The following is a 144,179-nucleotide window of genomic DNA, read 5'->3' as shown; positions in this document are numbered from 1 at the left end:
CTACTCTTGCATAGTGCTTGGAACGAAAATCAGTGCCATGGGAAATGTTCCAGTGAAAGCATACCCACAACATCGACTTAACAGCTTTCTGGGGGCACAATGTATGGCTCTTAGATTGCTCTTGGTCTGTACCCTTTGGTTGCGCTGTTTGTCATCCATAGCAAGACTGTTAGGAACTTGTTTATGTTGCACTACAAGATTTGCTTCTATTTCATCTGCTTGTAGAGAGGCAGAAAGCATTTTATGGTTCAAAGACAAAGGATGCACCATGGATTTGTACATTACTTCTTCAAGTGTTTATATTGGAAAATGCAATAATAACGTTGTTTATAAATAAAGAAAAGAAAGCCTTTTGTGCATTTAATACCACCGGTCGACACTCCAGTGCCGCTAAATGCTAAAGATGCTTGTAACATTCTACAGCCACTTGACAAGTTATTTCAGCATGAGCTAAGTTGACTCAACTATAATGGTCCCTGGCTCTTGATGTGGCTTTCTTACAATATAGAGTCACAAGAATATAAAGGACAGTGCACTGTCAATGATTCCAAGACTGAATCGGAGCTAGTCAAAAGGGGACAATATTAAAACATTTCCTGCAAAATATAAATATCTAGGATTTATTGCCATCAAGAGGTTCTAGTGACATCATAAACAGGCCGAGTGGCTTGTGAATGTCACCAGAACCCTGAGATGGCAATACAGTGTCATAATACATGTTGCCTATTTAAATATCTTTTATATTACATCTTTGTTCTGGGGAGAGTTTCAACTGGCAAAAATTGTTTCTTCAAAGAGCATCTACCAATGGCCATTAATTAGAATTAGATTGTTTGGGTTTTATTTACCTTTCATAATGACACTGTTGATAAAATAAAGGACAGTGGTAATGGCCAGTGTAATTACATGATTCTGTGGCTGCAACATCGACAGAAGTGGTTCTTAAATTTTAACTTCTGTTGACTCCCATGTAATCATTACTGGATCCAGAGGACCCCCACTGAATTAATATTATTGAAATCCAGAGACCCCCCCACAGAGTAATTATTGGAAGCCGGGGACCCTGATCTAAGCATTTTCGAGAAAATACAAAACCAAGCATTGATTAAACAAATATGGAAATGATTACATATTGGGCCCACTAGTGCTGAGGATTTACCTCCTTTACTGGATCATTTACTCTTCCTTACTTAGTTGCTAACTTGGCCCTTTTTGCGTTTCACTAGGGGGAAAGAGAGTAAGCATGTCTTGTCTGATCAACTTAAATACAATTGCAACCAAATTAGTGTTGTGAGGTTATTTCACGCCCTTCTTCCTTCTTTACCCCTTTCCGGCTGTTCAGACTAGTGGTGTGTGGAATGCGATGGAATGTGATGACTTCATAGAATGTTGGGTTCATGAGGTTAGGCAGTTGCTGTCAGCAGGCTGAGCAGTAAGGATATACTGCTCCTGGTGGGGCGTACTTTATGCCTAATTACATCTTGGCTCTACCTTAAGCTAACTGTAACTGAACTACAAATAAAGATATGACTTGGAACTTACATCTTGCCATCCTGAAGATTCTTACTTTGCAACAATTAGCTACACGATGAGGACAAGGAATCTGTAGCCAAGTTCAAGGGTGTTTATTACAAATTACGAATTACGAATTAGATTCAAATATATCACTCTCAAAACCATACTATATAAATATAAAAAAGCAACAGGAAGGCCAAGCCTCCTGAAGAAGTTTAGGCGGCCAAGAATTAAGCATACAAACAGCTCTGTCACTGTAATACAAAAATACCAACATAAGCACCTGAGGTGGTATTATATATACGGCACATTTTCCTTGATTGCGCCGGCGCACCTTTTAAAAGATATTTTATTAATAATGTATTAGCATGCAGCAAACTTGCTCTGCCCCCAGGGCAGTGCATTAATTTGTAAAATAGAGCAGCTGCTTTGAAGCCGCTCTGTGTTTTCACAGTGCACCCACCTACACTTTTAAAGGGGTTTAGAGATCCCCTTGCAGGCGGGTGCTGTGAGTGACTGCACCCACATTTAAGGGGATGTCTGGGGGGTCCATAGGCCCCCCTCCCCCTTCTAGAGGGCTGCTCTCGGGGCGCACTGATTGTGCATCACCTTTTAGGTGGCACACTGTCAGTGCACATTCTGACAGCTTCTTTGCCTCTGCGCCTGCACCTATAATATGTTGAGCAATACCCTCATTTGCTTGGAGGTGGATTCCATCATTTGCATGGGGCCACAAGCCCATGCAAATGACGAAACGCCTTCCTCAGAAAGAGCTGGTACTGTATGTGCACCAGTGCTTTCAATAATACATAAGGGGATGCACAGGCATCTGCAGCCCCTTCTGTAATGCCAAAGTGCCCTGGGCACGCAAAGCTGGTGCAAAAGCCCATTGTGTCCCGGGGCACTTCTATAATAGTGCCCCTGTTGTTCAGAAAACAATCTTAATTGGTCTTTTGTATACATTAGCAAAACTAAGTCTTACAGACGTAGAAATCAAATAACTCAATAGAAAACTATAGGGACATGAAAAAAGTATAAGTAATATAAGCAGTAGCATTTCGGAAGCTTGGTGAAGAGTGACCGGACCCACGCACTCTGCAGGACACACCCTCGACACCCTCTTCACAACAGGAAACTCCCTCACCTTCAGCCACACCACAGAACTCCCATGGACCAACCACCGTATGCATCCACTTCACTTCACCTTCAGAACACCCATCAACAGACATCAGCACCTGCTCCCACAAAGAAACTAGCCCAGAATCACCAACGACCATCTCACCTCCTCTCTCAGCAACTCCACCACAACCATCGCAGAAAACGATGACCCCCAACACCACGGCCCGAACCCTGCACTGATGGATCTCCGACAGCGCCAACACCATAGCCCCCCTCAAGAAAAACAACAACACCCACACCAAGAAAGCCAGATGGTTTACCACCAAGCTTCGAGAATCCAGACGCACTTGCCGCCACTTCAAAAAGGCCTGGAGGAACACCAAAGCCACAGAAGCACACAACAACTTCAGAGCCACTACTAACGCCTACCACCAACTCATCAGAAAAACAAAGAAAAAAGTTATTGAAGCAAGAATCTCCACAAACGAAGACAAAAGCAAAGAACTCTTCAACATCATCAATGAGTTCACCCAACCCACCAGCAAGTCGACTAACATCCCTCCCTCACAAGACCTCTGCGCCAAACTCAGCTCTTTCTTTCACCACAAAATCAAGATCATCTACAACAACTACGACGAAGACAACCAACACAGGGAGCCCCCACCAACCACCCGACACCCTGAAGCCAGCGATTGACAACTGGACAGCCCTCACCATTGAAGACACACTGAAGACAATGAAGTCAATCCACTCCTGGGCCCTCGCAGACCCATGATGCCACCTCATCTTCAACAGAGCCGCTGACACCATCGACCCATGCTCCGCCACACCACCAACCGCAACCTGCCAACCAACATTGTTCCCCGATGACTGGGAACATGCCAAGGTCAACCCCCTCCTGAAGAACCACTCAGTGGACCCCACCGACCTCAAAAACTGCAGACCCATCTCCCTGCTCCCGTTCCCTGCGAACGTTATCGAGAAAGCCATCAACTCGCCACATTCATAGAAGAGCACAACATCCTTGAGTCCTCCCAATCCGGCTTGAGAAAAAACCACAGTATGGAAACTGCCCTCCTTGCCACAACAGATGACATCCGTACCCTACTGGACAAAGGAGAAACAGTAGCTCTCATCCTTCTTGACCTCTCAGCGGCGTTCGACACAGCCTCCCATCGCACCCTAATATGCAGTCTCCACGACACAGGAATCCAGGACAAGGCCCTTGGCTGGATCCGCTCCTTTCTCTCCAGCAGAATGCAGTGGGTCAGACTCCCCCCTTTCCTCTTGGACCCTACACCAGCCACCTGCAGAGTCCCTGAGGGATTCTCCCTCAGCCCTACGCTCCCCATCGTCAAAACCTATGGACTCAACATTGTTTCATACGCAGATGACACCCAACTCATCCTCTCCCTATCCAACAAACCCAACACCGCCAGACACAACTTTCGAGAAGGCATGGAAGCCTTTGCCAAATGGATGAAAAACAGCTGCCTACAACTACACACCAACAATACAGAAGTACTCATCATGGGCCCAAACCCCGAAACCCGGAACGACACCTGATGGCCCCTGCCCTCGGAAACCCGCCCACCCCCATAGACCACGCACGCAACCCGGGAATCATCCTGGACTCTGAGCTTAAAATGGACGACCAGATCAAATCTTTCTCGTCCTCCTGCTTCCACACCCTCCGCCTCCTATGTAAGAGCTTCAAATGGATCCCCCTCAAGCACTGAAAGACTGTCACTCACACCCTGGTCACCAGCAGACTAGACTACGGCAACGCACTCTACGCCGGAAGAAACAAAAACCTCACCGGCAAGCTACAGAACATTCAGAACGCTGCCACAAGACTGGTCCTCAACTTGCCAAGACATTGCCACATCTCCCAGCACCTGCACACACTCCACTGGCTCCCCATCGAGGCAAGAGTCACCTTCAAGATGCTCACCCACGCACATAAAGCCCTCCATGACAACGGACCAGCATACCTGAACAGCCGAGTTAAATTCCACACTCCCCAAAGAACCCTAGGATCAGCCCAACTCTCCTAGGCAGTGGTCCCACGCACCAGAAAAACCAAATCGGGAGGCAGCTCCTTCTCCTTCCTCGCAGCCAAAGCCTGGAACGCCCTTCCGCTCCACCTTAGACAGACACCAGCACTTCCCATCTTCGCAAGAAAGTTCAAAACCTGGCTCTTCGACGGACCCCCTCCTTTATGGATTGGAACCTGCACCCCCCACCCCCAGCGCCTTGAGACCCTTACAAGTGAGTAGTCACGCTTAACAAACGCATGATTGACTGATTGATTTGATTGATTGAGTCTTTGAAATAAATAGCAACAAATGGCGCATTTTAAAATTAATGGTAATAAAGAACTTTGAGAGAAAGGAAGAAGGTAAAGAAAGCATTTCTGAACGTGAAGACTTGATATATTTAAAAACAAAGATCACCCCATATCTTAGTGCATTAAATATGCTTTACAGTTATTTAAGCGTGCAAATTGCAACAAGTAAGGTTTTTAAGTATCTTGCTTTCACGTACTGCTATCTCTGTAATGCATCTGCTTGGTGATGTTCTGGTTTTAACAGACCATCACATCCAATCCACTTTTACTATGGAACCCATGCATCACCAGACCATCACAGGTATCACAAGGAGTCCCATCTACATCAATTACCTATTCACATTCACACAAGGCCCCAACATCCATATCATAGTATCTCATCGGGCACTGGCACCCACTCCCACACTTTCCTCATCACAATCTCTCTTGATCCTTCACTTACAGGTTAGTGTATGCAGTGAGGACCCCACATGCAAGGGCGCACACAGGTGAGCGGAACAGGAAGGGGGCAGGTCAAAGACGACAACGCAGGAGGAGAGAAGTACAGACGAATCCCAATAGAGTGCTCAACAAAAAGCAAATATATCTACAAATGGGGAAGAATACAAATCTAAGTATTTTAATCCCCGCTCCAGATTAAAAAATGCAATCAATCAGTACTTGCTTCATGATCCATGGAAGGGATAAATAAAGAAGAGAAAGTGAAACTGGCACACGCTGGCCAATCAGGAGTCAGCAAATAATAGTGACAATGAAGCTGAATGGTAAGCAATAGGCGTGCTCTGAGCCCCCAGGTGCAGCTCCTTCGCTAAGACGGAGAAGCGTCGCCCCACTGCTCTCAGAGCAGGAAAAATAAAATGAAAATAACATTATTATAATTTTATTTTTAATATGTTCCAGGCTTAGTTAGGACGGGGCTGGTGGAACAGGGGAAGTAGTAGTTTGCACACTCCAAGTGCTCATGACGGTTTGGCCAGTCGTCTTGGGCTGGCCAAACAGTCATGCACACGTTGCATGATCCCCACCAGGCTGTAATTCACAGCCTGGTGGGTAATATGCACAGCCTTCCTGCCCCCATCTGATCGCCGAACTACTGTGCTCAGACCAATCACAATGTTCCCTTGCAGCGTTATGATTGGCTTAGGTGAACCAATCAGAATGATGCATTGCAGCTTTGTGATTGGCTTAGAGGAGCCTGTGTGCTTCCTGGACTCACCAGAGAAGCGGAGGAGGGGCATGGCCGGTGGAAGAGGTAAGTGGTGTTTTCTTTTTTGTCCCCCACCCCTGCTTCTCCAACCCCATTCTCTGCCAGTCACCTACTGTAAGCCCCTGTATGTAAACAAAATGTCTCACAAACGACAGTGCAGGCACTGTGACCGGCAAGAACTACACATGGAATGAGTGGAGAGCTACAGCAATCAGAAGGAAAAATAAAGGTGAGAAGAGAAGGACAACATTCATGCACTCAAATGGAATGCTAAAAAAACAATTGATATGTAAAGCTGCATGCAGAGAAAAAATTTAAACATATCCAATCAAAAAGCATAGTAAGAGAACTATGCTCTTGGGGTTAGGGAGGAAAGCAGGAAATCCTAAGAAGGACATTCATAAGAAATCTGTCAAATAAAGAAGCCTAAAATACATGGGAATGTACAGGATACAGTCCTGCCCGTAACTCACAACAAAAGCTGTCCATAGTGAGCCTACAAAATTGAGTCGCTTTTAGACAATTGCATGTTTCTCACAGATGTGGAAGGTCAATAAACTATTCTGCAGGGCTTATTTTGATATACATTTGTAGATATCATTAATATATATGGGGTAAAGAAATTGGTTTATTAGTTGAGGGGGTGAAAATCCCACTCAAGTAACAACAACAGTCCTTGTCAGAGTGAACCACAAATGTCACTAAATAAACATGTGCTTAATCCTCTGGCAGCTTGGCAGAAAACAGTCAGTCTTAACTTAGAGGCAATGAGTAAAGTATTTATGCAGTACTCAAACAGTAATAAAGTGACAATACAACACAAAAAATCCCAAATAACTTAAGACAAATTGAGTAAAATTTCATAAATAAAATTATATAAAAACACAAAAATATCCAATCTGTAGAGCCGGAGATAATAAAGTTTTGGGTGAAAATAGCACCAAATAGCAAAGAGTGCCACTTGCGGTTTTCTGGTCATGCAGGACTGGTGGAAAGTCTCAAGTTTAACTAACCGGGATCGAGCTCGGGCAGGATACAGGAACCAGGTGTGACCTGCTGTACAGTTACCTTCTAAATTCCGCACAAAGAGCTACTTTTTGCGTTGGCAGGGGCTGAGGGAGGTCATTGTCTGAGCGAAGAGCAGATTGGACAACACGGAGGGTAACTAGTAGTGTAAAAAGCAGGTCTCAGTGGAGTTTCACGTTGATGGTCATCATGGACAGTCAAGAACAGATCTCACTTGAGGTTTGTGTTGGGGTTCGTTGTGGGCGGTCAATGCTTTGTGCGAATAGGTCCCTTCACAGTCAAGAGGAGCCTAAACTTATGTATCTTCACCTGTTCCGCAGGATTATCCACTGATGTCAGCTGAGGCTTCGGGCATGTCATACGGGTCCGCAGGAACTGCTCTAATAAAACAAATTATATGTCTAAATCTGAAGACTTAGCAAACCGACTATTGGAGCGTGTTTACCCTACCAAATTAATCAAAAGAGCCAGGAAGCGCGCCTGGTTCAGCCCTCGTGAAACCCTATTACAACCAAGGGATAGAACAGAATCTAGCAAACAGAGGATGATATGTGTCACAACGTTTTCTACCAGAAGTAATGCCATCAGGAAAATCATAAGCAAACACTGGGGTTTGGTATCCGATGACATAGGACAAGAGACACCACCGATGCATTCCTTAAAGAAGGCCAAGAGCATCCAAGACAATGTTGTCCGCTCTTTTCTTGAGTCCCCCGAACCAGTGACGATACAATCATTGTGGAATCTACCACCTGTTCTCAGACACCATCACTGTGGCCACTGTAAGGCATGCGCAACCACCATCCAGACTAGGGATTTTGAATACCAACAAAGGAAGATAACACTGAAAGGTCACACAAACTGCAACACTATCAATGTTATCTACGGGATCCTATGCCCATGTGGCTTGTTATACATCGACCAGACGCAACAGAAGGTCAAAGCAAGAATTCTACAGCATTCCAGTCGCATTCACTGTGAAGTACCTGGAGCCCCCTTGGTAGATCATTTAAAAAAGATGGGTCATACCCCGGATAGCCTTCAATGGCTAGTACTTGGAAAGGCCACTCTAGGACCCAGAGGAGGCAATATTGAATTGATCTTTAAACACCAGGGAGTTGAAATGGATGTCCCTTTTTGATTCCATCAACAATGGCCTGAATGAACTTGATAGTAGCCAGGCACAGCTAGCTACAATCTGTCCCTAGAACGTCCTTTCATATTTGGCGTAGAGAGCTTTTCCTTCCTTTAATTGTAAGGTATTCCTCCTGAAGTCACACCTTGTACAACCTCGGCACACCCACCGAAGTGCATGATGCTAAGTCCACTGAACCTTTAGCCACTAGATTATCACAGCAGTCGAGCGAATTGAGCCATTGTAATTTTGTACCAATTTGACACTTTGTAAAAAAATATTTTTAACTCTCAGACGCTTTCACCTGCATGTTTGTGAGGTGTGCGTCCTCCAACAGCAACATACTGATTATCTTGTCAGTAACAGTCTCGGGCGCCTTCACCCTCTTGTGAGAGAGATGCACACTCCTTACTATACTGATACCAGCATTCACACAGGGCAGAGTTGATGTGACACAAATTTTACCTCTATTAAACCCTGCATATACTGCTAGTATGTACTACAAGTCGTTGGGCGCCTTTCACCCACCTGCAAGTGAGGTGCGCGCTGTACTACATTAGCCTTTGGCAATTTCTCTTTACATGAATCATCGGGCATTTTTCATCCTCCTGCGTGAGAGGTGCACGTTTATTTACATCACTGCACCTGACCCCCCAAACACAGCTGTCAAGCTTCTTTTTATTGTATTATTAGCTTAGTCAACAGTTTTCATGGTTACCTTCCTCGGCGTTGGAACCTTCCCAAGTCTTTTTTCAGTTGCCACCCTCGTTTGTCCACGCATACTGCGTATGATGACGTGCACGCGCTATCCTTCGGATGGCTTGTATCTAGAAACCTTCTCCCACCGTCATTCTGATGTAACGAGGTGACAGCCTTCGGACTTTGGAACCCTGAGCCTTTCTTCCCAGGTATTTGAGCGTACTAGTAAGGGCTTCTCTGTTTGATGGGAAGAATTACCGTTGTTGGTTTTCTGAGCCTTTTTAGGTCTCGCCTGTCAATGCGCATGCACATTGAGCGGAGCGAGACTATAGGGGCTTAAACAGAGTTCAACCAGACTGGCGATTTGATGAAGTGCATGTGCGATTTTAGCTCAATGCGCAAGCGCAATGAGTTAAAATGCACGTGCACTTCAACAAATCGCCAGCCATCTGTTCCCCAACACTCCTCCCACACCTTTGAAGTGAAGCTTAGCTTCACTTCAAAGGCCCCTGCTGCTTCACACATTCCCTCATTGCCGCTCTGTCGCATTTCTCCGCCCCACTCCCCACAGCAATGCCCTCCGTCTTGTTTAAGCAGCTGGTGCTGGGGGTCACGTGATGCACAACCACAGCCAGACTTCATGGGCCCCGTGTTACACAACTACTAAAGCAGCTGATTTGAGCAAACCTCCGTGACGACTTGGGAATCTCTGACACTCCAGTACCAGCGTGTGCTGAGCACAGGTCATTCATTGGACTACATTGGACTACAATTACTTCAGCGTCCAGTGAAGAAACTCTCTTTGCGTCTAGTGTGCACATACTATTTTGATGTTATTGCTATATATAGCGCCAATGTGCTGTTTTCTACGCCCAGGAGTGCCATGAAGAACAATAACGATAAAACAGCCAGAACTGGAAATACAACATCTGAAAGTGGAAACCACGGGTGGGCGTAGTATGCAGGAAATGCATTCCACAGCAGGATTGTACGAGTGACATCAGCTTCATTCTGCGTGGTGCAAGGCAAAGGCACGCAGAACCAACGATCCTTGCCCAATGTTCCATTTATTTATGGGCCATTATTGCTTACCACTGGCGCTGTATTACAAATGTTCTTGCCCAATTGTTATCAATCCTATTTTTTTCTCCAATTTATCGAGCAGATGAATAAAGGCAGCAACAAAGGAAAACACGGATTTCACTTTTCTCGTTACTAATCTGTAGGGCCGCCCTTTGAACCCCGGTAAGCGAGCCTCGTTATTGAATTACATGACTGAGCGGCTGCCACCTCCCTCCGAGCACCTCCCAGTGACCCGCCACATTACCATAATGCCACTCGCCTATTCCCCCTGACGCTTCCCTTCGCCCCCATGCACGTCTCCCTCCCACACCAGCGCCGTGCATGGGCTCAGCCTGTGCATTAGCCCCAGACACGGGGGCCGCGGATTCCTCTCCCCGGGCGTGTCCGCCCCAGCCGGGCTAGGTGCCATTCAGCAAGGCTGTCTGCACTGCAGAGGAACCCGGAAGGAGATGGGAGGGGAAAGGTCACGGCCGGCCGTGTAATGGGCAGCATGGATAAGTGGAACATCAAGGGCGCGTCTCTCTGCTGCTCTCGTGCTCCCTTCTAGGCATGCAAATTAGGGTTGTGCACACTTGCAGACGTGCGTGAAGTCTTACATAGACTGTAATTATTGGCCCCTGTAGTCCACAGCTTTTCCTTTGCTTACGCCCTCTTGAAGTTCCCACCCCAAAGAACTTATAAGTATTTCCTGAGTTCAAGTTGTTGCTGACAATGAATGCGCTGATTTCTCATCAGCTAACTCTTAAACCGTTTTCCTTGTGAATCTGAAACTGGGGTGTTGTTGGGGACTCTCTCGTCTATAAAACAACACAAACAAGCATTGGCAATAGCAACAGGTCTGGAGTTGGCTAACAGCCTTTTTTGCATTCTCAATTCCAGTTTTGTTTTGACATGTTTTTTTCACACGTTATTGTTGGACCGACTCCAGGGCTCTATCACCAATGTAAGAAAAAGTTGGCCAAAAGCAAAAATATTTGTCCTTTAGGTAACTCTACTGCCTTCCGCGTTGTCTTGTGCACTTGCAGAGCGCGTGGCGCCTGCACCAACATGATAATTTCACTGTGACACACACTATCACGGTAATTCTATTCCCAGCACTTTGTGTTGTTTTAATTTAATTTGCCAGTAGCCCATTTTCTAAACACATCTATTCGTTTGCACACTAGGCACCTGGCCCTACCACCCCACCCATCACTCCCGGTCCTGATGAAGACCCCCTGTAAGGCCTTCAGTGATCCTTCATCGCTTTGGGGTCGAAACGTCGACAGCCTACAATTACACCAGCACGTGCCTCAGTTATATTACATTGGCGCAGGCAGCTGCAGCATGGCAACATAAATAGTGTCTAACATTTGTTTTGGTTCTCCTATGGCTCCTGATGGAAGCATACTATGTATATTTGATTCTTGACCAATAAGGCCATTTGACTTGACACATTGTTTCTAAATCCTTTTCTATTCTTGCATGACGTCGCACCACCCTCCCCCCTCCTTTCCCCTCACCCATTGGGGCACCAATCTGTTTTTTCAAACAACCAATGAATTGTGGTTTATGCGAGGTCCATTGTGATTAAATAGCAGTGTACCTTCATGATTGCCTGATATGTTTTCTGTCGATATTCGGTATAATTATTTGATTCTATTGCTATTGCAATGTGAATTGTTGTCTTTAAATGATCTTGTACTGGGACCCCTTCTCAATGTACAGCATTATATCCAGGTCCCAGTGACTTTATTTGGGTTTACCCTGTTCTTGTAAAGAACGAGGCTCTTGGGGATCATGACTCACTCAACCACAGGACAACAGCAGGGCTCAGGCAGGAGCTGTTGGTGCTAGGCAGTTGGGCAGTTGCAGGGAGGTGCCTGAAAGCTAGTTGTGTCCCTATAGCTCAAACAAGAGTTCAGCCAACTGACCCTTGGAGTCACCTCTGGGCAGCCTGGGTTCAAGTCAAGCAGGTCCAATCTTCCTTCTTAGGCAGTAGGGCAGTCCTTCTTCCTATATTTAATTTACATTATATTACTGTTTAATGTTAATATATTTAATATGTATATTATTACAAACAATATTTTTGTGTTCAATATTAGTGCATAGCAATATTTTTCCCCTATACGTTTGTTATTAAGTTTATAAGTATAGGATAACAAAATTTTTGTGCTCAATATTTTTGACACGCTATTTATGTCCCACGATATTTGTGGTTTGGATATTTTGTCAGTGAACCGATTTTTACACATGGACCCATAAATGTTTTTGACAACTGCATGCTTTTTGAATACAAAACGTCTCTCGAAAACCTAATACATTTGTCCAGTGGCATGATGAGCATGTTGCACAACACACGCCTGCTACGCCAGCTCTGCATTATCTTCATCAATGCTTTTTAATTTTACTGTGTCTTGATGTATTATGACTGTTTCACTGTATTTAATCTTTGCAGGTACTACAAGAAGTTTGGTGAAAAATACAAGTTACGAACAAACCACCCCATATACTCATGCCTTTGTGAGTATGCGTTCACTAGGGTTTTTCAGCCCTAGCATCTTGGTCGTGGAGAAAGCCACTGTGACTCAACCAGCACACATCATTGGCTGAAACATGTCGACCAAACACCAAGATGTGAGAGACCACTCATTTCTCCTTGATCATCCACCACCATTTATAACCCTAACCCAGGAGTCCATTATAAATATGTCTTCCTCAAGGACAGATATCCTGAAGGTAGTTTTAAAAAATGACTCACAAATTCACCTTATCACAAAGGAAAAATCTAGCTTTGCTGTAATCAGGCATCACATCACACCTAAGATGCATTCGCCATCTTAGGTAGGAACCCAATGTTCAAGCATGCCACCAGCTAGGTTGGTTGGTGAGAGTCCTTTTAAAAATCTGATTTGTTTTTCCTTAGCCGTCAGTTAATTGACATGAGTGATAGTTGAATGGCACAGTAGCATCCTAGTTCTTTTTGTTGGGCATTTCACTTACCCTCAGAGCTAGACTTCAGTTCACAGGGTCCATTTCGGGACTTATGCTCAGAGCACATGCAAGAATTCATGGGTGCTGGGGCCAAAAGAAATTCAGAATATGAGGTTCACTCGCAGTTAGGTAACTTATGGCAGAAGTGCACACCGAACCACCATGCAGGGCACATTCCCACTCCCATACATATTATTGATACCACCTTCCCCGTTCATATACTGCACTTAGTCATTCAATAAGTTGGGGCTCATCTAATCCGCCTTGAAACTGTGTTGTGTTCTCTGAGAAGACCAGCAGTGGAGATCAATACTGAAGCATGTACCAACTAGATATGGTACAGACTAGACTGAAAAGATGTATAACAAATATTTACAGTTGCTCCCAATAGCATATGACCTCGCTATTCTGCTCACAGTGGAGTCAAAGGTGGTTAAACAAGTTACTAGGTTGTGATTTACAGTCCTAGAAGATTAATAGAAGGAGGGTGATTTCAAGCCGCCCACTAGGGCTATTTCTATATTATCAACTAAGAGGATCAATGGTTTAGACATAACCGCCATTCCCTATGGAACTAAAGTTCTGCAATTGCTCTCTATCTTACTATCAGCCTCACTCCCTACACACTTGGTATCCTGACTATACAAGGAAATGTTGGAAACATTAATGAGCAAATGGGAGAAAAACCTGGAAAGTGTGCTTACAGGTGATAAGTGACTGGTCTGTTGTTCCCAGATGAAAGAGAATTTTTTTTTTAAATGCAGGAAATGATTAATATATATTACAAATTCCTTAACAGACGCTATTGTACAGCAAATGGTTTAAGTGACATAGATGTGGATGTTGAGTCTAACTGCAGAAGATGCAGATCCCCAGGAAACAGTTTTTTTTTCACCTAGCATGGTGATGTCTGGATATAGAGCTGTTAGGTTGATATCTTTTAGGCAATTTTTTTAAATAAATAGCAAAGAATGTAACCGATTCCCGCTGGCGATATGGAGGTGACTTGCAGAATTCATGTACCTGGATACACTCACGGTTGACAAGCAGTACTCTTCAGATCCCCCCTACCATTAAGTTAATTAATGGCTACAGAGCTACTCACAGCTAAAAGAATGGTGGAATTGCGCTGCAGACGTGTTTCATTCCTGCAGAGGGAATGGAAAATGGAAAAATAGTATTATATAACAGCATGGAAGATGTCTAAATATCCCTGCTTCCTCTTACATCCAGACCTAGTGATACTTGAGGCCCACGATGCATATAGATTTAAGGAAGAAAGACTGACATCGACTAGATGACATGTTGGAGCATTTGCTGCACAGTTACTGTCATGAAATGGTAACATTAGATACTTATTGGAAGTGGTTTCTCAAGTAAAGATGATGCTAAACTACCAGTAATAATTATGATGTGTGACCCTTAAGTGACACATATTGTGAATGATGACTTTGTTAAATTATAACAATATCTACTTAAAAGGAGAAACAAAAAAGTATGGGCTTGGAAAGTGTGGGAAAATGAGTATTATCCATCACAAATGCCAAAACTGTAAAAATATTCAGTGCTAAAAAACTGTTAAATCAAATCATTGACCATATGATGCACAATCAATGGCACTAGATTAATCATTCTGACTATATTCTATAGACCAATCTTCATTCCTAGTAAAAGTCCTGAATCATATCTCATGTTAGAACTGGGGGTCTCTTGTTGGCAGAGGTAGGTACCACTGTCCAAATAGGGACCCTTGCTTCAAGTCAGGGTAAGGAGGAACCACTCTTTAGATAACCCCTGCTCACCCCCTTGGTAGCTTGGCACGAGCAGTCAGGCTTATCAAAGGCAATGTGTAAAGTATTTGTACCAACACTCACAGTAAACCAGTGAAAACACCACAAACTGACTCCACAACGGTTTAGAAAAATAAAGGTATTTTTAATCTAAAGTACACAATACCAAAACGACAAAAATCCAACATACACAGTTCAAGAATATGGTTTCAAAAGTGTCTTAAGGTTGCATTAAAATATTCCACAGTTGCGTCCCTTGTTAGCCAACAGTACCTTTAGATGTGACAAAAGTTCCAAGTGAAAGCTGTAGCGTTGAAAAGCAAGCGATGCGTCACTCCTGAGACCCTGGGGAGGCGATGCGACTGCCCCGCTGGACGTAGCGGGCGTGTTGCGGTGACTCCGGTCTGTATGGGGAGGGATGCAATACCGTGCGGGGATTCCGGTGCACAGGTTTCGGTGGAAGTGGCTCGCAAAAGGTATGATGCGACGATATTCAGGGTGGCGATGATCTCCGGTGCGACAACTATGCGCGGCTCAGCGGCGAACTTCTCCTCCCGCGGCCCCTCAATGCGATGGCTCTGCGACGACTCTCGCAGTGACGTGATGCGGGGCACAAGCAAGCGGTGCGACGATCTCACCCAGTGACAACAAGCTCTGTGACGATACTCGAAGCGAAGATAATCTCCCCGCACCCGACTGGTGCGTCCGGCAAACGAAGGCTGCGACGACTCAGGCAGTGCTGCGACGATCTCGACCCTCGCAGCAGCCGGAATTTCCTTGCACTGACGGGGATGCGCTCCGCAAGCGAGCGGTGCGTGAAAACTTGCAGAAAGTCTTTAAAACTTAGTTTCCAGCTTCCCAACACAGGTACAACTTCCAGAGGCACCACAACTGGCCCAAGCCCTCTAGGAAGGACAGATCTCTCTCAGTAGAGTTCAGGGTAGCAGGAGGTGAAGTCCTTTTGTTCCTGGAACTTCTTAACAGGGAGTCAGCTCTTCTCAGGCCCTTGGAGATTCCTTCAAGCAAGGGGACACAGCACAAAGCAAAGTCCTTCTCCTCTCCTTGGCAGCAAAGCAGCAGCAGGTCAGTCCAGCAGAGCAACAGCAGGACAGTCTTCCTTCTTCGGTTTCAGCTTTCTCCTTGGCAGAGGTTCCTTCTTGATTTCAGGATGATCTAATTTTCTGTAGTCAGGGGTCCTGTACTTATACCCCTAAAAGTCTTTGTTCCCTTTGTGCAGGAGGGCTCTGAGCCCGGTCTGAACCAGTTCTAGGTGTTCCTTCAGCACTTTGTTTTCCTGGCTTCTCCTTTCCTTTCAGAGATAGAGGGGGGTCGTCAGACGCCCAGCAGGAGGTAGAGCCAGCATTGTGGAGGGAAAGCACAGCCCTGGAGCACTTTGTTGACATGATTCCTTCTCTCCTTGCAGGGCAGAGACATCAGATGCACCACAGGAGGTGGAGCCAGCACTGTGGGGGCTGGCACAGTCCTATTCAGGTCCCAGGTGCAACTCCTCCCTCCCATCTAGATGCAGATGAAGCTATTCAGCCCAGGGATGGCCCTCTCAGCCTCTGGGAGCCACCCAGCCCCTGTCACCCACAAACCAGACAGTCAATTCACAAACAGGCCAAGGCACACAGAAAGGTCAGACAAGAGACCGCCACTTTCTAAAAGGGCTGTTCTCAAATACATGATTTAAAAACCACCTTTCCTAAAAGATGTGTTATTAAATTCTGAGTTCAGGGATACCAGACTTTTATGTCCCATCTTACTCCTATGGGAAGATATGCAGGTAACCACTGTAGCTAGCATTCCCCATGGTAGCCTATGGGCAAGACAGCCTTACAATAGTGAAAAACGAAAATGACTGTAATTCACTACCATAGAAAGTCACCTGCACTAGTACATGCTCTACCTTTCACAAACACTGTACCCTGCCCGAGGGGGTACCTTGGGCCTTCCATAGGGGTGACCAATGTGTACCGAAAGGGAAGGGTTAGGCCTGGTCAGTGGGGACACTGACCAGGAGGACATGGCAGTTCACAGACTGCACACAGGCACTGCGGTGGCAGGCCTGAGACACCATTTTAGGGCTACTCATGTGGGTGGCACAATCAGTGCAGCAGACCCACTAGTAGCATTTGTATCACCAGCCCTGGCACACTCAGTGCACTTTACTAGGGACTCCTTGGTGATACAAATATGCCAATCATGGATAACCAATTACAATAACAATGTACACAGAGAGCATATGCACTTTAGCACTGATAAGCAGTAGTAAAGTGCCCAGAGTCCTATTGCCAACAACCACAGGTCAGGAAAAATACAGGAGGAATAAGCAAAGTGTTTGGGGATAACCCTGCAAAAAAGGCCATTTCCAACACCTCACATCTTGAATCAAGCACCAGAAAAGTTATAATTTAGGATACGTTCAACCAAAAGGTCCACTCCACATCTAGCCTAGCAGCAAACATTGTAGGAAATGTAGACCTATTAGGACTAACTCAATTATTCCGCTCATCTACACACAAGACTGATCACACACTAGATCTGATTTTATCCAAGGAGCCTTACAGTGATAAATATTAACATCACCCGAGTATTTTGGTCAAATCATTCTCTGGTACAAGCCCAAATCTACTATCCAATATAAAGTTATTCAGGTCCCTCTCCCAACATCCCAGTACGACCATTAAATATAGTCAGCCACTCGGATTTTCATCTTTTTATGCAATCCAGGAAAGTTCAATCTCTAACCATTCGTCTAATGAAATACTAATTCAACTCTATGACAGCATTGCTTTGTTATTTAATAAACGTGCACCCATTCGCTGCAGATATAGCAAATCAGCAACAATATCTGCAAACAAATGGTTTAGCTCTGAACCTGCAGAAATTAAAAGAATAGATTGCAACCTTGAACATGAATAGAGGAAATACAAATCAGAATCAGACAAAATTGAATGTAAAATCCATGTGAGAAGCTACCACAAAGCTATTAATACAGCCAAGAAAATGTAATACGCACAAACCATACTAACTTCCTCTAATCTCAAGGATGAACTCATGAAAAACTTTAGAGATATCTCTTCTCTAAACAGTCTAATAAGTAAACCTACACCCTAAGCCCAGCTCTGCAGTCATAGTATTGCACCTTACGCAGTTCTCCTTCAATTATCGCAGAATTCCATAACTTCAAAACCAATTAGGCTAAACCATGTGATAAAGTTGGCAGAAAGGATATCAGCCTCAAATATTCCTACCATCCCATGTGCAGAAATGTGATAAAGGTTTGTGATCAATGCATCCATATAATAAGGACTAGTATCACTTGTGCTAAATCAAACAATCATTTTTCCTCTACTAAAACAATCCTCAGCATATGCCACTCTTATACACCATATGAAACCAATCTCTGATTTTCCCTTCTTCAGCAAGATAAAATAAAAAGTGAAACTACAAACTAAATCAAGTTCTCTGGGAACCATTAACCTTCTACATAACTACCAGTCAAAGTTTAGGCCAAAACGAGGAACTTAAAGAGTGATGATATACAGGAAAACATGATTGGATCCACCAATGCAACCCAACCAGCAGTACTGAGCCTTTGCAATCATTTAGCAGCTTACACCACTGTCGATCACTAAACCTTATTCTGTAGTTTGAAATAGTGGATATGTATGACAGAAACCACCTAGGGTGAATCACATCATTCCTCTCTGACAGAAAAACATCAAGTTAGAACTTGGTCTTTGGAATCTGCATGGAACCCATCTATTGTGGAGTCCCTCAAGAATTATCTAAATCACCTGTTATGTAGAATTTACATTTGTCCTCCAGCAGAGATTATTTACTCATTCCAACTGCAATTACTGTTGTTTGCAAATGATTCTCAACTCGTATTCAGATTATATGAAAAATACAATTAACTAAAACTACCTTCCATGTCTGCCTTGCAGTATACTGTTTCTTAAACAGGGTAAAGTTTCCTATGCTTCAAACGTGAGACAAAAAGAGGTCCCTATCTACAACAATAGGACTAACGTATACCCCACATTGCTTTTCATTTGAGCTAGTCCACTGAGACAACCTCTGTTTCTGTTAGCAACTTAAAAAAGCCTTGGTATTATCTTTGACAAGTAAATGTCCTTTAACCCCCAGGTAAACTATATGCTCAATGCTGCAAACTGCCAATTACCCGGAAACAGAAAGTTCGAATCTTTGCTCTTTCCTTTCCAGCTTATTGTCAGTGTAAGACATCCAAAAGTACAAATTCAAAAACTGAAAAGGATACAAAACCAGGGGCCTAGAATCAGAGCCTTAACCACAGGAAATCTGTATCCACTTCAACTGCCTTGATGACTCTTCACTAACTCCCGATAGTTCATAGGATTAAGTTAATGCACAAAACCCTTTAGAGATCTGGTGACAACTACCTTTAAACTCAGGCTTCACTATACTAATCTACAAGAAATCCAAGATAAAAAAAAGCATCTCAACTCATGCAAGACATGTCCAAACAACTTAAATGCAAAATAATTAAAATTCCTGTGTCTGCATTTTTTGAATGTCCTGCCCCTGATTCTTAAGAAATCAAGAGGACTAGCACCAGCAAAGACTTTCAAACATTTTTGTTCACAGATGCTTCAATTGATCTCATAATGACCCAGACGTGTATTCAGAGGCAGGCAGAGGCACAGAATGGTCAGTAAGAAAATGCCAGCTTTCTAAAAGTGGCATTTTCAGGCCTGAAATTTAAAAAAACTTCACTTAAAAATGTGTTTTTAAATTATGAGTTCAGAGACACCAGACTCCTTTTTTTGTCTAACAGCTCCCAATTGGCAGATACCCTTGTAAGATATTACAAGGGAGCTCCAATGCTGGCCTATAGGAGAGATAGGCCTTACTGTAGTGAAAAACGACATTAGCAGTATTTCACTACCAGAACATTTAAAACACAACAGTACATGTCCTACCTTTTAAATACACTGCACCCAGCCAATGGGACTGCCTTGGGCCCACTGGAGGGATGCCTTACATGTAATAAAAGGGAAGGTTTTGGCCTGGCTAGTGGGTGTATTTGCCAGGTCGATATGGCAGTTTAAACAAAACACACATACACTTCAGTGGCAGGTCTGAAACATGTTTGCAGGCCTACTCATGTGGGTGGCACAATTAGTGCTGCAGGCACAATAGTCGCATTTGATTTGCAGGCCCTGGGCACACATGGTGCACTCTACCAGGGACTTACTAGTCAATCAAATAAGCCAGTCATGGAGAAACCAATTACCACTACATGATATGGAGAGAGCATAGTCACTTTAGCACTAGTTAGCAGTGTTAAAGTGCCCAGAGTCCTAAAGCCAACAAAAAGAAGCTCAGAAAAATAAAATACAGGAGGAAGGCAAAAAGTCTATTGATAACCCACCAAAAGAGCCAGGTCCAACAACTCTCATTAAATTCCCTAAATTTGAAAGTTGTGTTATATGAAATTTGGAAATTTCTCATTATTTAATCCTGCATTTTTGTTTGATCACAAGATATTGGTGAGAGCAAAAAATGTCATGCAAAGAGACACTTTCTGCTCGAATGAGTCTCTTGTCAATATCCCGAGTTACTTTTAGGTCTGAATTAGCCAAGACACTTAGATTGTTATATATCTACTATACTTATCATAAGGGGGATTGAGCCACCTCTCCTCATCCATTAGTCTGATATTCTGTCATTTACATTTTGCTTCTGCTCACTACAGCATACTTTATGTGGCAATAAGTCAGCATACTTCAGTCACTGGTTAACTTCATTTTGAGTGACTGCATTTGGATCTCTCACAATGAGCACATCCATACACAAGGTAGTTCCCTTCAGCGCCAGTGTGTTTTGCTTTTACTTCATAATTACTTTAGTGTTGCCTTTGTGTTTAGAGCCTGAGGTGAAAGCAGGATGCTTTATATCAGATGAGAGCAAAGGCCACCTTCTATGCTTTATCAGTTCTTGTCTCTTGCCAATGCCGTTGTAAATTCCTTTTGGAGAGTCCTATGCTTATCTGACTTCACAGCGTAACAGATTGCTCCTATTTGAAACTGTTTTGTATTAAGTTATCTTCATTTTACTCACTACACAAACCGAAAGTCCGTGTTTGCTTGCCGCAGTCATCACCTTGCCGCATGCTGTCATCTTTAGTAAATGTAATGTATATTGATACTTGTATAGCGCACTACTCACCCTCAAGGGTCTCAAGGCGCTTGTACGAATACCACTGTGGAACCCATGCTGGCTTTCGCTGTGAGGCGTCCACACCTGGGCTCCCCCAAGGTGTAGGCCAGGCATCCTTAGCCTTGTGGGGGCCGTTGTGGAGATTAAGCAGGCTATTGCCCAGAGTTGCAGAGTGGGACTCCATGATTGGAATAGGCACCGAGGCGAGAATTATCAGGTCTGTGGAATTTTGAGCCCAAGACCCGCCGAGGCGGGGAATTGAACCTTGGTCCCGGGCTAGACCTCTGCATCAGGGTCTGCCGCTCTAATCATTGAGCCACACTTCCCCAGAGTTCCACGTGCCAGGGGAGGCGCCAACGCGTGCTTTTCGCGCCAGGAGGCGCTGAAAAGAGGGCTTGGGCTCCTGCAGCACAGGAGTCCGTGTTTGCTTGCCCACAGTCATCACCTTACCGTCTGCTGCCAACTTCAGGGGACTGCAACCCCCAGAGTTCCACGTGCCCGGGGAGGCGCCAACATGGGCTTTTCGTGCCAGCAGGCGCTGAAAAGAGGGCTTGGACTCCTGCAGCGCGGGAGTCCTTGTTTGCTTGCCCGCGGTCATCACCTTGCCGCCTGTTGTCTTCTTCAGAGGACTGCAACCCCCAGAGTTCCACGCACCAGGGTAGGTGCCAATGCGTGCTTTTCATGCCAGGAGGTGCTGAAAAGAGGGCTCGGGCTCCCGCAATGCGGGATGCGCCCAGGCATATCAGGGACACGCACAGGCCGTGCATGGCCAAGGGCGGGCCTATCTGCGCCCATCAGCGACACGTAGAGGCGGGGCAGGGCCACCACCCTTGGTTTCATTCTAGTGTGACTGATTCAATGGGTAAGCCTCTTGACTTAATGATCCTGTACTGGTTTATTGCCCTGAACTGGTATATACTGATTCTACTTGAAGGATCTATTGCAGGTATTTGGTCATAACCGCTTTTGCATAGACTCAACAGAAGAGGAGATAAACCTTAGAGTGGGACTATCAGTTGGTCTGGCCCCACGTCCTTTCTCTTTTTTTCCATTTTCTCCTTCCTCATCCTTCTTTTTCTTACTTGCCTACTTCTATCTCTTTCATCCAAACATTTAAATAATTGGGAACTGTAGTTTAAAACCTACCAAGTTTGAGGGTCTGACTGTGTGATTCAATCTGCTTAGGATCACCACAGACTGGGCTATTTGTAATCGGATCTTGACACATAGCCCTTCGGAGACCCCGAGAAACAGTATAGACTACACGGTTGGTGGCCGTCTAATACTAGGTTATTTTACTCCCGGTGACATTTTGTAGATGGTCCACTTCTTTGCTGCCTCTAAATAATAGTAGAGCCGATTGTATGCGTTATTCCCTAAAAGTAGCTCTGAGTGGAGGTGTTGCAGCGGGACGGTTGGGGCTTTGTCTGAAACAGTTGCATAATGGGGAAGCGCACATACCTGTCAAAACCAAAAGCTACTAGTGCTTCTACATTCCCACCAACCTCGAATGATAAGATGCTACAGAGGGCTACAGGGGTGGTTAAAACAGAAATTGAGCTCACGGAGTAGCATCTATCACATAACCCAGACCTATGTATTCCAGCTTTCGATTTATCAATCCAGCAAACAGCTACTCAAGTCCCTTTAGATCTAATAATAACATCACCACCCCTAGAAGTCCCACCTACAAAAACCCCATGTAGAGGCAGGAAGACCACTACCTTCCCAAAGAATGGGATGCGAAAGCAAACATTTGATGCGGGCTCTAAAAGAAAGAAACAGTGTGAGTAATTAATATCCAGTATAGAGGAGGGTGAGAAGCAGGACCGAATACCAAATGACCTACCTCCAACTAGAGCAAATATGAATCATCCTGCCTTGGCACTGAATCTTTTGACTTACCTGAAGAGCCAACTAAGAGCTTTTGTAAGAGAAGAACTGGCCCCCCTGCTTCACCGCTTAGATAAACTAATAACACTGGGGGAAAGCAGACAAATACATTCCAAAACAAATTTAACCCAGACAAAAGCAAGGGGGATTGACTCTGGCTGTCAGGTAGACACTCTTAACCCAATATCTCCGGACAGGTTGGGCATACAGACCATTGCTGGTCCCACCACAACTCAAGAGATATGGGTCTTGAATGTTTATGATCATCAGGCATGCACAAGTACAAATCAAGCAGCTCCCTCTTTAAGGAATAGGGATAAAAAGAGCTCTCCTTCACATGAGCCTAGTGGAAATGTGAGTGGGCGGGTGAGGCCAGAACGCACTGTGGATGGGCCGGAACCAGTAAATCTGCCGACCATAAAGCTACCCCCTGCCTGTTCCCCGTAAGTAATCATACTGGCAGGGGTCCCCGGAGTTAGAACCAATCAGAGGGAATTAGAACTTGACCTCAGGAATAAATGCTTGTTCTGGCTAGCAAGGCACAGGCAGCTTGACTGCGGCAGGGCAGGTGAAATCCTAATGGTCCCTAGAGTAGGCTGGGTGGGAAAACGCAAAAAGACAGGGCAAGGGAATTGATTAATTATAAACTTCAAAAATCCCACAACTGTGAGAGATCTACTCAATGAGAATACATCCCACCAGGACCCATTAACAGGAATTAGGCTCTAACCATTGGACTTTTTCTATACCCAACACCAAATGTTGGCCAGGTGCCACACTACCTTTAACACTCCAAGATGGCAAGAACACCCTCCACTTGAGGGCAGATAGGATGTCCCCCCCTAGGTCCCTACTGCTTAATACATCAGCAAATAACAGATCTGAGGGAAGATGGGATGTTCCCCCTATGCTTTTACTGTTTAATATACCAGTAAACAATAGATATATAACTTTGGAGGAAGATTGACAAGAGGGGAACCTGACTCTTGATGGGAAACCTGGCAGGCAAAGGTTGGACAGTGAACTAGATGAGAGCAGTGGGCTGGGGGCAACAGGTAATAACTGCATATTAGATGTATTGCAGATTACTGGATTAGAATGTGTCCGGGCACAAATGAGAGGATTGTCTGATCCCACATTTTTTACCCCCTGAGTAAAGAGTGGGTGCGAGGGCATCAGATAGCCACCACACGATCCAATTGAGGGACATACAAACTCCCAGCACTAGCACACTTAAGGCCCTTGAAGGGAATAGAGCGCAAGGTCATCCACTTAGGGTCCTTTCCTGGAATCTTGCTGGGCTCAAAAGTTAAGTCTCTTGTCTAGACTGGGGGCTTTTTATGGCCAGACAGGACATTCGTATGCTCCAGGAAATCTGGGCTAGGGAAGGCCACCAGAGGGTAGGTTTTGCCACATTCAAAGCCTATTGTGGAGAAGTGTGGCTCAATGGTTAGAGCGGCAGACTCTGATGCAGAGGTCTGGCCCGGGACCAGGGTTCAATTCCTGCCTCGGAGGGTCTTGGGCTCAATTTCCTCTGACCTGATAATTCTCGCCTCGGTGCCTATTCTAATCATGGGTCCCACTCTGCAACTCTGGGAAATAGCTTGCTTAATCTCCACAACGGCCCCAACAGTGCTGGGATGCCTGGCTTCACCTTGAGGGTGCCCAGGAGTAGGCATTTCACAGGGAAAAGCCAGGAAGGGTTCCACAGCGGTATGCGTTACAGTGCCAGGACACCCTAATTGGGGTATTAGTGCACTTTACAAGTACAAATTACATTCCATTCAACATCCAAGCTGGATCAGGGGGGAGGGGTAGACCATCAGGGGGCCTATCTATCAGGGTTGCCACACACTTGGGCTGTAGAACTGAGCAGCTGCCCACCCCTACGAGTGACATCCTGTGTTGTACTGACCTTCCCCACAAAATAAGAATCGCTCTTATTAACGTTTATTCTCGACCTGTTGCCATTAGCCAAGAATCTGCCACTGTAGACCAACTGGCTCTTTTTATCCCCACAATTGACCCAGCCATATGGTTGATTATGGGGTTGATTTCATTTGCCAATTTAAACCCCTTACTGATCCAAGCAACACCATTCCCAGTGAAGAAGACATCGAATGGTTAATTTCAGACAAGCAAATCCAACCTATCAAAGCCTGGACCCCGTTGGCACTCCAGATTAATTCAACCATGTTAAGTAACTCATTAAGAGTGTGCAATTGCCGAACAAAATCAGACACTCCGGGACAGCTAAAATTCATAGACCAGGCCAGGAATCCCTGCTGGTTTATATTTGAGTGGAGGGTTCATGACTTCTTTGTGACAATGAGACAAGATAGTGACCACAATGCCTTGATCCTAGAACTGAAGCTGCAGAACTAGGGTTTTGTTAATCCTAAACATATTGCCATAACCCAGAATAGTGGATTACCACTTGCAAATAATAGAAGGAAAATTAGGTGGAGGCAATTCCAACAGTCACCACACAAGTTGGCTACAGTCTTCCAGACTGTAATCCCAATACTTATAAAAAAATGAGGGGGTTGCACTTCTAGAGGATTTCCCCCCAGATGTTGAGAAGGTAGCAGAAATACACTCGGAGCTAACTTCAAAATAGACAGATTTATTTTATCCAGTGATGATTTGCAGGGAAAAGGCCAGGTCCAAAAGTACCTGGTTAAACACAAAATGTCAGAAGGTAAAGCAGGCCCTACTGGATGCTGTTAAAGCCAAGGATAAACAACAAAACAAACAAAATCGGGTGCTGTACAAGGGGACCATTCAAGAAGCAAAGAAAGACTCGTAACTGGATAGACGGAAAACCCCTTACATTTGCACTATCCAATAAAGATCTGAAGACCTTTTGGGTGATAGTTAGCTCAAGCGACAAGGAAGGGAAGCCAGCCATTGAAGCAAATGAAGTATCTGAAGCCTGGGAGAATCATTTCCAGTCCAAATACTCAGACAAGGATGCTTCATCTATAAATGTCGAACCCTTAATAACATCTATTGAGCTTCCCCAGGAAGTGGTCACAGGGATTACCATGTTTGAAGTCTTTAATGCTATTAGCAAGCTTCCTTGTAATAAAGCACCGGGCTTAGATAAAATACCTTTTTGGGAGGAGACGAAATCTGGGGACCATATTTGTGGGCCCTATTCAATGCCATCATGAGTGGCATGGACCTCCCTGATATGTCCCAGTCTTTAAAAAAGGTTGTCCCCTTTTGCCTACCAACTATAGACCGATTAGCTTAATCGATGACAGAAAGAAACTCTTTGCTCGGGTACTTCTTGATTGCCTCCAGGAATGGATGGATGAAGAAGAGATATTGAGTCTCTACCAAGCCGGATTCAGAAAAAAACACCTCTACAGTCAACCAGATATTTAGACTCCAACTTCTTTTCTGGAAAACGGTGACAGAAGAGGGTGGAGGTCTCTATTTAATATTTGTAGATCTGAAGTCGGCTTTCTATCTTGTACCGAGGGACAAACTCTGGGAGGTACTTAGAAAGCTGGGAATTCCATCTTATCTCCTTAGCTTCTTAGAGAGACTTCATGCAAAAAAATTCCCCCAAGTGAGGTATGGGAAATATGGCAAATTAACTCCCCGCTTTCCTGTCAACAAAGGGGTACGACAGGGTAGCGTTCTTGCACCCACTTTATTCTGTCCATTCATAAATGGACTCATTGACCAACTTAGAAAGGTGAAGGACAACGATGCCCCCAGGCTTGCCTCTGGCAAGGTCCCAGCGATGATGTTCGCTGATGATACCCTTCTACTCTCAAAGACGCCAATGGGAATCCACTGCATCCGTGATAACTTTGAAGCCTTTTGCAAGAATAGGGGATTGGAGATTAATACACTGAAGACCAAATATATGGTCTTCAATCCTGCTAACAAGTTTCCCTCCAACCCATCCCTAAATGGCATCTTGCTTGAATGAGTGACGGTCTTTGATTACTTGGGCGTCACTTTGTCAGATCATCTGTAATGGGGCACGCAGATTAACAAGGCAGGCCTCAAGTTAGCTCAGACAGTGGGAGGGCTCACAAAATGATATTGAATGTCTACATTCAAATCAGCAGGCCAATAGCTGAAATCTACAAAATACAAGCAAGGGGTGCTATATTTTATGCGGCAGAATTGTAGGGACACTGCACGCCCACCAGCCTGAGCGAGGTAGACAACAATTTTATAAGGCTGTTGTTAAGCCTCCCTCCCAGCACCCCTCTGACCCCATTATGTTTGGATTTGGGCATTAGGCCTATCAGCAAAGAGATCGCCCTCAGACCCATAACCTTTTGGCGGCAGTTGTGGGCGACCCTGGAACTGGCCACCTATCGATCGGAACTTAGAGACCAGGCACTACAAAATGACCCTGGCTCAAGCACAAAAGGGACCTTTGTATCAAACTGGGCAAAACAGATCTATGGAGCACACCTGAGGAATCATGCCCCCTGATTTCCCAGTTGGAATTGCTAAGAACCCACAGAACATATAAACTTTCCGTCCCCCAGGAAAGCTTGTCTTGCGGTCGCTTGACAGCCAATTTTATGCAGATCAAAGACGAGTATAGCCTGGAACCATTCCTGGATGACATCCAACCAAATTTGGCTAGGAAACTGTATGTGCAGTTTAGACTAGGGACCTTACCGCTCTATGCCTTTACAAATAAATGGTCTAATACCCGCTCTGGTGGATTCCCGGCTTGCAACTGTAAGGAAGACAGAGCTACATGCCCTCTTCTTCTGCCCCGCTTATACAATACCTCAGCAACGCTGGCTTATCCAACTATGCAGGAATTTAGGTTTTGTCCATTGCACTGAGGCATTGAGAGTTCTAAAGTATGATACCCATGCCCTCATTGTCTTTGCTGTATCTCATTTTTAAAATTCAATGTGGTAGGTACAGCGGACTTTTTTAAGCTAATATTTATGATTGTAGCATTTTAACTCAATTTTTATCATCTTATTCTGGTTTTATTGTCCCAATTTTTATTGTATATTGGCATATATCTTTGATCATGTTCTTTTACAGATAAATGTACCTTACCCCACTTTTGGATTAGGATCCAGTCCGAGCAGAATAAGTAATGCACTTTATTCTGGTCAAAAGGTTTTCAAATGTACAGTTTTGTGTTATTATTGATAGATTAACTAATTGCAAGGTTACGCATCATCCCGTATTTTACTGTACATATTTCTTGTGTTTTTATGACAATGCACTTTTATGATCCTCGAGATCAAAATAAAGTTATCGAATGGGAAAAAAAAAGTATTATACATGTGAATTCAGAAGCAGACGATTCTTCAAAACACACATATTCTGGACTCATTTTCACCAATGGTGTTCTTTGATAGGCTTTGCCCAGGAAGAAAAACAGCCTTTATCATGTTTAATTTGCAGCACTTGTAACACTTTTCTAAAAATGTAATTATTTGATTCCTTCCTTCTTTGTTGTATTCTTTGAGTTGCTTTCTTTCCTTCACTCATGCCTTCTTTATTTCTTTACTTCATTTTCTTAATCATTCTATCCTTCTTTCTTCTGTCTTCCTTTCCTTATATCCTTCTTTATTCTTTATTGCCTTCTTTCCTTCTTTCTATTCTTCTTTCTTGCCTTTTTCCTTCTTTCTAGCCTTTCTTAACTTCTTTCTTGCTTTTCTTCTTTCTATCCTTCTTTCTTGCCTTCATTCCTTCTTTTTATACTTCTTTCTTGTCTTCTTTGCTGTTTATTGCTTCCTTATTTCTTTCTTTCTATCTTTCTTCTTTCTTTCATTCCTTCTTTCTTTCTGTCTTTCTATCCTTCCTTCTTTCTTTCTTGCCACCTTTCTATCCTTTGTTCTTGCCTTCCTTCCTTCCTTCTTTCTCTCCATTCTTGCCTTCCTTCTTTTTTCTTTCGTTCTTACTTTTCTACTATCCTTTCTTTCTATCTTTCTTTCTTGCATTATTTCTTTCCATTTTTTATGCTTTTTTCTTACTTTCTTTAATGCCTTCTTTCTTTTGTGCCTTCTGTCTTCTCTTTCTTTTGTGACTTCTGTTTTCTTTCTTTCTTTCTTTCTTTCTTTCTTTCTTTCTTTCTTTCTTTCTTTCTTTCTTTCTTTCTTTCTTTCTTTCTTTCTTCAGGCTGGCAGCCAATGGCAGAATATCAGTGTTAGCCAAAACGTTTTGCTTTTACTAAAATGATGTGCTTGGCATTGTTACTTACAGGTGTTTTCTGCTGCACTTATTCCATATGTCTGTGGTTGTGCCTTTCACATTTTTCTGCAACCCACTCAAGCATGCATCAAGGGACAATGCATCACCCCTTCAGCCATTGGCTGACTTCACTATGAGTTATGGCATGCTGTCCTTTCACAAGGAGCACATCCACCCACAAAAAAAGTTCTCTTCAATGCCAGGGAGTACCAGTAGCAGCACACTTTCTTAACGAGTGATGGGAGAGGGAGGGATAGGAGCAATATAAAAAATTCAAAAAGACTTACTGGTGTGTCACCAGCTCCCACCTCTCCTCCAGCCTTGCTGTGTCCTGCCTCCCAGAAGCACCCAGGCTCCCAGACTGCCCTAACCAATCACAACGCTGTGTGACAGCAGCGTTGTGATTGGTCTGAGCGCCAGGGTCTGGGAGCCTGTGCATGTTCTCCACCCAGACTGTACAATATAGCCGGTGGAGAACATGCTAAGTGCGCATGGCGGTTTGGCTGGACCAAGACAGGCGGCCAAACTGTCATGCGCACTTATGGTGAAGCAACCATTTCATGGCAAGACCGGAGGCTAGCATTATGCATAACCTTTTATTCCACCACTCCTTGCAGCACTTAGAAGTATTACATCACCAAAAATACAAACTTCTAGAACATAGAATGTTCAAACATAATAAAACACTGAACACAGCAGCCATCTTTCTCTTTTATTTTGCTGCTCCTTGCAGATAAGTACTCTTGTTTTTTACTCTGATTTATTTAATTATTTAAAATGTGAATGAATGGGAATCCTATGTAAGGAGGATTGCTTGTTTATTAATTGAATGACAGAGTGCGAGTTATTTTAAAGGCTTTTGATTTGAGTTTGGGCGAAAAATGCAGTTTTTTCTCATGTTTGTTCGTTTAAACCCAATTTTCGGGTTTGGTGTGTTTGTGAATTGATTCATTTGGGCGATGTTATTTTCGAGCGATGGTTATATTTTTAAATGCGATCTAGTAGGGGTTTCGTTATGTTTAAAATGAGCTCGTGAGGCTTTAAGAGGAAACGAGCTTGTGAGGCATTATTTGAAAACGAGCTCGTGAGGCAACTTACTCGTCTCGCGTTGAGGTTTGTCTTGGTAGTGTCCGCGAGGCGGGAGAGGCGCTGCGTGTTGCGAGGGCTTCCTATTGTTTCTCATGTAGTGAGGGTGTCGCGTCATCGCGTAAACGTGCGTGATGACGTTTTGCGGCGGCCATCTTTGATGAGGACTAGTCTGTGTTGATGCGTTTTTTCGTGACGCGATCGTTTGAAACTGTATTTTGAGGAGAGAAGGGTCGCGGTTTGTTGGTCAATAGCGGAATTGTTGTGATTTGTTCGTTTTTTTGAGTGGAATAATGGAGGTTAATGTGGAGGCACAGCGAGAAGAGTCAGGGGAGCCTGATTTGAGAAAGATGGTTCAGGAAGAGATAAAGAATTCTATGAAAGATGTATTAAAAAGTGTTTTAAAAAGGAAAAGAAGATTTGACATTGATGAGGAGGAGGAATTTTGGTCAGTAAATGAAGAAGAGAGTAGTGAGGTAGTTAAAAAAGGGAAAAAGGCAAGAAAGCTTAAGAATGTGGACGTTGAAGTGAGGTTTTTAAAAGGATCAGGTGGTTCAAGCGCCACAAAAGAAGGAGGTGTCCAGAGCGGCACGAAAGAGGGTGTCCTTTGCGGCACAAAAGAAAATGAGGAATCTTCAGAGGAGATTTCTGACGATAAAGAGAGTGATGAGGATGAATTTATACTAGATAATTATGATGATGACTGGGACATGGACAGTGATAAAAATGAAAAAGAAAGGAAGGAAAAAGGCTTGGTTAAAGATCCTCAGGGTGAGGAGATGTTTAGTCCGGAGTTGATTAGACATCCCAGAAGTGGTGATTGGTGGCCTCTGCCACATGTTGCAGAGTTCATTAAACTATGGATTCGCAGACCTTTGGAGAAAGAGGCAAGGGCAGTCATGAAGGCTGAGTGCTCTAGGCCTGTTTTGGATGGAAAGGCTTGTATAACTCCTGATTTGGACCCTGATCTTATAAGTTTTTTATTTAAGATGGGTCGTGATCCTAGGAAAGGAGTTGAGAAGGCTCTGAAACAGTGTGAAGACAGGTTATTGGACATTCTTGGGCCTTTAGCTAGAATTTTAGATATGGCAGAGGAGGCAAAGATGAAGAAGGTTGCTGTGGATTTAGATCTTTTGAGAGGTTGGTCTCAAAGGGCGGTTTGCTTATTGGGAAATGCAAACGCTGCATTGATTTCTGAGAGAAGAAAAGGGGTTCTAATGAGGATTAGTCCAAAGTTGGCTGATTTTTCGAAGAAAGAGCCAACAGATGATCCAAAAGGGTTTCTGTTTGGAGATGGTTTAGTAAAAGGAGTTGGCAAATATGTTGCTACTTTTACAAGCTTGGATAAGGCTCAATCCAGTCTAAAAAGAGTCTTCAACAGAGGTGTTTTTGACAGGGCTGGGGGAAGGGGCCGTTTCCCTAGCCGAGGATTCTCGAGGGCCCAATATCAGTCAAGTGGTAGAGCTGCGTTCAGAGGCTTCCAGTCTGCGACAGGATTCTTCCCGCAAAGAGGAAGAGGATTCGGAAGAGGGCGTCAGCCAAGGGGAAGAGCTCAATTTACACAAAATACCTTCAGTAAGTATGAAGACAACTTTTGGTTTTTTCCCAGACAAGGTAGGGGGAAGGTTGAGATTTTTCGAGGAAAATTGGAAAAAGATTTCAACAGACAGCTGGGTTTTAGGTGCTGTGAGAGGTTATGTGGTGGAACTGGTGGATATTCCAGTTCAATTGAAGGAGCCAAATCAGTTGGTGTTCGATGGAGAGTTAAAGGAGATTGTAGGAAAGGAAGTTTTGGAAATGTTAAGAAAAGGTGCAATCGAGGAAGTCTCAGAAGAATTCAAGGGCTTTGTAAGCACGATATTTTTGGTGGAGAAAAAAGGAAAAGGATGGAGGCCGGTGATAAATTTAAGGAATTTAAACCAGTTTGTGGTTTACAGGCATTTCAAGATGGAAGGAATCCATCTGTTAAGAGATATTTTGCAGGAGAAGGATTGGTTGGTGAAGTTGGATCTGAAGGATGCGTATTTCACGATTCCGATTGCGGAGGAGAGTCGCAGGTTTCTTCAATTCAGATGGTTGGGTCGCTTGTACCAGTTTTCTTCTCTTCCTTTTGGTCTGGCCTCGGCACCTTGGTGTTTCACGAAGGTTTTAAGGCCTGTGGCAAAATTTTTGAGGGAGAGAGGTGTTCGAATGATTATGTATTTAGACGATTTTCTTCTTATGTCCCAGAGTCAGGAAGAGTTGAAGACTCAGCTTTCGTTTTGTATGGCTCTTTTGGAGAGTCTGGGTTTTATAGTAAACAGAGAGAAGTCTGTTTTAGTTCCATCTCAATGTTTGGAGTTTTTGGGATTCAATGTAAATACCGTGGAGACAAGTTTAAGTTTGCCAGAGAAAAAGGTTCAGAAGATAAGGTCGGAAGTGAAGTGTGTTTTGAGAAAGGATTCTGTGAACTTGAGAGCTTTAGCAAGAGTGATTGGTTTATTTTCTTCTTCCATTCAGGCGGTTTTCCCAGGCCCTCTTCATTACAGGGCTTTACAGCGTTTGAAGGCGGATGCTCTAAGGAAGGGTTTGTGGTATGGAGATCAGGTTATGATTTCGGAAGAGGCTCGGGAGGAGTTGGTATGGTGGTTGGAGAATTTGGAGGCTTGGAACGGTCGTGCAATTTTTGGAATTTGCACGGATTTTGTTTTAGAAACAGATGCAAGCCTTTTTGGATGGGGTGCTTGCTTAGAGGATCAGGAGACTGGCGGGAGATGGTCTCAGGAGGAGAGATCGATGCATATAAATGGTTTAGAGATGAAAGCAGGGCTCTATGCTCTAAAGAGTTTTGGAAGGAATTTGAAGAATTTCAATGTGTTATTGAAAATGGACAATGTTTCTGCTGTCCGTTATATAAATCGATTGGGTGGAAGCAGGTCGAAGAATCTTTCTCTTTTGGCGAAGGAGATTTGGAATTTTTGTTTGGAGGAGAAAATAGGTTTGAAAGCAGAGTATTTTCCAGGCAAGTGCAATGTTGTTGCGGACTGGAATTCAAGGTTTTTAAGAGATTACAGCGATTGAATGTTGAATGTTCAGATTTTTAGGAGAATTGTAAAGGAGTGGGGTCCGTTGGAGGTGGATCTGTTTGCATCGAGGCTGACTTTTCAGCTGGATCGGTTCTACAGTTGGAGGCCGGATCCTTTAGCGGAGGAAGTGGATGCATTTCAGCAGGATTGGAGGAAGAATCGATGTTACGCTTTTCCTCCATTTGCAATGATTCAGAGGGTGTTGCTGATGGTGAGGAAGCAGGAGTGCGAGTTGGTGTTGGTGACACCGTTCTGGGCTGGTCAGGTTTGGTTTCCGGGTCTTTTGGAATTGGCAGTGGAGGAGCCAATGTTAATTCCAGATTCGGAGGATGTGTTAATAGGAGAAGGAGGAATGTTTCATCCTTTGGTTATGGAAGGGGCGTTGAGCCTTCTTGTTTGGAGGATATCAGGAGAGATCAGCAGTTCGGAGAGCTTTCGGAGCAGGCTCAGGATTTGCTCAATGAGTCATGGGCTCCAGGTACCAGGAAAAGATATTTGGGAGCTTGGAAGAAGTGGTCATGTTGGTGCTTGGAAAGGGGTTTGGATCCCGTGGAGGCATCTGCCATAGAACTGGCTAATTTCCTGTCTGTTTTGTTTGGTAAAGGTTTGAGTTATCGGACAATTAATTGTTACAGGTCTGCTATTGCAGCTGGTCATTGTTTAGTTGGAGGTTGTTCGATTGGAAGGGAGCCTTTGGTTTGTAGGGTTTTGAAAGGTATTAAATTGAAGAGACCGCCTAGGCCCAGGTATAATGGTTTATGGGATGTTAATAAGATTTTAAATTTATTTGAGAGTTGGCCAGCTAATAAGTATTTGAGTCTTAAGCAGTTGTCGGGGAAGTTGGCGAGTCTTTTGTGTCTTATTTCTTTCAGGAGAGTTTCAGATGTGAAGGCATTGGATATTCGTAACAGGTGTTTTACTCCTGATGGGGTTCTTTTTAGTGTTACTAAGAGGACCAAATGCATGTCTAATTCAATTTTTTATCCTAGATTTTTGGATCATCCAAAGTTGTGTGTGGCCTTGTGTTTAAAAGAATATGAGGCTAGGATGAGTGAGTGTAGAAGGGATGGTGATGAGCAGCTGTTGATTTCTTTTGTAAAGCCTTTCAGGCCAGTTTCTTCAGCTACGATTGCTAGATGGGTGAGATTTTGTATGTTTGAAGCTGGTGTGAGTTTGGATGAGTTTGGTGCTCATTCAGTGAGAGGTGCTATGGCAAGTAAGGTTTTTATGTCTGGAGGTCGTTTGGAAGAGATCTTGCATGCTGCTGATTGGTCTAGTGCGGATGTATTTGCAAAGTTTTATTTAAAACCTTTGGGGCATGTGTCGTCTGTGGTTTTATCACAGCTTTGAACATGCATAATGCTAGCCTCCGGTCTTGCCATGAAATGTAGATTCTCCAAGTTTGTGATGAGAGAATCTGGATTTCATTAAAGACACGGAGGCTAGCATTATCCCTCCCTCCCTCCCTTTTCTGGGTGGGGTTAGGGGGGGTTGTTGTTTCAGTCTTATTTATAGTTTTAATAGTTAAAAAAAAAAAAGGAATAGTGTTTATATGTGTTTTTAAATTGTTTTTCAGATGAGAAGTAAAGGAGTTTTTTGGACGAAGATCCGCGTTAGTTGGAGTTTGTTTAGTTTTTCTTCAGGAGCAGCGTAAAAGAGGAAGATGGCTGCTGTGTTCAGTGTTTTATTATGTTTGAACATTCTATGTTCTAGAAGTTTGTATTTTTGGAGATGTAATACTTCTAAGTGCTGCAAGGAGTGGTGGAATAAAAGGTTATGCATAATGCTAGCCTCCGTGTCTTTAATGAAATCCAGATTCTCTCATCACAAACTTGGAGAATCTACATTCCTCCTCCATCTTACGTCACGCTATCCTAGCCCCGCCCTGACCTGACATGGAGCTTGCAGCCAGGCTAAAAAAATAAAATGATGATGCGGTTCTATTATCATTTTATTTTTCCTTTGCACTGCTCTTAGAGCAATGGGGTGACGCTCCTGCGCCTTAGCGAGGAGCCGCCGCTGAGGCAAGTACAGTAAAACAAACTTGATAGGAGATGCTATGGTAAACATTTTCAAAGAGGGAAATTAAGGCTTCGGTGCACGGAATTGACAGTAAGTGTTATTATCCCAACAGCACCCCACAACGGAGAAGCCATTACATCACTTTTGACCCCTGATGACCTCATGCGAAGGGACATCCTACAAGCTTTTACCTAGATAACAGGCAATTGTAGTTTATTAAACAATATTGAAAATGTCACAGTCACGACCTTTAAAATAACAGCTTCTCACAAAAAGCAAAAGACACACAAACTGGAATCGTATGGTATGCAAAAAAAAGATGGATTTAGGCCCAGATCTCTATACTGGGGTGAATGTATGTCATTGTTTGCATTCTATCCATCAACTGTTGTTTTTGCACTCACAAAAAGCAGCCATTAGAGCCAGCCATTGTTTGTGATAGGATCTTTATAAAAGATCAGCATTGTTGTACAAATGCAACGTAAAGCGAGCTGAGGATACTACTTGGAGCCCTACGTAGGAACAACTGCAAACATGGCTGCTTCTTCATCTAGGAAGATGTCATTCTCATTAGACAGGGACAGGGCATGTGTGCATGCAATCCATACATTGTAATAAGTCATCTTAACCAGAATGGGAATCTAAACTATATTGTTTCTGAATCACCCACACGTGCCCCTGCAAGCAGTGAAGGCTGAAAATTACATTTCCATTAAATTAATCCGCGGCGCCCAGTGACTCTTCACTGCAACAGCAATTTGTTTCCCCTCTAAAATACTTAACAAGACAAGGTCCGTGAGTAAATCAAATGCTCACTGTATCAGGGGATTTATGAGGACAGGAATTACTGTAAGAGAGGTCACAGTGTACCGCGTTTAATTTATGTGGCGTATTTGCATGCAGAGCACGCGGCGCCTGACCTGCTTTTCGGTGTGGTGCAATTAAGCTCCTTGTGAACCATTTTACAGTCCGATGGCACAATTGTGCGAAAGCGCCTCCTGGCACAACCTGCCTTGGCCCTGGTGTACTTCGAATTAACGCACCTGATTAAGTCATCTGCACTAAAAATGGGGAATAACGTGGGTCCATGCAGGTTTTTTTTAAGCACATCGTTACAGAGTTTTTGCTTTTTGGCTCTCACTGTTGACAGCAGGGAAGGACATTAGGGAGCGCAACATGAAATACACTGCTATTCCCACAACACTCTTGATTAGTGCTCTGCAAAATATTGGCACAAAAACAGATTGGGTGGTCTTTTACGGCCGGTCCGGGTTTTAAAAGAGTCGGTGTACTAGCTTCTGTGTTGTGCAAACATGTATTTTATAAGGAGCAGTGATGTAGCCAGAATTTCTAGGCAGAGCTGACATAAGCCTCATGTGTTTGGGCCAAATTTAAGAGTCGGTTCCATACGTATCACAAATATTGAGGTTAGGTGGTGGAAGGACTGGAGGCAGATATCTTCCACAAAAACAGTAACATTATTCATTTTTTCACAAACATATAAATCAATATTTGTGTCAAAAATGTTTTCGATCAATAGATACATTTGAAGTGGAATTTGTTGCTTTTCTCCTCCCATTTTGTATCCGTGTTTAGCAAAATTATACATTACGCCTCTTGCAAGTTTACCAATGTAGAATACATGTAGGAGAAAACATTCCAAATATAGGATAAATTGGTCCCCACCAAATCAGTTATTGCAAAATAAGCATTGGCAAAGCCAATAAGTCTGTCTTGCAAGGTCAGGATGCGAGGGGGCCACAGAGCAGAATGAAACCAAGAAGACTAGTCAAAGACCAGACGTCAGATACCCATCTTGGAGTGATGAGAAGGAACCATCTGGGCTGCAGAAAAGTATTAGTGGCATGGTTGTAGGATAAGGTTGTGCTGAAAAAGTGATGCCACCAAAAGTCTCGCGAGATTGAGAGTGCATCCATCTTGGGGTCAGGCCATTCCCACGCAAAGCACAGTAGTTTTACTCAAGCACTGACAAAAATAAGTTTAAAAAATGACTGTTTACAATGTGCATATGTGAGATCAAGATTTGACTTTATGATGAGTGAAAATATTTTGAAGATGTAAAACAGTCATGCATACATGGCAATTAGACAATATTTATATTTGGCATGGGAAAGACTCATATAACCCTTTAGAGTTTGGGAAATCACGTTATATAAAGCAAAATAACTCTAGCAGGACAAATGCACCTGTGGTGTGGTACTTTGTCAACTATGAAACATGAATTATTATTGGACTACATTTTTATTTTTCTGTACACTGTTAATGTTTTTTTTAGTTATGATACCACCTTTCAAATCATCAGATTAGTCGAGTAGATGTACGAATCAGGATAAAACATGTAAGTGCATTTCATCTAATAAAAATGTTTTCTGCATATTGTAAAAATCATACATTAAAAAATCATTAGTATATTACCCCACTGTCCCTGTTGATATCATGGCTTAAAGAATAAGACGCCCAGTCCTATACTTTGAACATGGCTCATCTGCAGCTGGTCCACCACATAACAGATCGGCGAAAATTATACAAGTAATTAACCCTCCTAGTAATATGGTGGTGATCACGAAATTAATTCCTTCATTGACCTTTAAAAGTTGACTCCTCCTTACTGATGGTCGATGCAATTCTGCCTCACAACTTGTGGCATCTCCATGCACACATGGTTTGGTTACAACTAGGGGTGGGCGTAGTTCGCGAAGTAGCGCTACGCGAAGCTAAGCGAAGTGCACTTTGCACTACGCAAACTTCACGTAGCACTACACGAGCTGCGTAGTAGCATGTTCGCACTGTGCAAGATGCGTTTTCAATGATTGCACAGTGCGGACAAGCATCCGGCACTGTGGAATCATTGAAAACGGCATCTTGCACAGTGCGAGCTGTAGTTTTCTGCTGCTCGAGTAGATTATAACGCGAGCGGCAGCTTTCTCAATGCGAACTGGTAGTTTCTCATTGAGAGCGGTCGCGAGCATGCGCAACCAATCACAATGAGAAACCTTACCTCCCCGCGTTGAGAATCTCGCCAGGATGTCATTTTGCTTGCTCGCGGTCGCGAACATGATGTTCAGGACCGCGAACAAGCAAAAAATGAGTGCTGCACTATGCTACGCTGCACTACGTGTGTTCGCACTGTGCTACATGCAGCTCACGTAGTGCAAAGTTGCGCAAACTTCGCAAACTCCGCGAGCGTAGCGTAGTGCTTCGCCCAGAGTTAGTTACAACCAGCATGCCTCAGAGAGGTTATTTGGCACATAGGTGCATATCACATGACTTATTTTTGTGTCTCTGGTTTGGCGGGCCTTGTCACTCTCGACTTTAATACTTTCACTATTAGCATGTCACCAGGATTGATGGCAAAGCATTATTACATTTAGACAGCTATGCATCTAGTGTCTGTTTGGTGCACTATTTTGAGGTAAATAGATGAAGTAATGTTTATGTTTTGTTTTTACACACTCGGTTGTTGTGTCCTCAGGAGGGCTTAGGTTGTGAGTTTGAAGCACATATGCAAGGAGTCCACTTAATGCCCATGCTGGAGAAATCTATTCAACTACTCACAAGTCAGATTTTATCAGGGTGAGTTATTTTAGGGCCTACTAGGCCTTTCTGTGGAGCAGACAAAGAACAGGTGTTCTGTTCACTCAGGAAGTAAACTAGCAATAAAGATTGCTCTTTGTTCAGAGACAGAGGTCAAATGTCAGCTTATGTCTTCTTACAATTTGCTGCTTATTTTATACTGGATACTGGTGTTTACCTTTTTTATCTGACACCAAAGTTCGAGGATTTTTGTGATGTTAAGTGTCTGACAATCATGCTGTACAGAGTATGAAATGAAAGGCTGTAGGATGTTCGTTTTTTACTAATGCACAACATTTAAATAGCTTGTAAATGAACAGTACAAACATTTCAAGATGTATTTCAGTAGTTATGAAAGTACAATTTTTGTAATTCTGTGTGAAAAAAAAAGATTGTAATGGGATGAAAACAAATCATGCCACCTTACTTGGTGATGAGCACATGATTTTTTTTTGCTAAACCCTAATTTTCACAGATTATTTTTTTTACTGCTTTACTGCTATATCGTTTTTTAAGTAAAGCTGCATGTTAGTGGGAAAGTTTGTGGCCATTTAAATGGAAAATGTGCTGTTTTTAAATTACACTGCGCTACCACTTCAGGCTATAGTAATATATTAAAAGTGCGCTTTTTAACATGAACTGAGAAACATTCTTTCCATGCCCTGGTGGCAATGGCATAGTGAACTAAGAGGCAGGTCAGGGGTCATGTGTCATATGTGGGCCAGATTCTTGTTATACATGAAGCAAATGTTTGGACTAAGAAATCAAACAAAAGAGTTGTTTGCACAGCAGAAATGCTGAATTTGCATATTTGAAGATGCTCTTGTATGTGATAACGAAAGAAAGGTGGCTCTATAAAAAAAATTTTTTGCCTAGGATCACACAATTCGGGACTAGTTTAAGGGCCAAGTACATTACAGTTAGGCCAAGTAGATTGTTCTAATCTCTAGCCCTGCAGGTCTGGTAATATTTTTATGATTTTTCGAGGACTGATACCATATTGTTAGGTATGTAACACCATCAGAGCCGATTGTTGGACCATGTAACTTCTAAAAATATTAATACATCAGAAATTACCTCTAGTTCAGACAATTAGCAGTCCTTTTCTTTAGCAGAGCTCTGTAAAAGGGATTATGAAAATGGAGCAGTGACTTTTTAAATGCAAAAAACAACACAGTAATGCTTCTCAAATCCATTTCTCGAGGGCCCGAAGTAGTAGTACCAGTCCAACACTACAGAGGATCCCCAGCTCGAACAGTACCACACCATTTTAAATCACAGAAGCAAAGAGAAAGATGAACAATGGAAGGAGCACAGAGAACAAACATAAAACAATTTGACAGGATTTTCTTCGGCTTCAGAAATTCCAGAAAGTAGGATGCTGTCTAGATAGGATCCATAGATAGGAACACAAGCAACTCCAAGCCTATTCTGTCCTTTTTAGGCCTCATCAGTCAGGTAAAGCTTTTCGTCCTGTGGCACAGTGTGCACAGGGCCCACATTATAGCTGGCTAAGAAACTAGCCACCTCAGGTGAACTGCACCACACCGGAAAAGAAGCAGGGGCGGATGAGCGTTGCCCCACTGCTTTCTCGCAGTGCGAGAAGCAGACACATACAATGGTATGAATACTATTTTATATTTCTGATTCTCGCACTACGAGAAAGCAGAAGCGTTAGGTCAGGGGCTGGCCTGCTCAAGAGCAGGGGAGGAGTGGCTAGCCCAATGCTGCGAGCCCTGACTGATTGGTCGGGCCTCTGGGGCCAACCAAACCAGTCATGTGCACTCTCTCTTTCCTCCATGCATGCATGCAGCCTACATGGAGAAAATGTCTGCCCCATAGACGCCTGTGTGGTCAGCGTCCCAACCAATCGCAATGCTGCCATTGCCACATTGTGATTGGCTTAGGGGAGGGAGGCTGCCTGCTTCCTGTTCGGCGGGACCCAGCCAAGAGCTGAGACAGCACGGAACCCTAAAAGGCTTTTTTACTTTGTTACTTTGGTTATGCCTGCTATCATTAAGGCACTCGGTTCCAGCGTCAAGTGGTATAATCTTCAGTCCTGTATTGTCTGTCCATTCCGCCAACTCAAGAGGCCAAGTTTTTTTCTTTCTAAATTTATGGTGGTCATCAATGTTTATTGTCTTTTGCAGAAGAGTTCTACAGATTTGCTAGTGTACAAATGATCTTCCACTAATGTGTTTCATCTTGGCTAGGAAGGTGGGTCACCAGCCTGGAGCAGAGGGTTCTCTACTGTGAAAATCATTGCAGTTTTGATTGGACCTTTGCCAAGGAGCTGCCCATAGATGATGGAGACAGTCTTGAATGCTGAATAAATGTTGTTGGTCCCTGGAGTGCTTGGAGGCAGGTGAGATGTGGTCATGTAGATGGACATGTAGGACTTACCTTGCTTTGACATTCTGTAATATTTGCATTCTTCAGAGCATAAAGAGCGGCATTCCCAGGCAGAGTCCATCTGTATGTTATGACATAAACTAAAAAGTGTGAAATGGTGGTCTGGAGCTTCTACTGGAATACTAGATGAGGGGACATTTTGCTGTAGGGAAGGCATGTTGTAAAAGGCGTTTTTTGTGACTAGGTTCACCTGGGCACCTGGAATAGTTTGGAGTCCATGATCACTCCCAGGTCCCTCACAGCTGTTGATGGCTCTGTGTACCAGCAGCATCCAATGAGAGATTTTTGCAAAGAAAGATAACAATATGACAACAATGTTAGGTGCCTCTTTTGAGTTCTTGATAGGAACAATTGATTCTGAGCATACCCAGTGCTGTGGAGTGCCACCTTTCTGAAACCCAGTCAAGACTGTATAATTAATATTGTTACTCTGGTACCCGCTTGTGTTAAATGTAGGCAAAGCCCAATTTTACTGCCAATGCTTGCAAGCTAGCCAAAGTATACATCACAATATCATCCTCCCTCCCACCCGCAATTTAATGGCCCACTGGTTTTTAAAAGTGTACATTACAAGGGCTCTCATTAAAGTGGCGCTTCGCAGTCCTCCGATGTCTTTGCAATAAAGGAATTCCTTAACTCCAGGAAAAAATACCACGAAGGCGGAAGCATTCCTAGCCAGCCCATTTCTGAAATCTGTGCTACTTCATGAGCCCTTACTGCCTGGCGCCTTCCCCTGGAGCCTTATTAGTAATTATCACGGTGACAGTAATTTTCTTAAATCTCTCTGGCTGATAAGAGATGTTCGCAGGAGTGGAATTCATTTCAGATGTCAAGCTTTCAATAAAGCAAGTGTTCAAGGCCTGCTCTGGATGCCGGCTACCCACTGCATTCAGCCGGCACTCCAGCTTCTAAGCAGCAATTGTTTGCCAGTACAGAGAGCCCCGTGCAGAATTAAATTGACCTGCATGCTACAGAAAAGTAGCAATGAGTGCATTTCAGTGAGGGTCCTTTGAAAGGAATCTTTTTTACATTACAGATAAGTGCTAAAATTATTTCAAGTAAGTGATTATGTGTCTAGTAAATTCTAAATGCTTGAATGATTCCAACAAATAAAAAAAAATTAATCCCAGAGGAGAGAGGATGTCTGAAGATGCACTTACAGCGTGCAAAAGTGCGCTAAAAGATCAGCGTTTATGTTCTATATTGTACTTTAATGAGAATTGCGTGGTCTCAACTCAGACTAACAAATACAAATTAAGTCTGACGAGTGGATGGGATGTCTGAAGATACACTTACAGCGTGTTAGTGTACGCGGAGAGATCAACAATTACATTCTATATTGTACTTTTATGAGAACTGAGCTCGGGCTGCACGGCAGAAGTAGTATGAGATCAGCACAGACCTGCTTCTGGTGTAAGGTGAGCCTGAACCAGATGCAAGAGGAAAATTACAATAGAAGTGTCTGTCTAGGCTGGCTTTCAGCTTGATAAAATGTCTTGTTTGGGAGTCTAATGGTTTGTGTATTTGTATTGTCCTTACTACCCATTACCAGGCGCTGGATCGCTCTTGGGGAACTACAGAGAAATTACTTTCTCAAATTTCCCTAGCATTCTCAACCCATAAAAGTTTATTCAGTTTATACCAAACTTTAAAAACATTCAAACAAGTAAGATCCTCACGTTACATAATATTGCACAAAAACGTACTTTTAACCTCAACGGGGATCATGCCCAATAAACGTCAACATGGTAAGAAGTCCTAGTTTCAGACCTCTGTTGTGGTCTGAATACAGACCAATGAGTAAACAATATGCCGAGCCTGGTTTAGGATTTTTTTGCTTTGAGCAGGTGTGACTTAACGGTGTGGTACTTCTGACTTAACTCTTAATTTTCAAGAGTACGTCAGGAAGTCCTGACTTAATTCTGGAATGTAGTGCCAAGTCAAGAGTACTGAAAGAGTAAGACATAGAAACATGTTTGGGAATCGAGTTGTTGTCTTTTACCAGGAAAGCCTGTAGTTGCCCAAGTACCAATTTTTCAAAGACTTTTGATGGCCATACATAGCCTACAATTGACCAAGACTTGTACACAATTCGTTTTAGAGTGAATTTTTAGAAGATGAGTTAAATGTGTTCCAAACTTCTCTATTCAATGCAAAAACTGAATTTACTGAGTCCTTCCCAAGCCAATCAGGAAGCCTGTGTCTAATGGCTCGGTTAATTATTTACAATTGAATCCTCCAGGTAAGTTCCCACCTGCACAACACAAACCACTACTTTTTGGGGACATGGTTATAGGATTCTGGCTAACAAGAGGCAACAGCGTCCCTGATAATGTTGGTTGTCATGGCAGGAACGGTGATAGCAGTTGAGCCAGTTATGGATCACAGCCACTCCATTAAACCTCAAATTTCCTCATGATTATCCTTACCTTTTGAGGGAAATGGTGACCACTTGCCGCTCACAGGGCCTATCGTACTGTTCATACCCAAACTCTGTCTGAGAAAAGAGTTCATAATGAGGTTGTGGCGTAACAGCATATAGATCAAGTGGAAACTAATCGAAATCTGGGAAGGCCCACCCCAATGGACTCCTAAACCCTGGCTGCCAACAGGAATTCATGGTAGAACTACGGCAATGTAGGCCAACCCTCTGCTCTGTTGTTTAAGTAGTTGTTCCCTACTAATCTTCTAAATCAGAACGTGCACTGACTTCCAGCATCAATCCTGCAGGCAAGAAAGGAACAGGATAAAGGAACCTCAGGAAATATAACAGAAAACTTTAGTTTAAAAGATTTGGAGAAAATGAGAGGAGAGATATTAGCTTACTTTCACTTTCTACCATACTGGTGTTCAGCATCTCCACACCACACCTAATCACATCCTGGACAACTGTGAAATGTACAGGATATGATGCAGGTGTAGGGGAGAATTGATCATAACGACTGTAGCCAATGACGTAAATGGGAAACCTGTTCATGGGAAGGTTAAAGCATGATCTAATCACTGAGAAGGTGTATTATTCACCTTGCTCTGCCACTACATTGCCTGCTTAAGGAAAGAATCATGGTTCAACTAATTGTTGTGGTTTAGACCTCAGACTCTGTAGGCATAGACTCTAATGGCCGGCATTATGGATAGAGAGGGATTGCCCACAGAAAGGAGAGCAGCTAAGATCACCCCTAAGGTTTCTTCAACCACTTTCCCTCTATGACTTTAGCTCGATTTCCTACACCTATGGCGAGAGTCAATACACATACTTTCCAAGCTGTTCTGCCATTGCACACACCTGGCTGTGAGTCTATTTCTGGGCCACTTTGGCAAGTTATTGAATTCTGACTAACCAGTCTACCATGAAAGATGAATGCAAATGCTCATCTGTTCAAATGTCTCTTCTGCATTGCAAGTGAAATCACTCTGTGTGTAAGTGTTTCTACTGATTCATTTCAGGGAAGGACTATCACTGATTTCACCACCCCAACTCTCCGATTAGCCTACATTAACATTTTAGGCCCAATTTCGAACTTTCCACAGTGATTCCAAACACTTATACTATCACTGCTGGTCAAAGTGTAACTCTTTCAAGGGTGATGATTCTATTCTTCACAAGGAGTAACTGTTACCTGGTGGAATCTGTGCTATATTTGTTGACCAGCCTGTATTGTAGCATTGGATTGATTACCACATTAGAGTTGCAAATCTCCAGATTTATAATTTTCTACGTTCTTTCTCGGTGGCTTGGATGTTATGTTGTGTAGCAGATTCTGGAGCCAGCCAGTGCTGATACACCTGTGATGTCATCAACGGAATGTTGATGCTGAAGAGAAGATAATGTGAGACAGTTGTGAGTATGAACCTTAATAGACAGGAATCCAGAGTAAAAGCAGAGGCCAGGTGCCATGGATTTTACAAGGAATAATTATGGAAGACTTCATTCACATAGACCCAAAATTAACTTACATTTTTGATTTACCTAATGCCTCACTCAGTTGCATCTTGAGAACGTTCCAAGGTTCCTGAAACCACACGTGTGTTCAGTGAACCAATCTCTCTCTTGCAGTAAGAGAGATGCGGATGAAGGAACTTGATCTAATCAGTATTTCAAGTGGACAGTAAGGTGTTAAACCAGGTGTTCAACCATTAAGCAGAACAGAGGTAGCTGAGTGTTTCCCTTGTTTTGTCTCAGTGTATTGAAAGGTGTGCCTGAAAGAATGGTTCTAACACATAGTAATTGAGTCCATTTTCCCGTGCTCCCTGCAATGGAACTTTCTATGTACCTGAGAAATAAAAGGAGTTAGGATCTACTACCATTTAACAATTACAGTGTAACCCATTTGGCCACACAATAAAACTCTAAATCAGAAGATGAGACTAAGTAAGGATTTATTACAAATTCTAAGTCAAACTGATGTACACAAGACTCAAGAATATATTGTAAAAGTACAGAATAACTACTGGCAGACCAAAATGTAGTCTCATTAACATGAACCATTGAAGGAATTTGATTATGGCAATGTAAAAAAGACGACTGGGAGGGGAGCTGTGCGGCCCCCGCCTTTGGGATTAAACAAAAAAAGGTGTCTGGCCTCTGAATAGTATGTCCCCGGGTGCTGAAATCAGAATGTGGAGGGGGGAAAAATAGAAACAAATACATTTTTAAAAAGCCCAGCAAGTCGCCGGTGGCCCCACCCTCTTTCTCCACCCCTCTAGAAACGCTCCTCCTGACACTCTGCTGGTTAAGTCCCCTTGCTTTCAGAGTGTCCATGGGGCGGACAACCCCTCCTGTTACCGCCAGCAAGTTCCACACAGCAGGATTGCTAAGAGGTTGTCGGAGGACACACCCCCTTTCTCCACTAATCTGCAAACGAGCCTCCTGGCCACTACTGGACAACATGGCTAAAATAATTCTTGGGGATAGTGATGAGGCATTCTGCCCCAGTGGACTTACTTTTCACAATATTCCATGTGATTTCTCAAAGATATGCATGACCTTTGTGTTGCTGGTACTTAAGACAAGATTCATCATGCACACAAATACATAATAGATCTCTATTTTTACCCACAGGAGGACACCAAAGTTTCTTTCCAGTTCCCAGATAGGAGGTTCTATGGACCACCGACATGACTTTAATGTGAACTTACTTTTTTCTTCAAATTAAGACCTTTAAAGTATATCGATCTCAGTTAAGTAATATATCTGGATTCAAGTTTTCTTTAAAGTTTCACCCTGGTGCCACCTCTTCTATCTGGTAACACCCCGACAAAACAAAATAATGATAACGCTTCAGCATTAGAGTCATGAGCGTCTGAGAAGGGAAACATCCATTACAATGCAGGCGTTACAACGCAATGCCTTTACAACACCGCTAATACAACGCAAGTTCCATTACAACGCATGCTATTACAACCCATGCCATTACAACACAACACAAATGCCTCACTGACCAGCACCTTCCCTGAGGTAAGCACCCGGCGGTGTTAGAATAGTAATTTACGTTGTAATGGTACATGCGTTGTAATGGCCTTCATTGTAATAGCATGCGTTGTAATGAAAGTTGTATTGTAAAAACCATGTTGTAAAAGTATGCATTGTAATAGTTTGTGTTGTAACGTCTTTACATTTGTCTGAGAAATGTCTTGCTTCTGGGTAAGAGTTGTCCCGGTGCTTGTTGTCCTTTAAATGTTCTAGTACTTTTTACAGGAACAGTTGTGTTCCCCACGTCTCAGCTTGCACTGACACACACACAGAACTCTGAGCAGCACGGGACTCCATTTACGGATCCCTCTCCTTCATTCATCCAGAAAACCAACTTAAGCTGCCCATGCACCCCTTCTTACTCGTACAGTGCCTCAGGATAAAATAACATCTCTGCTGACTATCAAACCTCCCAAGCTGACACTAACAGTCTCATGCCAATTTTTTCCTGACAGAAGGGAGCATTGTAAGAACGTCCCCTTCCTTCGCATACAATTCCACCAGGGCTTTGAGTGGAATGGGTCTCAACGGTGCTGAGCGCCAGCAGTTTTTTAGACGGGGCCTCAAAACGGGTCTCTTTCAGGCTCTGTTTTGTGCCCTGGCACAGGCGGTCCGTTTTTTCCGGACTGCATTGACAGCAGGCACATCGATGTGCACGTGCTCACACTGCTCACTTCTCAATAGTGGAGAAGTTACGGCATGACGTCATGCTAGGTGCAGGGCCGGACTGAGAACCAAAACCGGCCCTGGCAAAGTGCTCGGCTGGCTCTCTGGAGGTGCGACCGAGCTCTTTGTCGGGCCGGTTTTTGGCCGATTTTGTTATAGGGACGCGTTTGCAGCTATGCTGCAAAAACGGCCCTGTAACAAAAACGGCCCCCTGGGCCCAAAACCGACCCCCACCCTTGCGGCGCACCGGGGGATTGCCCAGTGCCCGCAACGGCCAGTCCGGGCCTGGCCAGGTGTGTTGTAGGGGAAGGGAAATCTTTTAAAGAGAGTGATTTTCTCTCTGGATTTCCCTTCTCATTTTGAAACTCAGGAGCAGCAACATTGTTTTGCTGTCACTAAGGCTTTAAAGTGGAAGCTTTTTCAATATTATATACAGACCATAGTTGCTGCTTATTTATCTTATGTAACTAACATCCTTTGACAAAGCCAATAGTCCTGACTTGTTGTAGGCAGGATGTTACTTGTTGTATCATATATCTGGATGCAGTGACAGATAGAGCAAATTGCAAGTCGGTGAAACACTATGCTAAGCACAGATCTTTAGCTTATATTTTTTTTAGCCACGCCCCTAATTACTTTGGCCACGTCTCTTTGAGAGACCCCCCCAGTTTTTTCATCCCACTTAAAGCCCTGGATTCCACTATACGGTAATATCACCCCTGAAACGTGCAATTAATAATTAGGGCCAATGGCACTTTGTTTACTGCATCACTGCGAAACAAACATCAGTGGATTGTCGCAGAATGATACGGCCCCCGGAAAAACTTGGTTAAAGGCCTCTAAACCTGCACTTTCACTAGCAGCAACGTGGGTGCACAAGGGGCTTGGGCTGAGCTAGACACTCTAGTGTCTGCAAGGGCCTTCCTTATGTCCTTGAATGGCATACTGGAGCCATGATGTGCTTTGGACAGGACGTATGTTAAAATGTCTACAGAAATAACATAAATCATAGAGATTTTAGTCCACTATTTCGATATAAACACTTCTGGTCTGGGCTGACAGCTGATAATCATCCAGAAGCACAGCATGTGACATGAACCTATGGCGTGATGCTGTACCATGACTTAGGGGTTTAATTGGGATGAAAAAATGGGAGGGGGTCTCTGAAAGGGGTGTGCTCATTGTAATTAAAGGCGTTGCTTAAAAACACATAAACTAAAAATCTGTGCTTAGCATAGTGTGCCACTCTAGTATTTTGCTGCCTCTGTCTTTTCATCCAGATATATAATACAACACGTAATTTGACACCATCAACAAACCAGGACTGTTGGCTTTGTCAATTGTTGTTAGTTGCATAAGATAAATAAGCAACAACTATGGCTTCCTTGTATATAATATTGAAAATGCTTCAGTTCTGAAATGATGAGACTGTGCAAGAACTATACGAGTCGGTTTCAAGTACCATCACAGGCAGTGAAAGCTGGTACTGCTGCTGTTGAGATTTTTTTTCACCCTGAGGACGAAAATGAGAGCCGCCCGATAGAGCCTCGTCTCAGGACCCGGCCCACAGAAAGCCCTGCCATGACTGAGTGGCAGGTGGTGTGAAGTCACTGTTTTGAAAGGCCCCTCCTGGTTACAAGTCTTTTCGCACCTATCGTGAAAACCCGCTCCAGTGTTTAAAGTGAAAACGGTGTGGGTGGGTGGTCCAAAAGGGGTGTGATATGATGAGTAGATAAGACAACTCCACAAAACCCAGGTAATTTAGGGCGCAGACAAATGTATGTGAAATCGAATCCTAAACTTGAAAATTTGATAGAATTACCGGACAAAGAATAAAATTGAAATAGGGCCATATGTATCAAGGAACCAATTTGCGATTCTTTAATAGCGATTTTTAAGAAATTGCTATTTCAGAATCGCAAAATGGTATGTATCCTGAAAAACAATTTTTTTTAGCGATTTCTTGATATTCCTTAATTTTGAAATCGCAAATTGCGAATTCGCAATTAAGGAATACTTTCCCATTCATTTCTATGGGTCTGGAGGCCCATAGGAAGGAATGGCAATTTTTTCTCAATTTGCGAATTCGCAATTTGCTAATCGCAAATTGAGAATAATTTCAAGGGTGCAGGGGTGTCCAAAGGACACCCTGTTGAACCCCTGAAATAAGAATAGGTGCACATGTGGTGCACATACATGCCCTAAGGGCATGTATGTGCGTCACATGGCACTTTGAAAAAAGCAAAAATGTGCATTTTTCAAGGAATTCGCAACTTACCACCAACTAGAAGTTGGTGGTAATTTGCGATTCCTTAAGGCCATTTAGCAATTTTTTTTTCCTTCTTACATTGCATTTAAGGAATCGCAAAATTTGCTATTCCTTAAACGCAATCGCAAAATAAGGAATCGCAAATTTTGCGATTCCTTATTTTGCATTGGATTTTCCTTCATACATATCATTTTGCGAATTCCCATTTGCAAAGGCCGAATTTCGGCCTTTGCGAATGCGAATTTCAATGATATATATGGCCCTATGTCAGGGAACCACATAGTCATTCAACAGTTCATATAGCACTACAATCTTGGGCTATAAGCAAAGAACACTTCAAAATGCAAACTTAAAAACTGTGCTTGCTTGGTTATTCAATTCGAATCAATAGTGTCATAGGCCCAAGGACACCATTTGTAGCCAGTGTTTGTACAGGCACAGGCATGTGTCCTGCAGTCTTTCAAGCAATAGGGAACCGAATTGGGCACAGGTTCACTATTCTTGTTTTTTGCATTGCCTTGGTCCTGCCTAGCAGACTTTCGCCCACTTACAGTACTGTCCTGCTCACTTTTAGAAAATATATACTTTTGACAAAATGCCACTAGACAGCAGTCAAATTGGTAAGCGAGAAAATGCATATTTTGCCCACTTTATGAAAATAAATAGCTAATCATAAGAGTAATACTAATACAACAAAACTAATCTCCAACCTCCTAAAAACTGTTTTCTTCAGTACCTGAACGGGTGTCAATCATCCACACTTTGCGATTCAATTATGAGTGGATTTTCTTATTGGGTGATTGACACAGTCACTCTCCCGGGTTAGTGTTGGCACAAAAGTCACCTTACTGCAGTCTTCCACAGTGATCATGTGAATCAGTCTGCATTTCCAGAACAGTAGGCAGAATAACCTTTACAAAATGGAGGTGGCAGAAATAATTGCACGTGTCTCCGAGAATGCTGTGATTTGCCTTCTTAGCACCTAAAATGATGAGCAAAAAGATTGCTCGGTAATTGAGGGGAGAAAAGTGTGCCTCGGCTTCATGCAGTTACAGTTGGATTGCAAATATGAACACTTGTTTTGGACTGAATAATCCAATTCTATCAAGGGCGTGTTATATAGCCACTGCCACTTGCACGAAAAAATCTACCCTCAATTGGTTAAAAATATGCAGGATCTGAATACAGACCTAGCAATATCCTGTTTATTTCACTATAGCGCCTCCTTTCTCTAATCTGTGTGGATATGTGGCATAATGCATTGATAGTCCGGTGACAGGTTGGCCTAAATATCATCCCAAAAAGTAAAGATTAAAAATACATTTTTATAAATTGCTTCATAGCACTACTGCTTATTTCTAAACGCTGTAAAAAAAAAACCAAGCGTTATTTTTAATTAATTTACTCACATTGGAAGGATAGAAGTCTCAGAGGCCTTGTAGGATTTGAACGTGTGACCTGCAGACTACAACATTTCTCTTCAACAAGCATTTAGCTCACTGAGCCATCCTACCAGGCACGGGCCGTGCCGGGCGTTCTACTAGGGCGGTGACGTCAGGCAGGGGAGGGTCAGGGCGGGGGGATGTAAAATACGGGAAAAGGACCATTAGTTTAGTTTAGTTTAAAGGAGTTTGTAGAGCGCATGGTAACACCTCCCGGCGAGGTAAGTATCGAAAAAAAAAACCCCCGAATTTCGTTGCCCACTCTGCATCACATTTGGCGATGCAGATGGGCAACGAAATTCGTTTTTTTTCCCCGATACTTACCTCTAATGGTCCTTTTCCCGTATTTTACATTCCCCCACCCTGACCCTCCCCTGCCTGACGTCACCGCCCCAGTAGAACGCCCGGCACGGCCCGTGCCTGCATCCTACTGAATAGCACCCAGCAGGTCACTGAATTTCTAGAACAAAAACACCTTCTGGATGCCTCACAATCAGGATTGCATGCCATTGCCAACCACAGCACTGATACCGCACTGATTGCCGCTACAGACGACATCAGAACACTCCTCGACCACAGAAAAACTGTGGTCCTGTTCTTCCTCGACCTCTCCAAGGTGTTCGACACCGTCAGCCACAATACCCTCATCAACAGACTCTACAACATAGTCATACAGCAAGACATCCTCAAGTGGATTGCCTCCTTCCTTAGAGGATGCACACAGAGCATCCGACTGCCTCCATTCACCTCTGCACCCAAAGACATTATATGTAGCCCACTACAAGGATCTTCCCTCAGCCCCACCCTGTTCAACATCTACATGACCCCTCTCGCAGACATCGTCAGATCCCATGGACTCAACATAATCTCCTACGCATAAGACACTCATTTGATCTTCTCGCTCACCGAGGACCCCTCCATTACCAAAACCAACTTCTGCAATGCCATGACCAACATAGCCAAATGGATGAGACACAACTGCCTCCAACTCAACTCCTACACAACTGAAGTATTGATCTTCAGGAATAACACCTCCACATGGGACCACAGCTGGTGGCCTGCAGAACTCAGACCTACACCGACCGATCATGCACATAACCTTGGCATCATCCTCGACAGCCAACTGACCATAAAATGACAAGTCAATGCAATTTCCTCCTCCTGCTTCCACACACTTTGCATGCTCTGCAGAATCTTTATATAGATTCAACCAACACCAGAAAGACCGGCACTCAGTCCTCATCACTAGCCGCCTCGACTACCGCAATGCCCTCTACTCCAGCATCTACACCCAGCTCCTCAGAAGACTCCAGACAATACAGAACACAGCAACCACACTCATTCTGGACCTCCGCAAACAAACCCACATCGCCCCCACTTGAGAGACCTCCACTGGCTCCGCATTCAGAAGAATAGCCAGTTCAAGATCCTCACACACCTACAAAGCCTGCCATGACCTGCCTACATCAACCATTGACAGAACTTCCACCAACCCTCTAGACACCTGCACTCCTTTTCACTTGCGCACACACACAATTACCTACATTAGTCACAGCCCCAGTAGTGGCCACTCCTTCTCCTACATCGCTGCCAAGACCTGCAACAACCTTCTCCTCCAGCTCTGTACAGCTCCCTAACCGGCAGGCTTCAGAAAGAGACTCAAGGCCTGGCTCTTCTATGGAGATACAGCACCCAGATACCCCTAGAGGTGACAGCGTTGCATTTTGCAGATGCTGTTTGATTGATTGCTTGATCAACCTACTTGATTTACTAAAATTGGTGTGCAAAGCAACATTTATACAATAAAAAAACTACCCAGCTACATGTAGGACCTATGTGTTACTTAGTGTGATATTAAATAAATAAAATAATTAACATCTATACAAGAGTCGTTAGTGTTAAATAAATATTTATGCATTCAACATGCTGTTAAAAAAGCACATAGCCAGGAAACACGTGGTTGGACTTGGCCCTTTCTACAGGGTCATCCCCAGACTTTTTTTGCCTTCACCCTCCTGTTTTCTGAACCCGTTTTAGTTGGCTTTTAGGACTCTGCACACTTTACCACTGCTAACTAGTGCTAAAGTGCTTGTGCTCTCTCCTTTAGACATAATGAAATTAACTTGCACCCAAATGGCACATTTAATTTAAATGTAAGTCCCTAGTAAAGTGGTACTACATGTACCCAGGGCCTGTAAATTAAATGCTACTAGTGGGACTGCAGCACCTATTGTGCCACCCACTTGAGGAAATATAAATTTTATGGTCAAGTTGTGTTCCCTAGCGAGTACCCCACCGTCTCCATGTACGAGTTAAAGTGCATGTAACTTCCCTCCTGTGCCAGCTATGAAGACGCAAATACATTTGCGTCCAACGTTAACATGTCCTCTTTCAGACCCACCATGAATGAGTTGAGTGGTCCGTTCCTAAGTATGCTATGCCAACGTCTTTTTGTAGTGTACTCCTACGTTTTTCAGCTCTGGCTGAAGTAGGCCCTGAATCTCTGCCACCGAACCTCTTTTCTGGCTTCTGACTCCGAGAATCTCTGCCCAGGCTGCCCCCGTACTCGTGAACTCTGACTTACTTTCAGCGCGGCCCCTCGCGCTCGGCTCAGCCTGCTGCCTGCCAAGATTGACTATAACCTTCGAGTTATCTGTTTCCCTCCCCGAAAATACATTCCTGCCTGCTAGCTCCAGTAAACATCCTTCCTCAGCTGCAGGGCCAAAGGGCCGACCTGTCTCTATGCAACTAATTCAAGTAATTCATAGCTTCTGTTGCCATGCTCCCCTGGAAGGCCCCGTGCCCCACGCTTCTCATACAGACATTCAGGCGCTTATACACGCACTCACAGTCAGTATAGAATAGCTTCTGCCCCAGAGACCTTTCCGCCCAGATAGCTTAGTTCCTAAACATCAGATATCAGATATGATAGAAGCACAAGTTGATCTGACATGCCAGACTTCTGTCTCTTTCCGTCAGTGCAAATGTCAAGTCCCCAGCACCCTCCGACTCCATGTCATGCACACGTCATACAGCTGCGCGCGCATCCAAGCTTCCGATTTCTGCTGACATTGCAACATTCCTGTTAGTGCCACCCCTTTTGGTGACACCTACCTGTGACGTTTTCCAGAACACACCTCTAGTTCACGCCTCTTGACTACGCACATGTACCACGTGTATACTGTTATCTTGTCTTCTCTCAGCTGTTACGCCTTCTATACTGTTTCCAATGGTGTAAAATAAGTATATAAGCTATGTACTGTCAATAAAATGTAGCGCTCTATCCCTTCTGACACCCTGTGTGGTGTTCGGAACATGATAACTTGGTCTTGACCATTCCTTTTTAAGGAATAAAACCCCTAAGAACTCTAACACCACGGACTCTGTTTTCTTTCATTTCCGATTGAGTTATTATTGATTAAGTACTTACCTGCATAGAAATTAAGAGTAAATTATTTATTTACATCATTTTGGCGCCCGAATAGGGACCCCTCCCCCACCTCACGCGCCGGTTGGTGCGTTGCAACCTATGTCCCCTGCCGTCAGTTAGCCGGAACATACGCGTATCGGCAGGATTTCCTGCATCTCCCTCTGACCCACGGAGGTGACGAAGACTGCGATCAGTACCCAGACGAGGCGGTGAGGAGTGCGGAGGATCCCGACCAGAGCCTAGCCGAAAGAAGCAAGGTCCGAGGTGTCAAGAGGCCCACCAGGTTTCCGAAGTTTTCCGAAGTTTTCCGAAGTTTTCCGAAGTTTTCCGAAGTTCTCCGAAGTATCGAGTCGAGTCCAGTCGAGTTTTCCGAGGCCTTCTGTTTCCGTGCTTCCCGGTGAGTACCGTTGCTGGGTCGTATCTAGACGGGTTTGGGTACACAAGTCCGGTCTGCACTGTTTTTAGGCAGTGTATCTGTACTGTTTAGCAGTATATCTAGTATTCCGAATTTCTGAATTTTTGCACTGTTACACCAGTGTATCTGTACTGTTGAGCAGTACATCCAGTATAGGGGGGTAGTCATCTATGTCTTAAATGTTTTTTTGTGATTAATGTCGTGGTATAAATGTGACTGTTTTTTTGTGCATTATTGTGTTTTCTTGTATAACTAGTTACATTCAGAATTAAGTATCAAGGATTGCGCATTTCAGTATCAAGTAAGCAGAATGCCGTTTTTCAACAAGTTAAAGCAGATAGGAACTAGGAAAGGGATGCTGGAGGAAGAAATTCCTATCCCTCCTAGGGACACTCCAGGCAATTTTATGTATAATAAGCATGGCATAGATGCCATATTGTATCTAGAATTATGGACCGATTATACAAAGCACTTAGACGAGAGACACAGATGGCCAGTTAATGGAACATGGGATGCCGAGTGCATCATGAAGGTAGAAGAGGCATTACGGAAAAAGAAAGCCAGACAGTCTCAGAAAGATGCCATAGAATTTTGGCGTAAGGAATCACATAAACGTGCTGAAAGAGCACTTCGTAGAGAAGACAGACTTAAAGAATCAGAAAAAGCTCGAGAAAACGAACTAGTTATTGAAGGAATCCGAGTAAAATCAGAACAAATAGATCGCATCCGAAATAGCCAAGTAAACGGCATGTATCTTATGGCCGAGGGTACACCTGACGCCATTTCAGAAATACCGAAAAATTTGCCGTCGCCATTAGTTCCAACTAGAGTAATGCACAAGACTACTAAAGACATATTCCTAAATTCCTACCTAGAAGATGTAGCTCCAGCTTACACCAACCTGCCTGTTCGTGCCCTGCCTACTGACAGGGACGGGGGCGGCACCCCGCCCCCAGATCATGCTTCGCCAGTACCACAACAGACTTCTCCTGTCCCGCCAGCCCCGCCACTTCCCGTACTCAAAACTGACCTACCGAAACCACGTTTGCCTGATCCACCTAAACGACAAATTCAAGTTCAGATACAGACTCCACAGGGAGGTAATGCACAAGCTTCCGCTTCAGGAGGTGCGACCGCGGGTCCTCAGACCCCGCCACCAACTCACAGATTCAATCTCAGAGGTATGCAGAGTCCTCTTACGTACAGGTCTCCCCACTCCTCTAATTCATCCCGCCTTGACGCATTAAAAGAAAACATGTCAGTTTGCAGATATGATCCAGTACCCGGAAAAGACGATTTAATGATATTGGCATCATTACGGTTAAGATCTGCTACTGATAACTTGTTATGCTATGTAGGAATGAAGGAGCGTCTAGATAGAATATATGAGTTTGTTCAGACAGGGAAAGACCCTGACAGTATTAAGGATGCCATGGAGAAACAGAAAGTTGACATGCAAGCACTGATACTACGATTTTTCATAAATTGTCTAATAAGAGAACGAGACAGGCCTGGAACAGATCAGAGTGAATTAGATGCATGAGAAGTGGGGAGACAGCTCACTCCCGATCGCATTCAGTTAATTGTAAATATGCCGCAACCCCAGACACAAAAGGAAGTACGGGCCTTCATAGGCCTCACCTCGTACTGCAGACAATGGATTCCCCAGTATGCATTTCTAGCCAAACCACTCATTCAGTTAACGACACAGGAGGCAGCAACTTCGACTGCCCTCCCTTGGACTCAGGAGCACACACAAGCTTTTGAAGAATTAAAGAAAGCCTTATGTCAAGCACCAGTTTTAGCAACACCATGTTACAGCAAACCGTTTACACTTTTCGTTACAGAACGTGATGGTACAGCGTTGTCTGTCCTCACCCAAGATCAAGCAGGTTCACATAAGCCTTGCGCTTATTTTTCAAGTACATTGGATTCAGTAGCCCAGGCACTCCCTGCGTGCTTAAAGTCTGTAGCAGCAACAGCATTAGCAATCAGACAGAGTGATTCAATTGTTTTAGGTCATCAGTTAACAGTTCAAGTACCACATTCTGTAGAGGTTTTGTTAAACAGAACCCAGACTCAACACTTGACTATAGCACGACTGACAGGTTATGAATTAACACTATTCCAGCCACACATAGAAATCAGACGCTGCAGCATCCTGAACCCCGCAACACTGTTACCAACAGTTATGACAGATCCAGCCCCACATGATTGCATAGAAATCATTAATGCAGTAACAAAGCCTAGACGAGATTTAACAGATGTTCCATTGACAAATCCAGACCTGACACTTTATGTGGACGGTTCATGCATGAGAACAAGTACAGGAGAATTAGTGGCCGCGTATGCCGTGACCACTGAAACTGAAGTTAAAGAAACACATCGTATTGACACACTGTCTGCTCAAGCAGCAGAGCTCATCGCTCTGACCCGAGCTTGTATTCTAGCCAAAAACAGAAATGTTAACATATACACAGATTCACGTTATGCATTCGGAGTTGTACACGACTTCGGAGTCCTCTGGCAAGAACGAGGTTTCCTGACCTCTCATGGGGCCAAGATTCAACACGGTCCCCTCATTCAAGCACTGTTAGAAGCAATACATTTGCCTTCGGGCATATCAGTCATGAAGTGTAAAGCACATACTAAAATTACAGATTCTGTGTCCCAGGGTAACGACCTGGCAGACCAGACAGCAAAACATACAGCACTGACTCACACCCAGATTACTGATGTGACAAAGACAATAGTACCGACAAAGTGTATGACAGTTAGAGATCCCGCCCTAGACGTAATTGATATCCAGACACATGCTACTCCAGATGAAATAAAGAAATGGACTGAACTAGGAGGGATTCAGACAGATCAAGGTTGGATAACGAAGGAAAAATCTATATGGTTTCTCCCTGACTCTATGGTTCAAGTCATGATAAATACAGCACATAGCCCGGCACATCTAGGAGAGAAAGCGATGTTAGACAGTTTACAGAATCTCTGGCACAACAAACACTTACGAGCAGCAGCAAAACAGAAAGTGCGTACTTGCATGATCTGTTGTCAGTTCAATCCAGGTAAAAGCGTCCCTGTAGAGCAAGGTGGATTTCATCCTCCCGATCACCCTTTTGAAGTCCTCCAAATGGATTATATCCAGATGGACCGTTGTCGAGGTTTTAAATATGTTCTCGTAGTTGTCTGTGCTCTGTCCCGCTGGACCGAAGCATACCCAGTATCAGATTACACTGCTCCGACCACTGCCAAGCAGCTGGTTCGTGAATTCTTCCCACGATACGGCTTGCCTCGTGTCGTATACTCAGATAACGGTCAGCCATTCTCATCTGCATTAATGAAAGAAGTTTCCCTACTGCTAGGATACCAGTGGAAGTTCCATTGTGTCCGACATCCCGAAGCAGCAGGCCTTGTAGAAAGGCATAATCAGACACTAAAATTACGTCTTGCAAAGATTTGTCAGGAGAAAGGGGTCGACTGGATAGTCGCCCTGCCCGTGGCACTATTCTACATGAGAATGGTCGCCCACTCGAGATCAGGGCTATCCCCGTACGAAGTGGTCTTTGGCAGACCACCGAATATGTGGGGGACGCCCATTCCGAAGAAAATCACGGATGTTGATTGCAATATGTTGACAGATTACCTTGCCTCCTTGATGTCTGCACTCCAATCATGTCGTTCACAGGTTGCCGCAGCTTTCCCTGACAACACTGATGTAAAGCCGCACGAGGTCCGTCCTGGGGATCTGGTACTCGTCCGGAATTTCGACCGGAAAAGTCCGCTGGAGCCCCGCTGGAAGTCCCCGAAGACCGTTCTTCTCACCACGAGGACCGCCGTGAAGATAGAGGGGAGAAAGGGGTGGGTCCACACGAGTCACATCAAGCTTTGCAATGAACTAAAAAACGAACTAAAACAGGACTCTGACTCGTCCACCCCCACCAAAGACTGTATAAAACCAAGTGACTTTACCGTTACCGAACGAGAAAAGACTCCCCAAGAACAATATCGTATGAAACTCCGATCTAGCAAGTCAGACAGTTTAATTGTTTAAGTCCTCCCCTAGGTGAATCGGTTAAATAGTTTCTGACATGTATCCCCTAGATCGAGATAGAGAGAGAGAGAGAGAAGCAAAGAAACGTACATACTGCAAATCACTGCGTAGTCACTGTATAGTGACGTTGTTAATAATGTTTTTCTTAAGTGTTCTAATTATTATTGCCAGCATTCTGTTACCCATCTATTGGCCTATTTTCAGGCGTGAACAATCTGCTTACAATGTCTCTGCTGAACACACTTTTAGTGAATTACCTGCACATGAACTCTCTTACAGACTTGCGCTGCGCAATAACACATTCATTAGTATGTTACACCACTCCCATCAGACAAATAATGCTACCGACTGCTGGATATGTGGCCGACTCCCTCCCTATCAGAATTAGAAGGGAGCTCTGCCCCTCTTTCCGTACCCGTTCACTCACAATGGCTCCTGTGGTGCATGGTTTAAAACAATTAATTCTTTAGATCCCGATATTGCTGTTTTCGATGGAGGCTGGATTTGGGGAAACCTGAACTTAGTCCTGCTCGACGTCTGTTACCCTGACAAGGAGGGACTCCCTACTCGAATAGGAACTGATCTAGAAAATGAAGTATATGGATTAGGTAACTACACAATTAATCTCATGATCCTTACTGTTGAATCCGAAGCCGCTCCAGTTCTGCCCCATATGTTAGTATTACCAGTCACAGGTGAATTATGTGTCCGAAAGAAAGGTTCAGTACACGTAGGTCATAGTAAATGCACTACTGTGGTCGAATTCAGTGATCAGGGTAAATCGTCCTTCAAAGCTATCAGTCACTCTTATTTTGTTTGTGGTCATACCGCATACATACGTTTGCCTCCAGACTGGGATGGTACCTGTTATATTGCATTCCTTCTGCCACCTGTTTTTCTAGCTCCCCCTGATTACCATAGAAATACGAATCTAGTCAAGAATAGATCCAGAAGAGATATCCCACTTGTCGACTACACAGAAACGGCATGGGAACAGTACACTGATTTCAATAAAGGATTCTTTTTCTTTCTAGGACCTGTCCAAAACAGTAAATTAATACGTAGATTAACTAGAACACTTGAAGCAGTAGTACATGAAACTGCCTCCGCCTTAGGTAACTTAACAGAGGAGCAATCTGCTATGCGGGTTGTTGTCCTTCAAAATCGTCTTGTTATTGACGTCATCTTGGCAGATAGAGGTGGAGCCTGTAAGGTCATCGGGTCAAGTTGCTGCGTTTTCATCCCACAAAATGCACCATCTGTCTATCAAGCTATTACCCGTCTGCATAAAATTGCAAATCAGATACATCAGAATCCAGGCACCTGGACTTGGTCCGGTTGGTTCTGGACAACGTTAACAGCTTGGGGATAGAAGATCCTATCCTTCCTAGGCATTGGCCTAGTCTTAGTATTCAGTTGCTGCCTGTGTCTACAATGTGGACCGGCAATATGTGGACTGTGTGCCACTTCCTGCATTGAACATTCCAGTTGTCTTTCAAATCGTCAAAGAAAGAAAGATGAACATATAATGTTACAAGAACAAACTGATCGATTCATGAGGATCGATATATCATGAAGGGTCCGTAGGGAACAAGGAGGGAATGAGGAAATATAAATTTTATGGTCAAGTTGTGTTCCCTAGCGAGTACCCCACCGTCTCCATGCACGAGTTAAAGTGCATGTAACTTCCCTCCTGTGCCAGCTATGAAGACGCAAATACATTTGCGTCCAACGTTAACATGTCCTCTTTCAGACCCACCATGAATGAGTTGAGTGGTCCGTTCCTAAGTATGCTATGCCAACGTCTTTTTGTAGTGTACTCCTACGTTTTTCAGCTCTGGCTGAAGTAGGCCCTGAATCTCTGCCACCGAACCTCTTTTCTGGCTTCTGACTCCGAGAATCTCTGCCCAGGCTGCCCCCGTACTCGTGAACTCTGACTTACTTTCAGCGCGGCCCCTCGCGCTCGGCTCAGCCTGCTGCCTGCCAAGATTGACTATAACCTTCGAGTTATCTGTTTCCCTCCCCGAAAATACATTCCTGCCTGCTAGCTCCAGTAAACATCCTTCCTCAGCTGCAGGGCCAAAGGGCCGACCTGTCTCTATGCAACTAATTCAAGTAATTCATAGCTTCTGTTGCCATGCTCCCCTGGAAGGCCCCGTGCCCCACGCTTCTCATACAGACATTCAGGCGCTTATACACGCACTCACAGTCAGTATAGAATAGCTTCTGCCCCAGAGACCTTTCCGCCCAGATAGCTTAGTTCCTAAACATCAGATATCAGATATGATAGAAGCACAAGTTGATCTGACATGCCAGACTTCTGTCTCTTTCCGTCAGTGCAAATGTCAAGTCCCCAGCACCCTCCGACTCCATGTCATGCACACGTCATACAGCTGCGCGCGCATCCAAGCTTCCGATTTCTGCTGACATTGCAACATTCCTGTTAGTGCCACCCCTTTTGGTGACACCTACCTGTGACGTTTTCCAGAACACACCTCTAGTTCACGCCTCTTGACTACGCACATGTACCACGTGTATACTGTTATCTTGTCTTCTCTCAGCTGTTACGCCTTCTATACTGTTTCCAATGGTGTAAAATAAGTATATAAGCTATGTACTGTCAATAAAATGTAGCGCTCTATCCCTTCTGACACCCTGTGTGGTGTTCGGAACATGATAACTTGGTCTTGACCATTCCTTTTTAAGGAATAAAACCCCTAAGAACTCTAACACCACGGACTCTGTTTTCTTTCATTTCCGATTGAGTTATTATTGATTAAGTACTTACCTGCATAGAAATTAAGAGTAAATTATTTATTTACATCACACTTAAGTAGCCCTTTACACATGTCTAAGACCTGCCATTGCAACTTGTGTGTGCAGATTTAAACCGCCATTTCGACCTGGCAACATTAACCCTTTGCCAGGTTTAAACCTTCCATTACAATACATATAAGTCACCCCTAAGGTAGGTCCCACACAACCTAGAAGGCAGGGTGCAGTGTATTTAAAAAGTTGCACATGTACTTTTAAGATTTACATATCCCGGTGGTGAAAAAACTCTTAAAGGTGTTTTTCACTACTGCAAGCCTACCCCCCAATAGGATAACATTAGGTTACCTTATTACATTTACTAAGTGATAACTTTCAATTGGAAGCAGGTAAGAAAGTCGAGTTTGGTCTTTAAAGAATTTCAATTTAAAACCCTCCTTAATGGTAAAGTAGATTTTTAAGTAACAATAAAAAATATTGCACTTTCAAAAAGTAGGCAATGTTTTTGCCCTAACCATTTGATGCATGCAGTCTGTATCCTGTGTTACATCACTAGGTGTAGCTGACTGTTTGTCTTTGTTTATTATTCCCAGACAGTAAGAAAAAGGGACATAGGTGCTGGCAGAATGGGCTATCTCTGACTTGATAGGGGGGAGTAGCTGTCATACACCACACTTGAATATCACAAAGACTCTACCTCAGCACAGTCACAACGGGTTCACACCAGTCTATTGTGCCCCTAGGCAAACTGTGGCCAGGGCAGGGAGGCAGGAAATTCCAAGCACCTCTTGGGGTGGAAACCTTTAGAAGCTTCTACGACTTCAAAGCTGGCACCAAGTATAAATACTGGACCATCAGACCCAACTCTCCTGGACCTGTGGATAATAGATACGAAGGATTCCCAGCTACCCTGTGACTTGAGGCCTGCCCTGCTTGTTGAGATGGAAGACTGCACCAGCACCCTTCATCCCAGGTTGAAGTGACTCCAAGGGCCAGTTGACTGACCTCCTGTTCATAGCTACAGGGACATAACAAGCTCCAGAGGCTCCCTGCATCTGCCCACCTGATCTGTTCCCTGAGTCCTGCTGGCCTCTGCTGGAGGTAATTAATGAGCCCCAAGAGGTGCCACTCAGGTCCTGGACCCCTGGTGTGGCAGCAATTGAACTCCTTTTCTATGAAAAGGAGAAAAATTGAAGTTTTGGCTCATAGTGACAGTGAACAGGCCTGTTCATGTCAAAATCTTGGCACCTGTGCCGACTGCCAATATAGAGATCCAGTCAACCTGACTTTTCACGCCACAGCGACCACCAGCAACCCGAGATCTACACTTCGAACTACAGCATCGACAACTCACAGTGACTGCCAATGTGAATCTCCTGCAACAAACGTTCGTGAAGGGAAACATCCTTAACAACGCAGTCAGTACACCGCAATGCTGCGATGTAACCACTCTATGCCATTACAACGCAAGTCTTTACATCGACTTGCGCTAGATGGCGTGCTAACATTAAAAATAGTGTAGTTTACTATCCCAACACCTTCCCTACTGATAAGTGGACTGGAGTTGGAATAGTAAATGACACTTTTCTAATGTTAGCACGCCACCCAGCGCAAGTCAATGTTAAGACTTGCGTTGTAAAGGATTAGCGTGGTAACATTGCAGTCGTTGTAACAAATGCGATGTAACAGCACGCGTTGTAATAACATGCGTTTTAACATCATACAACCGTTCGTGACACTCCTCTGGATCTTCACACTATATCGGTGACTGTCCACAACACTCGGCCTGCTTTTCATGATATAGCGACAACCATCCACAATGCTCTCCTTGCCCCTTGCGACACCCTCCCTGTGAACTGGACTCTTGGGGCTACACTTTCTAAAGCAACTCTTTCAACAATTATGTAAAATCACCATTAAGGGCCTATTTCCACGTGCTCGGTAATCCCAATGGTGCAGAAGATGAGTTACTGGTATCGGATTATGAGATCTATAGAAAAACAGATCCCCATTTAAATGTTCCCAAAAATCCCATAACAGGGTGAATGTCGACCCTCCCCCAACCCCCTGGAGTTAGCGATGTTCCCAATATAAGTAATTTTGGAGGGTATCTGACAGAGAACCGCCTAACTTGTAATTACCTCCTCAATTTCATAGTAGCAGTCGCAAGCTGTCCCATATCATTCTAACTTTTGGAGTATCATTTGTGTCAGCCTGCAATTAGTTCTTGAAAGCCACTATTTGATGAATGCCATCCGTCTTTTCTCTAAGATGTTCACCAAACCCATTTTTCCAGTGTCTCGAATCATGCTGATGGTATTCTTCAGCACAATCATCCTTCACCCTTGTTGACTCAGCATAGACTCCTGAGTGAGCTGGACCTTCATCATAGACGAACCTGTCGGGATACACTTTTGCCGCTGAAGCTGTTATTTCAAAAAGAACCGAGTGCATTCAGGACTGCAATTGGCAGCAGTTCCTTCTGTAGACCAACTGATGTGGTTTTACTTTTCGATTCTCAAGAATTTACTTGTGGGCAGCCAGTCCCTCCGTGACCAACTGATGTGGTCCCACCTTACAATTCTTAAGAGGGAGTTCTTTTCAGCAATTGAATAAACATCGTCCTGATGATGGTCTTATTGACGACTGCAGCAAAAACCGAAACGTCGACACCTCATCATCTCCTTTAATGTTGTTTTTGACACCAACTTACAACCACTTTTTATTGATCAATTTGGGTAGTTTGCCCTATCCACTAGGAGCTGATCCTTTAAAGTTATGAACCATAGAGAAAACTTGGTCCATCTTTGTTCATGACTTTTTTGCTCCAATTGATTTGTTTTGTATTTATCTCCCAAAAATTTGTTTGCAGTAAAAACTTTGTTTGAAATATAACTTTTTTGCTCTGTTTTCCTTCAACCTTCCATCAATTTATTTTCAACTGTGGAGTAAGATTTTATCCTGTGGATACCATTGAGTGGGTTACTTTTGGTACAACTCAACAAATCGTACAAAATAACTTATAAATAAGTCCCTTGTAGCATTTTTTGTCTTTAATCGTACAGTGCCCAAGCCTACAAGGGTTGATTGGGTTTCCCCTGCCTATAACAACGGACCTTCATCATAGCAGCAATTGGGCATGTACCTATTGCAAGGCCTAGAATTGTGTCAACTTTGCGGAAAACTTATTAGAAGAACAAGTTATGGCTAGTCTCACAGTATGTTTTCTTTGATGAATTCTGTGAATTACATTTAGGAACTAGAAGGTTCAGTCAAGCACCTGGCAGGCAATCAGTTACGTTTAAGCTTCTCTTGCAACTGTCCACTGCTGTGGCACAACAGCCTCCAACATCTCCTCAGGGATCTGAAGGACCAGCCCTGACTACCAAACTTCTTTTAGCCAATAGAAGGAAACAAAATACTTACCTTAAGGGGTTGCCCACTCTGACTTGTTCCATGTGAGTTGTAAAGTTGGATATCAAGTAATCTTGTAATTGTAAAGTCGTTTTTTACAGTTCAAATTTGGAGATCACATGGTCAAAGAAGCAAAGAAGTTTATTGTTCATTCCACTCTTAGCAGTATGTTACACAGCCATTAATGTAAAAGTGGGAATTCAGCCAGATTGTGGAGAAAGCTGTAAGACCATTGGGAATCAATTTTCTTGAGTGTACGGTCCCCATGTTTTTTTCAAATGCCCAAGGTTAGTAATTGGATTATTATTTGGGGTAGGTGACTACCCACCTCAAGGAATAATTACAACCCTTATCAGGGTGAACCCTCAAATTTCACTACAATAATCTGAGCTCAACCCCCTGACAGCAATGGCTGAGAGCAGAGAAGCTTAACTAAGGACAATGGGTAAAGTATTTATGCAGCACCAAATAGTAATAAAGTAAAAACACAAGATAACAGGAATCCCAAACAGAATTAGAAAAATAGAATACAATGTAATAAATATAAAACATAATTACACCAACAAGACAAAAAATCAACAAGGGGAACTGGAGAAATGAATTCTAAAAGTTTTAAGTTGAAATAGCACCAAAAAAGCACAAAACACCAATGATAGTCACATGTTGAAGTAGAGTGGGGCCTACGGGCAATTTATATGTCAATCAGTTAAAACCATGTGCAGATCTCTGGCCTGTAAGTGGAGACTTCAAAATAGTAAGGTATGGGGAACTTTTCCCTATACATTACCATGTGGAGCTCTCCATCCCAACTGGGGAGTTCACCTTTTTGCTAAAGTATACAGAACCTTTCCCTATATTTTCCCATACAAAGATCTCCATATTTACTCCGGAGTCTCCCTACGACAAAGTATAGTGAAAAAAGATCCTAAATTATATATTAAATATGAATGTACATTAATGTGTCATATTTATTGAAAATGTAGAACGGAAGACAAAAAGGTTACAGCACAATTAACTACATTTTGAATTAAACATTTCATTATTTAAAATATAATAAATTACATTAAAAATTATATTTCTTAAGGTTAAATTAAAAAATAAATTCTCACCTAAAGTAAAAAAAAATCATGGAATAATTAATATTGAAAATGTATGATGTATTATATCAAATAAATGTAATTTAATTATGTTTAATAAAATGTATTGTTACATTACTTTTTAAATACAAAAAGGTTATTAAAATATATTATAATTAAATGAAAATTGTGTACTTTTTCTAAATATTCTGTAACATTGATATTTATTTATATTTTAACAATTTAAATTAAATTAGTTTAATTTAACATTGTTTCCTATGGGGGTCTTAAGTTAGATCTCTAAGGGCCAAATGTACGACCCTTTTTTGTGGCCGCAAATGGGAGATCCTCCTGTTTGCGACCAAAAAAAAGGGTAATGGCATGTACAAATGCAATTTTGCGAGTCACTGACTCGCAAAATAGCATTTGAGACTCTCGCTATTAGAAAGGGGCATCTCTTCCTAATAGCGAGTCACCATGCCATATACTATTGTTTAGCAACCGCATTTGCACCCGCAAAACACGAGCAGTTTACCATCTACTTCAATAGGTGATAAACCATTCATTAACGGGAAGGGGTCCCCAGGGCACCTCTTCTCCTTTGTAAGTATGTGAGGTAATATTTTTTAAGAGCAGGCAGTGGTCCCAGGGACCACTGCCTGCCCTTCAAAAAATTAATCTGAAAAGTTTAATTTCTCTTTTTTAAATGCATCCTGTTTTCCTTTAAGGAAAACCGGCTGCATTTAAAAACAGTAAAACTGCTTTATTAAATAAGCAGTCACAGACTATTGACTGTTATCTATATATCCCAAACATTTGCCTAAAAGCTGCAAATCTGAACATCTACTAGCACTACAATGCTAAAGTTTTAATGGGGGGCACGGTATTCAAGGTAGTATTAAAAAAATTAAGATAAAAACCCACATTGATATACCTTCAATGCCATTGAGCAAACGCGATGCAAACTTGAGGAGTTTCCTTCATCCTTTCTTCTATCCTTTTATCCATTGGTGTTTTTAGACTTCTATCCACCCATTCTTTCTCCATCCCATACATCAATTGTTGTGTGCCATTCTACCCATCCAAACTTTCACCATCACCCAATTAATACACTATCATTCCAACCTCCCTTTTGTTCATTCATCTGGTCACCCAACCATCCTCTACCAATTCTATCCTTCTTTTTTTATCAGTTCATCCTATCAACTTTCTATCCATGAATTCATCTATCATTTCACTGATACATCAATCTATCCATCCTTTCACTTGGCATGCAACTATCTTTTCATACATCCATCCAGTCTTTCACCATTTTATTACTCCATCGATTCAACCATTCTTTCACCTTTTCATTGATGCATGGGTTGTGTCACCCTTTCCCCAGACCTTTCACACCTCTACACAACAATCCTTTTACCCTTTTTTCTTTTCATCTCCGTTCCTTTCACCTTTACCTCTTTTTAGCCTTTGTTTATATCTTTTTTTTCCATTAATCCATACATCCTACATTCTGCCTTTCTTTCATCTTTTTTCCCTTCCTTTCATAGTTCTTTTCTCTTACTCTTCCTTATTACCTATCTCCTTTCCCTACCTACCCATGTTTCCTTCATCTTTGTTGGATCTGGCCCTCTCTGCGGGGTACCCCAAATATTTTGTGCCTTCCCTCCCATTTTCTGAACCTGTTTTGTTGTCTTTAGGGTCTGCATAATTTACCACTGCTAACCAATACTAAAGTGAGTGTGCCCTCTCCTTTAAACATGGTCAAATTGGCTTACACCAATTGGCACCTTAAAAGTACTTGTAGGTCCCTCGTAAAGGGATACTACATGCACCCAGGGACTGTAAATTAAAAACTACAAGTGGGCCTATACCCGTTATTGTGCCACCAACTTAAGTAGCGTGTAACATGTCTCAGGCTTGCCAATGCAGCCTTTGTGCGCAAAATTAACCTTTTTTAAGGCTTGAACCTTCGCTTTTACTACATATAATTCATCCCAAGTGTAGGCCCAAAACAGTCCATAGGTCTGGGCGTGATATATTTAAAAAGTTTGACATGTACTTTTAAGTTTTATATGTCTTGGTAGTGGAAAACACTCAAATTCATTTTCACTATTGCAAGGCCTACCTCTCCCATAGGATAACATTGGGTTGCCTTCTTACATTTAAAAAAGTGACAACTTTTGATTGGGGGCAGGTAGGAATATCACGTTTGTATCTGAGGAATCGTAATTTAAAACCATCTTTGAGGGTAAAGTCGGATTTTAAGTCACAACTCTGAAAATGCCACTATTAGAAAGTTGCCATTTTCTTGCCCTAACTATTGGGACCCTGCAGCTTGTTCCTGGGTCACATGACTAGGTGTGAGTGGCATTTGGCCTTTGTGTATTCCTCCCAGACAGCCCCACAATAGAGAGTCTGGGTGTTGGCAGGATAGGCCATCCAGACTTGATGAGGAGGGTGGAGCTGTCACCTGTCACACTTGCACTTTCGAAGCACTGCCTCAGCTCACACACAAAAGACCTCACACTAGCCCTGTATGCCTGCAGCTAGACTGGGACCAGGGCAGGGAGGCAGGAAATTCCAGACACCTCTGTAGGGGAAAAACACCAGATGCTTCTTTCACCTCAAAGTGGGCACCAAAAATAAAAGGGGGACTCTGAGATCCACTCTTCAGTGCACTCCCGGCCCTGTGGATACTACAGAAGAAGGACTGCTCTGCTGCCAGAGGAGGCCTACGACTTGAGGCATGCCCTGCTGCCTGAGAAGGAATACTAGACCAGCACCCTTCATCCCAATCTGAAGTGTCTCCAAAGCGCCAGCTGGTTGACCTTCTGTTCTGAGCTACAGGGTCACAACAAACACCAAGAGCCTCTCTACCAGCTGTCTTGCTGTACTGGAACTGCCTGGACCTGCAACTGGATCTGCCTGAGCCCTGCTGGCCCCTGCAGGAGTATGATCCTGCTCCCCAAGATGTGCCCCTAAGGTACTAGACCCTTGGTGTGGCCTCAGCTGAGCTTATCCTAAAAGAAAAGGAAACATCCTGACGTAGGCTCTTTACCACCATGTACGGACCCATTTGCATGAAACTCCGGAGAACCCAACTCTTCAAGCAACAGCGACTACCAGTGACAACAGCCCACGCGAGATCTGCTCTACCGCTACAGCATCAACATCTCGCAGTGACCACCAATGCAAAGGTCCATCGACACCATTATGACGTCCAAAAGTATCCTTGTGCTACAGTGATGACCGTCCACAATGCTCAGAATTCTCTTTGCACTACAGCGAAGACCATCCGCAATGCTCTTCATGCTGGACTTTAGAAGGTAACTTTATCAGCGAGATTAACCTGGTTCCTCTATCTGACTAGTGCTCCACCGCAGTCGGTCGGAACTTATGACTTTAACCTGGTCGCACATGACCAGATAGCCATGAGTGGCATTTTGTGCTTCGAGGCAGTATACTTACCTTACACCTATAGAATTGCATAAATACGGTTCTACTGTTGGATTCTTGTAATCGGGTATCAATTTATTATTCATAGTGTTCTCTATTCTTCCAAATTATTTTAGGATTTTTCTTGTGCTGTGATTTCATTTTTATTACTGTTTATGTGACTCATAAATACTTTCCACATTGTCTCTGAGTTAAGCCTGATTGCTTTTGTGTGAAGGTTAAGCACAGGTTAATTTAGTGACTTGTGTGGTTTACGTGACAGAGATTCTCACACTCTCCTACTTACTTTTTCTTACCTTTATTTTTCATGCATCTCTCTTCCAAACTATCCTCTCTCTCTCTCATTTTTATCAGTCCTCCTTTCCAGCCTCCACTGCTATGCCTAGCAACACCCCTACATTGTTATTTATGAGCTTTTACCTAATTGTTTGCTGGCAGCTGAAGTTCATGAAAAACTCACGTTTTTGAAACTCAGATTCCAGCCTCTATTGCCCAGAGACAACCCTCCCATCCCCACCGTATCTGCTGAAGCAGGAGGGGTGGTTCATGAAACCACTGACTGTCAGGGACGTTTTAATGCATGGGCAAAGAAGGCAATTGCTTATTGCCTCCACCTTCCAAGGGACCACAGGGAAAGTGAACTTTCTCTCTGTTTGATCTCTGTCTATTCTATTTCTCTATCTAAAGCTCTCTCCTTCTGTGCCTATTTCTATCTCTAACTCTGTCCAGTGTCATGAAAGAATTATTGGGATTTGAGGAATACTGTTAAAGTTTAGTATATAATGTAATATTATTTTCAATTATGCAGGCTTGAATTAGCAGGAAAGGAGTAGTAAAACTCAGATTCCGTAAAATGACACTGTTGACTGTGTTATTGTTTCTATAGATGCAATCGGACATTTATCAGCTACATTTGAAAAGAAACTAGCTACAGCTTTATTTTCCCACCCAACAAAAGGGAAATATGGATAACTACCAATAAGTTAGTAAAAGCAGATAAATGGAGAAAGATAGAAATATCTAAAAAGTTAATGTCTTAAAACAGGGAGTTCTATTTATCATATATGGGGGCAGATGTATCATATTTTATTTTTTTGTCGCAAACGCTGCGAATCGCAAAAAGCAGCGTTTGCGACAAAAAAACGGAAAATGCGATGTAACAAAAAATCGCACCACAAAATTAAGGAATCGCAAAAATTGTGATTCCTTAATTTTGCGCAAGCATTTAAGGAATCGCAAATTGGGATTCCTTAAATGCTATGTATGTAGCATTTAAGCTTTGTGAATTTAGGCTAAGAAATCGCAAATTACCACCAACTTGTAGTTGGTGGTAATTTGCGAATTCTTTTAAAAATGCACTTTTTGAAATTTCTAAAGGTGCCATGTGACGCTCATACATGCCCTTAGGGCATGTATGTGCGCCATATGCGCACACATGTACATTTAAGGGGTGCAGCAGGGTGTCCTTAAGACACCCTTGCACCCTTGAAATTATTCTCAATTTGCGATTAGCAAATTGCGAATTGCAAATTGAGAATTACTTTCCATTCATTCCTATGGGCCTCCTGGCCGATAGAAATGAATAGGAAATGATTCCTAATTGCGATTAAAATTAAGGAATTTTAAGAAATCGCTAAAAAATAGCGAATTTCTAGCTACATACCATTTAGCAATTCTCAAATAGCGATTTGCAAAAAATCGCTATTTGAGAATCGCTAAAGGGTATCTTGATACATCTGACCCATAGTTCCTTATTGTTAATTTACAAATAGAACTTTGTTCAAATTCTATAATTCGTCTCCTGAGACTATTTGGTATAATTCACTAAGGTAAAGCAGATAAAAAAAGTGGCCATGCTGGTGATGCACACTGCTGGTTGAATCACCTCCTTTCTTCAGGATAGAAGCCTGACCAGGTACCATAAGCTCACCTGCTTCTTCCATGACAAGCACTGTGCCACAGAAGTACATCATCTCCCTCGCCTTAATAAATATCTATCTTGTGCCATTCATGTGCAGCATTTGTAAGCATAATTTAAAGTTCCAGTTTCCATGCACTGCCACACAGATAGTGGTGACAGTGCATGGAAATAGATGCTGACTCCTTGACGGCCTACAATGAAAATATGAGACTGTATGAAGAAGGGGTCAGCCCAAGGTACTAACAAATATTATTATTATTTGAAATGTGCCCTCATCAAACAATATTATTACTGTCCACCCAATGAAGTATGAAGAGCACTACTGATTACCAACCATTACACCATAAAATCCTTCATCAATGAGAAATGCATCCAAGAGAATTGAAGCAGCATTCATCGCTGTTCCTTCTGACACCAAAGAAATTACATTAGTAGTGAGTTTTTGTAACTCACCACGAACTTTCAACCCTAAATATTTTCTGTATATAAATACAAATTTTGTCTCCAAAGATTGACTTTCAAATTCCTGAAAATAAACATATTATATTGTAGTTTTAATACACGTATTTCACTTTGGTTAAGCAAACTCAATTACCCCAAATGAAACCTTTTCATTTTTTTAAAAAACTCTGTTTTGTCTCCAATTACCAGCTTTCAATTTTAGTAAATACATGCTTGGCGTTACTAGCTTGACAACATCATCTGGGCAATTTTATCAAGCATTCACACCTCCAACTGCTCACCTGAATACCTTCTAAGTCATATGCCTGTGTCCTGCTGTGAAAAGCTGGCCTGGTGTATTATGTGCTCTTATGGAAGTGGGCACCCTGCACAAGTCTAGACAACCCTTATAGGGATTTAAGAGGTCTTAGACAACCTTAGAAAGCTCTCTAAGTGGTAGCTGTGAAGAGCGGCCTTCAGGCTGAGTTCAGAAGTAGTGTACAGCAGCTTGTTTCACTTGAATGCAATCTTGTATGTATAGATTAAGTTCAAACGAACCACACAAGGTATTTAAAAAAAAAATATTTATTTAAAAATTCTCTCTAACACATACACATATCTCTTACTTGGAGATATGCACAATGCACACAATACTTTGCAAAGAAATCAAGTAGATAGCACAGAATACAAAGTGGATCCCAAGGGGCTGACCAAACCATATACTAAGAAAGTGGTGTAAGAACAACGACTCGAGTCAGGACGATGTTAAGAGGACATAGACGTGCTAGGGACTCAAGGAACCGCTCAAGGTGAGTGACTAGGAACTCCACGGAGAGCGTGTGTAGTTTGGGAACACAACCGCGTGCCCCATACAAATCAATGTGTAAGTTGCAGTTGGAATTTTAAAGATTAAGGACCCTTCCCAGTGGACCCTGAAGAAACCCCATGGAATACAGAAGTTTGGAGTGCCACCCCACCTGTGCATATCCTACTACCCATGTAACCTACATCGGGGAAGCCGGGTGCATAGGTCTGAAGTGGTGCCTGAAACCACTGTCAAACCTAATGGAGGATTTCAGGAATGTGTTGCTGCTGAAGAAGAAGAAAGTGTCCATTGGAATCCGAAGGTGGATTCTAGTTGAGAGGTACCTCCAAGCAGAAGGGACAGAGTATATGTCACTCAGGAGAGACCAGGAGATCTGGAAGACAAATGCCCACCAATGTCGGGAGTTTCAGGAGAGTTGACAATCACCTTGACTCTGTAGCTGTGAGGTTCTAGTTAAAGAGAGAGGGACCCCACAACCAAAGGGATGGGGTCCCAAGTAGACTGTTAGGTCAAGCAAGAAATCCCTTTGGGACACCTTTTTGTAGTGACACAACGTTCAACAAACAATAAATACAGGAACAAGTAAATTAACACAATACTGTACTCATGAGGCAAAACACAAACGAAATTATGAAAAATCCTGAACAATTTATTACACAGTACAATATTAAAACATAATATTTAAACAATAATTAAAATGACGGGGAAGAGCATTAAAAGAAAGGAAACATTAGATTCCTATTAGTAAAAAAGGAGGTGTAGACAGAAAATTAAATTCAGCGTAGACGTCAGAATTATTTTCTAAACACTATAATACACAATCCTCCTTTTATCATGCGACGCGTTTCGGTGGATCATATGGTCAGACCACCTTCATCAGGTTTATACATATTTTCTTCCCCAAAAATTCTCGAAACTTTAAAACCAAATCGGCTTATGGTAGAAGGTGATGGTGATCGACACACGGGACGCCGGCATTTTTTATTAACTCCGGCGCTGTTTAGGTGGTATCCGAGAGTACTGAATAGTGGAACCACAAGAGTATGGCAGCATTGTCCTGCACTGTTGTCCGATCCAGGACGGGGTCGTTTTATTAACTCCTCATTCGTACCGTGTGTCCCTGGAGAGCTTTAAACATTTAATAAACAACCCGGGAAAATGGATTCCGTAGACTGTAGGGGCATCCTGCTCATGCAGGGGCACCCTCACACTTAGAACCAAGGACCCTACTTTCAGGATTACAAAGGCCTGCTATAGGGGTGACTTATATGTTTTAAGTGCAGTGACCCTAGCTATAGGAAACCTATATCTTTAGTAAGTGGTGCTAGCACCAGCTTACACAAGCTGCAATGGCAGGCCTGTAGTTACATTTTGAATGGTCTCCCATGGGAGGCATAATGCATGTTTCAGCGATTGGGGTCCTCTGGGGTACCTATGCTCTGGGTAACTTAGTACTATATACTAGGGTGTGATAAGGGTGCTGAGATGTACTTAAGTATTGAACTTAACAATTTAAGGGAGAAAGCAGAGAGACTGGGGTCCTGATTAGCAGGATCCCAGTCAGACTAGTCAATAACAGCTTAGCATCAGGCAAAAAGTGGGGTCAACCATAAAAACAGATCCTACTTTCCTACACCTGCTATCACATACCACGGATGATTCCTATAATGATGAGGATGCCCACAGCATGCTTAGGATGGCCGCTACTCATTCAGTGGTTTTATATAGCACTCAAGCAATGAAAAGTATGTGGGAGCTTTATATTATAACAATATAAAATGCACTTAAACATTTCATGGTAATAGGAGAACCTTAATAAAGCAAGCAGGGGTAATTAAGAAATCAGAAAAATACAGTTGTAAGCACTGATTTGGTATACATAGGTGTAGGAATAGGAAGAAACAAAGATAAGTAATGTCTCTGACAGGAGGCACAGGAGGAGAAAGATGAAGGAGAAGAGGTACCAGAGTAAATGGGACTGCTGATTGACAGGTCCGCTTGTTGACTGCCAAATAAGGGGAGGGAGGAAAAGAAAGCGTGGTAATTGTTCAGCAGTCATGGGAAAACTGAGGAAAGTGGCAGACAGACAAACAAAGTAGAAAGCACGACAGATTTGAAGAATAATGCACAGCTAGGGTGGAGTGAAGGAGATGAAGCAAGGAACACATCTTAACTGTTGAATGGAGGTCAGAGGGACCTGGCGGAGGGATACATAGAGGAAGGCACCACAGGAACAAGGAAGATTGTAAACTGATGGAACTTCAAGGGAATAGCAAAGGCCAGGGCTATGAGTGAGAAGAAAATGTACGTCCACCCACAAGAGGAAGACAGTGCAGGAACATAGAAGCAGAGGCAGGTGCGGGAAAATAGAAGAAATTAAGCCTTTTGATTTAGGTGGAGACTGAAGAGGTTAATCTTAAGGTGTTGTTGGAACTATAGCAGGTTGGGTTTACTCCTGGGATCCGTTAAAACTAAGATTTATAGAACAGTTACAGCACCGGCCCATACAATATTTTGAAGCTTGGGCTTTCCAGTAGAAGAATGCTTATACCTCATGCCACCTTAAAATTGAAGGAGGTCAGAGAGGTAGGTTAGTGGGCTAAGGGAACTAGGCATCCCAACATTAATTTTATTCTTATCTCAAGGAACCAAATTCCACTTGTTGAGAATCAGAGTGATGTTATTGAACTTATTAGATGACAAGAAAGGTATACTGTAGAGCAGCTTTGAATGCATGAGGGAAGATTTCAGATTAAAATGGCATTTCCAAAGTTTAATCTTGATAAGATTAAAGCAATAACTGCGGTTCTTCAATTGGGGAAAAATGCCTTAAGTAAATGTTTGCATCCTTAGCTATTTTGTTTATGTGAAGCATCAGTGAGAGGGAGGGTTCAAGAATGATCCTGGGCAATACTACTGAGGGTGAGAGAGATGGCAAGAATTCAACAATACTTAGTTGTTTTAGCAGATCTGAGTTGGAACTCTTTTTGTGTTTTGTGGAAAAAAACATCAATGCAGTTTTTCTAAGCTAAAGTGCAAGAATGTTTTCAAGCGTCCAAGATTGAAGGTTTACAAGGACAGCTCAGAGGTTGAGGATATCACACAGTTATGAGGTTTAAGTTAGATGTATCATCTGCATGTTGCATGATTTAGACACCTTTTCCTACATACACTTCATGCAGACGTTCTATGTATACGTTGAAAAATACTGGAGCTACAATGGAATTACATATGTAATGAGGACAGGCTTATAGGAATTTCCTTCATTGTTCACAGTATGAGATTGGTTGGGTAGGAATGAAGAGAGACAGATCAGCACTGTGTCCCTGGTCCTGAATCAATGTTCAAGTAGGGCTAGGAGGGACTTGTGACTGATTGTATCAAATGTCTCTATCTTGCATCTAATAAACGGTTGATAAGAAATTGGGTTCTTAGTTGATGGGGTAGAAGCCCCACTCACATAATAAACACAATCAGGGTGAACCTCAAAAGTCAATAAGTAAACCTGTGGTCAACCCTCTGGTAGCTTGTTGCAAATGCATTCAGACTCAACTTAGAGGAACAAAAGTGAAAACAAAAGATAAGGAAAAATCCCAAATCAATTTAACAAAACAGAGTCAATCAATTTTAATAAATAAAATGACACTAAAATCACAAACACCCAATCGTTAGAACCCGATATATACGTTTTTAAAGTTTTAGTTTAGTGCCAAAAAGCACACAGCACCACTCATGGTTATCTAGTTGCGCTAGACAGGATGAAAGTCACATGCTCAGGCCAACTCCAATGAAATTGGATACAGGGACCAGGCTTGTGCTGCTGAGGAGTTACCTTCTTAAGTGTTCACAAGGAGCTGCTTTTCGTGTTGGCAGGGCCTGCAAGATCATCTTTGGCATTAGGAGCAGGTCAGGCGTCTTTGACGGTCCCTGCTTTGGAAAGAATAGCCGGACGTCACTTGAGCTTCACATTGGATGCTGTTGCTGTCTCAGTGAAGTGCAGGTCTCGTTGGAGCCTTGCTCTGGTGGTCGTTATGGACCTGCTGGAGCTTCACGTTGGTGGTCATCATGGGTGGTCGTTTCTCAGCACAGGATTACCTTGAGGTTGCGAGGACCACAAAACATCTTTATCTTCTCTTAATTTTCAGAGGGAGTATGCTCTGATGCCAGCCAAGGGTCCAGGACCTGGAGGGCACAGGTTGATGATCAGGACTCACTCAATCAGAGGCCAGCAGTGGGGCTCAGGCAGGCTCAGTTGGTGCTGGTCAGCTGGACCATTGCAGCAAACTCTATGGAAGCTTATTGTGTCCCAGTAGTTCAAACAGGAGGTCATCCAAGTGACCCATGGAATCACTTCTCCTTGGGTTCATGGCAAGCAAGTCCAAGTTTCCTACTTCCGACAGCATGGCAGTTCTTATTTTGAATCTTAGCCATCTCCAGGAGTGTTCTGATGAGAGGTTCAGGTTCTGAACGTAACACTTTTACATCTGGTGTATGGGGGAATTCCCTGACCTACCCCCAAGAGTGTTGCTGGTCAGTTCTTCACCCTCCACTGGTCTTGTTGCAAACTATCTTGGGCAACAAAGTAAGGGCAGGCCTGGTGTCAGTTTCCTTTGTGTGTGCTGCAGGCAGGGTACTTTGAAATGCAATCAGGACCCAGCCACCTTTTAAGGAAGACATACTTCTCTCACACCTAGTCAGCTTTTCCCCCAATGTCTGGAAAGAAGACACTGCCCAAAACAGGAGAGCCATCCACAGTCACAGTCGCAGTGGATTTAACCTATAACCGTCAGGTAATGCAGGGTCCCATTGTTATAAATCCTTGGTTGATGCAGATCCCAGACATCAGGGAGGAGCTACAAGAGCGCACTGAACTCTACGTTGCTGAAAACGTTGGGTCAGTAGACTCGGCGGTCACACTCTGGGAGGCATACCTGGCGGTGGTAAAAGGGAAAGTTCTGGCTCTCAAGACAGGTTATTTGCGCAAGCATAACGAGCAGATCATGCAGGCGGAAACTGAACTGATCGGCCTTGAGGCGTCTCATAATGCTGCACCGTCCGATGCCACTGCTGCTCGGCTCCGTACCCATCCAACTCGTTTATAAGGCGCTTGCACAGGAGAGGGCGCAGGCGCGGTTGCTCAATAATCGCCATCGGGTCTATAAATTTGGAGACTGTGCAGGCAAGATGCTTGCTTGGCTGGAGCGTCGCGACCAGGGCTCAAGATGGGTGACATCTATAACTAGACGAGACGGATCCGTGGTGGTAGACCCACAGGACATTGCGGAGGCCTTTGCCGATCATCTGGAAAGGGTTTATACAGCTGGCGCCAGCTACTCGTCTGCTGAATCCAGACAGCTTTTAGAGGAGATGCGCCTCCTGACCATTTCAGACTCGGACCGGCTTGCTCTAGACGCCGACATTACGGCTGAGGAGCTTACTACGGCAGTATTCGCTGTCAATTCTGGCAAGGCTATGGGTCCTGACGGAGTCCCTGTTGAATTCCTGAAGGGCATGGTCCTCGATATTATTCCTCATCTACTAAATATGTTTACAGAGAGCCTTGAACTCGGGGTCCTCCCGGTTGATCAAAGGCTAGCCTCCATAGCGGTCATCCTTAAACCCACCAAGCCTCCCACCGACTGCAGCTCCTATCGGCCTATCTCCTTGATCAGCGCGGGGGTCAAGGTCCTGGCTAAACTACTAGCGACCCGCCTTCTCCTAGTGCTCCCTTCCCTGATACATGACGACCAGTCTGGTTTTCTACCAGGCCGCAACACAGCGTTAAATCTCCAGCGAGTCCACAACGTGATGAGTCGCCAGCCCATTCTACAACAAGATGCGGCCATCTTGTCTCTTGACGCCGCAATGGTGTTTCACTCGATCGAATGGCCCTCTGTTTGAGGTCCTCCACCGCTTTGGTTTTGGTTCCCACTTTATTAGCTGGGTGCGCCTGCTGTATACGGATCTTCTGGGTCAAGTCCGAGTCAACAACTACACTTCCCGGAGATTTCCCCTTCGTCGGGGTACCAGACAGGGCTGCCCCCTATCCCCCCTGTTGTTTGCCCTTACCCTTGAGCCCCTGGCTCATTGGGTCCGTACATATGTCTCTATCAGAGGCTTACACTGGAATGAAGAAACTGTGGATAAGATTTCCCTTTATGCGGACGACATCCTGATATATGTGTCGTCCCCACGCTCCTCCGTCAACAACCTGTTCCATGTGCTCACCAACTTCGGGAAATACTCGGGATACGCTATAAATTGGACTAAATCAGTGTTGTATATGCTCCATGGTTCGCCGCCCCGCATGCCGCGAGGGTTCTCCATTACTATAGCAACGGAAGGCTTTATGTATCTTGGCGTATATGTTACTCCCGACTTTAAAAAGTTCTATGACCACAATTTGTTGGGCCCCCTGCGTAGACTTCGCAGTGATGTCACACACTGGCGGTCACTTCCGCTCTCTCTCCCAGGCCGGGCGGCACTGTTCAAGATGTTGGCGCTACCGCACTTTCTATATGTCTTGCAAAACTGCCCCTTCCCAATACCGGGCTCATATTTCACAACGGTAGAAAGCGAGCTCCGTCTGTTGCTGTGGGATGGGGGTCCAGCTCAAATTACACTCTGCAAGTTGTTTCAGAGCTGGTATGACGGTGGCATTGCCTTGCCCAATCTCCGCCTTTATTATTGGGCGTCAAAGCTGGTGGCGGTCAACCACTGGGTACATGGCTCGCCCCTGAACCCGGCCTTCCTATTGGACAGATGCCAGACTGGGCGTGAGGGTTACTTGGGGGCACTTTACAGTAGGCCAACCAGAAACAGATACGTTGGGCCTATGTCACATACAGTGGAAATTTGGCTAAGGGCTAATAGAAGATTGGGATGGGCTGACAGACTCACTAAGACCACGCCTCTGTGGCCCACACAACGTCTCGGATCCCTCTGTTTCCTCCAGGGTTTCGACAAGTGGAACACAATTGGGATTTCTGAGGTGGGGGACATGGTCTATAAGGGCAAGCTGCTGACCTTTAGTGATCTCCAAGCTAAATATGACCTTGCGCCCACTGAAATTTTTAGATACTTGCAAATCACGCATGCCATCAGGGCCGCTATTCCGGATCTTACCTCCATATCCGAAACCTCCCCTCTGGAGGACAGATTGCTATCGGAACCGCTTCTTGGAAAGGCCATTTCCCTTACCTACCGCAAGCTCTGTAACAATCTTCATGATCCCTTCCTGTCATTGCGGACCAGATGGGAGGCGGACCTCGGTTCTTTCGATGAAGGGGAGTGGAGGTCGGCACAAATGTCACCGAGGGAATCAGCTATTTGTCATAGGTTTAGACTGATCCAACTGAAAGTGTTACACAGGGTGTATATGTCAGCACCTACCCTGGCTAAAATTGGGCGGCGCCCAGACGCTCTGTGCCTGCGCGGCTGTGGCCTTCCCGGCACTTTTTATCACATCCTATGGGAATGCCCGGTGATCCAGCGGTTCTGGGGAGGTAAGCTCAGCAAAATGAGCAGCTCCTTGGGTAAGCCGATCTCCCCGTCGCCTAGGGAGTGTGTTCTTAATATCTGGGGGGCCAATGATTTGAATGTCCAAGAGCTACAATGGGCATCGCTAGGTTGTCTTCTCGCCAAATGTTCCATAGCGATGAAGTGGGGATCCCCAGATAGGCCACTGGTGGTGGGCTGGGTGGCGGAGATGGATCGATGTATGATTGCTGAAAAGACTGTATATAAGACAAGAGGTTGCCCAAAGATGTGGGATAGGTAATAGGGGCACTGGAATGCATATAGGGGCGAACTGTGTGACTCTCCTACAGTCGAACTGGCGCTGCCCCGTATACGACCTGAAGGTGGTACTTCACGCTGAATAGCATCAGGCTTGTTCCCAATGTGGCTTGCTGAACATTGAGACACGTATCGTGGTCCTCTGATTTTGATTTTTACATTAGTGTAGTACTAAAGAGGATGGACCCCTGAGTCGGATAGTATACTAAATGACTCCATATGCTGGATTTGTGTTTTTACCCTTTTTCTTTTTTCTTTCATTCCCCAAGTTCTGTTCTTGATTGAAAACAAAAACGGGGTGCAGCTATCCTTTCTGTGTGCGGCGCAGGATTAGTATTGCTTTTCTGATCGATTTGTTCCTTGATATGCCGTCCGACCTCAGGGGTGTGGACTGAATGGCTGTGTACTAAATTCTAACCCATATATTGTGATATGCCTTATACCTGCCTGTATACAGCTGTAAAATGTGCCTGATTTTGATTATCACCACAATAAAAACTTTTATAAAAAAAAAATGCACATTTGGTTAAGGCTGAAAAATGCGCCACTTTGCCGGGGGATATGGCTATGCGCTGAACATGGCGGTCGTCTGATCGACGAGCTCCGGACCTGGGCCACCATTATCCTGCAATAATCCTGCCAAAACCACATAACTAATATCGTACCCGACTCCCAGACCATCAGGGAGGTAGCGGGACCCGGCAATACCACTGAAGACACGGTACGTTGCCGAGGGTCGGAGCTCGGGGGTGAGGGCCCAGAGCCGTCGCCTCCGGGACACGCCATTTTCCTGCTGCACAGTAGAGCTTAGAGGGGAGCTGGTACACACTGCGGTGCCGCGCGAGGAGGTGTGGCTGCGATCTACAAGCGGACTGGCGCTCAATCACAGTGTCGTGTTGGCTGAGCAGATATCGACCCGCGAGTGTCGCTGATGCGAAGGAGGGACCCTACGTGACGACTGGCGAGGGAGGTGAGACCGGAGCGGCGGTGAGGCCTCAGTATCCCACCACCCGCCCTCTCCCTCTGTTGTGGCATGCCGGGGTCCCAGGACGCGGAAGCAGATATGCGGAGACGGTCTGCCCCAATCCTTCTGTTTGGGACGAGCGGAGGAGCGGCTGAAGAGCACCTTCAGCTCCGGGGCCCCCTCCCAACCTCGGACTGTTTTGCCGATGCCGGCGCCAATGTCCTCCTGAAGCCCAGGGAGGCGGCTGAGACCTGTGCAGTAGTGTGCTTACACCCTACAATTCACAACTTTATTGGTTCCCCCCCAGCTGGGGCGATGAGACACCGCCAAGCTCTCCTGATTGCCCTAGAGACGAGAAGATCTAGCAGCAGTGAGGGCGGACCCCGAAGCTGGGCTTGGAACCTGGCATTCCCGCCGGGCCGGCTCTGAAAACGGCGCTACCTCTGCGAGGCACATAAGAGGTGAGAGAACCCCATAAGATTTCTTGGGCAACACGAGCTCCGAATGCAAAGGGGCTGGAGCCATTGAGGTGGCTACTGACTAGCCCGACATGCCTTTGTTCTGTAACCTGAACTGAACGAAAATGCAGGGCCAGGATCTTTGATCCCTTGCTATACCACCTGGATCTATGGAGGCAGCTCAATAATGGACCTAAGCAGTGGGGGGTTCTGAGCCCCCCACTGCTAGATATCAGCTGGGGAGGGAGGCGCCATTTCCGAACTGTGGCGCAGCACTGTGGTTGACTACATGATCTGCCCGAGGCCACTCCCCGGCGCCTAAAGTTTAACGAACAACAAGGGTACCTGCTGAACACGCAATAGCTAGAGCTGAGTTCTTTGAGGCGCCGGGAGGACGGTGAGCTCCTTACCCGACACTTCCCAAACCACGGACGATGGGGCGCAATAAGTCGAAGCAACAGTCCCACAGTGGCACAAACTCCACGCCGGAAAAAGTAGATCATGCGGACAGCGCACTTGCACTCAGCTGCATCCCGCCTACGGCTGTTGCGGCACCAGTAGACAAACTCGACCTTATCCTGCAAGAGGGACGTGATTCCAGGAATGCGATAAGAGCTCCAGATTGGAGCCCTCACTACCGGCCTAGACCTGCTCCGGGCAGACCATGCTAAGGCATCGGACAGGGTGAAGGACCATACGACGACGCTAGCCGAAGTGGTGCCGAAGCAGAAACAGATCGAAATTGACGTGAAACAATTGCAAACGCAAGTGGCCACTTTGCTTGACCATGTAGAGGATGCGGAGGGCCGGGCGCAAAGAAATAACATACGCGTGATTGGTATGCCAGAGAAAAGCGAAGGAACTGATGCACCACGCTATATGGAGCAATAGCTTCGAGAACACATCACGACGGAGGGCCTCTCTGAGCAATATTGTATAGAGCACGTGCACTCGATAGACAGGAACCGGTCTACTATCAGCACTACAGAGTGTCGTGGGGGGAGGAGACCGCATCGTACTCCGGCGTGGAAATTTGTCACACTACAACAGATACGACAAAACAAATCCCCAGCGATCGTCGCTACGGCCAGCTTCACAAACACTTCCAGGTTGGACGTTAAATCCTTCGCGGAGGATGACATACCATGAGAGTCGGACTCTGGAGGCAGTGTGGCTCTGTTTCCTTCGGCCACCTTGCAAATGATTAACGATTTATTTGGTTAAATGGACTTGGGCAAGTATCTTTTGTCCTCCTTGTAATTGTAATGCGTTACTAATATTTGATTCATTGAAGGCATTAATAACTGCATAGTGATAGGCATTATGGTATTATGGCCCAGGATGCCGTTGTAGCTTTCACGTTATAGAAGTAACTTGTACAACCCACATGCTAAGCGCTAGCATGGTTCCCTGCAAGGCGAAGGCTATTTTTATGATTATTATGGTTTTATTGGTTATGTTAGCATTTTTTGTGGTTCAGTATAGTTCAAAGACCGGACCGAGTATTGGGAAGGTGGGGAGGGGGGATGGTCTTAAATTGACTGCTGTTACTGTTTTGCTAGCCAGCCCGTGTGACACACTGCTTAGTTATTTAATATGGTTCGCATTGCGATGCATACATTGGGAAAATACAGTCATAACTTGGAACATAAGGGGTATGGGCACAATACAAAAACACCACAGGATACATGCACACCTACAGCGCCGTAAGGCACAGATAGTGTATCTACAGGAATCGCACACGGTGGAAAGTGAAGTTGTAAAACTCCGAAAGAAATGGAGGGGACAGGTCTTCTCCACCCTTTGCTCTAACTATGCGAGGGGGGCCACAATCTGGATACGACATGGAGTACTTTTGTGGCACAGGAATAGGGAATTGATAAACTAGGCAAAATATGTATTAGTAAAAGGGACATAAGATGGTCAGTTGGTGGTACTGGGCAATATATATGCCCCTAACTATGATCAGGATAAATACTGGGATGTAGTGAGTGGGGCATTGGCATGTTGGGAGGCACACCCATGGATAGTGGGGGGAGACTGCAACGTAGTGTTGGATGTGTCCTTGGACAGATCACACCCACCCCTACATGGCGCCGTTGTGTACTCAAACAGGTCGAAGCACTAGTAAGATGGGCTGACAGATGGGGGTTGCGTGTCGTGTGGCGCCTAAGACATCCAACACATAGGGAATATTCTTGCTGCTCTACGGTGCACGATCTTCACACTAGAATAGACAGAGTGTTCTGCTCTGAAGGATTGCCATGCAGGTGCTCCAGTCCACATATCTGCCCAAGACTTTCTCGGATCACAATCCGCTAGAGATAATCATCACATGGGGCAGGGTGCACACACCGGTCCCAACATGGCGCCTCTGGACGCAGCTCCTTGAAGACCAGGTATTTCGTGGTGCCCTCTCTGACACTATCGTACATTATTTTACAGAAAACAGATCAAATCAAATCAATTTAGCTTTATTCGATTTGTAAAAACAGAATCATAAAAGCAATCATTTAAAAACAACATGATAAATAAATACCAATACATATAAGATAAATACATTAACAAAAAACAAAACAAAACAGCAAAAAAATGACTAAAATTGGTACAATACATGGGAGGCTGGAAGTTTATCATGGGCACTCTACTCGATGCAGATTTATATATATTAAAAAAGAAAAATTAAAACTTAGTTCATTTATGTTAAAAACAGTAATTGCGCTTTCTTGACGGGCTATATGCAGATTACTCCAGGATTACATCGAATTCCTGAGCCTAACAACACATTTTAAGTAGGTAGATACCACTTTAATGACGTGTGCGTTTTCTAATGTTCTCAGTTTGATATAGGCCGCTCTGCAGGTTCGTAAACCCCATGCCTTTAGTAGAGGTTTTAAGAATCTGTCCCTCTGGAGTAGGTAGAACCTGCAAAATAATATGCAATTAATATTGGACTGGTGTGAGATGTTATCACACGGGCAGATATGAGTATCCCCTGTCCAGTCATCGCATTGTGGAAAAGTGATTAATCTGAAAAAGGTGTCTGTACGGAGACAGATCAAAAGCATACGTGTAAACTGGGACGGTTCTAAGAGCAAACACTGCTGGACCCCGCCAACAGTGGTGATCAGTTGATTCTCTATAACTGTGCTTTTGCCCTTTTCTACGAGCCATCTTTTACTGTCTAAGTGCTCGAGAACCATTTTTTTCAGGGCAGTTCTGGACACAGCCTCCATGCTTGCAGGGTTTGAAAAGTATTCCGGGTGCCCGATGACTTTGAGGGTGTCTCTTACATATTTAAAACATTTGTTGTTAGCAGCACCATCTAATCTAAGTCAGTCTTTAATGACCTCTCTGTTCAGGGTTGTCTCAGGCTTTGCCCAGACATTGTGCCACAATAAAATAGGTGAAGATTTGATGATGTCCGAAATAAAGGGGAGACCTAATTCATTATGGACAAAATATGTGGCGGTGCCCTTGGGGGTTGCTAGTAGATAACGGAGGAAAACATTCTCACAACGTTGAATGCTATCTACATGCTCGATCCCCCAGAGACCAGCTCCATTCGTGCTAGTAGATATACATTTGGTTTTGTAAATCTGTAGAAGTGCCGGTCTCCCTCCCAGTTTTTTTGTGAAATTAGTCAGTGCACCCGTGGCCCTGTAGAATGCTAGACGCCTTGCTGTAGCAGCTGCCTGCCATGTACCCCTTCTGTCAAAGTTGATGCCAAGGTAAGAGGACATGTCTGTGTTCTTAACTTGTCTCCCGTCCAGGACAATTGGGCATAATGTCCTTCTGGTCCCTGTTCCACAGGACATGGTATAAGTTTTGGAGACATTTACACGTAGACCTCTATATTTCATAAAATCAGTACATTTCCCTAATGCCCTTTGCAGTCCTACCCTTGACTGGGACATGATTGCGGCATCATCCGCATATAGGAGTATAGGTATTGGGGACCCGTTTACAGTTGGATAATCATGGTATACTTCAGCTAGATGTTGGCCAACCGCATTAATGTATAGGGTGAAGAGCAGTGGTGCTAAGATGCACCCCTGTCTTACCCCTCTGCGTATCTAGAACTTCTCGGAGTACTCACCCCTCCTCCCGTATCTAACTCAGGCTCCTGCCCCCCTGTAAAGTTCTCTGATAAACAGGAGGATTTGTTTATCTAAACCACTCTCAGAGAGTGTCGCCCAGAGCATCTCGTGATCCACGCAGTCAAATGCGGAGCTTAAGTCCACAAAGGTCACAAAGAGGTTTCCTTTTTTGGCCTGGGTGTATTTAGCTATTATTTGTGCCAGGTTAAGGCCTTGTTCTATGGTCTTTACCGAAATAATGTCGTGCTCCTCCGTCCAATACTGGATCCTATTTCGGATAATCCTCCCAGCAACCTTCATCACAGCATCAAGTAGCGAGATCGGGCGGTAACAGGCGGGGTCATTCCTGTCGCCTTTCTTAAAGATCGGTACAACGATGGCCTCTGGCCAAGTTGAAATAAATCCTGAGATATTTGAGGAGTTAAGTAGGTTGGTGAGCAGGGGCGCCCATAGGTCAATCTCCGATTTGTATACATCTATTGGGACACAGTCCGGTCCGGGTGCCTTCCCTGAGGGACTTTCTTTCAGTGCCCTGATGACTTCCTGACATTCGATCGTAATACCCAAAGGGAAAGCACTGGGTAGTTTATGCTCCGCAGGTGCGCCAAGGTCATTTTCCTGTGGAGATCTAGATTCCACGGCCTCTGCTTTGTCATATAGGTCCTTAAAATGTGTAACCCAGGTTTCACCCGGGATTGCTAAATCTATTTGGGCCGCCTGCTTGCTTTGCAGAAAAGGGGCATTTACTGCCTTCCAGGAAGCTATATTATCCCTCCTCTCGGATGCTTCATGAAGTGTCAACCATGCATCTTTTTTTTGTTGTTTTTTCCTGCTGGTTATAGCGGCACGATAAGAACCCCTAGCTCTCTGGATATTTTACTGGGATCTCAGGGTGGTGTGTAAGGCTTTTTTTAGAGCAGCAAGTGCCTTAGTACAGCTCTCATCAAATCAGCCTTGGCTATTTTTAGGGTCATGGCGAGGCACCCTGGTTAAGAGTCTTTTTGTTTCCGATAGGATGGTAATGAAGGAATTGATAACTGTGTGAGGCTCGTCCTTATTGGCGAGGCAAGTTTGAAAGTCCTCGTAAGTATTTTTGACTAGGCTTTGGAGGAAGTCCACGGGCTCCACCTTGTCCCATTTAATGCAGTACCCATTGGAACTGGCTAACCTTAATGATGGGTTATATAGAGGGTTAATCATTAAGTTTGATGCAGTGCCATCAGGTTTTACAGTGATAGAAATAGAATAGTGGTCGCTAAGAATAATGTCCAGTGTATCCCAATTGAGTATTGACCCTGAGTATCTCGAAGATAAGAGGGTGAAATCAATGGTTGAGTTGCATCCTCTCCCATTAAAAGTGGGCCGTAAGGGTTTAGTGGGAGAGCATAATTCATAAACGTATGACAGGAGGAAGTGAGAACTCAAAGTATTCAGAAGGTCCCCCAGTTTAGAATGATTAAAATGGGTGGGGGCATCTTCCTTATTATCGCCCAGGCCGCAGATACCCGCCTCACCCCGAGGGCATAGGGTGCAGTTAAAATCCTCTACCCATAGCAGGTCCATGTCTCCGTCCATCTGCGCCTCTATTTTTAATAAGTTGGACATAAGGTTCTTTACAACAGTTTTGATCTACGATGTTGGGATGTTGTTATATAAATTGACCAGAGTCATAATTTTTAGATTTCCCCAGAAGGTTACTATAATTTGATAGAACTCTGTTGATGAAAACCTTACAACTATGGATCCTGCAGTGGACGAGATGTAAGTACATAACCCCCCCTTATGTCTACCATGTAGGCTGTGGGTGGCCGGAGTATGGAAAGTTTTGTAACCTAGAATGTGTAACTCATTAATGGTCCACGTTTCCTGTAGGCAGATGAAGCTATGCTTGGTTACGGTTTCCAGCCAAAGTGGGTTGGTAATTTTTTCAGACAGACCCGCAACATTCCAGCATAAGATGTTATTAATAGATTGTAACTCTATGGTGGGGACGCAGTTTTCAGCTTCTGCACTTGGACCCTCTGAGGTACTCGGAGCTAGCATAGGACTTATGGTCAGAGGAGGTTTTATATTACGTACTAAGGTCTTGGTTGTAGGCGTTTTATCTAGGAGCAATGTGGCCGAATTAGTGAACACAGTCGTTTCAGGTGAGGTATTGGCCACCATGTTTATAAACCCTTTCCCTGTAGATTAAGTGATTCAATCGAGGGCGGGCTGGGCAACTAATGATGTTGTTTCCTCTTTCTAATCTTCACATGCTGTTTTTTTACATTAAGTTCACCATGATCTCCTGTAGCCGCTACCACATTGTTTTGAGATATTCGGTCCTTCTCTATGTGGTTTTTAATAATAATAATAATAATAAAGAGCTTATAAAGCGCACAGTAACGCCATCCCGGCGTGTCCCCGCGCTGAGAAGCTACTAACAACCACCATTACAGAGCCCCTAGCCCTACAAAGTGTAGAGTAAAGTTTTGAGCCTAGCCCTAAACACCGTTTCACTACTCTCCAATCTCAGGGCGGGAGGAAGTTTGTTCCAGTGCTGAGCTGCTTGGAGCGAAAAAGATCGTCCGCCCATTCTGGCCTTCCTTACCCTTGGGACTGTCAACAGCCCGGTGCCCTCCGACCGGAGGGCCCTTGGCGGTTCGTAGCAGCTGACTAAGTCCCTAAGATAGGCAGGCGACCTGCCCCAGACGATACGGTGACAGAAGAGGAGGCATTTGAACAGCACGCGTTTCTTCACTGGCAACCAGTGAAGCGCATCCAATGCCTGCTGAGAATTAGCTCTCCTAGGTCTCCTTAACACCAGTCTGGCGGCGGAATTCTGGATGACTTGCAGGCGGCCAAGGCTGCCCTCGTTGGACCCAAGGAACAGAATGTTTCCATAGTCCAACCGAGAGGTCACCAATGCCTGCGTCAGCGTCCTTCTGGCCGCTAGAGGTAGCAGGTCTAAAGTTTTGTTTAGGGTCTTCAGTACCCCAAAACACTTGCCCACAAGACGCCTTATATGGCCTTCACAGGAGAGGGTGGGGTTAATCCATACTCCCAGATTCTTAGCCTCCTCACAAGGTGTGGGAGTAGGGCCAAGGCACGAAGGCCACCACTCGGCTGACCAGATTTTACTCTTTCCCCCCACTACCAGAACCTCTGTCTTGGAGCCGTTGAGCTTTAGGCAGTGGGAGTCCATCCACTCAGCTAGCGCCTGCATACAGGACTTAAAGTTGGTGGAGGCATTGGTGGTGTTCTGCGATAGAGAGATCAGCAACTGGGTGTCGTCGGCATAAGATACCAATTCCACCCCGAAAGCCTGTACCACCTTCGCCAGGGAGGCCATGTACAGATTAAAAAGAGTTGGGCTCAAAGCTGAGCCCTGAGGCACTCCCTGGTCTAGTGGCATCTCTACCGAATGACATGCCCCTTGTTGTACCTGGAAGCATCTTCCTGTGAGAAACGACTGCAGCCAGTACAGCGCGGGACCAGCGACCCCAGCCTCACTAAGAAACTGTAGCAGGATGGAATGAGCTACAGTGTCAAAAGCTGCACTGAGGTCGAGCATGATCAGGGCCATAGTATGTCCTGCATCCGCTCCTGCTCTTAAAGTCTTAGTGGCAGGTAGGAGAGCTGTCTCCGTCGAGAAGCCCGCTCTAAATCCTGATTGGGAGGGATGAAATAGGTTCCCTCTCTCCAGGTGCTCAGTGAGCTGAGCATTGACCACCTTCTCAGCCACTTTCGCCACATACGGCAGTAATGAAATGGGTCTGAGGTTTTCCAACACCTCGATGCTTACATTTGATTTTTTCCTTATTGGGAGTACTATAGCCTTCTTCCACTCCTCTGGAACTCGTTGAGTGGAGAAAGAGGTCTGTAAGACATGTCTTATGTGTGGTTCCAGTCCAGCAAGACCCTCCGCAATGACCCAAGGAGGGGCCGGGTCATTGGGGGAACCAGACTTCACGCTCCGACAGATCTTTATTAGCCTATCAGCGGAAGGGACCTCGAAGGTTTGCAAAGAAGAGTCAAGAGCCATAGGCGGACCAACGGCTCTAAAGTCTATGCCCCTTCCCGGCTGTTGAGAGAAGGAGGTATAAATGGCTTTGACTTTGTTTGAAAAAAAGTTAGCGACTCTGTTGCATCCCTCCATGGTGGCACTTACAGGGATATTTGAGCTGGAAACTAGCGATATTTCCTTGTAAATTTTAAACAATTCGCGTGAGGAGCTCTCGGCTGCCTCAATGCGTGTCTGGAATATTTTCTGACCATGCTTTCCCCCGCACCCTCTCATTAAGATGTTCTGTTCCGTATATTTTTGTTCAACTAAGCATTCACTGTAACCCATCTTTATAATCATTTCACCAACAGGTACTCCCTCAGGGGCCGCTAGTTTGTGAGTGTGCTTAAATGCAGTCTGATCCACGAACACCTTTTTAAAAAGTCAGTCTACCCCTTCAAATCCTGAGAGCATGGCAAATCGATTAGTGGTGGGAATGTTAAAACTATGACCTGCTACATTACACTCATATGGGTTCCAATATCTCAATGGTAGTGTCAGTATGGATCAGGGGTAAAAGTAACTTAGGTCACGTGTAGAAATGCCTCCTACGCCTCTCTCAAGGTACCAGTCTCTGATGTGGGCAATTACTCTGCAATTCCTGAAGTTAATGATAATAACGTCCCCCTCTATGTCTTTTGGTCTGTGCCCCACCCAACTTAATCTTCTCACGTGCAAAATGTCACCATCTATATTTGGGGGAAGTGGCCTGTTCTTTCTTAGCCAATAAACTACTTTATTTTTTAAATCTAAATAACCCTCTGTTTTCCCATCTGCCAATTCAGGGACTCCAGTTAACACTACAACATATGGGGCTGCTTCTGGCGGCATATATATTTGTTGTAGGGTTCTTTTTAACCTCTTCAATGCTAATGACAAGGGTAACTCGTCATGCACTGCCCATTCATTTCAATGGAAATCTTATTATATGGACCTAACTCCAATAGCGTCCAAGTGGTTAAATTTCTATCAATTGGGCGCTCCCTGGCAATAGTTCCCTGTTTGTTAACCAGTTTATTAGCTTGTCCTGCAGTTATTTCTTCCGTAACTATTGTGCAGCCAGTATCGTTTTTTTGAGGGGCCAGTGTATTCTCATGGGATGGTAGTGAGTGATCCACTCTATTCAATTTGTTGGTTAGTTTCATCCCTGTAGTTTGCCCACATATATGCTGGTTCTGATTATAGTCTACCAGCTTCTTTAGTGATTCAGTATTTGAAGCAGTTGCTTCCTCTATGGACCCCAATTGTTCACCAATTCTTTTCACTCTCTCCACGAGTGGTAGTAAAGACTTCACTAGATGCTCAATTTTCTCCTTTAGACCTTGAATATGTTGAGGTGGTGGGGCTAGGGGCTCAGGCAGATTTTTCCTTACTACTCTTAGCGGGCCCTTAGAAGGGCTTAAGTGTGTTTTAGCTGATTTTGCACACCTGCCCTTTTGACTGTCCCCCCACATTTTCTTTTTAATGTAGGCCCTTTCCCTGATGGTTTATTTTACGCTTTATTCTTAGGGATGGCTTTGGAGAGGTTAGTAATAATGACTCCTCAGAAATAATTTCTAATGGAGGTTCAATACTTGAGTCATTGGTCTTAAACGCCCTATTTAGCTCAGGTAATACAACTGGATCTTGTTGCTGCGAGGGAATGTTAATGACTCTATTTAAATCTAGTTCTTTATCTGTACCTAGTTTCGGTGGAGTGATCGCTGATTGGATAAGTCCCAAGGACGAGTGTTTGTTATAAAGGGGTTCTAGAGATAGACGGCGCTCAGTAATAGCTATCTCATGTTCTAATACTGTAGCAGCCCTGGTTATAAACTGGTCTAGTGTCCCTGTGATGGTCCCTCCCACCACTGATTTCCTGCCTTAACTAGCTCGTGAATTCATCTTCCTGTATGGTATATTTACAGGACTAGTAACCAGGTGCAGGGTTATATTAAGAGAGCAAGAAGGTTATGTTAACAGTATTATTACAAGGTTCACACAGGTGCAGGACAAATCATTAAAGTCACTAATAGTGAGGTAGGATATTACTTCAAAAGTACTGAAACGCCGATGAAAAGAGTACAGCCCAACCCGGCAACCGCCCACGCGCGTCCTGCGCTGCGGGGCACCGGCTGATCTTTAGTAGAGCCCTGGCGCCGCCTGATGATGCTGTCGGCAGTCGCCTGGGCTGGGGCTTCTGGGAGCTGTAGTCCGGTCCCGAAATGAAGACTCCGCTGGCCATTCCCCTAACGGCGTTTGTGAAGCGCTAAACGCCGTTTCCCCCACGTCGCGTGTGCTACCAAGATGATTGCCCCCTCCAACAGCTTCAGGTATGTCCAGCAAAGGAAAGCTAAGGAAAGCGCGTCCCGCGCTGCGGGGCACCGGCTGATCTTTAGTAGAGCCCTTACGTCACCTGATGACGCTGTCGGCAGGCGCCTGGGCAGGGGCTTCTGCGAGCTGTAGTCCGGTCCTGAAAGGAAGACTCCGCTGCCCGTTCCCCTCACGGCTTTTGTGAAGTGCTAAACGCCGTTTCCCTCACGGCGCGTGTGCTGCCAAGATGATTGCCCCCTCCAACAGCTTCAGGTATGTCCAGCAAAGGAAAGCTAAGGAAAGTGCGTCCCAGAAAACAGCAACACGGCCACAAGTAGATTGGTGGAATGGGACGCCTTTAATGCAGTACTAAGGGGGGAATCAATTAGTATGACAGTGGAGGAACTACATAAGTCTCTATTAGATGTTGAAGAGAGAATGGGTAGGCTGGAGCAAGAAGCAATAAATAATGCAGAGCAAAAGGGCCCGCTACAGGAGGCGCGAATTCGACACGCTGAATTATTAGGGTGGCTAAGGGTCATAGACTACGCGGCATATGCGCAACGTGCGCATAGTGAGGCAGACAAAGCGGGAGCACTACTTGCTCGTATAATTCGCAACACCCCCCCACCAGTGGTTATACCCCAGATTGTTAAAGGGAATGGGGATATAGGGGCATATTACCAACAACTAGCGATAATTATCGCTAAGTTGGTTTAGCGGGGATATTTTTATCGCCGAGCTGGGGCGATTTTTATCGCTTAGGAACCTTGCTGTTATCAAGGTTTATCTCCTAAGCGATAAAAATCGGCCGAAATGCATGAATATCGCTGAAAAGTCCGCGATATTCATGCATTACCGAGCTAATGCTCTTAGCCATGTTACCCACCTACCATTGGATAACATGGCTAAGAACTGCTCAGGGGCAGGTGTTAGCTTTTGGAGATATTCGCGCTTAGCGCGAATTTCTCCAAAAGTTGGTAATAGGAGATAGCGATGTTAGCGACTGTTTCCAGTCGCTAACATCTTGGCACACCCACTTTGCATGTCATTAGTGATAAATATCACTGACTTGCAAAGTGGGGCCCAAGTTGGTCGCTATCTCCTACTAGCTGTCGCTAACTGGTGTTAGCGACAGCTAGGTAATAGGGAGATCATTTTATCTCCGCTTTCTTGGCTTTTAAAGACAAAAAAGCGGAGATAAACCCCCTTGATAATATGCCCCATAGTGTCTAGCCAAGGAGATATTAATGCTGCATTTAGAGACTACTACGCCGCATTATACGGGCCGTCTGACTCTGCCACTAGGGAACAAACGGAAGCTTTCCTGTCCACCTTAACATTCCCAGAAATACCAACATCGGTTCAGAAAGGCCTTACAGGACACATCACACCAAATGAGATTAAGCTTGCTATGAGGGGACTACCGCGCAATAAAACCCCTGGCATGGATGGACTCCCCATTGAATTTTATGAGACATATGCCGAGGCTCTAGTGCCCCAACTAGTGGAACTATACAAAACAATATGGGAGAAGGGCTCTCTACCCATCACAACAGCACAAGCCCTGGTCATATCGCTGCCAAAGCCGGAAAGAGACCATACTGACATGGCTAACTACTGGCCACTATAGGGGGGTGGAGCTTGCTCGAGTCCAAGATGGTCGCTTGACTCTCGAGCTCCGCCAAGCCGACACAAAATCCTAAAAGATCCTGAGCCCTTCGGACGTTGGAGGCTATAATAACCTGGCGAGATTGTTGAGGATGCGGTCCGCCACCCGCTGACCCGCTGTGAAGTGTGTTACTGCCCGCATTGGGGGATTATGCGTGAGGTTATCCAGCGGAAGTGTAGGCCTTGAAGCACCGGCCTAAGGTTACACGGCACCCTGATAATGTCACCCTACGTGCGGCCTGCGGATCGCTCGGCGGGCCGGCGGAACTGCGGCCACGAGAACTTCGCCGATTTCGGGCCTGGAGAAAGCCGCTGACCTGCTTGGCTGGAGAGGTGAGACTGAGTGCCCCAGAGATTGCTGCCTTGCCGGAGTGGGGACGGGGCTGTGCTCCGCTCCCCCTGATATAGACACTGACTGAGTGGCGCTGTGAGGAACACCGATGCGGCACACATGAGAGTCGGCTAGATTGTCGGTAGCGAGAAGGACACTCCTTGACTCGGTCGACAAACCTAGAGCCGGTACCCGAAGGATTACAGTGGTGCCCTATTGTGTACGTGTTGCGGCGCTACGAGTAAGGTGACAGAAGGGAGGCCGCTGTAAGGAGTGTTGTTGTTGCGGCTAACATATATGGGAAAATAGCGCCGATTCAAGCTGGTGAGCTGCTGACACACTTGGATTTCTTCTGAGGTTAGGAGCCGTGAATGCTGGGATGGAGGCCCCATATAACGACAAGCGCTGGTGAATTATCAGGATCGCGGCCCTCAGCAGACAGGGGGGTGACATACAATAGAGAGCGCCCTAGATCCGGCGTAATTGAGCAGATTTAAGCGGCAATCTACATGGCGGGTCACGAGTATTGAGGTGCACTTCCCTGACCAGCATACGGGCAAGAAGCGTAGGAGACTGCCCATAGTTTGAGGAGGCGAAGAAAATAGCAGGCGGGGAGTCGGGGCGAGGAGTGGGGCTTCCTCCAGCAAATTGGCCGCGTAACTCTTTGATGGTGACACCTGGTGGCCTTATTGGTACTTGGTTTGGAGCGGGACTGCTGCTACTCTAAAGGTCCCTGTGAGGGTCATCGCACACTGGCTGGGTAGACTGGCATTGTAGTGCGCGCCAGTGCGCCCCCTGATTACCTTGGTGGGTGACGGATAGCCCCCTGCCATCTGTAACAACGCAGGTCTCCCTTGGACTACATGATGGGAAAGCCTGACCGCAACCAGTCCAAGCTCCCCTTCACCCAAACACGAACTAAATCTCAGGACTAAGGAGCAGGAGGCGAAAGCAGACCCTCTACGCCAATGGAACAGGAACAAGACATAAGAAGCATGCTGAAGTCTATGGAAAAGGGGCTGCAAGAAGGTATCACCTCGCTCGGAGCGAAGTTGGATGCGTTAACGTATAGAATGGACAGAATGGGAGAGAGGCTGGATAAGCATGCTGAGAGACTAGACATGTCGGAGAAGAGGATTCCAGAGGTGGAAGAAGCTCAAACCACCATGGACACTGAACACAAGCAATTGGGTAGGGTGCTGCAACTGCTTCAAGATAAAACAGAGGATTTGAAGGCTCGTTCTCGTCGTTGCAATGTGCGCATACTGGGCCTTCCGGAGACGACTCAGACAGGCAAGATGGAGCCCTTCCTCGAGCGCATGCTGGTAAAGCTAATAGGAGAGGAGGTCTTCTCTAACATGTTTATTGTAGAGCGTGCGCACCGAACGCTGGCCCCACGTCCGAAGCCAGGTGCACCACCACGGCCAATAATAGCTAAGCTCCTAAACTATAGGGACAGAGATGCCGCCATGCGCGCTGCCAGAGAATAGAAGACGCTGACGTACGAGGGCTCTACCATTTCATTGTATCCCGATTTTACGGCTAAGGTCCAGGAGGCGAGGAAACACTTTGTTCCAATGAAAAGACAACTACGTGACCAAGGGATAGACTATGCAATGCTCTATCCGGCAAAGTTGAAAGTTAACAGAAATGGACAATCGCATATTTTCACCGAGCCAAAAGCATTGCAGAAGGCGCTAAAAGACTGGGCTAAAGAACGGAGAAAAACCCCGGAACGAGACTTACTGGATGAAGCATCAGGTGGCGGTTTGGATGAACAAGACTGAGGGAAGATACGCGTCTGGAACTTTAACAATGACTCTGACGTTCGAAGGGCATATAGCTGTCGGCTGGTGAGGCCGGGATGAGTATCAAGTACTGTGAATACATTTGATTATTTTTTTTTTTAAATGGTTCTAAGCAACCTCCACCCACATGTGGTAACACCTTGCTTGTTCTATTTTTGGGGGGGAGGGTGGGGGGGAGGGTCAAGGGACAATCATTTCACGACCTAGTTGGGGGTGGTCTGCTGAGGGTGGGATGGGCGGGTAGAGAGGGGCTGGGAAGTTCAAAGTTCACTGTTAAGATGTGCCGGCCATTACATTTTGAACCTCAGATTCTCTAGAGTTGTCTACTGTGTGCATGACGTGCTCAGCTAGCTATGCAGGATGCACCTGGTGAGACTGCTAAGGAGAATGCTGTGGGTGGTCTGAATGCTTTGAAGTGGAATGTGTGAGGGCTGAATGATCACCGTAAGCTAAGGTTTTGAATTATTTAGCTGGACACCATGTTGACCTGGCCTTGATTCAGGAAACACATTTACCTGCGAACAGTCCTAGGTTAGAAACCAAAGGACTGAGAGGACAGATCAATGCTGCTGGCTTCATCACCCATGCTCGCGGGGTATTAACTTGGGTTAACCAGAAATCGGACTATACATTGAGTAAGCTGACAGCTGACCCGTAAGGTAGATATGTTATATCGAAGTTGGCTGGAAGGGATATGGAAATTTTGGTTGTGAATGTTTATGGACCCAACTATGACTGACCCGAGTTTTATATAAAGCTTGCTGAAATAGCTTGGGAGTTTCCAGCCTTGCCGTTCTATGGGGAAGGGACTTTAACATGACTAGGTTCCCAGATACGGACCGCTCGAGCGGTCCGGTCAGACGACAAGCAAAGGCGGCTCGGGAACTTGATAGGATATTAATCAGTGAAGACCTTACTGATGTTTGGCGAAGCCTTTACCCTGCAGTGGGAGGATACACACATTATTCGGCCTTTCATAATATACATACACGGATTGAATATTGGCTAGCCTTGACTAGACTGCTCTCAGAGGTTCGCAAGTGTCATGTATTGCCCCTTACTCTTTCAGACCAGTCACCTATATTGTTAGTTTTCTCACTGCCGCAGAAGGTTCTCGCCCCATTCACATAGAGATTCCCAGCGTACTCATTACATGACCCTACTTTCCGTGAGGAATTGCATGAAGCCATAGAGACATACTTCAAAACTAACATAGGGTCTGTGGATAGCTTCCAGACAGTTTGGGAGGTATTTAAGGTTTATAATAGGGGGGTGGCCATGAGTAAACATTCTGGGATACTCTACTCGATCTGCCAAAGGTTGCCGCAATTGGAGCGGCGACTGGCAGAACGCGAAGAACGCCTGTTAGCGGGAGACACTGACGCTTCCCTGGAGGAAATGAAAGGGCTACTGGCGGAATACCAGGAGGAGGCGGATGCGGAGGTCAAGCATTTGGGCAAATACGGTATAGCTAGAGTATATGGGGAAAAGGACACACCGGGTAAGGTCTTGGCCAACATGGTTAAGCAGCAGCAGCGGAGAATAGCGGTTACAGCTGTCAGGTCAAAGGAGGGAGCTATACTTACTGAAGAAGAGGAGATTGCACAAAGGTTTTTGGAATACTACTCAGATTTATACGCTTCACGAGTTAGGAGGAGATCCTAGACTATTTGGAGCATATCAAAATTCCATTCCTAACGAACGCGTTGCGTGAATTTTTAATGCAGCCAATAGAGTTTGATGAGATCTGGGACGCCCTGGGTGGGATGAAGGCAGGTAGTGCACCAGGGGCTGATGGATTGACAGTCAGTTTTTATAAGTCTTTTCTGGAGCTGCTACTTCCGCACCTCTCCGCCTTGTTCGCAGATATGTGTGACACAGGGCAGATGCCGAGAACGTTGAGAGAAGCGTTAATAGTCGCCATTCCAAAGCCAGATAAGCCCCCAGAGGAGTATAGTTTCTACAGACCACTGTCGCTACTTAATGTGGACACAAAATTATACGCTAAAATACTTGCGACTAGGTTAGCTTTGCTGGCCCTGGAGCTGATTGCACCGGAGCAGACGGGGTTTGTGGCAGGCATAAATATCACCTACAACTTACCAACGGTATTCGGAGCTATTCAACACAGGAGGCCGCATTCGAGGGTGATCGCAGTGTTCTTGGACATGGAGAAGGCCTTCGACTCTGTGGAGTGGCCTTTTCTGAGGGCGATGCTCCCGAGACTCGGGCTTGTCTCAGTATTCCTGCAGATGGTGTCGGTGCTTTATAGAGACCCGATTGCACGTATTAAGCTAGGGAGCCGCGTCACTGAACCCATCAAGATCCGAAGAGGCACTCGGCAGGGCCGTCCTTTGTCGCCCACGCTATATGCTTTGGTTGCTGAACCACTGGCGTGCGCGATGTGAGAATACCACTCCCACTGGGGACTCAATTTCCCCACTTACCAACTAGTCATAACAACTTACGCAGATGACACCCTGCTACATGTTAGAGAACCTGAAACTAATCTAGCGCCTCTCCTGCGAGAAGTGGAACGTTTTGGCGCACTTTCTGGCCTAACTGTAAATTGGAAAAAATCAATTGCGTTCCCCATCACCACCGCCACATAGCAGTTTGAGATGGAATACCCATTGAGGTGGACCACTGATTCTGTACGATGCCTAGGGATTCAACTACACACTGATCCTGAGACGATATTTCTTGAGAATTATGGTACAGCCATGGCCTGTTTGGTAGGTAACGTTGACATATGGATAGGTTTGCCTCTCTCCTTGCTAGGAAGGATATCAATAATAAAGATGGTGGTCTTACCTAGACTGCTGTATTTATTCACGAACGTGCCGATGGTCCTACCAAAGTGCTTCTTTACTCGGCTCACGCCGCTGATGATAAAACTGGCTTGGGCCGGTAAACAAGCGAGAGTACAGTGGGAAATCCTGGACCTTCCATATCAATTAGGAGGTCTGGGAGCCCCGGGTTTTGAATTATATTACCGAGTGGCGAAAGGGGCGCACTTACACAGTTGGATACATGATAGGGAGAAGGCGCCATTCAAAAAGCTAGAAAGTCTTTTTGCTGCCCCATTGCCGCTTCCGGCAGTTGTATTTGAACCAGCGGACCGCCGCACGGGCCTGTTTGACTAATTAAACTTGCCGAGACACGCCAGGCATGCACTACTTCAGTACCTCGCTGGGGCGATTTTGTACTCTCCGCTAATGCCCATAGAGTGGGTAACCTGGTAGGCCCCATGTAGGGACAAAGGCGGGAATATGGCAATGAAAGCCCTGGGTATACACACGGCGGGAGACATGTTTAAAGATGGGTCTCTTAAAACACTTTCGGATGTGACAACTCAGGAGGTACGGCCCACCGGAATGCAGCGTTTTCAATTTCACAGAATCAGAGAGGCTTGGCGGGAACAGTCAGGGGATGACTTTCAGGAACCCCCAGAACTATTAGAACTTTCCTATGTAATTAAATCAGACACGCCGAGAAAAATTGTCTCAACTCTGTATAAGATAGCTATAGCTGAACAGGGGACTGGGTACAACAACGCTCGCTTGGCCTGGCAATGCGACTTAGATACAATTATTGAAGATGACATGTGGCGTTAGGGCTGCACCAGCACGAGGTCCATCTCCCTGAATGGTAGGCATAGGTTAGTGCACTTCAAGTTTATTAACAGAGTTTATCACACCCCGGAAAGGCTACATCAGTTTGGGCTACGTGAGGGTGCGACATGTGATCGATGCAGTGCGCAGGGCGCAGGGTTCATGCACTTGGCTTGGGAGTGCCCGGGGTGCAACACTATTGGGGTGAGGTGTTTCAGGAACTAAGCAGGATCCTTGAGGTAGAGACAGCCCCGTCTCCGGCGCTTGCACAGCAAGTTATTCCAAAGCACTACCTAAGGTGCAGCGTAGGATAGTGGATATGGGGATGCTGATGGCGAAGAGGAGGCTTGCCATGTGCTGCATGAGGGGCCCCCTCCCCAAGATTGTGCAGTGGATTAGAGACTTGACTTATTGTTGCACGCAGTCGGAGACTTATAGGGAACTGCTGCCACCCAAAAACAAAGAACTTTTGGGGATTATACCTTGACTTTATGAGATGACAGGACAGGATGGCCGCTAGTAATGAGGCGGATAGGTCGGAGAGCTCCCCCCTGAGGTTGGATGGTGATGAGGCAGTTAGTTAAGATGGTATTTCCTTTAGAAAAATTACTGTTTGCGTGTGTTACACGTCTGGGACTACTGAATCTACACTTGGTCCGCTGAGTACGATGAGACTTGTCAGAGATTACGCACCACAGGTATACAGGGTAGTAGAGAATGGGCTGGCACCTCTAGTTTGTTAACGTTTTTATATTAAAATTTGTGATTTCAACAGGTGATGATAGATGATGCAAATCTTCACGCTGAGAGAACCTATGGTGTCCCTTAGTTTTACGCCGCCTGGCCTTCGGGATATGGGCTGAAAGGCTGTGTGTGGCTACTTGAAGTGTATGTCTCTTTTCATGGCTATGTAAGACGCGATACACTTTCTTTTGCATGTGGTGTTGATGTCACTGTAATAAAAAATAATAATTAAAAAAAAAAAACTACCATACACTATCGCTGTTACCCACTGAATACAAAATATTGAGTAAAGTGTTGGCTAACAGACTACTTCCACATTTATCGAAATTGGTTCATATAGATCAAACCGGATTCCTACCGGCACGCAGTACCTCACTGAACATTAGAACACTACACTACCTGATGACAGAAACTCCGAAACGCTACCCACATGCGTGCTGTGTCTCTCTGGACCTCCGGCAAGCATCCGACTCAATTAACTGGGGATAAATCTTTCAGGCACTATCAAAATTCGGGCTACCGGAAGAGTACATAACATGGCTACGATTGCTATATAACGCCCCTACGGCACGCACTAGAACGAGGGGACACATTTCTGAGGAATATACCATACATGAAGGGACCAGACAGGGATGCCCCTTATCGCCCCTCATTTTTATTCTGGCGCTAGAGCCGTTAGCCACAAAGCTAAGACAGGACTTTCTAGACTGGGGGATACAGATAGGGAATACGACCCACTTATTTTCGGCATATGCTGATGACATTCTTATGTACATATGTGACCTCTGCAGGTCACTGACCCCATTATTCGAGACATATCGACATTTCGCACTCCTATTGGGCCTGGCTCTAAACACTCCCAAAACGCATGCTTTTTTCTTCACGGACCAGGGGGGCATTACTGACATAGAAGTCGGGGGTACCAGAATTCAAGTCACACAGTCCACGTTTAGGTATTTGGGCATCCAAATATACCGAACGCATGAGGATATGCTAGAAGGCAACTTAAATAGAGCAATTAGAGCTTTACGGTCTAGTGTCACTTTTTGGACAGCACTGCCACTATCTATCACAGGGAGAGCAGCGATTGCAAAAATGGTTTTCTTACCAAGACTACTATATTATTTTACGAATTTGCTGCTGCTGGTGCCACAGGCTACTTTTAAATTACTGAACACTCTGGTCACAGATCTTATTTGGGGAAAGGGCAGAAGACGCATCAGTCTTAAAAAGTTACAAGTGGGTACCCGGATGGGAGGCCTTGGAGTGCCGGACTTTCGAGCTTACTATTACGCCTGTCAGTTACAATGGTTGTCGTACTGGACGGCGGGACGTAATTTACAGGAAATAGACTACACGGACACGAAGCATTGCATGCCTTGCTCCTGCCAGGCAATCGAACCCCAACTGACCTCCCCCCCTTATTGCAGACTGCATTGAGATGCTGAAAAGCGACGCTACAGTACATAAATGCACCCCATGCATACGCAGGCAACATACCGTTATTAGGTATCGCATTGGCCAGCGGTAGGCTCACTAAACGCAAACTGACACCCTTGTTGGAGGTGGGTATTAGTACAGTGGGGGACTTATTTGGCGAGGGGACGCTGCTGGATCATGATACTTTCATAAATGAGACCGGTGCCCTGGCACAACTATATCTAACACACGGAGTGTTGAGTCGGTACATAAAACCGCACTGGGCCCCGCAGAGGAGGGCACCCCCGATAAAGAATTGGTCAAAATGTGAAGAGGGCGACACCTGATTAGATGGTTATACGCTGGTATTAGCTCCCACACAAGAGCATCCTTAAATGCGCTGAAGGCTGTTTGGGAGGTAGACATAGGCAAAGACCTGACGGACAAAGAAAGGTCAATAGTACTTGAGCACCCTCGGAAAGTCTCAAGGAACGCCAAGTTCAAATTTATCCAGACAATGGTCCTACATCGTGCGTACCTAAGGCCAACCAGGCTGGATAAGATGTTTCCCCAGACACAACACTCATGCCCGAGGTGTATGCTAGTAGGGGCAGGCTTATTGCATATGTTATAGGAATGCTCGAAGATAAGGGGATACTGGGATGCGATTAGAAGAATGACTGGGGCGGACGCACACCTTGTCATCGCTGCCACAATAGAGGAATGCATTTTAGGTCTCCATGTTCATATATCCAAACACAAGGTACAATACCGGTTCATAGATCTTGCACTAATACTGGCTATCAGGACTATCACCATGAGATGGAAATCACGTAAACCCCCTGAAGTGCATGTTTGGTATACAGAAATACTGCGTTGGGGTGGCGCAGAAGGGGAGGATCACTTCACTGGCATCCCTTACCTGTTTGAAGTGATTTGCAGCGTTCAAGCTATGATGGAGAAGAGCAAATCGTATGGTTAAAGTCAATATAAGCCTGGGAAATGGTTGAGTGTTGAAATTGGAGGAAAATTAAGTTATTTTAAAACAGTACTGACAGAGCTTGGGGTGTCAGAAGCAGCTCAGGGGAGACGAAAGGGGGAAAACGTAGGTTTTATGAACATTTAGAGAGCTCCAACAAGTTTGTCAGAGATTACTGTTGGTGGTTAAGGTACAGTTTCTGTAAATAATGTGGGATTCGGACGTCATGAGATGGCTTTGCTTAGTAAAGTTGGCTGTCTAGAGCTGCAGTACTACAGGGACAAATGGTGCAGGACACTTTAAAGTTAATACAAGTTACATAAGAGATTATACTGGTTAGGACTATAAACTTGTGTCATGTAGTTCCTCTAAACCTATATAAGATCTGCACGTTTAGACAACATACACTGAAGGATTGGTGTCCAGACTGATTCTAGACACCCCCACCGGGTATGTTTGCCTGTATACCAGCTATACCAGCTAGCTCACAGTGCCACTAGAAACCCCACTTACCGAGGAGAGAATAGTTCTTGGCAACTGTTGAACATGAGAATACTGACACTCAGGATCTTGGAAACAGTGCAACACTTTTCGCTCAGTCACTCGTGCCTACTTTATCTCAGAGAGATAGATACACAGAATAAACAGTGGGAAAATTTTTCAATAAGCATTTATTGAACCAGCGTCATACTTGTGTAAGATAGGTGTGCTGAAACAACCATTAGATAGTAACAGATATAAATGATTATAAGCACTAACAGAGTAAAAGGATGGTAGATTTCTACCATTGTCCTAAAACAACATTTACGCATTTGGCGTTTCAGCCCGCGCGATGAAATTAGTTTTATTTTTATTTTTTTTTACACTACTCCGGTCGGTCGTGAGCCGGAGTTTACTACCCCCTACCCTGCCCCTCATCCCACCCCGCCCCACCGCCCCACGGCACTCCCTCCACTGGCCGCTACTGATGTAGCTTAGGTTATGTTGCTGGCTCCCGTACTGTCAGGAAAAGACACACAATTGATGGAAGGAATGCAGAACAAATCAAAACATTCACCCCCAGTCAAGAGATCTGGGTTAAATCCATCATTCTTTTGCTCACCATGCCACCCCAGTTTAGACCTGGCCATATGCAAATCAGTCTTGACCCTGTGCCTCATGGGAACAGTCCAGCCCAAACTGCCAAGCCAGGTCCTCCCTGGACCGGAAACAAGCATCCTAGTACCTGTTTTGGGGTTTCACCCCTCATCAGCCAGGATAGCTTGAATCCAGTGGCACTGCAAGCCCAGGACCCATATCTGGGCATACCCGGCGCTCTTAAGGCGAGAAAGCAAAAGACTGTTCGAATAGGGCACAGGGTCAAGACTGATTTGCATATGGCTGGGTTCACACTGGAATGGCATGGGAGCATAAAACGATGGATTTAGGCCCAGATCTCTGCACTCGGATGAATGTCTGATATTGTTCTGCTTTCTGTCCATCAATTGTTCTTTTTGCATCCCGCACAATCAGTGACACTATATGTGTTGTGAAGTGAAGCCCCGCAATTGCATTGGTTTGGCTGACTACTAATCAGAGGGTCTGGAGCCAAATGTCTGAGACAGCTCTAACGAGTGGCAAACATTTTGAATTGCATAACTACCTATCCAAAAAAGCATAACATTTAACTGCATAGGTACTCTATGTAGAGAAAATAGTTAATAATCCAAACCATCTTTATGGGAAATCCAAAAACAAAGAAAGTCCAGTATAAGGGAGATTTCTTATAGACTATGGGTCCCTATCACTGGCAATTATTATTCTTTTAAAGCACACTGAGCCTACTGGCCTACCCAGAGGTGGTATGCTTTATCATAGGGCCCGTTTCTCACAGGCGTCAGAGGTCTCTAACCAATAGGAGCTCAACCTCGCCTTTGAGGTAGTCCTTACAGTATTCCAGTTCATGTGAAAACTGTTGTACTCTGTGCCTGTACGGAGAGTGAGGGATACAAAGGTTAAAATTACATCAGGGTTTGCCACGACGTTTAATAAGTGCTAAGGTTAAAAATACAATGCAGGGTAGAACTAATACACGCTGTAGATCAGGCCAACACATTTCATCACCATGGATTTGACCAATACGGGTCCAGGCTTTTGTCAGGACCACAGAAATCCTTTTGAATTTAGGAACTACGGATAGCATCCCTATATGCTTCTAATGAAAGCATAAAGTGGTGGTAATGTGAAAAAATATACAAAATTAAATGTCCGTGTGTAATAATTGGTTGGGTTGTCTGCTGATTTAGAATAACTTGTACAAGAAACGATAAACAAACAAAAAATGAGGCAGTTCTCAAATAAAAGAAAAATAACAGTTATTCATTCTTTCCCTGTGCCTAAAAAAGACGGGTGGTATTTGAATTGAGATGGTGCCCTGCATGGAAAGGGTGGGAACTGTCCTGGCCAAAATAGTAAGGTGCTGGATGTGGATGGGAATGAAAGAGAATGAAGTCTGCGTATCAGTGGATCTCTTCTCAGTGCTCCATTCATTTGAACTAAAAGACCCAATGTTGTGGAGTCCCTCACCGTCTGGGGGATCTTCTTTTTTGTGTCTCTGGTTTTGTGTACCGGTCGTTCGGTCAGGGTACACCATCTCGGGTGAAAATGTGAAGACACTTCTCTTAAATTTGGTAATTTGGGATTGAGTGAAAAACTATTTTTGATGGGATAACTCTTTAGGTTTGCCTCAGATCAGAATTTTAGCTGCAAGGCATCTGAAATTCTCTTGCCCGTATTAATTGTCAGCCAATACCATGTATTTTTTCTAGTTATGTTATGTTATGTTATTCTGAACTTTTTAAGCGCACGGGCACCCAGGGGTTTCATGGCGCTGGTGTGTCTAGTAAACATATATGTAAGACACCTCTGTACGACGAGTAACTAACATACTAATGCCATGACATCCAAAGAATGTGTGCCCAGTTGGTATACACTGCTAGGAAGATACTTTTCCAACGAAGTTATCGCAAGGAAATAATCAAGTAATGTAACGTTTCAAACGCATACTAATAAGGTCTGTGGTTAATCTGAGTCTGGGCTACTGGATTATGAAATAAAGTCTTTGACCGATCAGAAAGCACAACACTTTAATGCCAGAGCAGCAGCAGGAGGGACCGTGTTTCCCAGGCAGAAATACATTGCATTGGCCTCTTGTGGAAGCAATAATGTAGTTCAATAATCTAACACCAGGAAATGCACACACTTATCGGAAACAAATCATACCTTATAGACCCTATTGAAGACATTGATCAGTGGAAGGGAGACTTCAACATCAAATAGCGTAGGTTTCATCTGTGGTAGGGACATCGGGAGACCAGGCAGTTTGCTGGTAGAGCAGTCTCCCAGCAGATATTAGGGGTAACCGAGCTTGGCAAAATAGGATACCAATCTGAAAACGACAGTGTTCTTATTCCTCCTCAGGCAGTGTGACTATACATAGGCACAGAGAGATAATTAAATAGCAGCAATCAAATGTTAAAAAAGTAATAATATTATTGATAATAGCAATAATAACAATCATCATCAAAAAAGAATACAAATAATAAATTGTAACTCATACATTTCAGAAAATATTGTTATGTTAGCTTTAAAAAAACACTTGGCAACCTTTATTTTATAATCTGACAGACCATGAAAAAGTAACTGTCGCCTTGGTGCTTTCTGTGATTTTTTTTCTGTTCCTATGGGTTGGTCACTTTTTTGCTAAACAAGTTGATCTCACTTGCTTTCATGCAAAGAAAAGGGATTGCTTTTTAGGTTCTGCCTGAACAGTGCTTGCACTGTGCTTGAGAAATCTATTGCTTTTAATATAAATTTAAAAGGAACTTATATTCCACCTCCTCTCTTTCCTGGCTTCTCAATGGTTCCTGTGAGTGCCATTTACCTTTCCTCCAATTCTATTGGTTGTAGCATATTTTCCTGCATTTACAAATGCCTGTTCCTCCTCTGCTTCTCTTATCAGTTTCCCACTGCCAAAATGCTGTTAACATCTGCTTTGGTGAAACTATATTTTCTTAAAGTTTTGCCTTTTACTCTTGCAGCATTTTTATATAACAATTTGTCACCAGTACAGCGCCGCCAAGACTCCACCGGGATCCCCAGCACTTAAGTCAGCAGCTCTGTCCGCTGCGCCACATCCTCTCAACTGCTATGTTATCTGTCAGGGAGCGCTCTTCTTCTCCCAGACCATGATTGCTGAAAATAGCTCTTTATTCCTCATCCTGTGTTTGCTGCGGCAGAGTGCACCACAACTGTGGCCGCGTCTACTCTGGTGTCTTGATTGCACCAACACTGGGCTGTGATGGCCCTACCCCGTATTGTAGTTCACTGTGTTTTAGTTAGGGAGGACTGTGCTTAACAGGTGATTCACAGGCTGTGCAGGGCAGGGGGCACACTCTGTGTGCAGACTTGAGTCTTGTTCACCCCACCGCTTCTGTTTAATTACGCTTTCTCCTCTTTGGGTTTGGTTAGCTCACACTTTCAGGCCTTTATAGTTGTGCTGTGTAGAAAGTGTTACCTGATGCAGGTCTGGGCTCTAGGTCCACCCGCTGGTGTAGCTGGCATGCTCGTCGTGTCTATAGCCTCATCCAGTGGTCGAAGTGGGAAGAGTCACAGTAATAGTCACATGTTTATATTGTAATTAATTCATTGTTTTCCTGGATTTAATTATGGCTTTTAAAAAAGATGAGACAAGGTACATGATTTGTTCATCTTCCAGCATTTGTAACTTTATAAAAGCCGTCCTGCATTGCCTTAGACCCCAAAGTTTTAAAAGCGGGATCAACATTTTTTTCCTAGGCAGGGTGTTAAATTTGCAGAAAAGGGTACAGTGTAAGGTGGACTGTTTTACACATTGTCACAAGGGCATGAAGTCAGGTCTTTAGACCAATAGTTTAGATCCGGAAATGTCATCATTCTGAAAAAAGTGCCCCTCCGTGAATCTTGTCAAAAGCATACGAGAGTAACAGCTGAGGACCTTAGTCAAGTGTCCTTTCATTCGGGAAGTGAACACAAAGCAGTACCCACTGAACTATGCACATAACATATTGCTCTTTGATATGCATGGTGCATTTTCTTTGCAGCAGGCATAATACCCCTCTGCGCTACCTTAGATGAGTAAAACAGCCACTAGACAAAACATGCTTCCATCTCTCTTCAGCAGGTACATTGATCACCAAAGTTATCTTGGCACTTGTATTGTTGACCGAAACCTGCTGAATTTACAAAGAACTTTGCAGTGTTTTTAAAAGTCCTGCACTTGTACAAAACCGGTCCCCCTCAAACTAAACTGCTCCCCTACCCTTCCAGTCGCCCTGGGAAACCCCTCCCTTCTCCTGGCCGTCACTTCTCCTGGCCCATCACTGCTCCTGCCCCTTTCACTGCTCCGGCCCCGTTCACTGCTCCTACCCCGTTTACTGCTCCTGCCCCGTTCACTGCTGCCCCGTTCACTGCTCCTGTCCATTCACCACTCCTGCCCGGTTACCACTCCTGCTCATGCCTAATTACCGCTCCAGCCCCATTACTTCTACTGCCCCGGCAACTCTCCTGCCAGGTCACCTCTCCAGCCGGTCACCTCTCCTGCCCATCACCTCTCCTGCCCATCACCTCTCCTGCCCATCACGTCTCCTGCCCATCACCTTTCCTGCCTGTCATGTCACCTGCCAGTCACTTCTTGTGCCCTCACCTCTCCTGCCCTGTTGCCTCTCCTGCACCGTCATTGCTCCTGCCCCGTTCACTGCTCCTGCCCCGTTCACTGCTCCTGCCCCGTTCACTGCTCCTGCCCCGTTCACTGCTCCTGCCCCATTCACTGCTCCTGCCCTGTTCACTGCTTCTGCCCCGTTCACCGCTCCTGCCCCGTTCACCGCTCCTGCCCCGTTCACAGCTCCTGTCCTTTCACCGCTCCCGCCCAGTTATAGCTCTAGCTCATGCCCCGTCACCTCTCCTGCCCCGTCACCTCTCCTGCCCCATCACCTCTCCTGCCCCATCACCTCTCCTGCCCCATCACCTCTCCTGCCCCATCACCTCTCCTGCCCCGTCACCTCTCCTGCCCCGTCACCTCTCCTGCCCTGTCGCTTCTCCTGCCCCGTCCGCACTTCTCCTGCCCCATGACTTCTCCTGCCCGGTCACCTCTCCTGCCCAGTTACCTATCCTGCCCAGTCACCTCTCCTTTCCTGTTGCCTCTCCTGACCCATCACCGCTCCTGCCCGTTCACTGCTCCTGTCCGGTCAGCACTCCTGCCCGATCACTGCTCCAGCCCCATCACTTCTCCTGTCCCATCACTTCTCCTGTCCCATTCACTGCTCTTATCTGTTCACTGCCCCTATCCGTTCACTGCTCCTGCTGGTTACCGCTCCTGCCCATGCCTAATCACCGCTCCAGCCCCTTCACTTCTCCTGCCCCATCACTTCTCCTGCCCCGTCACCTCTCCTTTCCTGTCACCTCTCCTTTCCTGTCACCTCTCCTTTCCTGTCACCTCTCCTTTCCTGTCACCTCTCCTGTCCCGTCACTGCTCCTGACACGTCTACTCTCCTGCCCTTTTACTTCTCCTGCCCGTCACTTCTCCTGCCTGTCACTTCTCCTGCCCGGTCACCTCTCCTGCCCTAGTACCTCTACTTTCCTGTCGTCTCTTCTGTCCAGTCACTGCTCCTGCCCAGTTCACTCTGTGCATAAAATTGACAAATTACACAAGGTGTCAAGTTCCCCACAGCACTCTATTTGGGGAAAGCTCCTCTGTAATCACCAACTCTGATCTCACTGACACTTGACATGCTAAAGGCAGAGGGAGGGCGTATTGTCATTCGAAAGGGGACAATCTTCCTCAATCGGAATGACAATGGGCCTGCCCACCGTCTGTGAGAGCTCAGGGAGGGGCTGCTGCAGCCTCTGGAGTACAACAGAGAAGTGCGTACAGCCTCATGAAGCTGAATAAAAAAAGTTATCGTTTTAAGTAGGACTATTCTTGCCGTCCCGGGATGCTTTTTTGAAAGTAAGAAGTAGAGGAATAGACTGAAATAATTTTGAGAAGTAGGGGCACGCCGTGCCCTTCCGTCCACACCCACTTCAACCACTGGCCTCATCGATGGGCACCACATCTCCTGGTACCACTTTTGCAGGTCTTTTCCATCTACTTTATCTCACAGGGCTGGCTCCCCGTCGCACTCGTCACGCCCCCGCGTGACGAGTGCACCACAGCGCCGGCTCCCTGTTCTTAGCTCTCCGCGGCCTAGGCGTTCATCACGGGAGCCACATCATTGGCCTCGAGTTGCACATTGGGGGGAAGGTAAAGGGCTTCGCTAACCTTGTATGCGCCAAGTTGCAACCGATTTGTCCCTTGCAAATATCAAGTGTACGGTGCGCGGCGTTGTTGATCCCCTCCGCAGGCAGCAGGGATCGCGGACCGCGACCAGGTCAGCACTCCGTCAGGTAGAGTGAGCAGCTCGGCCGCGCACTGAGGCCCAGCAGCCAGTTCTCCAGGCCAAAGTCGGGCTCTTTGGCAGTCATTCTAGCCTTGTTTATTTAATGTTCTAATGCCCTGGTTCCCCAATACAAGATCCTCATACCTCGTTGTGGCAGTGTGGTGCTCTGGATTTCCACAGGGCAGTGCAAATAAGTGGACTCTTTTCTTTTTGGCAACGGCAGATCCCTCTTAGTGAGCGGCCATTTTGCTACAAGACAAAGCCACGCTCCCCCCCAAGATGGCAACCTTTATGTACACAACCATAAAGGTGGGCCTATTTTAATGTTTTCTCAAAACCTTACGACAAAAACATTCAAAGATGTTTGCTTGTAAACATGTATGGAAATGCATGGGTGGTCATCTTTGAACATCTCTGTAAAATGTTATTACAAAAACATTCAAGGGTTTCCGCTTGTCCATCCACCCACATCTGTGTGCACAAGAGGCCTTTAGAACATGTTAGTGATAAAGAATGACAAAAACATTTTTTCAAACAATTTGCAAACCCATGGAATGTCAGCCAGCACCAAACCTGTTGGCTTTGCCAATGTTTGTTTAATATAGGAGCAGAACACTACATGTTTGCTAAATGCAGATTTCCCACGTTTGTACACATTTTATTCCTCTTTTAAAGTTTTCACTTCAGTAACTGCATATATTCTCACTATTTGTTTTCCTTTATGACAGCGAAAAAGGCGCTGCATAAAATCTGGGCTTGGCAGGTCTAATCTTCATGACCACTCCATCATTTTCCTGCCACTGGCAGTAAATTTCTTTAAGTAAAGGGTTTGTGACGGACATCAGCTCGACTATGCAAAAGCGCCATGCTGATGTCCCTGTTCTACCCGCAGCCACACAGGAAAACCATGAAGGAACCTGTACCTGGATGTGATTCACAGGCCAGATGTCCCAAGAAATCATGGTATTCCTTAGGTCTGCCTTACCTTTGGTGCGTGTTATATCTGGGGGCCTCTAGTTGGCAATGGTATTCACCTTTGCCCAAATAGGGACCCTTACTTCTAAGTCTGGATAATGGGATTACACTCCTTAATAACCCCTGCTCACCCCCTTGGTAGCTTGGCACGAGCAGACAGGCTTATCTCAGAGGCAGTGTGTTAAGCATTTGAGAATATACACAGTAATACAGTGAAAACACTACAGATGGACACAACACAGGTTTTATAAAAATAAGTATTCTTTATATAGACTTAACACAAGACCACAAAAGCCAAAAATCCACAATACTACACTTAAGATTGCTTAAAAGATGATTAAAGTTGCTTAGTTCAAGTTGATGGTAAAAGCGACAAAGTTCTCAACAAAGTACCTGGATGCGTAACGCAAAGTAAACAAAAGTCTCGCAAAAGGGGAGATGCGCGGTTCCGTGATCCGGGGGAACGGTTGTGTCCTGCCTCAATGCTTGGGCACAGTAGGGGACTCGTCGTGAGCCTTACCGGTGCATAGGTGATGCGTAGATTCTCGGCCTGCTGGACCGTTGCGGTGCGCAAGATGTCGCCTTGATGCGATGCGATGATCCGGTTGCGATGCGCGAAGATGGCGCCCTTGATGAAGCAATGCGATGACGCCCTGGCAGCCTTGCGATGACTCTGTACTTTGGAGCCGCAACAGGCCCTGCGACACGCTTCTCCGGTAATGCGATGGCGACTCTCACGATGGCATCACGCTTCTCCGGTGATGCGACAGCAGGCAGCTTCGATGAGCACACGCTTCCAGGGAGATGCGGCGAAGGCTCGCTTCTCCGGCGATGCAACGATTTCAGATGCAGCGGCGACATGCTTCTTCTCGGTGCGTCGCGTTCCCAGCTCCGAGCGGTACGCAAGTGTCTGGAGTCAGAATTCCCAGCAAGGAAATTCAGGGGGAGCTGGAGGTGAAGTCTTTTGTCCCTGAGACTTCAGCAGGAGGCAAGCACAGTTCAAGCCCTTGGAGAATATTCTGTAGATGAAAGTCCTTACAAAGTTCCTTCTCCTTTCCCTTGGCAATGAAGCAACCACTGCAGGCCAACCCAGCAAACAGCACACTGGCAGAGGGGCAGTCCAAACTCCTGCAGCTTCTTTGGTTCTTCTCCTTGGCAGAAAGGTTTACTTGTACCAGAAGTGATCTAATTTCTTGGGATCAGGGTCCCAATATTTATACCAAAAAGTCCTTTGTTCTCTGAAGGCCTAGAGGCCTCTGCCTAGTCCAGACCAGTTCCTGAGCACTTTGTTAACATGACTCTCTTCTTCCTTTCACTGTGCAGGGCAGTGATGTCAGCCCCCCCCCCACACACACACAGGAGGTGGAGTCAGCACATGGGAGGGAAAATACAGCTCTGGAGCACTCTGTTGACAAGATTCCTTCTCTCCTTTCACAGTGCAGGGCAGAGACATCAGACAAGCCACAGGGGGTGAAGCCAGCATTGTAGAGGAAAGGCCAGCCCTATTCAGGTCCCAGGTGCAACTTCTCCCTCCCATCTAGATGCAGATCTCTCTATTCACCACTGGCTGCCCCAGCCTGTCTCCTGAAATCCCCCAGCCCTGTCACTCACAAACCCAGACAAGGAATACACAACCCAGCAGAGGCAGGCCTGGATAGTTAGGCAAGAAATTACCTACTTTCTAAAAGTGGTATTTTCAAACACAGAATATTAAAACCAACTCAACTAAAAGATGTATTTTATTATTCTGAGTTCAGGCATACTAAAATTGAATTTCTACCATGTTATCTGAGTCAGTTAGGATTATAAGAATGTAATGTAATAATCTAATTGCCAATTCCTATGGAGAAAAGGTAGCCTTCAATTGTGAAAAACGAAAATGGCTGTAATTCACTATTAGAACATGCTACACACATCAGAGCATGTCCTACCTTATACTTACAATGCACCCTGACCTTGGGCCTACCGTAGGGGTGTTTAATATGAAGCAAAGGGAAGGTTTAGGAACTGGCAAGTGGGTGCCCTTGGCCAAGTCGACATGGCAGTGCTAGACTGCACACAGGCCTTGCAATGGCAGGCCTGAGACACATTTTATAAGCTGCTTCTGTGGGTGGCACAACCAGTGCTGCAAGCCCACCAGCAGCATTTGATTTACAAGCCCTGGGCACACATGGTGCACTGTACTAGGGGCTGACAGATAAATCAAATAACCCAATCATGGAATCCAATTAATACATCAATTTAACATAGGGAGCACTTCCACTGTGGCACTGATTAGCAGTGGCATAGTGCCCAAAACATATAACCAGCAAAAACATATCAAAACAGAGGAGGCAATCCATCAAAAATGGAAGGGAGACTCACACCAATTATGTCAGGTCTAACATGTGTCCCCTCCAGATGAAATGTGGGGAGAACTACCCTTCCCTATGGGAGTTCTCTTCACTAAGGTGGAAAAACCTGGACAGACCATCAGCGTTGGCGTGTTCTGTACCAGGGCGGTGTTCCACTGTAAAGTCCATACCCTGTTGGGAAATGGACCACCTCATCAACTTTGAGTTCTACCCCTCATCTGCATCAGCCATCTGAGGGGCCTGTGGTATGTCTGAACTCGAAAGTGAGTCCCAAACAACTTCTGTAGTGCCCAGACCACAGCAAATGCCTCACGTTCAATTGCACTCCACCTCTGTTCCAGTGGAAGTAACCTCCTACTGATGACGCCTACAGGTTGATCAAGGCCCTCTTTATTAATCTGTGATAGAACAGCCCCCACACCATGCTTTGAAGCGTCTGTCTGAAAAACGAATTATTTTGAGAAGTTGGGCGCCTGAAGCACGGGTGCTGTGCACATGGCAGTCTTCAGGGCATCAAAAGCCTTCTGACAGATGTCAGTCCAGTTCACCTCCTTGAGCTGCTTCCTGGAAGTCAGCTCAGTCAAAGGTGCAACAATGTTGCCATACCCCTAGACAAACCTCCTGTAGTACCCCGTGAGTCCTAAAAGGCTCTCACGTGTGTCTGAGTCTTGGGGGGTTCCTATGACAGGATGGTATCAATTTTGGGTTGTAGGGGCGCCACCTGGCCGTTTCCTACCTGGTGACCCAAGTACACCATGGAAATCTGCCCGATGTAGCACTTACTCGCCTTGATCGTGAGGCCTGCCTTGCGCAGTGCCAGCAACACTTCCCAGAGGTGCTGTAAATGTTCTTCCCAACTGGTGCTGAACACTGCAATGTCATCCAGGTAGGCGGCACTGATATCCTCCAGCCCAGTCAACACCTGGTTGACCAACCTCTGAAAGGTGGCAGGGGAATTCTTCATCCCAAAGGGCATAACCCAAACTTGGTAGTGCCCATCTGGTGTGGAGAATGCTGACCTCTCCTTAGCCCCAGCAGTCAAGGCGATCTGCCAGTACCCAGACGTCAAATCAAACGTGCTGAGGTACCGTGCAGCCCCTAACCGATCAATGAGCTCATCAGCTCTGGGGATGGGGTGTGCATCAGTCCTGGTGACTGAATTGAGCCCTCTGTAGTCCACACAGAACCGGAGTTCAGGTGTTGCACCCGGCGAGGCAGCCTTTCGGACCAAGACCACTGGGCTAGCTCCAGGACTGTTTGAGGACTCAATGACCCCTAAAGCAAACATCTTGGAGATTTCCTCCTTAATGTAAGACCTAACCTTGCCAGTCACTCTGTAAGCCTTGTGCTTCACAGGAGGACTGTCTCCAGTGTCCACATCATGGACTCACGACTCTGTGACACCAGGAACCAAGGAAAATAGATCAGAGAATTGCCCCAACAGCTGGCGACAATCTTGCTGCTGATCAGGGGTCAGTGTGGCAGAGAGGTTGACACCATCCACTGACCCATCTTGCTCTGTTGCAGACAGGAGGTCAGGAAGAGGCTCGGTCTCCTCCTCCATTCCATCATCTGTCGCTTGGAGCATGCCCACTTTGGACCTTTCTAAGTGGGGTTTAGGCGGACTAACATGCAGGACCCGCAAGGGGTTCCTGGGAGACCGCAAGTTCACTAGATAAGTGACATATACATCCTGGGGAGGTTTCCTGGGAGATTGCTCCCAGCCTTCCTTGACCAGACTCAAAGGTCCTCTTACCGGGTGACCATGCAAAAGCTCAAAGGAGCTGAACCCTAGGGACTTTTGTGGCACCTCTCGGTAGGCAAACAGAAGGTATGGCAAGAGGACATCCCACTTACGCCTCATTGGTTCTTCAAGACCCATGATCATGCCCTTAAGGATCCGGTTGAATCTTTCAACCAGCCCAATTCCTTGTGGGTAGTAAGGAGTGGTAAACTTGTAGGTAACACCACACTCCTTCCATAGAGACTTCATATAATTGGAAATTAAGTTTGTACCTCGGTCAGACACAACCTCTCTGGGGAACCCCACATGGGAGAAGATCCCCATCAGTGCACGTCTCACCACGGGGGCGTCACTGCCCTGAGCAGAATTGAGTCTGGGTATCGGGTAGCATGGTCAACCAAGACCAGAATAAACCTGTTGCCAATGGCTGTCCTGGGGTCCAGTGGCCCCACAATTTCAATGCCCACCCGTTCAAAGGGGGTACTGACTACAGGAAAGTTTGGAGAGGGGCCTTGTGCCTCCTTCCACTTTTCCAACTTGCCTCGCAAGTTTGACAGGTCATATAATGAGTATATTAGCTCTTCTGCATCTGGGGCCAATAAAAGTGGGAGACAAGCCTTTCAAAGTTCTTGTTCTGCCCCAGATGACCAGCTAAACGAACATCATGAGCCAAACCCAGGAAGAAGGCTCTGAAGCGCTGGGGTACCACCAGCACACGGGCTGACCCAGGCTCAGTAACCTTAGGCTCGCTATACAGGAGACCATTCTCCCAGTAGATCCAATGTGATCCAGACTGATCACCTGCTGCCTGGTTTGTGGCCTGTTGCCTCAAACCGACAAGAGAAGGGCACTTCAGCTGCTCTTCACAAAATTCCTCCCTGGAGGGACCCCCTTCTTGCTGCCAATGGGTCAGCTCAGGCAGGTTCCCCAGTTCAGAAACTTGCTCACCAGTGGGTTCCAGGACATCCCGCTCAAGGTCTGCCTCCTCCTGGACCGTCGGAACACTGAGGCTGGTTTCCCGTGCCCCCTACCTCTTCTCTTTAGGCAGGTCCCTGGGCCATACTTTCAGGCTCCAGGGTCTCTTGAACACCTTTAGCTGCCATAGACCGAGTGGTCACACACGCCCACTCAGGCAGACCCAACATCTCTAAATGCGCCTTCTTCTCCACCTTAACCCCAGGGGAGCTTTTTAAATAATTGCCTAACAGACAATCAACAGGCATGGATGACCTCATAGCTACTTGAAGAGTACCAGAGACCACCCCCCCCCCCCACTCAACGGGAACTTGAGCCACCTTGCAATGGCTCTCTGTGTTGTCAGCGGCAACAACTGGGAAGAATGCATGAGGGACTACCCGCTTTTCAGACACCAAGTGACACTTGACAGCTGTCACACTGGCTCCGGTGTCTCTCAGAGCCTCCACTCTATGGCCATTGATGGTCACCCACTGCCTGTATTTTTTAGTGTTATCAGGCAGCTGAGTTTTAGGGACCATCTCAAAGTCTCCTAATGAAACAAGGGACATTTCTGTGGGACCCACCCACCTTGGGCACCCATCTCCTTACCACCAAGGGCTACAATGGCCTTTTGACGGGGTGGTGCACGGGGTGGCACATACTGACCCTTTTGAGGACACTGGGGATCATACCAACGGTGTCCCACCTGCTTACACTGAAAGCAGGTAATAGGCCCCCCTACGAACAGGTTTACCTGTCGGGGTCCTGATTACTTACCTTGGTTCCCTTGGGAATTACTTTGGGGCCCTTTTTGGAACTCCTTCTGTTTACACTTGTCCCCCCTACTCTTCTGCTGGGGACCCTGCCCACCTTTAGCAGAGTTTCCCACAATACCCTTGTGGACCCTGGTTCTGACCCTGCGGTCCGCCTCCTCCGCAAGCTTTCTAGGGTTAGTCAATTTGCTATCAATAAGGTGCTGGCATAGCTCTGGAAAACAATTAGCAAACAAGTGCCCCCTGGCAATCAAATCATAGACAGCTTGAAAAGTATCCACATTGCTACCCCTCACCCAACCATCCATAGCTCTGCAAAAGAAAGACACATATTCTACCCAAGTGGTTCCCTCCAACTTCTTACAATTCCTAAACCTCTGTCTATAGAGTTCTAGAGTCAAACCATACCTTGTCATCAGTGCTTGTTTCATGTGGTGATAAGACATCCTATGCTCACTGGGTAGGTCTAACAAAATATCCCTCCCCTCAGTCAGAAAGCGGCCCCACAACCCAGCTCCCCAATCCTTCTCAGGGACCCGGTGGGCCAACATTGCTATCTTATAGGCGGAAAGCCACTGCCTAATATCTTCACCTTTGTGAAACTCTTTGATGACATCCTTGGGAATATGTACCCTGCCTTCTGAAGGCATAGATGGTGCACTGCCACCAAAGGGATTAATTTCTAAGCCCTTGGCCTTGATCTCTAACTCCCTCAACATCCTCTCATGCTCCATTCTCATTCTCTCTCTTTCCAAAGATAACCTGTTATTCTCTCTTTCCCTCTGACTCTCCATCTTAAGCTTAGCCAACTCCTGCTTGTGTGCCCTATTTCTCTCCCTGTCTTCCAATTCTCTGGGGGACAGGTCTTTGGAAGAGATGCTGCTGCCAGGTGGGGATGGCACCCCTCCCCTGGCTGGAAACATTGGTCTATCAAGTTGCCCATCTGTATCCCCTACTTGCTCCACCACAAGATCAGGGACATTTCTTGCTTCTACCCAGGACCTCAGCGCCTTTTGGTAGTCTTCCTTTTTAGAAATGCCTGCTGTAGCAACTTTCAATTTCCTGCAGAGATACTTGAGCTATTTCACAGTGTAGGTTTCCAACCTCTCTTCCGCAAAATCAAAATCCATAGATGCAACAGATGCTGGTTTACTCATGGTAGTAAGAATTGGGAGTTTTCAGGAAAAATAACAGTTCCAAGGAAAAAGATTCTAAAAAAAAGTATGTGGTCGCGTTTGGTCTGCACTCACTAGTAGTGTACATCAATCACTGTATATGAAACACAAATGCAAAGTCCAAATCCTCACCGCTGACCATCAATGTTAGATCTGGGGGTATCTAGTTGGCAATGGTATTCATCTTTGTCCAAATAGGGACCCTTACTTCTAAGTCAAGATAAGGGGATTACACTCTTTAATAACCCCTGCTTACCCCCTTGGTGGCTTGGCACGAGTAGACAGGCTTATTTAAGAGGCAGTGTGTTAAGCATATGTTAATATACACAGTAATACAGTGAAAACACTACAGATGGACACAAAACAGGTTTTATAAAAATAAAAATTCTTTATATAGACTTAACACATGACCACAAACGACAAAAATCCACAATACTACACTTAAGATTGCTTAAAAGATTATTAAAGTTGCTTAGTTCAAGTTGATGGTAAAGGCAACAAAGTTCTAAACAAAGTACCTGGATGGGTAACGCAAAATAAACAAAAGGCTTGCAATAGGGGAGATGCGTTGGTTCCGTGATCCGGGGGAACGGTTGCGTCCTGCCTCAATGCTTGCGCAGAGTAGGGGACTCGCCGTGAGCCTTACCGGTGCGGAGGTGATGCGTAGATTCTCGGCCTGCGGGCCCGTTGCGGTGCGCAAGATGGCGCCTTGATGCGATGCGATGATCCGGTTGTGATGCGAAAAGATGGCGCCCTTGATGCGGCGATGGGGTGACTCCCTGGCAGCCTTGCGTCGACTCTGTACTTTGGAGCGGCAACAGGCCCTGTGACACGCTTCTCCGGTGATGCAATGGCGACTCTCACGATGGCGTCACGCTTCTCCGGTGATGCGACAGCAGGCAGCTTTGATGAACACACGCTTCCAGGGAGATGCGGCGAAGGCTCGCTTCTCCGGCGATGCGACGATTTCAGCTGTGGCGGCGACACGCTTCTTCTCGGTGCATAAAGCTTTCAACTCCCAGGGGCACGCAAGTGTCTGGAGTAAGATTTCCCAGCAAGGAAATTCAGGGGGAGCTGGGGATGAAGTCTTTTGTCCCTGAGACTTCAGCAGGAGGCAAGCAGAGTTCAAGCCCTTGGAGAATATTCTGTAGATGAAAGTCCTTACAAGGTTCTTTCTCCTTTCCCTTGGCAATGAAGCAACCACTGCAGGCTAACCCAGCAAACAGCAAACTGGCAGACGGGCAGTCCAAACTCCTGCAGCTTCTTTGGTTCTTCTCCTTGACAGAAAGGTTTCTTGTTCCAGAAGTGATCTAATTTCTTGAGATCAGGGTCCCAATATTTATACCCCAAAAATCCTGTGTTCTCTGAAGGCAGAGAGGCCTCTGCCTAGTCCAAACCAGTTCCTGAGCACTTTGTTTACATGACTCTCTTCTTCCTTTCACTGTGCAGGGCAGAGGCATCAGCCACCCCACAGGAGGTGGAGCCAGCACAGGGGAGGGAAGATACAGCTCTGGAGCACTCTGTTGACAAGATTCTTTCTCTCCTTTCACAGTGCAGGGCAGAGACATCAGACAAGCCACAGGGGGTGGAGCCAGCATTGTAGAGGAAAGACCCAGCCCTATTCAGGTCCCAGGTGCAACTCCTCCCTCCCATCTAGATGCAGATCTCTCTATTCACTACAGGCTGTCTCAGCCTGTCTCCTGGAATCCCCCAGCTCTGTCACTCACTAACCCAGACAAGGAATACCCAACCCAGCAGAGGCAGACCTGGATAGTTAGGCAAGAAAATACCTACTTTCTAAAAGTGGTATTTTCAAACACAGAATATTAAAACCAACCTTACTAAAAGATGTTTTTATTATTCTGAGTTCAGGCATACTAAATTCGAATTACTACCATGTTCCCTGAGTCAGTTAGGATTATAAAAATGTAATAATCTCACTGCCCATTCCGGCCTATGGAGACCAGTTAGCCTTCAATAGTGAAAATCGAAAAGGGCTGTAATTCACTATTGAACATGCTACACACATCAGAGCATGTCCTACCTTATACTTACAATGCACCCTGACCTTGGGCCTACCGTAGGGGTGTCTAATATGAAGCAAAGGGAAGGTTTAGGGACTGGCAAGTGGGTGCCCTTGGCCAAGTCGACATGGCAGTGCTAGACTGCACACAGGCCTTGCAATGGCAGGCCTGAGACACATTTTATAAGCTGCTTCTGTGGGTGGCACAACCAGTGCTGCAAGCCCGCCAGCAGCATTTGATTTACAAGCCCTGGGCACACATGGTGCACTGTACTAGGGGCTGACAGATAAATCAAATAGCCCAATCATGGAATCCAATTAGTACATCAATTTAACATAGGGAGTACTTGCACTGTGGCACTGATTAGCAGTGGCATAGTGCCCAAAACATATAACCAGCAAAAACATATCAAAACAGAGGAGGCAATCTGTCAAAAATGGAAGGGAGACTCACACCAATGATGTCAGGTCTAACAGTGCGCAAGCACACTCTGACAGAATACAAATCTAAGGAATTATCTCCCAATATTGTGTTTCTGCACTGCAGTTTCAGCAGAGAGGCGAGATGTAGAACCTAGCTCCAGCAATTCAGGTGTTTAAAAGTGCACCTGAATGAGGTTTGATTGTTACATTTAAGTTTTGTTTCCTTAATTAATTTTATTTAATAGTGCAAGAGACTTACAAGCCAAAAGCTGCCTTTGGGAGATGGACAGCTTAGGCCTGATTTACAAAGCCTTTTCTGTGTGTATATCTGAGCCAGGAAAACATTTCAGGCTCTGTATGCGGCATCATAGCGGCTTCTATCTTTGAAATATAGTGTGAAAAAAACCAGCACCGTGACATTTTTTGATCTATACATTTCGGGAAATAATGCATTCACATCACCACCTTCTTCTTTATTGTTTCTTCACCCATAACGGCTGCCGTCTACAAATTCTGGAGATGATATGAGAAAAGACCAGCCCAATAACTTCCCAAAAGATTGATTTTGTTGCATCTAGCACCACTACAGGCCTTCGGTGTGCTAATGTATGATCCAACTAGAGCTACAGCTACAACTGCTGGAGTCTTATCATCATTAAAATACAGAACACCCTATTCTCCAAATCCTCAGTTGGTGCCCTATTTAGAGTTGGGGAGACAATCAACTTTCTATTGGTGGTGCCCCTTGTTGGCTCCAGTTACAAAATGCTTACTCTACCAGCCTCACAAAGTGTTGGCTATCAGACTAAGGTCACCCGTCCTATTTAGAGATGATGGTCTGATGTCCTTTTTTCTATCTGTTACTGCCATGGAAAACCTTGTGGTGATGAACATGAAAATAAAAATAACAAACATAACAACTACACCTATGGAAAAAAAATTCTGGCTGTGGGGGGTCACTAGTTTTTGAAAAACAATAAGTTTGATGGGCAGCTGGCAAACCCAATTGCGACACCCACCAAACTTTTAGAAACGTCATTGCAAATCACCTTGGTGTCAGTTCCTCTGATGGTACAGAGATCAAAGCTGAGCCAGCGCTGACCTCTAAATATGGCACTTTTCTGTCCAGCAGAGTGACAGACAGAGCAAAGACCACCAGACTTCAAATCAGGCCCTTTTTTGTGTTCTATGAACTTATCAAGACAGCTACCTTGCTATCTAGCAGAGTCGAAAACAATACCCACTCTCTTTCCCTCAATCATTTTTTTTGCCAAATAAGCTGCTGCCACTCACTTATGAAAAGCATAGAAAAGTAGTTGGTTGTCCTGTACAGGTGAACAGTCATCCAGCTTATCTGTGTATCAAGAACTGCTTTAATTGTGTTCCAGTTTTTGTTCTTTGCTTTACACGTCTTTACAGTGTATGCCCTGCTCTGTGCATCTTGCTGACCTGTACATTCATCTAGTACAAGTTGGTTTCCTTCATATCACCTTCAGTGCTTCCCTACTACTGGACCTTATTCTTACACTGTCACTGGCGCCTCCCGTTCCTCTAACACTGATCAAATTCCTACACCTTACCCTGAACTAAACCACATCCCTTATTGTAATCCTCACTCCAATCTTAACCCTTACACCCTCCTTCCTTTATACACCCTTTACTATAATGCTAAACCAATTCCTACAGTCAGGGTTACTGAAATTATGTGATTACGTGGCTGCTGCTTTTGTCACATATTTATGGGTTTGCCGCATAATCCATCATCTGCTACATAATCTGCAGATTTTAACCCTAAAAAATTGTTTCTAGCTCAAATGTATCAAACGTTACTAAAAATGTGGTGACATGGGTTAGCGCGCAGTGGAATGCCCTTTGCCAAGGTTAACTGGGTATTTGTTGTCGCTTTTTTCGGTATTTGGTTGTTAAACTGGTACTAAGGAGGTGAGACCTTTGCCCAAACAGTATTATCATGCTTATAAATTACAAAATAATGAAGTAATAACATCAAAAAAGGTACCGCATTATGTTGCATTGTTTGCCTTTTCTTGCCAGATAATCTGGTGCGTCCCTGCTGCAATCCCATTAAATACAGCACACCCAGGGCATATATACATATTTGCCCACTTAAAGTAGCATATGTGCTCTAATAAATAATAATTTATTTTTATTATCGTATTGTATCCCTTTTTAGGTCTAGGTCTCGCCCTGGAATAGCATCCGAAGGATGCGTCCAGGGTCGGAGACTATAGCGAGCTGACACGGGGGAATGAGGGACAAAAAACTGTCACGCGCTTCTCCCCGGCTGGATTCAGCTGCTTGCACGCGCACCAACATTCACGCATGCGCACATCACAGGCACACGCATACACAGCACTCACGCATGCGGACATACACACGCGCTGCTTACTTTCACTTTGCAACCCCCCCCCCCCACCAGTCATCGGATTTTTTTACACACGCACGCATGCATGCATACATACACACACACAGACACACGAGCAGGCACACACGCACACACAGGCACACAGACAGACACACACGCGCGCGCGCGCACATGTCCCCTCCCCCCCTCACACTCCACTCACCGAGTTCTTTTAGTGTGCCCCTCTCTCCTTCCCTCTCTCCTTCGGCAGGCAGCGGGTCATCCTAGTAGCAGGCGGGGCTCTCCACGAGCACAGGAGCCCCGCTAGCTGACACGCAAATCTTCCGGCAATCTTCCGGCTGACGGGCACAGGAGCGCGGGGTAGGCTCCCGTCTGCTTCCTGTCTTTTTGCGGCCCCGCCCCCGTCCCAACACAGGTTGCCTGGCTTCCTGTTCGAGCCGGGCTGCGGCGGTGAGTTTTTGCATGTTCTACAACTTTAAATTGTATGTCTATATAGTCGCACTAAAATGCATTGTCACGTGTAACTACTGTGACTCTGAAAGCACAAACTGTCGTGGACTGCGTGCGCTGTGACAATGGCTGCCTCACCTCACTCAGCTTCACTAGTGCTTCAAAAGTATCACAATTTATTATTGGGAACATTCACCCGCGGCACGGCTCTGACGCCTGACGTCATGAACCAAAGACTAGAATGCCGGGCCCAGTCAGGTTGTGCTTGCACTTTGCAGCACATCCTGCTGCTGGAGCGCGGAGTTTGAGGAAGGTGCCGCCCCTCACTGCTGGCCGTTTTGCTGGTGGCGCCGCAAATTGAATCATGGCGCCGTTCACAATACTGCTGCAGGCACCTCGCACTGACCCGGGCTATCGCCTTGCCTGTTGCTCAGTTGTTAATTTACTCCCCGCCGAATTATTGCAGCCGCCCTTACTATTTCAAAATTATAAACCAAATATGCCCTCATTCAGACAAGCTACTGGAGCGTCGAGGACCTGGTATCGCTGACCCTGAAGCTGCGTGCAGTTTTACTTCACCTCTCAAACTACGTGAGTACTTAATTTACATTTTTCAGTGTTCCCCAACGTTCTGTGCCACCCGGGTTTTTCACGAGACAAATAGTGCGAAGGAGGTTTCAGGCAGGGCAGGGCCTTATTCAGTCCACTATTCAGCCAGGGTTCCACACATACTGGAAAGTTAGTCCCAGGGCGTGCTTTCTTTTGCAGTGTTTGTTATATGGCGCGAAGGTGACCCGATGGTATAATTGAAGGGTTATTCTAGCGCCACAGTTTCATTACAAGGTCAAGTTCATTAGCTGTTGGCACGTGGAAATTAAATTATTTTCCCAGAATCACAATATTTTGGGCCGGTTAGTCGAGTTTGGAACCTGGCTCCCAGTGCCAAAGTCAGCAGCCACTGATCATTTTTCCATGACCAGCACCACCATGTTCTGCATCGTGTATGCAGAAAAAAACAACAGATTTGTTTTGCCTTCTTACGTAATGCCATACCAAATTGTAGCAGGCTAGCAGCTGATGACCCACACCACTCCTGCTAGGCTTCAGTGACGATGGAGCTACTCCACAATTCACAATCATGATCGAACACACCGATGTACGGTACCCAACCTCTGAATGAGGAGGGGCGGGACTGGGGGGTGCTGAGAGGTAAGACAGATTTTGTAGCCATCTTCACCTTCCAAACGAGCAATGCCTTCCTTGGACTTCAACAGGGTCACAGAGGAACCTCCTCGCCTTCCAAAAATGCTTCAATTGAGTTCAATAGGCTCCCCCTCAAAGGACCCCCAATTTACACACACTTAGGATACGCAAAAGCTTAGGGGTGCGGTGCTTTGCCTAAGAATGGTCTGAGACAGAAGCATGTGGGAACGGGCTGCATAAGAGAATGCTTTGTAATGCATTAAAGAGACGAGTGCAGTGCAGAATATCCACTGTAGCACTTGCTCAGTGTGCCATGCAGTGTCCTCGAGAGAGAGAAAACTAAATAAATACAAATATATATTATATATATATATATATATATATATATATATATATATATATATAATCAAGTAGTCAGTGCTATGTAGGTTCTGCAACTGTTGGAACATTGAGGCATAACGCATACTCCGTGCACTATGATTACTGATAACTGAAGTGTAAAAGTGCACTGGTCCTTTATCACGTAGCAGTGTGAAGTGCAATTGCTGAACTTGGCACACAGCTTAAAAGGTGGTAGATACATAATTAGGTTATGGAGACGTGGCATGCCTATGGTATTTTTTAAACGAGCAATCTTTCTCTATGCATTTTCTGGTTATGTGTCATGAATTATGTGGCAAGTGATAAATTATGTGGCAAGCGATGAATTATGTGGCAAGTGATACATTATGTGGCAAGTGATAAATTATTTTGCTAGTGATAAATTATGTGGCAAGTGATAAATTATGTGTCATGAATTATGTGGCAAGTGATACATTATGTGGCAAGCGATGAATTATGTGGCAAGTGATACATTATGTGGCAAGCGATGAATTATGTGGCAAGTGATACATTATGTGGCAAGCGATGAATTATGTGGCAAGTGATACATTATGTGGCAAGCGATGAATTATGTGGCAAGTGATACATTATGTGGCAAGTGATAAATTATGTGTCATAAATTATGTGGCAAGTGATAAATTATGTGGCAAGCGATGAATTATGTGGCAAGTGATACATTATTTGGCAAGTGATGAATTATGTGGAGGGGAGGGGCTATAATCATGCAGAAGACGCCATTTTGCTGCTGCATAAGTCATAGGTGGGCTGCATCATTATATGTCAATATGCAACATATTTTATATGTCCCTTTTTATAAAAACAAAATGTAACTACTGCAAAAGAAAATTCTTTTATGCAAACAAATTTAAATACTGCATAAATAATTTTAACAACAAATACTTTATATGTAGCTTTTTATGTACATAAGAAAACTATAGCATAAAGCAAAAAACATTGCCATTTACAATAATAATAGCTCAAACTTAAATAATGCGAGACCTATTGCATTGCAAATGCTTGTTTAAGTGGTCCACATAACAGGTTTTCATATTTACCTAATGTTTTGTACTCACAATTCAATTTCAAAGTTTTGCCTTAGGGCATCTCATATTGTAGCCTCAAATCAATTGGTCAATATAATGGTACTTTGATTATTCTTACTATATTATTATTTTTATTTTGTACGACTCTTGTCTCCAAATATCGTCCATCCCGCTTAGAGATGACCCTACCTCTCACTAGTTAGGTAGAACCTGGTCAGCGCATGCGCTGCTCTGCGAGGCATGCTGTTTTCAAGAATGGACATGAAGCTCTGCCCATTTCCTGCCCATCTTTTTGATTGGCTCCAATTACTGTCCTTTCTAAATCATTGCTTTTGATTTATAAATAGGCTTAGTAGTCCCTCCTTGGTACCGCCCATTCTGCATTTGTAACCTCCCATAAGGAATGGACTTTTTACTTGTGTTGTTATTCGTCTGCTTTATCTAGTCTGTGAGTACTCTTTTCTTTAATGATTTTCCCCTATTCCACCCACGACGTGCTTTCCAAGAATGCAGCACGCCACCTGCTTTTATATTTTTATTAGTAATGGTGACTACTTTAACTACAGCGGCTGCGCTTCTTTATTTATTTTACTTGCCAGCACGATCCGCTTTTACATTAGCGGCCAGGCAACGGCAACTTTGGGTTTTTTGGGGTGAAAGCGCCCCATACAATGCTTTCACTTTCATGGTGGCTGCACCCCTTTCTTTAGACGCGGCTCGCTGTATTCTGGTTACAACGAGCCGCATCTGAAGAAAAGGGCGTGGCAGCCATTAAAGTGAAACACAGCGTGGGGTGTTTTTCCAAAATAAACCATTTATTCACAAAAAAATGCTTTTTTGGGGCAAAAGCGCCCCATTGTGTGCTTTCACTTTAATGGTGGCCGCGCCTCTTTAGACGCGGCTCCCTGTAATCTGAATATGGCAAGCAGCGTCCAAAGAAAGGGGCGTGGCCACTGTGAGAGGCTGGCCTGGTATATGATATCCACTAATGTAAGTGGGCACCTTGCACCAGTCCAGACAACCCTTCTGGTGATTTAAGAGGTCTCAGACAACCTTAGAAAGCTATCCAAGTGGTAGCTGTTCAGAGCAGTCTTCGGGCTTAGTCTTGAAGGAGTGTAAAGCAGCTTGTTTTACCAGAATGCAATCTTATAGTATAGATTAAATTAAAAGAGAACCACACAGATGTTATAAAAATATGTATTTATTATATAACACTATCTAGTACGTTACAGTATCTTCTACACAGAGATAGACACAAAGTACACAATACTTTAGCAAAGATATCACAGAAAATAGGACTATAACAAAACGGACCCCAGGGGAGACCAAACCATATACTTACAAAAAAGGGTATAAGAACCACAACTTGAGTCAGGACAATGTTGAGAGGACATAGAATCGCTGGGACCCCAAGGAACCACCCAAGGTGAGCAGACAGGGACCCCACGGAGTGCGTATGCAGTGTGTGAACATGACTGAGTGCTCCGTACAAGTATATGTGCAAGTCGCAGTTGGAATTTTAAAGATTAAGGACCCTTCCCAGTGGACCCTAAAGAAACCCTGTGGAAGGCAGAAGGTTGGAGAGCTACCCCACCTGTGAACACCATGGTACCCAAGTTACCTATCCCAGGGAAGCCGGGTGCAAAGGTGTGAAATGGCATCGGAAACCGCATTTCAACCCATTGGAGGACCTCAGGAAAGTGCTGCTGCCGGAAGAAGAGAAAGTGTCTGGAAGAATCTAAATGTGGATTCCTGGAGGCGCTAGGGGGCGCACAGCGTGATGGCTGCCTGAGCTGCAGCTCCGCCGGGCGATCGACAAATATGTGATCTTTTGCCGTTGTCGCCCCAGCTACCAGCTCTCCGAGCACATCAGCAGGTGGGGGAAGTTGTACTGCATCGTATGCGGTGCGTCGCCCGCCCCAACGAACGAGGATTGAGGGCTTTTTCTCCGGGTCAAGCTTTGGCGCGTCCGAGTGCCTGACAAGATGGCCGTAGCTGGAGGACAGACGCGCGGCTAGCGTAGAGCCGACAACATAAAATCGCCCTCCTGTACCAGCGATAGCACTTCAGGGGTAAGAACCTGCTCCCTGGGCCTTCCGATGTCGGTATCTCGCCCCTTGATGCTGCAGATGACCGGGACCTTCTGCCACGCCGCCGGTCTACATGCCTGACAATATGGCGGCGGCCGGCACGGGAGTGCAGGGATTGTCACCCCCTCTCCAGACAACGCGCAATCGCCCCAACTTTGCTGGTCTACCGGAGTAGACACTACGCTCGCTGCTGACTGGAGTGCTGCTGTGCTGGCGCGATCGGCGTACATGCTGCGCAGGCTGTGTTGAGACGACTGGACATCGGGAGAAGGTGAGGGACCTACAGCAACTGCACGCAACCCCAGGGGACAGCGAGGCCCAGGCACTAAATTGCACACTGCCCTAACACAGTTTGTCGCGTAACCAGAACTGCTGCGTGACCGGTCGCTGACCACACTGCGCCGCGCTGCTGCGGGGCAGAGCTAATTGCGATTCCCCCCATAGCCACGCGACCAGGTGGCTGTCGTGTTTGCCCCTTCCCAAATCTGTGGGGCAGTATCGCGCACAGGTGCTATACACCCTGTGTGGTTCACCACGGCGACTGCGGCTAGAGTCACGAGGGCATCTGGGCCCGCAAGCAAGAAGACAGCGTCCCCGACCGCCGCCATGGGTAAACCAGATAAGCAACAGCAGAAACTATCGTTTAAGAACAGAAAGGCGCCGAAACCTACGGAAGACGTGGTGGACGATAGCGATAACGCAGGGCCTGTATCCAACAACAACATAGAGAAGATTCTATTAGCGATCCAGTCTAATCTGCAAGACATAAATGGCAAGCTGGATAATCTGACTTGCAGAATGGACAACATGGCCGCTCGTCAGGAGAAGCATGGCGAGCGTCTGGATGAGGCCGAAACAAGAATCTCCGCGGTCGAGGATGAGGCGCGGGCCTCCACCTCAAAGTGCGCAGGTATGGAACGTCTCCTGGAGGTGATCAAAGCGAAGGAGGAGGATTTGGAAGCGCGCTCGAGGCGCAATAACGTACGTATCACGGGCCTGCCGGAGACTACCAACACAGGGAGGATGGAGAACTACGTTGAAACTCTGTGCAAAGACCTATTCGGAGCGGAGGCCTTATCGCCACTTTTTATCGTGGAGCGTGCACATAGGTCGCTGGCCCCGAAACCACCACCTGGCGCCACGCCGAGGCCAATTGTGGCGCGGATCCTCAATTACCGCGACAGGGACACGATCCTTCGACTGGCGAGGGAAAAGGGGAAAATTCAACATCAAGGTAACTCCTTGGAGTTTTATCCAGACCACACGGTTGCGGTCCAGCAGGCCCGGAAGGAATACACCACCGTGAAGGCCAAACTACGGGACCTGAACATTGTGTACTCAATGTTGTATCCAGCACGTCTCCGGGTGGTATGGAAGGAGAAAGCGATTGTACTGGCGACACCGAAGGCAGCACAAGACTTTGTTAAGAAGGTGCAGCGCGAGATGAGAGACAACTCGCAAAATGAACAACGTCGAGACTCGGACTGAAGTCATTGGCTCGATTCCTAGTCGACCAGCGGTGAGTTTCTTGTACTGTTCGCTTGCATGCGTTATAGCTTGGCCGCTGGTGTCTGCACTGGTAGGACCAACATGGCGCCGATCTCCTAAGTAAAGAGTCGAGGTGGCGGTGCTGCACTGACTGCATAACTGGGTGGTAGAAGACTGCTGGGGCAGCCGGGACTATTGATCAGCTGTGTAGTGTTAATATTGACTGTGGATTATGGCTGCCTCACGCTACCATGCCCCCCCCTCGTGCTGCACTGGCTTATAGTGGCGGGTTGATCTGGCGCCATGTAGCAGTTTGAAAAGGGAGGGCCGGGTCCCACCATCCGCATTGACTGATGTGCCTTCTCACCGTGAACATTGACGTGGGATGGCAGTGTGAACTTAATGCACTATGGGCTACTCGGCCATGTGAAATGTAGGCTGGCTACTATGCACCCGCTCTTACGCGCCTCGATCAATGCTAATGTTGACGTTCCCAAATATACTTTATGGGGCGATCAGAACGCTGGGAGTGATGAGGAATATGCTGTTTGCTGCTGTACAATGGAGTTGGGATGTGATAGTGCTGCCCCAAGCATGTAATTATTATTGCAACGCTGTTGATGTGTTATTGGGGAGTGGTGGGGTGGCGGTGGTTGATCACTTAAATTGCGTACAGTACTGTTTATATAGCATCGCCTGCACCCATCTATCGGGTGAAGAGTTGTGCTCCTGGCGGACCTCCGTGAGGGTAAAACCCACTAAGAGTTCCAATCTGGACACTGTAGTTATGGTTATGAGTTCAAGGGAATGGTGCACCGAAAGGGTAAGGCTTCGGCAGGTTGGGGTCGCTGGAGTGGGTGGGATAAGGGGTGGTGGGCTGTTTACATGTATGCATAGACCGACAGAGTGCAATATGTCTATCCTTTTTGGTTCCCCGTTGGTACTGACTGCCATTGTAATGCTTGGGCTTAATGCTAAGAATAAGCTGCCAATTCTTGAACAGTTGACATGGGTAACACTGTCATGTATTGTATTAATCAATGTTGATGGGTTCGAGAGATACGGGTAGGAGAAGCTTGAACATTCTTACTTGGAACATTAGAGGGTTCTCACAACCTCGTAAAATTAGGCAGATTTTCGCCAGCCTGACAAGGTGGAATGTAGACATAGCGTTCCTACAGGAATCACACCTAGCGCCACACACACATGTCCAATTGGGGTCGAGGTGGGCGGAGGCAGTCTACAGGGCCTTGTACTCCTCCTACTCTAGAGGGGTGATCATATTGATAAAGCGAGGGGTTGGCTTCGAAACTCACCACGTTACACAAGATCCCGCTGGTAGGTTTGTGTTGGTGTCGGGTACACTGAGGGGCCAGCGAGTGACGTTGTTTAATATATATGGTCCTAACACTGACGCTCCGGACTTCTTTCGGGAAGTCTGGGACCACTTGCAAAAACATAATAGCACACACATATTATGCGGAGGTGACTGGAACATGACCCTACGAGACGGCTTGGACCGCTCATCTAATTCCTTGGAACAACACAAGCAATCACGCCTAATGGTGGGTCACATGATGCAAGACCTGGCTTTGGCGGATCTCTGGAGGCTGAAAAACACTGACGCATCCGGAGCCACGCACATAACAGCATCTCACAACAGCTGGTCCAGGTTGGATTACTGGCTAGGCACTAAGGACCTGGCGCTATGGGTTCGTCAACTGCAGGTGCTGCCCTGCACACTATCAGACCACAACCCGGTCCTGCTGCAATTGGAAATTCCACGATATACGTCCCCTCCTTTTCAGTGGCGCTTTAATTCACGCGCCCTCACGGACACGGTGTATGCAGACACCATTAAAAAGGCGATAAGGGACTACTTTGACATTAATGCACAGACAACTGACGACTCGTGTCTCCTTTGGGAGGCATTTAAAGCCACGATCAGAGGGGTCTGCATTAGCACCACCATAGGGGTTCTTAAGGATATTAGGGGCCAAATCCGCCGATGCGAGCAACAGATGAGAGACTTGGAGTCCCTGTATGAGGCCACTCAGGATGTTTCCCTTCTGTCTAAGCTGCGCGAAGTGCATACTGAACACGCGGACTTTCTAGAATCTGAAATGAAGTGCCTAGATCGCAAACATGTGGCTAGAGCCTTTGGAGAGGGGGGCAGGCCAGGGGCTGTACTGGCTCGGAAAATCTGTGAAGGCCGGGGTCCGACAGCAATACTCAGAGTGCAGTCTAGGGAGGGTATACCGCAAACACATGCTACGGACATATTAAAATGCTTTGTTGACTCCTTTGGGTCACTATATCAGTCACAACCCACAGCTTCAGCAGCTGAAACGTATGACTACTTACACAATGTGGCGATTGGCTGGCTGTCGGATGCGCGCAGGGAGTACTTGGCTAGGCCCATCACGGTGGAAGAGGTGACTGAGGTGATAGGCTCACCACCGAACGGTAAGGCGCCAGGCCCTGACGGGTACACCTCGGAATTTTATAAACAGTACGCGGACATTATCGCGCCGCATTTGGTAGACATGTACGGCACCTCATTTGAAAAAGCATTACTCCCCCCCACGCTGCGCGAAGACATGATCATCGCTCTCCTTAAACCGTCCAAAGACCCAGAGGAATGTGACTCGTACCGACCACTGTCTCTGATCAATGTGGACTCAAAAATCCTTGCGAAACTTATAGCGAGGCGACTATCCCCCCTGATGACCAGTCTGGTCCTGCCGGATCAATCAGGCTTTGTGCCAACCAGATCGACCACGCATAACACTAGGTCCCTGTTCGCACTCTCACACTAACTTCAACCCTCGGTTAAAGCGGTGGCAGTCATGCTCGACGCTGCAAAAGCGTTCGACTCCATTGAATGGCGATACATGCTCACCGTCCTGAATAGAATGGGGTTTCCTAAACGGTTTGTACAATGGGTTTCCTTGCTCTATACACAGCTGTGTGCCAGGATCAAAATCAATGGCTATGTTTCGGATCAATTTGCAATTGAACGAGGGACAAGGCAGGGTTGCCCGCTCTCGCCTCTCTTATTTGCACTAGCACTGGAGCCACTGGCCTGTCTAGTACGACAGAACTACAAAGAATCTGCTTTGCAATTTATAGCCAGGCCGCTTCACATATCGTTGTATGCGGACGATATGTTACTCTATGTCCGTGACCCTGAGACTCACCTAAACTCATTACTCAGGGAATACATCAGATTCGGAGGACACTCAGGGCTGGCAATTAATTGGGCCAAATCCTCTATTATACCCCTCACTGACACCACATCCCCCTTTGCTGTGGATTTCCCGTTGGAGTGGCAACAAGACCCGATTAGATACCTAGGGGTCATGTATCACAGAGATCCAGAGGAGGTGCTACGAGCGAACTACGGAGTGGTACTCTCGAAGCTGGAGGACAGCATCCAGCGCAGGATACATGTGCCACTATCGCTGGCCAATAGGATAGCTATTGTTAAAATGAACGTGTTGCCCAAATTGTTATACATGTTTAACAACATACCGATCACGCCACCACAGGCGATATTCCGTCGTATTAACTCCCTGGTGAGGACCCTGATATGGGCTGGCAAACAGGCCCGTGTTGATCTGCAGACTCTTACACTCCCATTTGCACAGGGGGGCTTCAGTGTGCCTGATTTCCTTTTATACTATCTTTGCGCACAGGCGCAATATGCGGCATATTGGTACCATGCGGTCCCATACCTCACACATGCGGCTATAGAGGAGAGTGATGCGCATCCTGTTCCCCTCTCGGCAATAGTCTCGCATACACGACCCCCACTACATGCCAGGGATATTAACACGGTGGACACCACGGTCAAAGCATGGCACAGGCTTGGGCAGCTGACTCATAAAACCCCACTGTATGCACCGGCCATGCCATTACACCATCATCAGGCACTGTCAGTCACCGGGGAGAGTGTCGGAATGTCATTGCTGAGTAAAGCCGGTATCGACAAGATGGGGGATGTATTTAAAGGGGGCACATTCGTGGGCCTAGACCAGTTGGGTTATATCCAGAACCAAACTCCCATGTTTCGCTTTACATATTATAGACTGACCAGAGCATTGAGGGAACATTACCCGACGTTTCCATCAGAACCAGAATGCCTTGCACCACTACAATTATTGATCACAACTAACGACTTATCCCACCTGGTATCTAGGCTTTAATCAGCTGCACAATCGGAATTAGCGGGACACGCACTGAAGGCCAAGGGGCGATGGGATACACTCTTAGACACACCATTGACAGATGAAGAGTGGACTAGCACTTGCGCCCTGACACAAATACTGACACCCAACGGAAATCTGAGAATTATTCATTTTAAATTTATTCACCAAATTTACTACACACCGACAAAACTGCTTAGATTCGGGTTACAAGAGGAAGACAGGTGTAAAAGGTGTAACAGGGAGGGAGCGGGCTTTGCACATCTGGCCTGGGACTGCGCCAAGATAGCGAGGTACTGGGTGGAGATCACTGCCACATTATCTGTCATTTTGGAGGAAGAGGTGCAATGCACACCCAAGGTCTGCTTGCTGGGAATAGTGCCACAATTCAGGGCATTGAAGCGCAAGTTCTGTGCAATAGCCTTATTATTAGCGAAAAGGCAAGTGGCGCAATGCTGGCACAGTCGGAAGGTGCCGACGATGAAAACATGGCTGCATGACATGTCCACCTGCCGTGACAAACTACAAACTTATGAGGAGCAGTTGCCAGCAAAGTCCAGGCCAAAAAATATTTGGTGTTATTTAGAGGAATACCTCGCCTCAATACAGGGCGATGAGGAGGACCAACACCTAGATTGAATCAGTTGGGAATGTGTGTTGGTAAGCGCACGGGGACAAGCCCAGTGGCAGCAGAAACTTGGGGGGAACTGGAACTATCACTGCAGCTGAAGTTTAGCAAGTGAGGGATAGTACTGTACGGTCTTAGTTGGGGTATGTTATTTTCTGTTCTCAGTTATAAAATGTGAAAATGTAAGACTCACCTCTTTTTGTCAGCTAGTAGCCATACGTGAGGTACACGGGGTGGCTCCACCTCACAGTGAAGAGATGTTTATGTGCAACGAACATATCCGCTGATGGATGCTGATACTAACGTAGCGAGCCGGCCCCAGGGTTGTAGGCTCATGCTGTGTAAACTGCTTTGTGTTAATAAAGGTCTTACACAAAAAAAAAAAAAAAATGTGGATTCCTGATGAAGAGTACCTGAAAGCAGAGGGGACAGAGTCTGGGTCATTTGGGAGTGACCAGGAGCCCGGTAGACAAATGCCCACCGATGATGGGTGCTTCGGGTTAGATGTCAATGACCTTGACTCTGCAGCTGTACATACCAGGTGATGCTGCGGACAACCAAGAACTGGATACGAGCTGTCCAACAAAGGATATCGAGAGCTGAGGGGTCGGTGTCCGGCGGGAGCACCAACAAGCCTAGGCAACAGCAACCCATGCAGGAAGTCAAGAAAGCATACAGTTTGGACCAGCAAGGTCCAGGAGACTCACCAAAAGCAGAGGAGTCAGAGCAGGTAACGAGCAATTAGGGGAGCCCAAGGAAATCAAAGGTAACCCTCAAATGGACCCACAGGCCAACGGCACAGGAGTTGAGAGAGGACCTCAAGCAGCTCACCAAAAGAGACAGGCCATGATGCACACGATGCAGTGTGGCTGAAGAATCTGGTCACAGGAGGTGCTCAGGTTTGGGGCTACTTGAAGCCCGGAGATCTTCTTGCAAAGATCTCAACAAGGCTTTGCAACTGCAAAGGTGATGTGGTACACAGGGGTTTGGTTATTGCAACCACCACTCAAGCTGCTGGCCTCAAACTTGGTCAGAGGGGAGAGCAGGCCTCGGGGGCTGAGGAAAACCACCACCTGGGTTGCAGAGCCCACGGAGTCCAGAGGAGCTCGAGATCTGCAGACCGGTCGTATTTGTTGCGGTGCCTGCGAAAGCATGGGAGTGACTCCTTCACTCCAAGAAAGATTATTTTGGTTGTCATTTATGCTTCGCAGGCCTTGGAAGGTTCCAGGAGGATGCACAGATGATGCAGCAGACTGGAAGGGAGACAAAGTTAGGCCCAAGCGAAGTCCAGCGAAGTCCAGAGTGCCCAGACGGTCGAAGTGCAGTAGTTTCAATTCTGAATCTTGTCCACAATGAAACTAAGGTCCTACAACCAGGAAAGCCCTTAAGTACCCACAGGAGAGAGTTGGAAAGATTCAGGGGACCCTCCCAGGGGAGTGTCTGGGCAGGAGGGAGGTTACTCCCATGTGCTTTGCCCAGTTTAGCACCAGAGCGGTGCTAACGGCTCCTAGGACTGGTTTGAACTGGACTATGCACAGGGACACCAAATGTGCCCCTCCTGCAGGTTTTCAGGCACTGGCAAGCCCACCCACCCAGCCCTAATACAATAAATCCTGTCTGGGAGGTGGTCACACCTCCCTGTGCCAGGATGTCTATTGTTCTGCCTTCACCTGCTCGAGCTTGGCTTGGCAGAAATGTGTCTCTGGCCGTCAGCAACCATTTTGTACTGTCCAGAGTTAGAAGGCTGGTACGGGGAACACTGAGGGCCCACAAAGGGCCTTCCTGGTGGGTGGAAACATACCTCCCACACTGGTTACCAACATGTTTGATACCAAACATAATAGGGTTTGTTGCAGCCGTTTTTGAGATGGCTGCGTAATGCCACTCTATACTAGTATATGGCTGCTTCACTGACAACCCGGGGAATGTACTCCACAGGCTGCAGAGGTGTCCTGCTCATGCAGGGGCACCCTCTCACATAAAACCAAGCACCCTGTCCTCAGGATTGTAACAGCCTGCTAAAGGGGTGACTTATAGGTTCTAATTGCAGTGACCCTTAGATATAGTAAACCTATATCTTAAGTAAGTGGTGCATGCACCAACGTATACAGGCTGCAATGGCAGGCCTGTAGTTCCATTTTGAATGAATGGTCTCGCATGGGTGGCATAATACATGCTGCAGCCCATGGGAGACATCTGGGGTACCTATGCCCGGGGTACATGCATACCATATACGAGGGACTGACAAGGGTACCTCAGTATCCAATCTGGGGTGTACCTAAGTACTTAACATAACAGTTTAGTTAGAAAGCAGATAGACTGGGTTCCTGATTAGCAGGATCCCAGTCAGAATATAAGAAGCAGATCCTACTTTTCTACAGCCACCATTAAAGTGGTCTCACGTTCGTGAGAGTTTGAGCTACTGGAATTATAAATGGCAATGCCTTTTATGTGTGTGTTGGTTATCAAAAAACATAAATAAAAGGCATTGTCATTTACAATGGCAATAGCTTAAGCTTTCACAAATGCGAGACCTATTGCGTTTCAAATGCTTGTTTTTTTTAAAGTGCATTGCGAATGCTTGTTATATACAGTGCTGAAGACATGCGCCTCCCATCCTAGGCCTTTTGTTGTACAAAGGGAAAGGCTTCTTTGTGTGCAGAATGTGAAGGATCCCTACACTTTTTCTCTGCGCAGTGTGACAGCTTATTGGGTGCATTCAATGTACATACAGGCATGCCAGCTTTTAACCACAAGTAATGAACCACTGACTGACTGCGGTGCTCCCCGACCCCCCACCGTCTCCCGTGTTCCCCAGTCATTTGGTCACATCTTCAAACTGTTGGTTACATGAATCAGTCAAACGGCTGCAATAATTGGGCAGGGGTACAGATGCATAAAACATGTACCCATTTTGTTCTGGCACCGAAAACAAACGCCGCGCTCCCTGGAGGAGCCCAAAGGCTATCTTCACATCTCCGGTCTGCCGCCTATCCCATGTGCTTTACGGCAATGAGTGGGGTGGAAACAAAAAAGTGACTTGCAGCTAATTTGTTGGTCTCTGGCCTTTGGTAGTGTCCCTTTGGACGCCGAGGCTTCTTGATGGCGGCAAGCTCTGTCGCAAGCTTTGTGCCATGCCAGACCCCCCTCTGGGACCCTCCTGCCAAAACCCCACTCTGAGGTCGCCCTGCATGCTGCAGCAAGCCTCCCCCTAATTAAGTCAAGCAATTATTATGTGGAACTGTATCAAAAAAATTACCCGCTCTCCCTCCCCAAAAAACACACTAGCTTGCCGGGTACTGCCTGCGGTACCTGATCAAAGATTACGCAGCACGCAGGGGCTTGTGATGAGCTACGTGCTGGACCTGAGAGAGGGCTGACGAGATTTCATCTCGCGCAGGGTACAGCTGCCTGCAGCGCGCGCCGCCCTCACTCCTGGCGGGGGGAAAAAAAGCAGGGAAGCATAATTACAGAAAGTTAAGAAAACATCCCCAGTAATTAGCCAGGCAACTCCGAGCACAAGAAATGGAAATTAGTCACGGTGAAACAAATGAGTCTGTGCATATATTACAGGACGCTTCGTGTCCCCCCCGGGAGCCCGCGGTTTGTAGTTCTTGCTTCTCGCGCGGCCCCCTCCGCCGCCCCTCCTGGTTTCCTCCACGCAGCGACGGTCCCCACGGGCCTCGGCCATTGCAACCGTACGTCGTCCTTTAGTAGGTGTAATTTTAGTCAGAATCCGTTCCTGGGCGTAACAAAACTCACGGCTCGCAATGTTTTTCCCTCCGGACTGACTGTTGCTACCCCGCTGTTTTCCCTTCTAATTAAAAAAAATCTGCGCTAGGGAACTTTGTTGTTGTTGGTGGCGGTGGTATTCTTTTTCTTCAAGAGATGGAGTTTGAACTCTGAGTGTTGGCTCACTTTTCTTTTTTTACCCTCGCCTGCGCGAGACAAGGAAATGCGACCTGGCTCGCATGCAGCATAACGTTTGCATCCAAATACTACTTCAGCCAAGGGGGTGGGTTACTCGAATAGCCATCACATCACTTGCGGAGGGAAGGCGCCGAATGCAAATTAAAGGGAATAATGTAAATTTTTTAGCCATTAGGCATCAATAGACATTTGAAACTGTGCAAGAGGCACAAAGGTTTTTTTTTCTTCCGACGAGCCTCATCCAGTTTGATTATTCATACTTCTGCTTCTGCTTGAATTAAAGCAGGAGTGCTGGAAGCTCGCTCGAGCACAATATTTGAATTGGCGCTGAACTCTCACCTTGCCTTTGCATTCATTTACTTTTCAAATGAATAGGAGATAAGTTAGTGCATTTCCTAATCGTGCTGCCTCGCGATGAGTGCTGCCATTACATACCAATTTCTTTCAGAAGTGCTGCTTCCTAAGAAACATTAGGGAATCGCAAATAAGAACCTGTCCGTCAGCGGGCACTGTCTGCCGGCAACTTATGTTTTTTTCCCAGTGTGCATGTAGATTTCAGAGGCATTTTGCTCATTGGACCTGTTTTGGTCAATTTCCAATTTTCGTTTTGCATAAAAAGTATCAAATACCTTAAGTGGTGGTTAGTGACCCGGTCACTTACCGTAGTCTTCATTACTCTTTGCCCGAGTCTTCCTTGTTACAGTCCTTACTACTTGAGATTGCCCCATCAACCGCACATGATTTGCCTACTAGCTAAAGGAATACATTTAAATACATTTAGGTACCTCCCATACCTCTCCTTTCATCAAGGGGGAGGCGATGCCCCTTCCTTGTTCCTAGAAAGGAAGCACCAACCCTCTTTACTTCCTGTAATTTATTACCTGTCTTTCTAGAGTTAGTGCTCGCTGAAACAAGAAAAGAGACGGAAGGAGGGAATGAATATGGGACTGTGATGAAGAAGACTTGGGCTCTGGGCAATCTATATTAACAATAAATAACCAGGTTATTACCTCCATACCCATCTTCTTCCCCCCGTCCTTGCTACTCGAGGAGATACGCGGGCAAAAGGGCAATAAATGTGACTTCAGTGATTAGTTTAAAAAAATTAGTATATGAAAAAAAATCCACAAAAGAAATAACGGAATTTTATTGGTCATACAAAACACATCTTTACTCAGGCACAACAGATTTCAAAACATAGGAATCAAAATTTGAGGGTAATAACAATCTTAACTCTCCTAAACGATGACCAGAGCATATCACACTAAAAAAAACCTCTGTAGATGCCAGAAATATCATATCAACCCTGGCTAAGGGCTCAAAAGGATACTTCTGCTGAGTTTGAAAGATTTAGAGCCTAATTTTGATCTTGGCGGATCGAGTTCCATCTGTGGAATTTTCAACAGTCCTCCTGCCCACCCGCTTGGTGGTCCACCCACCCTTTTAGATGTTAGCGGTTCCATAGACTAAAGATCCCTGCCGTTACGCCCTCACGGCCAGGAAATCTCAACCACGTTGGTGGCGAGATAGGCTAAAGCGGCTGTCAGAGGGAAGACCGCTAGTTTCCCCACCCTACCAATCATGATGTGCCTTCCTGCCAATGAGACTGTGGCGGTAAACCCTCCACACCTGAGTTGGAGGAATGGAAGGGATATACTGCAGAAACTCACCTTTTCTCACTTTCACACTACTTGTTCCGCCATGGATCAGATCGTCCAAATCCTGCTGCTGCTTCTGTATCATGATGACATACAAAACCAACACCGTCGTGGATGCAATCAACGGTAAGCTCCACTTTTACTTGTTAACTATTGACTTCTCTGTTAACATATGCACAGGACTCGTGCATTTATAAATCTCTCACAAGCAATAGCATATCAATGTACAATGCATATGTCGGTAATGTTGATGTTTAAGAAATATAATGGAACACACCTGTAGCATCACATTGTATGTATATATTTGGTGCACGCTATCTTAAAAAAAATGGACATATGCACAAAAAGGATATACTAATACAATTTTTAAAAAATCATCCTACAGGTGTGCTTGAAGAAATTTCTAAATTTCACACATCGTAGGTATAAGTTCAATCAAACATGATGTAGAAATTGCTCTAGAAAAGGTGTAACCTTTACCTTATTAATTACCTGTAAAATCAATGTCAGTCCCAAATTTGGATCTTTCAACAAATCCATCCATGTAACATTCCCCCTTGTCTAGTGCAAGTCCTGTACTGGATCCAATTTCAATATACACAAACTTTTTCATACTGATCAGTAATCAAGGTGAAACAAACACATCTGTTGTAACACAGCTAAATAAAACTTGTCACATCAATTAGTTGGTGCAAGAGGCCATGAATTCCAATGACCATTACATACTATGTTAGCCAGTGATTGAGCCAGATTCTTATCTCATCTTATCTTATGTTACCAATCTTAAGAATCCCCTGTCGACTGGATCTTTTTATCTGCTGTGAAGTGTAAAGGGGAGAAAACCAATTCATTCACCATCAATCAGTATTGACCAACCAAACTAGACTCGGAAGAGACCACCGACTCAGAATTTCAAGTAAAGGATTTTATTACAGAGCCAAAAATAATTGGACATAGAAACAACGAGGTTGAAAAAATACATGGGCACTAATACAAAGTTCATCCTACGCATTAGTCTGAACCGGTGTAGCATAAAAAGAATGAGCAAATATAAAAAGACTAAACAAGCAACGACTGCTTCAACATCCAAATCAGTCTTCATGAGCAGCTGTGAAGGAAATCCGTTAATTTGTCCCTACTCTATCACTAAAATGGCATCCCTACTTAGCATCTCCAAAGCATGATCAAGAAAAAAGGTGTCAGCTCGTGAAGACTTGCTAAGAAGTACACTCACGTTGTAAGGGTCAGTAGCCAAAGCTAAGTCTTCCTTCTAAGAATCGATCCCTTCTTCTACCCTCCTAATGGCTCTCTACTAATTCATCCCTCGGGGCACTGTCCCTAATACAAAATGAACACTCAATAGAACATGACCCTAAAACACCTCCTCTGGCCAGGCACCTCTCGTAGGTAATTTTCCACCGAAACTTGTACTCAGTCCAGCAGCGGGTGGTATGTTCTGGGGTCTCAGGCTTCTTCAGGGAGCTTCCAATTATTGGCATTCTTGGACACTATGTTGCAGGTCTCCTCTATACCTAACTCCGAAAACAAAGAGCATCAGTTTTGCTAACGAGAACGATGTCCTTGGACCTGCAACAGAAGCATGTGAAAGAAACAACCTTGCACGCACATGAATTTTGCTGACTGCCTTCAAATGAGAGCTCTTCCAGGGAATGCACACTTCGGCCTACTCAATTCAGTTAACTTAAGAAAATACGAATAGGCTTTTCATAGCAAAATGTGAACATTCAATTAGGCCTTTACCCAGCAAGATTTACACACATTGATAAATGTTGCATCTGCAAGCACTATATTTCATTACATTCAATACATTTTTGATCATTCCTACACTTGCAGACTTTAATATTGTGCACATTTAAATCTAATGCATCACATTACACATGGACTAATTCATTAGGCATTTACAATAAGCAGTTATTTTTCAAAGTTGTTTTACTTTCTCAACTAACATGAACACATTTTCTATCATTACAATTACTCTTCCATTATTACGTCTACATTTCTAATGATCAATCTTTATTTCAACAAAAGAATATATACGGGTGCGGACTATCCATAATTATGATGCACCCCTACGATTTTCAAAATATCATGACCCTCTATCAGTCCCCCCTTTGATGACTAGTGTCATCACCAAATCACAATTCCCTGGAGAAAGAATCGGCGTAAACAGAGCTCTTTGCCATTCTTCCCTTTTAGAACTTCTCTAGATTCTTGATATTCTGATTGTGACTGTCCGGAAGTCTAGCCATCCTTATCTCTTGCTCCCTAAGGGATCTTTCAACTTGAATCACCTTGTACCACTGATAATCTCTAGCAAATCCCCACAAGCAACCCACGCAAACCACAATGATGATGATGGGCTTCAAAATGTAACCAAGGATACCTTTTCCCAAACTCACAAACCAATTTCCCACTTTTCCAAAACTTACCAAACTTTTCCCAAACACCTTCTTCGGTCAGATCCTGAATCTCATGATGGATCACAGTGATGTTACTTATATATGTCTCCAGATCTTTGTTGTTATCTGGTATATAATTACAGCACTCTTGAACTTTCAACATTTTACAGACTCCGCCCTCTTTTTCCAGTAAGACATCTAAAGCAAGACGGTTCTGCATCACCATCGTCCTTATCGACAACATCTCTCCATCAACAAGTATCAACGACTTAGCTGTATTAGTTGACAACCTGTCTATGACTGTTGCCAACTTTCTAATCTTCAGATCATTCAGAATCACTCCCAAACCTAGTATTACTGCTCCAAAGAAATCTCCAATCACCGCTCCTGCACTTGCATCTCTCCTCACCCTAGAATGCTTTTCACCTTCCAGGAGTTCTAATTCCTCTGCGTGGTAAATCTTAGGAAAAAGAATTCCCAGATAACATACCAATTTTCAGGCAACCTAACAAAAGCATTCCTTCCACACACATATTATTCTGTTGGCACCACCTGTACCGAACCCTGCAGAAAGTTCTTTGCGGACTCTTCCATAGTGAAAACATGATCACACATACTTTGCCCTACATAGACCGTATCTTTTAAAAAAAAAATATTTTTATTTATTGCAAGAAGAGCTTCATCAATTTGCATACATATAAAAAAAGAAAACATCAAAATATAGGTTTTCACCTGGAAGTTAAAGCAGAGGAATACAGTACATAGCTTCTGAGTGTTTAGATCATAACAGAAATACCAATACAAGTTAAGCTGGTCATCTCAAATAGTTTCAAACATATTAAATAAATGCTCCCCAAATTTTTTCCCTCCCTTTCAGTGCCTTGGGACCTCTTAATTTTGCTAATGCTAACTCCATTGTGTGAATTTCATTAATGAGGCTCCACCACTCCATAATATTGGGTGATTCCTTGGATATCCAAGACCTAGCTATGACTAACCTAGCACAAGCAAATACTATAGTTATAAGGTCTTTATGACTGCTAGTAATGTCCTGGATATCAAGCAGTATTAAATGAGCCGAAAGTGGTGGAGATATTATTTGTTTACTGTTTAAAGCATCTGTTATTCCCTTCCAGAACAGGGCAAGTTCCGG

Source organism: Lissotriton vulgaris, chromosome 6, assembly GCF_964263255.1.
Source record: "Lissotriton vulgaris chromosome 6, aLisVul1.2, whole genome shotgun sequence".
Classification (NCBI taxonomy): Eukaryota; Metazoa; Chordata; class Amphibia; order Caudata; family Salamandridae; genus Lissotriton; species Lissotriton vulgaris.
This window is presented reverse-complemented; position numbering follows the sequence as displayed.